Source organism: Amblyomma mixtum, chromosome 10, assembly GCF_055824585.1.
Source record: "Amblyomma mixtum isolate Tamu chromosome 10, ASM5582458v1, whole genome shotgun sequence".
NCBI classification, from domain to species: domain Eukaryota; kingdom Metazoa; phylum Arthropoda; class Arachnida; order Ixodida; family Ixodidae; genus Amblyomma; species Amblyomma mixtum.
Window position 1 is genome coordinate 36,423,804 of NC_143021.1, and position 135,141 is coordinate 36,558,944.

Consider the following 135,141-nt stretch of genomic DNA (forward strand, 5'->3'; position numbering starts at 1 on the left):
GAGTTTCGGAGTTTTTGAGTTTTGGAGTTTCGGAGTTTCGGAGTTTTGGAGTTTTGGAGTTTCGGAGTTTTGGAGTTTTAGAGTTTTGGAGTTTCGGATTTCCGGAGTTTCGGAGTTTTGGAGTTTCGGAGTTTTGGAGTTTTGGAGTTTTGGAGTTCTGGAGTTTCGGATTTGTGGAGTTTTGGAGTTTTTAAGATTTCGATTTTTAGAGTTTTGGATTTTTGGAGTTTTGGATTTTTAAAGCATTGGAGTTTTGGTGTTTTGGATTTTTGGAGGTTTTGAGTTTGGAGGGGTTGTGGAGTTTTGGAGTTTTGGAGGTTCGGAGTTTTGGAGTTTCCGAGTTTTGGAGTTTCCGAGTTTCGGAATTTTGGAGTTTTGGATTTTTGGAGTTTTAGATTTTTGGAGTCTTGGATTTTTGGAGTTTTGGACTTTCGGAGTTTCGGATTATAGGACTTTTGGAGTTTTAGAGCTTTGGAGTTTTGGATTTTTAGAGTTTTGGAGGTATGGATTTTTGGAGATTTGGGGTTTTGTTGTTCCAAAATTTTGTACTTTTGGAGTTTTGGAGTTTTAGAATTTTGGATTTTGGAGGTATGGATTTTTGGAGTTTCGGAGTTTTGGAGATTCGGGGTTGTGGAGCTTTGGAGATTTTGGAGGTTCGGAGTTTTGGAGTTTCCGAGTTTCGGAATTTTGGAGTTTTGGATTTTTGCAGTTTTGGAGTTTTGGAGTTTTGGATTTTTGGAGTTTTGGATTTTTAAAGCATTGGAGTTTTGGTGTTTTGGATTTTTGGAGGTTTTGAGTTTGGAGGGGTTGTGGAGTTTTGGAGTTTTGGAGGTTCGGAGTTTTGGAGTTTCCGAGTTTTGGAGTTTCCGAGTTTTGGATTTTTGGAGTTTTGGATTTTTGGTGTTTTGGATTGTTTGAGTTTTGGACTTTCGGAGTTTCGGATTATTGGACATTTGGAGTTTTACAGCTTTGGAGTTTTGGAGTTCTGGATTTTTGGAGTTTCGGAGTTTTGGAGTTTCAGAGTTTTGGAGATTCGGGGTTGCGGAGTTTCGGAGTTTGTGAGTTTCGGAGTTTCGGAGTTTCAGAGTTTTGGAGTTTCGGAGTTTTGGAGTTTCGGATTTGTGGAGTTTTCAATTTTTGGAGTTTTGGATTTTTAAAGCATTGGAGTTTTGGTGTTTTGGATTTTTGGAGGTTTTGAGTTTTGAGGGGTTGTGGAGTTTTGGAGTTTTGGAGGTTCGGAGTTTTGGAGTTTCCGAGTTTTGGAGTTTCCGAGTTTCGGAATTTTGGAGTTTTGGATTTTTGGAGTTTTGGAGTTTTGGAGTTTTAGAGCTTTGGAGTTTCGGAGTTTTGGAGTTTCGGAATTTTGGAGTTTCGGAGTTTTGGAGTTTTGCAGTTTCGGAGTTTTGGAGTTTTGGAGTTTCGAATTTTAAGTTTTGGATTTTTGGAGTTTTGGATGTTTGGAGTTTTGGACTTTCGGAGTTTCGGATTATTGGACGTCTGGAGTTTTAAAGCTTTGGAGTTTTGGAGTTTTGGAGTTCTGGATTTTCGGAGTTTCGGAGTTTTGGAGTTTCTGAGTTTCGGAATTTTGGAGTTTTGGATTTTTGCAGTTTTGGAGTTTCGTAATTTTGTAGTTTTGGAGTTTCAGAGTTTTGGAGTTTTGGTGTTTCGGAGTTTCGGAGCTTCGGAGTTTAGGAGTTTTGGAGTTTTGGAGATCTGGATTTTTGGAGTTTTGGAGTTTTGGATTTTTGCACTTTTGGAGTTTTGGAGTTTCGGAGTTTTGGATTTTTGGAGTTTTGGAGGTATGGATTTTTGGAGATTCGGGGTTTTGTTGTTCCAGAATTTTGTAGTTTTGTAGTTTTGGAGTTTTAGAAGTTTGGATTTTGGAGGTATGGAATTTTGGAGTTTTCGGAGTTTTGGAGATTCGGTGTTGTGGAGTTTTGGAGATTTTGGAGGTTCGGAGTTTTGGAGTTTCCGAGTTTTGGAGTTTCCGAGTTTCGGAATTTTGGAGTTTTGGATTTTTGCAGTTTCGGAGTTTTCGAGTTTTGGATTTTTGGAGATTTGGATTTTTGGAGTCTTGGATTTTTGGAGTTTTGGACTTTCTGAGTTTCGGATTATTGGACTTTTGGAGTTTTAGAGATTTGGAGTTTTGGATTTTTGCACTTTTGGAGTTATGGAGTTTCGGAGTTTTGGATTTTTGGAGTTTTGGAGGTATGGATTTTTGGAGATTTGGGGTTTTGTTGTTCCAATATTTTGTAGTTTTGGAGTTTTGGAGTTTTAGAATTTTGGATTTTGGAGGTATGGATTTTTTGAGTTTCAGAGTTTTGGAGATTCGGGGTTGTGGAGCTTTGGAGATTTTGGAGGTTCAGAGTTTTGGAGTTTCCGAGTTTCGGAATTTTGGAGTTTTGGATTTTTGCAGTTTTGGAGTTTTCGAGTTTTGGATTTTTGGAGTTTTGGATTTTTGGAGTTTTGGATTTTTGGAGTTTTGGACTTTCGGAGTTTCGGATTATTGGACTTTTGGAGTTTTAGAGCTTTGGAGTTTTGGAGTTCCAGATTTTCGGAGTTTCGGAGTTTTGGAGTTTCGGAATTTTGGAGTTTTGGAGTTTCGGAATTTTGTAGTTTTGGAGTTTCGGAGTTTTGGAGTTTCGGATTTTCGTAATTTCGGTGTTTCAGAGTTTTGGATTTTTGGAGTTTTGGATTTTTGGAGTCTTGGATATTTGGAGTTTTGGACTTTCGGAGTTTCGGATTATTGGACTTTTGGAGTTTTAGAGCTTTGGAGTTTCGGATATTTGCACTTTTGGAGTTTTGGAGTTTCGGAGTTTTGTATTTTTGGAGTTTTGGAGGTACGGATTTTTGGAGATTTGGGGTTTTGTTGTTCCAATATTTTGTAGTTTTGGAGTTTTCGAGTTTTGTATTTTTGGAGTTTTAGATTTTTGAAGTCTTGGATTTTTGGAGTTTTGGACTTTCGGAGTTTCGGATTATTGGACTTTTGGAGTTTTGGAGTTTTGGAGTTTTGGAGTTTCGGAGTTTTGGAGGTTCAGGGTTGTGGAGTTTCGGAATTTTTTAGTTTTGGAGTTCCGGAGTTTTGGAGTTTTGGAGTTTTGGAGGTATGGATTTTTGGAGATTCAGAATTTTGGAGTTCCAGAATTTTGTAGTTTTGGAGTTTTGGAGTTTCGGAGTTTTTTAGTTTGGGAGTTGCGCCGTATGGAGAATCGGGGTTGTGGAGTTCCGGAATTTTTGGAGTTTCGAATTTTTGAATTTTCAGAGTTTCGGATTTTTGGAGTTTTAGAGTTTCGGACTATTCCAGTTTCGGAGTTTTGGAAATTCGGGGTTATGGAGTTTCCGAATTCTGTAGTTTTGGAATTTTGGAGGTATTGATTGTTGGAGTTTCGGAGTTTTGGAGTTTCGGAGTTTCGGAGTTTCGGAGTTTCGGAGTTCCGGAGTTTCGGAGTTTCGGAGTTTTGGAGTTTTGCAGTTTCGGAGTTTTGGAGTTTTTGAGTTTCGGAATTTCGAAGTTTTGGAGTTTCGGAGTTTTTGAGGTTCAGGGTTGTGGAGTTTCGGAATTTGAGTTTTGGAGTTTCGGATTTTTGGATTTTTGGAGATTCAGGGTTTTGTTGTTCCAGAATTTTGCAGTTTTGGAGTTTTGGAGTTTCGGAGCTTTGGAGTTTCGGAGTTTCAAGTTTTGTAGTTTTGGAGGTTCAGAGTTTTGGAGTTTCAGAGTTTTGGAGTTTCGGAGTTTTGGAGTTCTGGAGTTTCGGATTTGTGGAGTTTTGGAGTTTTTAAGTTTTCGATTTTTAGAGTTTTGGATTTTTGGAGTTTTGGATTTTTAAAGCATTGGAGTTTTGGTGTTTTGGATTTTTGGAGGTTTTGAGTTTGGAGGGGTTGTGGAGTTTTGGAGTTTTGGAGGTTCGGAGTTTTGGAGTTTCCGAGTTTTGGAGTTTCCGAGTTTCGGAATTTTGGAGTTTTGGATTTTTGGAGTTTTGGATTTTTGGAGTCTTGGATATTTGGAGTTTTGGACTTTCGGAGTTTCGGATTATTGGACTTTTGGAGTTTTAGAGCTTTGGAGTTTCGGATTTTTGCACTTTTGGAGTTTTGGAGTTTCGGAGTTTTGTATTTTTGGAGTTTTGGAGGTATGGATTTTTGGAGATTTGGGCTTTTGTTGTTCCAATATTTTGTAGTTTTGGAGTTCTCGAGTTTTGTATTTTTGGAGTTTTGGATTTTTGAAGTCTTGGATTTTTGGAGTTTTGGACTTTCGGAGTTTCGGATTATAGGACTTTTGGAGTTTTAGAGCTTTGGAGTTTTGGATTTTTAGAGTTTTGGAGGTATGGATTTTTGGAGATTTGGGGTTTTGTTGTTCCAAAATTTTGTACTTTTGGAGTTTTGGAGTTTTAGAATTTTGGATTTTGGAGGTATGGATTTTTGGAGTTTCGGAGTTTTGGAGATTCGGGGTTGTGGAGCTTTGGAGATTTTGGAGGTTCGGAGTTTTGGAGTTTCCGAGTTTCGGAATTTTGGAGTTTTGGATTTTTGCAGTTTTGGAGTTTTGGAGTTTTGGATTTTTGGAGTTTTGGATTTTTAAAGCATTGGAGTTTTGGTGTTTTGGATTTTTGGAGGTTTTGAGTTTGGAGGGGTTGTGGAGTTTTGGAGTTTTGGAGGTTCGGAGTTTTGGAGTTTCCGAGTTTTGGAGTTTCCGAGTTTCGGAATTTTGAAGTTTTGGATTTTTGGAGTTTTGGATTTTTGGTGTTTTGGATTGTTTGAGTTTTGGACTTTCGGAGTTTCGGATTATTGGACATTTGGAGTTTTACAGCTTTGGAGTTTTGGAGTTCTGGATTTTTGGAGTTTCGGAGTTTTGGAGTTTCAGAGTTTTGGAGATTCGGGGTTGCGGAGTTTCGGAGTTTGTGAGTTTCGGAGTTTCGGAGTTTCAGAGTTTTGGAGTTTCGGAGTTTTGGAGTTTCGGATTTGTGGAGTTTTCAATTTTTGGAGTTTTGGATTTTTAAAGCATTGGAGTTTTGGTGTTTTGGATTTTTGGAGGTTTTGAGTTTTGAGGGGTTGTGGAGTTTTGGAGTTTTGGAGGTTCGGAGTTTTGGAGTTTCCGAGTTTTGGAGTTTCCGAGTTTCGGAATTTTGGAGTTTTGGATTTTTGGAGTTTTGGAGTTTTGGAGTTTTAGAGCTTTGGAGTTTCGGAGTTTTGGAGTTTCGGAATTTTGGAGTTTCGGAGTTTTGGAGTTTTGCAGTTTCGGAGTTTTGGAGTTTTGGAGTTTCGAATTTTAAGTTTTGGATTTTTGGAGTTTTGGATGTTTGGAGTTTTGGACTTTCGGAGTTTCGGATTATTGGACGTCTGGAGTTTTAGAGCTTTGGAGTTTTGGAGTTTTGGAGTTCTGGATTTTCGGAGTTTCGGAGTTTTGGAGTTTCTGAGTTTCGGAATTTTGGAGTTTTGGATTTTTGCAGTTTTGGAGTTTCGTAATTTTGTAGTTTTGGAGTTTCAGAGTTTTGGAGTTTTGGTGTTTCGGAGTTTCGGAGCTTCGGAGTTTAGGAGTTTTGGAGTTTTGGAGTTCTGGATTTTTGGAGTTTTGGAGTTTTGGATTTTTGCACTTTTGGAGTTTTGGAGTTTCGGAGTTTTGGATTTTTGGAGTTTTGGAGGTATGGATTTTTGGAGATTCGGGGTTTTGTTGTTCCAGAATTTTGTAGTTTTGTAGTTTTGGAGTTTTAGAAGTTTGGATTTTGGAGGTATGGAATTTTGGAGTTTTCGGAGTTTTGGAGATTCGGTGTTGTGGAGTTTTGGAGATTTTGGAGGTTCGGAGTTTTGGAGTTTCCGAGTTTTGGAGTTTCCGAGTTTCGGAATTTTGGAGTTTTGGATTTTTGCAGTTTCGGAGTTTTCGAGTTTTGGATTTTTGGAGTTTTGGATTTTTGGAGTCTTGGATTTTTGGAGTTTTGGACTTTCTGAGTTTCGGATTATTGGACTTTTGGAGTTTTAGAGCTTTGGAGTTTTGGATTTTTGCACTTTTGGAGTTTTGGAGTTTCGGAGTTTTGGATTTTTGGAGTTTTGGAGGTATGGATTTTTGGAGATTCGGGGTTTTGGTGTTCCAGAATTTTGTAGTTTTGTAGTTTTGGAGTTTTAGAAGTTCGGATTTTGGAGGTATGGAATTTTGGAGTTTTCGGAGTTTTGGAGATTCGGTGTTGTGGAGTTTTGGAGATTTTGGAGGTTCGGAGTTTTGGAGTTTCCGAGTTTTGGAGTTTCCGAGTTTCGGAATTTTGGGCTTTTGGATTTTTGCAGTTTTGGAGTTTTCGAGTTTTGGATTTTTGGGGTTTTGGATTTTTGGAGTCTTGGATTTTTGGAGTTTTGGACTTTCGGAGTTTCGGATTATTGGACTTTTGGAGTTTTAGAGCTTTGGAGTATTGGAGTATTGGAGTTTTCGAGTTTAGGATTTTTGGAGTTTTGCATTTTTGGAGTCTTGGATTTTGGGAGTTTTGGACTTTCGGAGTTTTGGATTTTTGGAGTTTTGGAGGTATGGATTTTTGGAGATTTGGGGTTTTGTTGTTCCAAAATTTTGTAGTTTTGGAGTTTTGGAGTTTTAGAATTTTGGATTTTGGAGGTATGGATTTTTGGAGTTTCGTAGTTTTGGAGATTCGGGGTTGTGGAGCTTTGGAGATTTTGGAGGTTCGGAGTTTTGGAGTTTCCGAGTTTCGGAATTTTGGAGTTTTGGATTTTTGCAGTTTTGGAGTTTTGGAGTTTTGGATTTTTGGAGTTTTGGATTTTTGGAGTTTTCGATTTTTGGAGTTTTGGACTTTCGGAGTTTCGGATTATTGGACATTTGGAGTTTTAGAGCTTTGGAGTTTTGGAGTTCTGGATTTTTGGAGTTTCGGAGTTTTGGAGTTTTGGAGTTTTGGAGTTTCAGAGTTTTGGAGATTCGGGGTTGCAGAGTTTCGGAGTTTGTGAGTTTCGGAGTTTTGGAGTTTCAGAGTTTTGGAGTTTCGGAGTTTTGGAGTTTCGGATTTGTGGAGTTTTCAATTTTTGGAGTTTTGGATTTTTGGAGTTTTGGATTTTGAAAGCATTGGAGTTTTGGTGTTTTGGATTTTTGGAGGTTTTGAGTTTTGAGGGGTTGTGGAGTTTTGGAGTTTTGGAGGTTCGGAGTTTTGGAGTTTCCAAGTTTTGGAGTGTCCGAGTTTCGGAATTTTGGAGTTTTGGATTTTTGGAGTGTTGGAGTTTTGGAGTTTTAGAGCTTTGGAGATTTTGGAGGTTCGGAGTTTTGGGAGTTTTCGAGTTTTCGATTTTTGGAGTTTTGGATTTTTGGACTTTTGGACTTTCGGAGTTTCGGATTATTGGACTTTTGGAGTTTTATAGCTTTGGAGTTTTGGAGTTCCAGATTTTCGGAGTTTCGGAGTTTTGGAGTTTCGGAATTTTGGAGTTTTGGAGTTTCGAATTTTAAGTTTTGGATTTTTGGAGTTCTGGATTGTTTGAGTTTTGGACTTTCGGAGTTTCGGATTATTGGACTTTTGGAGTTTTAGAGCTTTGGAGTTTTGGAGTTCTGGATTTTTGAGTTTCGGAGTTTTGGAGTTTCAGTTTTGGAGATTCGGGGTTGCGGAGTTTCGGAATTTGTGAGTTTCGGAGTTTTGGGGTTTAGAGTTTTGGAGTTTCGGAGTTTTGAAGTTTCGGATTTGTGGAGTTTTGGAGTTTTTAAGTTTTCGATTTTTGGAGTTTTGGAGTTTCGGAGTTTTGGAGTTTTTGAGTTTTGGACTTTCGGAGTTTCTGAGTTTTGGAGTTTTCGAGTTTCGCAGTTTTGGAGTTTCGGAGTTTTGGAGTTTTGGAGTTTTGGAGTTTCGGAGTTTTGGAGTTTTGGAGTTTCGGATTTGTGGAGTTTTGGAGTTTTGGAGGTATGGATTTTTGAGATTCAGAATTTTGGAGTTCCAGAATTTTGTAGTTTTGGAGTTTTGGAGTTTCCGAGTTTCGGAGTTTTGGAGATTCGGAGTTTTTTAGTTTGGGAGTTGCGCCGTATGGAGAATCGGGGTTGTGGAGTTCCGGATTTTTTGGAGTTTCGGATTTTTGAATTTTCAGAGTTTCGGATTTTTGGAGTTTTAGTGTTTCGGACTATTGCAGTTTCGGAGTTCTGGAAATTCGGGGTTTTGGAGTTTCCGAATTCTGTAGTTTTGGAGTTTTGGAGGTATTGATTGTTGGAGTTTCGGAGTTTCGGAGTTTCGGAGTTTCGGAGTTCCGGAGTTTCGGAGTTTCGGAGTTTTGGAGTTTTGCAGTTTCGGAGTTTTGGAGCTTTGGAGTTTCGGAATTTCGAAGTTTTGGAGTTTCGGAGTTTTGGAGGTTCAGGGTTGTGGAGTTTCGGAATTTGAGTTTTGGAGTTTCGGATTTTTGGATTTTTGGAGATTCAGGGTTTTGTTGTTCCAGAATTTTGCAGTTTTGGAGTTTTGGAGTTTCGGAGTTTTGGAGTTTCGGAGTTTCAAGTTTTGTAGTTTTGGGGGTTCAGAGTTTTGGTGTTTTTGAGTTTTGGATTTTGCACTTTTGGAGTTTTGGATTTTTGGAGTTTTGGAGATTTGGGGTTTTGTTCCAGAATTTAGTAGTTTTGGAGTTTTGGAGTTTTAGAATTTTGGATTTTGGAGGTATGGATTTTTGGAGTTTTGGAGATTCGGGGTTTCGGAGTTTTCATGTTTTGGAGCTTCGGATTTTTCGAGTTTTGGAGTTTTTAAGTTTTCGATTTTTGGAGTTTTGGATATTTGGAGCATTGGAGTTTTTGTGTTTTGGATTTTTGGCGCTTTGGATTTTCGGAGTTGCGGATTATTGGAGTTTCGGAGTTTCGGAGTTTTTGAGTTTTGGAGTTTCGGAGTTTTGGAGTTTCGGAGTTTCGGAGTTTTGGAGTTTTGGAGTTTCGGAGTTTTAGAGGTTCAGGGTTGTGGAGTTTCGGAATTTTTGTGTTTTGGAGTTTCGGAATTTATGAGTTTTGGAGTTTCGGATTTTTGGATTTTTGGAGATTCGGGGTTGTGTTGTTCCAGAATTTTGTAGTTTTGTAGTTTTGGAGTTTTAGAATTTTGGATTTTGGAGGTATGGATTTTTGGAGTTTCGCAGTTTTGGAGATTCGGGGATGTGGAGTTCTGGATTTTTGGAGTTTCGGAGTTTTGGAGTTTCAGAGTTTTGGAGATTCGGAGTTGCGGAGTTTCGGAATTTGTGAGTTTCGGAGTTTTGGAGTTTCAGAGTTTTGGAGTTTCGGAGTTTTGGAGTTTTGGAGTTTTGGAGTTTCGGATTTGTGGAGTTTTGGAGTTTTTAAGTTTTAGATTTTTGGAGTTTTGGATTTTTGGAGTTTTGGATTTTTAAAGCATTGGAGTTTTGGTGTTTTGGATTTTTGGAGGTTTTGAGTTTTGAGGGGTTGTGGAGTTTTGGAGGTTCGGAGTTTTGGAGTTTCCGAGTTTTGTGGTTTCCGAGTTTCGGAATTTTGGAGTTTTGATTTTTGGAGTTTTGGAGTTTTGGAGTTCCGGATTTTCGGAGTTTCGGAGTGTTGGAGTTTCGGAGTTTTGGAGTTTCGGAATTTTGGAGTTTTGGAGTTTCGAATTTTAAGTTTTGGATTTTTGGAGTTCTGGATTGTTTGAGTTTTGGACTTTCGGAGTTTCGGATTATTGGACTTTTGGAGTTTTAGAGCTTTGGAGTTTTGGAGTTCTGGATTTTTGAGTTTCGGAGTTTTGGAGTTTCAGTTTTGGAGATTCGGGGTTGCGGAGTTTCGGAATTTGTGAGTTTCGGAGTTTTGGGGTTTAGAGTTTTGGAGTTTCGGAGTTTTGAAGTTTCGGATTTGTGGAGTTTTGGAGTTTTTAAGTTTTCGATTTTTGGAGTTTTGGAGTTTCGGAGTTTTGGAGTTTTTGAGTTTTGGACTTTCGGAGTTTCGGAGTTTTGGAGTTTTCGAGTTTCGCAGTTTTGGAGTTTCAGAGTTTTGGAGTTTTGGAGTTTTGGAGTTTCGGAGTTTTGGAGTTTTGGAGTTTCGGATTTGTGGAGTTTTGGAGTTTTGGAGGTATGGATTTTTGGAGATTCAGAATTTTGGAGTTCCAGAATTTTGTAGTTTTGGAGTTTTGGAGTTTCCGAGTTTCGGAGTTTTGGAGATTCGGAGTTTTTTAGTTTGGGAGTTGCGCCGTATGGAGAATCGGGGTTGTGGAGTTCCGGATTTTTTGGAGTTTCGAATTTTTGAATTTTCAGAGTTTCGGATTTTTGGAGTTTGTGTTTCGGACTATTGTAGTTTCGGAGTTCTGGAAATTCGGGGTTTTGGAGTTTCCGAATTCTGTAGTTTTGGAGTTTTGGAGGTATTGATTGTTGGAGTTTCGGAGTTTCGGAGTTTCGGAGTTCCGGAGTTTCGGAGTTTTGGAGTTTTGCAGTTTCGGAGTTTTGGAGTTTTGGAGTTTCGGAATTTCGAAGTTTTGGAGTTTCGGAGTTTTGGAGGTTCAGGGTTGTGGAGTTTCGGAATTTGAGTTTTGGAGTTTCGGATTTTTGGATTTTTGGAGATTCAGGGTTTTGTTGTTCCAGAATTTTGCAGTTTTGGAGTTTTGGAGTTTCGGAGTTTTGGAGTTTCGGAGTTTTGGAGTTTTTGAGTTTTGGATTTTGCACTTTTGGAGTTTTGGATTTTTGGAGTTTTGGAGATTTGGGGTTTTGTTCCAGAAATTTGTAGTTTTGGAGTTTTGGAGTTTTAGAATTTTGGATTTTGGAGGTATGGATTTTTGGAGTTTTGGAGATTCGGGGTTTCGGAGTTTTCATGTTTTGGAGCTTCGGATTTTTCGAGTTTTGGAGTTTTTAAGTTTTCGATTTTTGGAGTTTTGGATATTTGGAGCATTAGAGTTTTTGTGTTTTGGATTTTTGGCGCTTTGGATTTTCGGAGTTGCGGATTATTGGAGTTTCGGAGTTTCGGAGTTTTTGAGTTTTGGAGTTTCGGATTTCCGGAGTTTCGGAGTTTTGGAGTTTCGGAGTTTCGGAGTTTTGGAGTTTTGGAGTTTCGGAGTTTTAGAGGTTCAGGGTTGTGGAGTTTCGGAATTTTTGTGTTTTGGAGTTTCGGAATTTATGAGTTTTGGAGTTTCGGATTTTTGGAGATTCGGGGTTGTGTTGTTCCAGAATTTTGTAGTTTTGTAGTTTTGGAGTTTTAGAATTTTGGATTTTGGAGGTATGGATTTTTGGAGTTTCGCAGTTTTGGAGATTCGGGGATGTGGAGTTCTGGATTTTTGGAGTTTCGGAGTTTTGGAGTTTCAGAGTTTTGGAGATTCGGAGTTGCGGAGTTTCGGAATTTGTGAGTTTCGGAGTTTTGGAGTTTCAGAGTTTTGGAGTTTCGGAGTTTTGGAGTTTCGGATTTGTGGAGTTTTGGAGTTTTTAAGTTTTAGATTTTTGGAGTTTTGGATTTTTGGAGTTTTGGATTTTTAAAGCATTGGAGTTTTGGTGTTTTGGATTTTTGGAGGTTTTGAGTTTTGAGGGGTTGTGGAGTTTTGGAGGTTCGGAGTTTTGGAGTTTCCGAGTTTTGTGGTTTCCGAGTTTCGGAATTTTGGAGTTTTGATTTTTGGAGTTTTGGAGTTTTGGAGTTCCGGATTTTCGGAGTTTCGGAGTGTTGGAGTTTCGGAATTTTGGAGTTTCGGAGTTTTGGAGTTTTGCAGTTTCGGAGTTTTGGAGTTTTGGAGTTTCGAATTTTAAGTTTTGGATTTTTGGAGTTTTGGATGTTTGGAGTTTTGGACTTTCGGAGTTTCGGATTATTGGACGTCTGGAGTTTTAGAGCTTTGGAGTTTTGGAATTCTGGATTTTCGGAGTTTTGGAGTTTCCGAGTTTTGTGGTTTCCGAGTTTCGGAATTTTGGAGTTTTGATTTTTGGAGTTTTGGAGTTTTGGAGTTCCGGATTTTCGGAGTTTCGGAGTGTTGGAGTTTCGGAGTTTTGGAGTTTCGGAATTTTGGAGTTTTGGAGTTTCGAATTTTAAGTTTTGGATTTTTGGAGTTCTGGATTGTTTGAGTTTTGGACTTTCGGAGTTTCGGATTATTGGACTTTTGGAGTTTTAGAGCTTTGGAGTTTTGGAGTTCTGGATTTTTGAGTTTCGGAGTTTTGGAGTTTCAGTTTTGGAGATTCGGGGTTGCGGAGTTTCGGAATTTGTGAGTTTCGGAGTTTTGGGGTTTAGAGTTTTGGAGTTTCGGAGTTTTGAAGTTTCGGATTTGTGGAGTTTTGGAGTTTTTAAGTTTTCGATTTTTGGAGTTTTGGAGTTTCGGAGTTTTGGAGTTTTTGAGTTTTGGACTTTCGGAGTTTCGGAGTTTTGGAGTTTTCGAGTTTCGCAGTTTTGGAGTTTCGGAGTTTTGGAGTTTTGGAGTTTTGGAGTTTTGGAGTTTCGGAGTTTTGGAGTTTTGGAGTTTCGGATTTGTGGAGTTTTGGAGTTTTGGAGGTATGGATTTTTGGAGATTCAGAATTTTGGAGTTCCAGAATTTTGTAGTTTTGGAGTTTTGGAGTTTCCGAGTTTCGGAGTTTTGGAGATTCGGAGTTTTTTAGTTTGGGAGTTGCGCCGTATGGAGAATCGGGGTTGTGGAGTTCCGGATTTTTTGGAGTTTCGGATTTTTGAATTTTCAGAGTTTCGGATTTTTGGAGTTTTAGTGTTTCGGACTATTGCAGTTTCGGAGTTCTGGAAATTCGGGGTTTTGGAGTTTCCGAATTCTGTAGTTTTGGAGTTTTGCAGGTATTGATTGTTGGAGTTTCGGAGTTTCGGAGTTTCGGAGTTCCGGAGTTTCGGAGTTTCGGAGTTTTGGAGTTTTGCAGTTTCGGAGTTTTGGAGTTTTGGAGTTTCGGAATTTCGAAGTTTTGGAGTTTCGGAGTTTTGGAGGTTCAGGGTTGTGGAGTTTCGGAATTTGAGTTTTGGAGTTTCGGATTTTTGGATTTTTGGAGATTCAGGGTTTTGTTGTTCCAGAATTTTGCAGTTTTGGAGTTTTGGAGTTTCGGAGTTTTGGAGTTTCGGAGTTTTGGAGTTTTTGAGTTTTGGATTTTGCACTTTTGGAGTTTTGGATTTTTGGAGTTTTGGAGATTTGGGGTTTTGTTCCAGAATTTTGTAGTTTTGGAGTTTTGGAGTTTTAGAATTTTGGATTTTGAGGTATGGATTTTTGGAGTTTTGGAGATTCGGGGTTTCGGAGTTTTCATGTTTTGGAGCTTCGGATTTTTCGAGTTTTGGAGTTTTTAAGTTTTCGATTTTTGGAGTTTTGGATATTTGGAGCATTGGAGTTTTTGTGTTTTGGATTTTTGGCGCTTTGGATTTTCGGAGTTGCGGATTATTGGAGTTTCGCAGTTTCGGAGTTTTTGAGTTTTGGAGTTTCGGATTTCCGGAGTTTCGGAGTTTTGGAGTTTCGGAGTTTTGGAGTTTTGGAGTTTCGGAGTTTTAGAGGTTCAGGGTTGTGGAGTTTCGGAATTTTTGTGTTTTGGAGTTTCGGAATTTATGAGTTTTGAAGTTTCGGATTTTTGGATTTTTGGAGATTCGGGGTTGTGTTGTTCCAGAATATTGTAGTTTTGTAGTTTTGGAGTTTTAGAATTTTGGATTTTGGAGGTATGGATTTTTGGAGTTTCGCAGTTTTGGAGATTCGGGGATGTGGAGTTCTGGATTTTTGGAGTTTCGGAGTTTTGGAGTTTCAGAGTTTTGGAGATTCGGAGTTGCGGAGTTTCGGAATTTGTGAGTTTCGGAGTTTTGGAGTTTCAGAGTTTTGGAGTTTCGGAGTTTTGGAGTTTCGGATTTGTGGAGTTTTGGAGTTTTTAAGTTTTATATTTTTGGAGTTTTGGATTTTTGGAGTTTTGGATTTTTAAAGCATTGGAGTTTTGGTGTTTTGGATTTTTGGAGGTTTTGAGTTTTGAGGGGTTGAGGAGTTTTGGAGGTTCGGAGTTTTGGAGTTTCCGAGTTTTGTGGTTTCCGAGTTTCGGAATTTTGGAGTTTTGATTTTTGGAGTTTTGGAGTTTTGGAGTTCCGGATTTTCGGAGTTTCGGAGTGTTGGAGTTTCGGAATTTTGGAGTTTCGGAGTTTTGGAGTTTTGCAGTTTCGGAGTTTTGGAGTTTTGGAGTTTCGAATTTTAAGTTTTGGATTTTTGGAGTTTTGGATGTTTGGAGTTTTGGACTTTCGGAGTTTCGGATTATTGGACGTCTGGAGTTTTAGAGCTTTGGAGTTTTGGAATTCTGGATTTTCGGAGTTTCGGAGTTTCGGAGTTTTGGAGTTTCCGAGTTTCGGAATTTTGGAGTTTTGGATTTTTGCAGTTTTGGAGTTTCGTAATTTTGTAGTTTTGGAGTTTTGTAGTTTTGGAGTTTCAGAGTTCTGGAGTTTTGGTGTTTTGGATTTTCGGAGTTTCGGAGTTTTGGAGCTTTGGAGTTTTGGATTTTTGGAGTTTCGGAGTTTTTGAGTTTTGGAGTTTTGTATTTTTGCACTTTTGGAGTTTTGGAGTTTCGGAGTTTGGGAGGTATGGATTTTTGGAGATTCGGGGTTTTGTTGTTCCAGAATTTTGTAGTTTTGTAGTTTTGGACTTTTAGAAGTTTGGATTTTGGAGGTATGGAATTTTCGAGTTTTCGGAGTTTTGGAGTTTCGGAGTTTGGGAGGTATGGATTTTTGGAGATTCGGGGTTTTGTTGTTCCAGAATTTTGTAGTTTTGTAGTTTTGGACTTTTAGAAGTTTGGATTTTGGAGGTATGGAATTTTCGAGTTTTCGGAGTTTTGGAGATTCGGGGTTGTGGAGTTTTGGAGATTTTGGAGGTTCGGAGTTTTGGAGTTTCCGAGTTTTGGAGTTTCCGAGTTTCGGAATTTTTGGAGCTTCGGATTTTTCGATTTTTGGAGTTTTTAAGTTTTCGATTTTTGGAGTTTTGGATATTTGGAGTTTTGGATTTTTGGAGCATTGGAGTTTTTGTGTTTTGGATTTTTGGAGCTTTGGATTTTCAGAGTTGCAGATTATTGGAGTTTTGGAGTTTCGGAGTTTTGGAGTTTTGGAGTTCCGGATTTTCGGAGTTTCGGAGTGTTGGAGTTTCGGAGTTTTGGAGTTTCGGAATTTTGGAGTTTTGGAGTTTCGAATTTTAAGTTTTGGATTTTTGGAGTTCTGGATTGTTTGAGTTTTGGACTTTCGGAGTTTCGGATTATTGGACTTTTGGAGTTTTAGAGCTTTGGAGTTTTGGAGTTCTGGATTTTTGAGTTTCGGAGTTTTGGAGTTTCAGTTTTGGAGATTCGGGGTTGCGGAGTTTCGGAATTTGTGAGTTTCGGAGTTTTGGGGTTTAGAGTTTTGGAGTTTCGGAGTTTTGATGTTTCGGATTTGTGGAGTTTTGGAGTTTTTAAGTTTTCGATTTTTGGAGTTTTGGAGTTTCGGAGTTTTGGAGTTTTTGAGTTTTGGACTTTCGGAGTTTCGGAGCTTTGGAGTTTTCGAGTTTCGCAGTTTTGGAGTTTCGGAGTTTTGGAGTTTTGGAGTTTTGGAGTTTTGGAGTTTCGGAGTTTTGGAGTTTTGGAGTTTCGGATTTGTGGAGTTTTGGAGTTTTGGAGGTATGGATTTTTGGAGATTCAGAATTTTGGAGTTCCAGAATTTTGTAGTTTTGGAGTTTTGGAGTTTCCGAGTTTCGGAGTTTTGGAGATTCGGAGTTTTTTAGTTTGGGAGTTGCGCCGTATGGAGAATCGGGGTTGTGGAGTTCCGGATTTTTTGGAGTTTCGGATTTTTGAATTTTCAGAGTTTCGGATTTTTGGAGTTTTAGTGTTTCGGACTATTGCAGTTTCGGAGTTCTGGAAATTCGGGGTTTTGGAGTTTCCGAATTCTGTAGTTTTGGAGTTTTGCAGGTATTGATTGTTGGAGTTTCGGAGTTTCGGAGTTTCGGAGTTCCGGAGTTTCGGAGTTTCGGAGTTTTGGAGTTTTGCAGTTTCGGAGTTTTGGAGTTTTGGAGTTTCGGAATTTCGAAGTTTTGGAGTTTCGGAGTTTTGGAGGTTCAGGGTTGTGGAGTTTCGGAATTTGAGTTTTGGAGTTTCGGATTTTTGGATTTTTGGAGATTCAGGGTTTTGTTGTTCCAGAATTTTGCAGTTTTGGAGTTTTGGAGTTTCGGAGTTTTGGAGTTTCGGAGTTTTGGAGTTTTTGAGTTTTGGATTTTGCACTTTTGGAGTTTTGGATTTTTGGAGTTTTGGAGATTTGGGGTTTTGTTCCAGAATTTTGTAGTTTTGGAGTTTTGGAGTTTTAGAATTTTGGATTTTGAGGTATGGATTTTTGGAGTTTTGGAGATTCGGGGTTTCGGAGTTTTCATGTTTTGGAGCTTCGGATTTTTCGAGTTTTGGAGTTTTTAAGTTTTCGATTTTTGGAGTTTTGGATATTTGGAGCATTGGAGTTTTTGTGTTTTGGATTTTTGGCGCTTTGGATTTTCGGAGTTGCGGATTATTGGAGTTTCGCAGTTTCGGAGTTTTTGAGTTTTGGAGTTTCGGATTTCCGGAGTTTCGGAGTTTTGGAGTTTCGGAGTTTCGGAGTTTTGGAGTTTTGGAGTTTCGGAGTTTTAGAGGTTCAGGGTTGTGGAGTTTCGGAATTTTTGTGTTTTGGAGTTTCGGAATTTATGAGTTTTGAAGTTTCGGATTTTTGGATTTTTGGAGATTCGGGGTTGTGTTGTTCCAGAATATTGTAGTTTTGTAGTTTTGGAGTTTTAGAATTTTGGATTTTGGAGGTATGGATTTTTGGAGTTTCGCAGTTTTGGAGATTCGGGGATGTGGAGTTCTGGATTTTTGGAGTTTCGGAGTTTTGGAGTTTCAGAGTTTTGGAGATTCGGAGTTGCGGAGTTTCGGAATTTGTGAGTTTCGGAGTTTTGGAGTTTCAGAGTTTTGGAGTTTCGGAGTTTTGGAGTTTCGGATTTGTGGAGTTTTGGAGTTTTTAAGTTTTAGATTTTTGGAGTTTTGGATTTTTGGAGTTTTGGATTTTTAAAGCATTGGAGTTTTGGTGTTTTGGATTTTTGGAGGTTTTGAGTTTTGAGGGGTTGTGGAGTTTTGGAGGTTCGGAGTTTTGGAGTTTCCGAGTTTTGTGGTTTCCGAGTTTCGGAATTTTGGAGTTTTGATTTTTGGAGTTTTGGAGTTTTGGAGTTCCGGATTTTCGGAGTTTCGGAGTGTTGGAGTTTCGGAATTTTGGAGTTTCGGAGTTTTGGAGTTTTGCAGTTTCGGAGTTTTGGAGTTTTGGAGTTTCGAATTTTAAGTTTTGGATTTTTGGAGTTTTGGATGTTTGGAGTTTTGGACTTTCGGAGTTTCGGATTATTGGACGTCTGGAGTTTTAGAGCTTTGGAGTTTTGGAATTCTGGATTTTCGGAGTTTCGGAGTTTCGGAGTTTTGGAGTTTCCGAGTTTCGGAATTTTGGAGTTTTGGATTTTTGCAGTTTTGGAGTTTCGTAATTTTGTAGTTTTGGAGTTTTGTAGTTTTGGAGTTTCAGAGTTCTGGAGTTTTGGTGTTTTGGATTTTCGGAGTTTCGGAGTTTTGGAGCTTTGGAGTTTTGGATTTTTGGAGTTTCGGAGTTTTTGAGTTTTGGAGTTTTGTATTTTTGCACTTTTGGAGTTTTGGAGTTTCGGAGTTTGGGAGGTATGGATTTTTGGAGATTCGGGGTTTTGTTGTTCCAGAATTTTGTAGTTTTGTAGTTTTGGACTTTTAGAAGTTTGGATTTTGGAGGTATGGAATTTTCGAGTTTTCGGAGTTTTCGAGTTTCGGAGTTTGGGAGGTATGGATTTTTGGAGATTCGGGGTTTTGTTGTTCCAGAATTTTGTAGTTTTGTAGTTTTGGACTTTTAGAAGTTTGGATTTTGGAGGTATGGAATTTTCGAGTTTTCGGAGTTTTGGAGATTCGGGGTTGTGGAGTTTTGGAGATTTTGGAGGTTCGGAGTTTTGGAGTTTCCGAGTTTTGGAGTTTCCGAGTTTCGGAATTTTTGGAGCTTCGGATTTTTCGATTTTTAGAGTTTTTAAGTTTTCTATTTTTGGAGTTTTGGATATTTGGAGTTTTGGATTTTTGGAGCATTGGAGTTTTTGTGTTTTGGATTTTTGGAGCTTTGGATTTTCAGAGTTGCAGATTATTGGAGTTTTGGAGTTTCGGAGTTTTGGAGTTTTTGATTTTTGGACTTTCGGGGTTTCGGAGTTTTGGAGTTTTCGAGTTTTCGAGTTACGCAGTTTTGGAGTTTCGGAGTTTTGGAGTTTTGGAGTTTTGGAGTTTCGGAGTTTTGGAGGTTCAGGGTTGTGGAGTTTCGGAATTTTTTAGTTTTGGAGTTCCGGAGTTTTGGAGTTTTGGAGTTTTGGAGGTATGGATTTTTGGAGATTCAGAATTTTGGAGTTCCAGAATTTTGTAGTTTTGGAGTTTTGGAGTTTCCGAGTTTCGGAGTTTTGGAGTTTCGGAGTTTTTTAGTTTGGGAGTTGCGCCGTATGGAGAATCGGGGTTGTGGAGTTCCGGAATTTTTGGAGTTTCGGATTTTTGAATTTTCAGAGTTTCGGATTTTTGGAGTTTTAGAGTTTCGGACTATTCCAGTTTCGGAGTTTTGGAAATTCGGGGTTATGGAGTTTCCGAATTCTGTAGTTTTGGAATTTTGGAGGTATTGATTGTTGGAGTTTCGGAGTTTTGGAGTTTCGGAGTTTCGGAGTTTCGGAGTTTCGGAGTTACGGAGTTTCGGAGTTTTGGAGTTTGCAGTTTCGGAGTTTTGGAGTTTTGGAGTTCCGGAATTTCGAAGTTTTGGAGTTTCAGAGTTTTTGAGGTTCAGGGTTGTGGAGTTTCGGAATTTGAGTTTTGGAGTTTCGGATTTTTGGATTTTTGGAGATTCAGGGTTTTGTTGTTCCAGAATTTTGCAGTTTTGGAGTTTTGGAGTTTCGGAGCTTTGGAGTTTCGGAGTTTCAAGTTTTGTAGTTTTGGAGGTTCAGAGTTTTGGAGTTTCAGAGTTTTGGAGTTTCGGAGTTTTGGAGTTCTGGAGTTTCGGATTTGTGGAGTTTTGGAGTTTTTAAGTTTTCGATTTTTAAAGCATTGGAGTTTTGGTGTTTTGGATTTTTGGAGGTTTTGAGTTTGGAGGGGTTGTGGAGTTTTGGAGTTTTGGAGGTTCGGAGTTTTGGAGTTTCCGAGTTTCGGAATTTTGGAGTTTTGGATTTTTGGAGTTTTGGATTTTTGGAGTCTTGGATATTTGGAGTTTTGGACTTTCGGAGTTTCGGATTATTTCACTTTTGGAGTTTTAGAGCTTTGGAGTTTCGGATTTTTGCACTTTTGGAGTTTTGGAGTTTCGGATTTTTGTATTTTTGGAGTTTTGGTGGTATGGATTTTCGGAGATTTGGGGTTTTGTTGTTCCAATATTTTGTAGTTTTGGAGTTTTCGAGTTTTGTATTTTTGGAGTTTTGGATTTTTGAAGTCTTGGATTTTTGGAGTTTTGGACTTTCGGAGTTTCGGATTATTGGACTTTTGGAGTTTTAGAGCTTTGGAGTTTTGGATTTTTAGAGTTTTGGAGGTATGGATTTTTGGAGATTTGGGGTTTTGTTGTTCCGAAATTTTGTACTTTTGGAGTTTTGGAGTTTTAGAATTTTGGATTTTGGAGGTATGGATTTTTGGAGTTTCGTAGTTTTGGAGATTCGGGGTTGTGGAGCTTTGGAGATTTTGGAGGTTCGGAGTTTTGGAGTTTCCGAGTTTCGGAATTTTGGAGTTTTGGATTTTTGCAGTTTTGGAGTTTTGGAGTTTTGGATTTTTGGAGTTTTGGATTTTTGGAGTTTTCGATTTTTGGAGTTTTGGACTTTCGGAGTTTCGGATTATTGGACTTTTGGAGTTTTAGAGCTTTGGAGTTTTGGAGTTCCAGGTTTTCGGAGTTTCGGAGTTTTGGAGTTTCGGAATTTTGGAGTTTTGGAGTTTCGAATTTTAAGTTTTGGATTTTTGGAGTTTTGTATTGTTTGAGTTTTGGACTTTCGGAGTTTCGGATTATTGGACATTTGGAGTTTTAGAGCTTTGGAGTTTTGGAGTTCTGGATTTTTGGAGTTTCGGAGTTTTGGAGTTTTGGAGTTTTGGAGTTTCAGAGTTTTGGAGATTCGGGGTTGCAGAGTTTCGGAGTTTGTGAGTTTCGGAGTTTTGGAGTTTCAGAGTTTTGGAGTTTCGGAGTTTTGGAGTTTCGGATTTGTGGAGTTTTCAATTTTTGGAGTTTTGGATTTTTGGAGTTTTGGATTTTGAAAGCATTGGAGTTTTGGTGTTTTGGATTTTTGGAGGTTTTGAGTTTTGAGGGGTTGTGGAGTTTTGGAGTTTTGGAGGTTCGGAGTTTTGGAGTTTCCGAGTTTTGGAGTTTCCGAGTTTCGGAATTTTGGAGTTTTGGATTTTTGGAGTTTTGGAGTTTTAGAGCTTTGGAGATTTTGGAGGTTCGGAGTTTTGGAGTTTTCGAGTTTTCGATTTTTGGAGTTTTGGATTTTTGGAGTTTTGGACTTTCGGAGTTTCGGATTATTGGACTTTTGGAGTTTTATATCTTTGGAGTTTTGGAGTTCCAGGTTTTCGGAGTTTCGGAGTTTTGGAGTTTCGGAATTTTGGAGTTTTGGAGTTTCGAATTTTAAGTTTTGGATTTTTGGAGTTCTGGATTGTTTGAGTTTTGGACTTTCGGAGTTTCGGATTATTGGACTTTTGGAGTTTTAGAGCTTTGGAGTTTTGGAGTTCTGGATTTTTGAGTTTCGGAGTTTTGGAGTTTCAGTTTTGGAGATTCGGGTTTGCGGAGTTTCGGAATTTGTGAGTTTCGGAGTTTTGGGGTTTAGAGTTTTGGAGTTTCGGAGTTTTGAAGTTTCGGATTTGTGGAGATTTGGAGTTTTTAAGTTTTCGATTTTTGGAGTTTTGGAGTTTCGGAGTTTTGGAGTTTTTGAGTTTTGGACTTTCGGAGTTTCGGAGTTTTGGAGTTTTCGAGTTTCGCAGTTTTGGAGTTTCGGAGTTTTGGAGTTTTGGAGTTTTGGAGTTTCGGAGTTTTGGAGTTTTGGAGTTTCGGATTTGTGGAGTTTTGGAGTTTTGGAGGTATGGATTTTTGGAGATTCAGAATTTTGGAGTTCCAGAATTTTGTAGTTTTGGAGTTTTGGAGTTTCCGAGTTTCGGATTTTTGGAGTTTTAGTGTTTCGGACTATTGCAGTTTCGGAGTTCTGGAAATTCGGGGTTGTGGAGTTTCCGAATTCTGTAGGTTTGGAGTTTTGGAGGTATTGATTGTTGGAGTTTCGGAGTTTCGGAGTTTCGGAGTTCCGGAGTTTCGGAGTTTCGGAGTTTTGGAGTTTTGCAGTTTCGGAGTTTTGGAGTTTGGAGTTTCGGAATTTCGAAGTTTTGGAGTTTCGGAGTTTTGGAGGTTCAGGGTTGTGGAGTTTCGGAATTTGAGTTTTGGAGTTTCGGATTTTTGGATTTTTGGAGATTCAGGGTTTTGTTGTTCCAGAATTTTGCAGTTTTGGAGTTTTGGAGTTTCGGAGTTTTGGAGTTTCGGAGTTTCAAGTTTTGTAGTTTTGGGGGTTCAGAGTTTTGGAGTTTTTGAGTTTTGGATTTTGCACTTTTGGAGTTTTGGATTTTTGGAGTTTTGGAGATTTGGGGTTTTGTTCCAGAATTTTGTAGTTTTGGAGTTTTGGAGTTTTAGAATTTTGGATTTTGGAGGTATGGATTTTTGGAGTTTTGGAGATTCGGGGTTTCGGAGTTTTCATGTTTTGGAGCTTCGGATTTTTCGAGTTTTGGAGTTTTTAAGTTTTCGATTTTTGGAGTTTTGGATATTTGGAGCATTGGAGTTTTTGTGTTTTGGATTTTTGGCGCTTTGGATTTTCGGAGTTGCGGATTATTGGAGTTTCGGAGTTTCGGAGTTTTTGAGTTTTGGAGTTTCGGATTTCCGGAGTTTCGGAGTTTTGGAGTTTCGGAGTTTCGGAGTTTTGGAGTTTTGGAGTTTCGGAGTTTTAGAGGTTCAGGGTTGTGGAGTTTCGGAATTTTTGTGTTTTGGAGTTTCGGAATTTTTGGATTTTTGGAGATTCAGGGTTTTGTTGTTCCAGAATTTTGTAGTTTTGTAGTTTTGGAGTTTTACAATTTTGGATTTTGGAGGTATGGATTTTTGGAGTTTCGCAGTTTTGGAGATTCGGGGATGTGGAGTTCTGGATTTTTGGAGTTTCGGAGTTTTGGAGTTTCAGAGTTCTGGAGATTCGGAGTTGCGGAGTTTCGGAATTTGTGAGTTTCGGAGTTTTGGAGTTTCAGAGTTTTGGAGTTTCGGAGTTTTGGAGTTTTGGAGTTTCGGATTTGTGGAGTTTTGGAGTGTTTAAGTTTTCGATTTTTGGAGTTTTTGATTTTTGGAGTTTTGGATTTTTAAAGCATTGGAGTTTTGGTGTTTTGGATTTTTGGAGGTTTTGAGTTTTGAGGGGTTGTGGAGTTTTGGAGGTTCGGAGTTTTGGAGTTTCCGAGTTTTGTGGTTTCCGAGTTTCGGAATTTTGGAGTTTTGATTTTTGGAGTTTTGGAGTGTTGGAGTTTCGGAATTTTGGAGTTTCGGAGTTTTGGAGTTTTGCAGTTTCGGAGTTTTGGAGTTTTGGAGTTTCGAATTTTAAGTTTTGGATTTTTGGAGTTTTGGATGTTTGGAGTTTTGGACTTTCGGAGTTTCGGATTATTGGACGTCTGGAGTTTTAGAGCTTTGGAGTTTTGGAGTTCTGGATTTTCGGAGTTTCGGAGTTTCGGAGTTTTGGAGTTTCCGAGTTTCGGAATTTTGGAGTTTTGGATTTTTGCAGTTTTGGAGTTTCGTAATTTTGTAGTTTCGGAGTTTTGGAGCTTTGGAGTTTTGGTGTTTTGGATTTTTGGAGGTTTTGAGTTTGGAGGGGTTGTGGAGTTTTGGAGTTTTGGAGGTTCGGAGTTTTGGAGTTTCCGAGTTTTGGAGTTTCCGAGTTTCGGAATTTTGGAGTTTTGGATTTTTGGAGTTTTGGATTTTTGGAGTCTTGGATATTTGGAGTTTTGGACTTTCGGAGTTTCGGATTATTGGACTTTTGGAGTTTTAGAGCTTTGGAGTTTCGGATATTTGCACTTTTGGAGTTTTGGAGTTTCGGAGTTTTGTATTTTTGGAGTTTTGGAGGTACGGATTTTTGGAGATTTGGGGTTTTGTTGTTCCAATATTTTGTAGTTTTGGAGTTTTCGAGTTTTGTATTTTTGGAGTTTTAGATTTTTGAAGTCTTGGATTTTTGGAGTTTTGGACTTTCGGAGTTTCGGATTATTGGACTTTTGGAGTTTTAGAGCTTTGGAGTTTTGGATTTTTAGAGTTTTGGAGGTATGGATTTTTGGAGATTTGGGGTTTTGTTGTTCCAAAATTTTGTACTTTTGGAGTTTTGGAGTTTTAGAATTTTGCATTTTGGAGGTATGGATTTTTGGAGTTTCGTAGTTTTGGAGATTCGGGGTTGTGGAGCTTTGGAGATTTTGGAGGTTCGGAGTTTTGGAGTTTCCGAGTTTCGGAATTTTGGAGTTTTGGATTTTTGCAGTTTTGGAGTTTTGGAGTTTTGGATTTTTGGAGTTTTGGATTTTTGGAGTTTTCGATTTTTGGAGTTTTGGACTTTCGGAGTTTCAGATTATTGGACTTTTGGAGTTTTAGAGCTTTGGAGTTTTGGAGTTCCAGGTTTTCGGAGTTTCGGAGTTTTGGAGTTTCGGAATTTTGGAGTTTTGGAGTTTCGAATTTTAAGTTTTGGATTTTTGGAGTTTTGTATTGTTTGAGTTTTGGACTTTCGGAGTTTCGGATTATTGGACATTTGGAGTTTTAGAGCTTTGGAGTTTTGGAGTTCTGGATTTTTGGAGTTTCGGAGTTTTGGAGTTTTGGAGTTTTGGAGTTTCAGAGTTTTGGAGATTCGGGGTTGCAGAGTTTCGGAGTTTGTGAGTTTCGGAGTTTTGGAGTTTCAGAGTTTTGGAGTTTCGGAGTTTTGGAGTTTCGGATTTGTGGAGTTTTCAATTTTTGGAGTTTTGGATTTTTGGAGTTTTGGATTTTGAAAGCATTGGAGTTTTGGTGTTTTGGATTTTTGGAGGTTTTGAGTTTTGAGGGGTTGTGGAGTTTTGGAGTTTTGGAGGTTCGGAGTTTTGGAGTTTCCGAGTTTTGGAGTTTCCGAGTTTCGGAATTTTGGAGTTTTGGATTTTTGGAGTTTTGGAGTTTTAGAGCTTTGGAGATTTTGGAGGTTCGGAGTTTTGGAGTTTTCGAGTTTTCGATTTTTGGAGTTTTGGATTTTTGGAGTTTTGGACTTTCGGAGTTTCGGATTATTGGACTTTTGGAGTTTTATATCTTTGGAGTTTTGGAGTTCCAGGTTTTCGGAGTTTCGGAGTTTTGGAGTTTCGGAATTTTGGAGTTTTGGAGTTTCGAATTTTAAGTTTTGGATTTTTGGAGTTCTGGATTGTTTGAGTTTTGGACTTTCGGAGTTTCGGATTATTGGACTTTTGGAGTTTTAGAGCTTTGGAGTTTTGGAGTTCTGGATTTTTGAGTTTCGGAGTTTTGGAGTTTCAGTTTTGGAGATTCGGGTTTGCGGAGTTTCGGAATTTGTGAGTTTCGGAGTTTTGGGGTTTAGAGTTTTGGAGTTTCGGAGTTTTGAAGTTTCGGATTTGTGGAGATTTGGAGTTTTTAAGTTTTCGATTTTTGGAGTTTTGGAGTTTCGGAGTTTTGGAGTTTTTGAGTTTTGGACTTTCGGAGTTTCGGAGTTTTGGAGTTTTCGAGTTTCGCAGTTTTGGAGTTTCGGAGTTTTGGAGTTTTGGAGTTTTGGAGTTTCGGAGTTTTGGAGTTTTGGAGTTTCGGATTTGTGGAGTTTTGGAGTTTTGGAGGTATGGATTTTTGGAGATTCAGAATTTTGGAGTTCCAGAATTTTGTAGTTTTGGAGTTTTGGAGTTTCCGAGTTTCGGATTTTTGGAGTTTTAGTGTTTCGGACTATTGCAGTTTCGGAGTTCTGGAAATTCGGGGTTGTGGAGTTTCCGAATTCTGTAGGTTTGGAGTTTTGGAGGTATTGATTGTTGGAGTTTCGGAGTTTCGGAGTTTCGGAGTTCCGGAGTTTCGGAGTTTCGGAGTTTTGGAGTTTTGCAGTTTCGGAGTTTTGGAGTTTGGAGTTTCGGAATTTCGAAGTTTTGGAGTTTCGGAGTTTTGGAGGTTCAGGGTTGTGGAGTTTCGGAATTTGAGTTTTGGAGTTTCGGATTTTTGGATTTTTGGAGATTCAGGGTTTTGTTGTTCCAGAATTTTGCAGTTTTGGAGTTTTGGAGTTTCGGAGTTTTGGAGTTTCGGAGTTTCAAGTTTTGTAGTTTTGGGGGTTCAGAGTTTTGGAGTTTTTGAGTTTTGGATTTTGCACTTTTGGAGTTTTGGATTTTTGGAGTTTTGGAGATTTGGGGTTTTGTTCCAGAATTTTGTAGTTTTGGAGTTTTGGAGTTTTAGAATTTTGGATTTTGGAGGTATGGATTTTTGGAGTTTTGGAGATTCGGGGTTTCGGAGTTTTCATGTTTTGGAGCTTCGGATTTTTCGAGTTTTGGAGTTTTTAAGTTTTCGATTTTTGGAGTTTTGGATATTTGGAGCATTGGAGTTTTTGTGTTTTGGATTTTTGGCGCTTTGGATTTTCGGAGTTGCGGATTATTGGAGTTTCGGAGTTTCGGAGTTTTTGAGTTTTGGAGTTTCGGATTTCCGGAGTTTCGGAGTTTTGGAGTTTCGGAGTTTCGGAGTTTTGGAGTTTTGGAGTTTCGGAGTTTTAGAGGTTCAGGGTTGTGGAGTTTCGGAATTTTTGTGTTTTGGAGTTTCGGAATTTTTGGATTTTTGGAGATTCAGGGTTTTGTTGTTCCAGAATTTTGTAGTTTTGTAGTTTTGGAGTTTTACAATTTTGGATTTTGGAGGTATGGATTTTTGGAGTTTCGCAGTTTTGGAGATTCGGGGATGTGGAGTTCTGGATTTTTGGAGTTTCGGAGTTTTGGAGTTTCAGAGTTCTGGAGATTCGGAGTTGCGGAGTTTCGGAATTTGTGAGTTTCGGAGTTTTGGAGTTTCAGAGTTTTGGAGTTTCGGAGTTTTGGAGTTTTGGAGTTTCGGATTTGTGGAGTTTTGGAGTGTTTAAGTTTTCGATTTTTGGAGTTTTTGATTTTTGGAGTTTTGGATTTTTAAAGCATTGGAGTTTTGGTGTTTTGGATTTTTGGAGGTTTTGAGTTTTGAGGGGTTGTGGAGTTTTGGAGGTTCGGAGTTTTGGAGTTTCCGAGTTTTGTGGTTTCCGAGTTTCGGAATTTTGGAGTTTTGATTTTTGGAGTTTTGGAGTGTTGGAGTTTCGGAATTTTGGAGTTTCGGAGTTTTGGAGTTTTGCAGTTTCGGAGTTTTGGAGTTTTGGAGTTTCGAATTTTAAGTTTTGGATTTTTGGAGTTTTGGATGTTTGGAGTTTTGGACTTTCGGAGTTTCGGATTATTGGACGTCTGGAGTTTTAGAGCTTTGGAGTTTTGGAGTTCTGGATTTTCGGAGTTTCGGAGTTTCGGAGTTTTGGAGTTTCCGAGTTTCGGAATTTTGGAGTTTTGGATTTTTGCAGTTTTGGAGTTTCGTAATTTTGTAGTTTCGGAGTTTTGGAGCTTTGGAGTTTTGGTGTTTTGGATTTTTGGAGGTTTTGAGTTTGGAGGGGTTGTGGAGTTTTGGAGTTTTGGAGGTTCGGAGTTTTGGAGTTTCCGAGTTTTGGAGTTTCCGAGTTTCGGAATTTTGGAGTTTTGGATTTTTGGAGTTTTGGATTTTTGGAGTCTTGGATATTTGGAGTTTTGGACTTTCGGAGTTTCGGATTATTGGACTTTTGGAGTTTTAGAGCTTTGGAGTTTCGGATATTTGCACTTTTGGAGTTTTGGAGTTTCGGAGTTTTGTATTTTTGGAGTTTTGGAGGTACGGATTTTTGGAGATTTGGGGTTTTGTTGTTCCAATATTTTGTAGTTTTGGAGTTTTCGAGTTTTGTATTTTTGGAGTTTTAGATTTTTGAAGTCTTGGATTTTTGGAGTTTTGGACTTTCGGAGTTTCGGATTATTGGACTTTTGGAGTTTTAGAGCTTTGGAGTTTTGGATTTTTAGAGTTTTGGAGGTATGGATTTTTGGAGATTTGGGGTTTTGTTGTTCCAAAATTTTGTACTTTTGGAGTTTTGGAGTTTTAGAATTTTGCATTTTGGAGGTATGGATTTTTGGAGTTTCGTAGTTTTGGAGATTCGGGGTTGTGGAGCTTTGGAGATTTTGGAGGTTCGGAGTTTTGGAGTTTCCGAGTTTCGGAATTTTGGAGTTTTGGATTTTTGCAGTTTTGGAGTTTTGGAGTTTTGGATTTTTGGAGTTTTGGATTTTTGGAGTTTTCGATTTTTGGAGTTTTGGACTTTCGGAGTTTCAGATTATTGGACTTTTGGAGTTTTAGAGCTTTGGAGTTTTGGAGTTCCAGGTTTTCGGAGTTTCGGAGTTTTGGAGTTTCGGAATTTTGGAGTTTTGGAGTTTCGAATTTTAAGTTTTGGATTTTTGGAGTTTTGTATTGTTTGAGTTTTGGACTTTCGGAGTTTCGGATTATTGGACATTTGGAGTTTTAGAGCTTTGGAGTTTTGGAGTTCTGGATTTTTGGAGTTTCGGAGTTTTGGAGTTTTGGAGTTTTGGAGTTTCAGAGTTTTGGAGATTCGGGGTTGCAGAGTTTCGGAGTTTGTGAGTTTCGGAGTTTTGGAGTTTCAGAGTTTTGGAGTTTCGGAGTTTTGGAGTTTCGGATTTGTGGAGTTTTCAATTTTTGGAGTTTTGGATTTTTGGAGTTTTGGATTTTGAAAGCATTGGAGTTTTGGTGTTTTGGATTTTTGGAGGTTTTGAGTTTTGAGGGGTTGTGGAGTTTTGGAGTTTTGGAGGTTCGGAGTTTTGGAGTTTCCGAGTTTTGGAGTTTCCGAGTTTCGGAATTTTGGAGTTTTGGATTTTTGGAGTTTTGGAGTTTTAGAGCTTTGGAGATTTTGGAGGTTCGGAGTTTTGGAGTTTTCGAGTTTTCGATTTTTGGAGTTTTGGATTTTTGGAGTTTTGGACTTTCGGAGTTTCGGATTATTGGACTTTTGGAGTTTTATATCTTTGGAGTTTTGGAGTTCCAGGTTTTCGGAGTTTCGGAGTTTTGGAGTTTCGGAATTTTGGAGTTTTGGAGTTTCGAATTTTAAGTTTTGGATTTTTGGAGTTCTGGATTGTTTGAGTTTTGGACTTTCGGAGTTTCGGATTATTGGACTTTTGGAGTTTTAGAGCTTTGGAGTTTTGGAGTTCTGGATTTTTGAGTTTCGGAGTTTTGGAGTTTCAGTTTTGGAGATTCGGGTTTGCGGAGTTTCGGAATTTGTGAGTTTCGGAGTTTTGGGGTTTAGAGTTTTGGAGTTTCGGAGTTTTGAAGTTTCGGATTTGTGGAGATTTGGAGTTTTTAAGTTTTCGATTTTTGGAGTTTTGGAGTTTCGGAGTTTTGGAGTTTTTGAGTTTTGGACTTTCGGAGTTTCGGAGTTTTGGAGTTTTCGAGTTTCGCAGTTTTGGAGTTTCGGAGTTTTGGAGTTTTGGAGTTTTGGAGTTTCGGAGCTTTGGAGTTTTGGAGTTTCGGATTTGTGGAGTTTTGGAGTTTTGGAGGTATGGATTTTTGGAGATTCAGAATTTTGGAGTTCCAGAATTTTGTAGTTTTGGAGTTTTGGAGTTTCCGAGTTTCGGATTATTGGACATTTGGAGTTTTAGAGCTTTGGAGTTTTGGAGTTCTGGATTTTTGGAGTTTCGGAGTTTTGGAGTTTTGGAGTTTTGGAGTTTCAGAGTTTTGGAGATTCGGGGTTGCAGAGTTTCGGAGTTTGTGAGTTTCGGAGTTTTGGAGTTTCAGAGTTTTGGAGTTTCGGAGTTTTGGAGTTTCGGATTTGTGGAGTTTTCAATTTTTGGAGTTTTGGATTTTTGGAGTTTTGGATTTTGAAAGCATTGGAGTTTTGGTGTTTTGGATTTTTGGAGGTTTTGAGTTTTGAGGGGTTGTGGAGTTTTGGAGTTTTGGAGGTTCGGAGTTTTGGAGTTTCCAAGTTTTGGAGTGTCCGAGTTTCGGAATTTTGGAGTTTTGGATTTTTGGAGTGTTGGAGTTTTGGAGTTTTAGAGCTTTGGAGATTTTGGAGGTTCGGAGTTTTGGAGTTTTCGAGTTTTCGATTTTTGGAGTTTTGGATTTTTGGAGTTTTGGACTTTCGGAGTTTCGGATTATTGGACTTTTGGATTTTTGGAGTTTTGGATTTTTGGAGTTTTCGATTTTTGGAGTTTTGGACTTTCGGAGTTTTGGATTATTGGACTTTTGGAGTTTTAGAGCTTTGGAGTTTTGGAGTTCCAGATTTTCGGAGTTTCGGAGTTTTGGAGTTTCGGAATTTTGGAGTTTTGGAGTTTCGAATTTTAAGTTTTGGATTTTTGGAGTTTTGTATTGTTTGAGTTTTGGACTTTCGGAGTTTCGGATTATTGGACATTTGGAGTTTTAGAGCTTTGGAGTTTTGGAGTTCTGGATTTTTGGAGTTTCGGAGTTTTGGAGTTTTGGAGTTTTGGAGTTTCAGAGTTTTGGAGATTCGGGGTTGCAGAGTTTCGGAGTTTGTGAGTTTCGGAGTTTTGGAGTTTCAGAGTTTTGGAGTTTCGGAGTTTTGGAGTTTTGGATTTTTGGAGTTTTGGATTTTGAAAGCATTGGAGTTTTGGTGGTTTGGATTTTTGGAGGTTTTGAGTTTTGAGGGGTTGTGGAGTTTTGGAGTTTTGGAGGTTCGGAGTTTTGGAGTTTCCGAGTTTTGGAGTTTCCGAGTTTCGGAATTTTGGAGTTTTGGATTTTTGGAGTTTTGGAGTTTTAGAGCTTTGGAGATTTTGGAGGTTCGGAGTTTTGGAGTTTTCGAGTTTTCGATTTTTGGAGTTTTGGATTTTTGGAGTTTTGGACTTTCGGAGTTTCGGATTATTGGACTTTTGGAGTTTTATAGCTTTGGAGTTTTGGAGTTCCAGGTTTTCGGAGTTTCGGAGTTTTGGAGTTTCGGAATTTTGGAGTTTTGGAGTTTCGAATTTTAAGTTTTGGATTTTTGGAGTTCTGGATTGTTTGAGTTTTGGACTTTCGGAGTTTCGGATTATTGGACTTTTGGAGTTTTAGAGCTTTGGAGTTTTGGAGTTCTGGATTTTTGAGTTTCGGAGTTTTGGAGTTTCAGTTTTGGAGATTCGGGGTTGCGGAGTTTCGGAATTTGTGAGTTACGGAGTTTTGGGGTTTAGAGTTTTGGAGTTTCGGAGTTTTGAAGTTTCGGATTTGTGGAGATTTGGAGTTTTTAAGTTTTCGATTTTTGGAGTTTTGGAGTTTCGGAGTTTTGGAGTTTTTGAGTTTTGGACTTTCGGAGTTTCGGAGTTTTGGAGTTTTCGAGTTTCGCAGTTTTGGAGTTTCGGAGTTTTGGAGTTTTGGAATTTTGGAGTTTCGGAGTTTTGGAGTTTTGGAGTTTCGGATTTGTGGAGTTTTGGAGTTTTGGAGGTATGGATTTTTGGAGATTCAGAATTTTGGAGTTCCAGAATTTTGTAGTTTTGGAGTTTTGGAGTTTCCGAGTTTCGGAGTTTTGGAGATTCGGAGTTTTTTAGTTTGGGAGTTGCGCCGTATGGAGAATCGGGGTTGTGGAGTTCCGGATTTTTTGGAGTTTCGGATTTTTGAATTTTCAGAGTTTCGGATTTTTGGAGTTTTAGTGTTTCGGACTATTGCAGTTTCGGAGTTCTGGAAATTCGGGGTTTTGGAGTTTCCGAATTCTGTAGTTTTGGAGTTTTGGAGGTATTGATTGTTGGAGTTTCGGAGTTTCGGAGTTTCGGAGTTCCGGAGTTTCGGAGTTTCGGAGTTTTGGAGTTTTGCAGTTTCGGAGTTTTGGAGTTTTGGAGTTTCGGAATTTCGAAGTTTTGGAGTTTCGGAGTTTTGGAGGTTCAGGGTTGTGGAGTTTCGGAATTTGAGTTTTGGAGTTTCGGATTTTTGGATTTTTGGAGATTCAGGGTTTTGTTGTTCCAGAATTTTGCAGTTTTGGAGTTTTGGAGTTTCGGAGTTTTGGAGTTTCGGAGTTTCAAGTTTTGTAGTTTTGGGGGTTCAGAGTTTTGGAGTTTTTGAGTTTTGGATTTTGCACTTTTGGAGTTTTGGATTTTTGGAGTTTTGGAGATTTGGGGTTTTGTTCCAGAATTTTGTAGTTTTGGAGTTTTGGAGTTTTAGAATTTTGGATTTTGGAGGTATGGGTTTTTGGAGTTTTGGAGATTCGGGGTTTCGGAGTTTTCAGTTTTGGAGCTTCGGATTTTTCGAGTTTTGGAGTTTTTAAGTTTTCGATTTTTGGAGTTTTGGATATTTGGAGCATTGGAGTTTTTGTGTTTTGGATTTTTGGCGCTTTGGATTTTCGGAGTTGCGGATTATTGGAGTTTCGCAGTTTCGGAGTTTTTGAGTTTTGGAGTTTCGGATTTCCGGAGTTTCGGAGTTTTGGAGTTTCGGAGTTTCGGAGTTTTGGAGTTTTGGAGTTTCGGAGTTTTAGAGGTTCAGGCCCAAGCAGCACATGACATCGGTCCAATGTAGGATCTGAGTTGGCAAACGACAGCCCTGTGAAGGCCCCGCGTTGCCTCTGTTCTCCCAGCCTTGGCTCAGCCATTTTTAGAAGTTGGTAGTATTGGACCAATTTCTCGGACGTTTCACCCGTCTTGGCTCAGCCATTTTTAGAAGTTGGTAGTATTGGACCAATTTCTCGGACGTTTCACCCGCCTTGGCTCAGCCATTTTTAGAAGTTGGCAGTATTGGACCACTTTCTCGAATGTTTCCCCTGCATTGACTTTGCCATATTTAGAAGCTGGCCAATTCCTGCAATAGGCAACGCAACTTTGAAGTGCCGACTGCTATGGAGCATCATGCAGTTGCTATTGTGACTTCTTAGTTTTCTCAATTGCGGCGATAGGCGCGATATATATATATATATAGCTCGCACATTGTTAATTATTTATAAGCATATATAGTTCGGGGCGTAGATAATGATATCTTCGTAAAAACCCGCATAACCTCCTGTGAGATTTTTTAAATCTCAGTTTTTTAAACTAAAATATGCAAAGTTGCATGCATGCATGCGATTATTTCCCCCTTTAAGGTTGTGGTCTTCGTTCTGTGTAAATGTAAAAAGTCCAGTCGTGCAATGAAAGAATGCGAGTCGGAGAAACATACATGCAGCACCGATTTTCAGGCCTGAATTTCAAAAACTATGAACAGCATTTTATAAAAATAACTTCTCGACTCTAACGTTAAATACGCTGTACCTTGATGTGCTTGGGCGTCGCAGTTAATGCGGTATACCTGCAGAACAGCACCAAAACATATATGCATGGCGCAACGTGTCGAGCACTCCATTAAAGCAGGAATGGGTAAACAATAACGTGCGTTTGCTCCATGATAGGACAGCGCTGACCATGCGCTTATATAAGAGATACATATAGCTTAAGAAAAAAACGTTACATCGTCTGCGGGAACTCGAATTGGAAGAATGCGAAGGCATTGCGCCTCCACGGTACTCGTTCTCTCCCTTTGCCTCGTATGCAGCCCATATGAGTTATATGTGTCAGTATATGTGCCTCATATGAACACATATAGGCTTCATACGAGTTCATATGTGCCTCGTTTGACTCATATGGGCACCATATGAGCCATATGTGTCGACAAATGCGCCTCGTATCAGCACATATACTTCATACGAGTTCATGTGTGTCATGTGTCTCGTATGAACGCGTATAGGCTGCGTACGAGCTCATACGCGTCACAAATGTCACAGATGAACACATCTGCTGCATATATAGTAGTTCACGCGCTACCGAAAGGTGACTTGTATGGATTACATATGTGGCATACCTTAACTGACACGCGACACTCGTGCGTACACAAGAGCTCCGATATGCACCGTATCAGCTTACATCAATCTCGTGCGAAACACATAGCCGCTGATGAGTGCCTCTCATAGAGTGGGCCTTGCTGTTTGAAACACGCGGAAAAGAAGGGATGAACAAGCGATTACCAAGTGCCCAACCAACGCATAAAAAAAACTCTTGGCCTGTTTCAAATATTTTTCTCCTTGATTCTCTGCTTGTGCCCTCCTGTTGTAAACCGCGCCTATCCAAACAGTATGACGTTAGGCGTTTCCAATGTGCTTGGACAAACGTTCAGCCAGAAGGCAAATGTTGCCTTCTGGGCTTAGTTGAGCTAATAACGCCAGGTATTTTCATGCAAGAGCTCCGACTGTAGTTAACAATATGTGCGCAATGAGAGTACTACGATCAATGGTGCAGGCGCTGTGAAAATTAAAATACATACAAATATCAGATCTTTCAGTGCTTATCACAGAGCACATCAAGATCCACAATATCAGTGGAAGTGCAATCGGCTGTAGTTCAGCTCCTTATACCTTAAAAATAAACATTTGTCCTCGCACCTAACCGTCGAATTCTATAGTAGTGGGAAGCATAGCATAAGTCTTGTCATCGAAATGTAAAGCAGTTTTTACCATGCCAGCAGTGGTGTAAAATTGGAAGAAACTACTAAGTTCGGAAGTAAAGTCATGAAGTTAACCTGCAAGAATGCTCTAATAATCGGAAGGGAACAAGCACGAAAAAAGAAGAAACGGGCAACCAACTGTCTCACATACAGGTGCTCTAGGCCCAGGCCTCCTGCGCAAACAGGCCTGAAAAGGTTATCACGCCGCATGGGCTCAAATTTGGAGGACCAAATAAACGTCGCAAATATACGATATATATATATATATATATATATATATATATATATTTTACTGAACGACCCCGTTTACTAGGCTTTATGCAGGAAGTTTATGCCTCCGTGCGTTTTTTGACAGTTCGGTTTTCAAATGAGTACTTATATTCTGTTTCGCGCAAAAATCTGTACAGGGATTTGATATCCATGCTCTTCCCGCCCCCACTGTATCGTTCCGTCTACGTTGGGCTCATGGGTCATGATGTTTTAAAGCGAGTGCGTAAAATGCCAATTTCTCCTTGCACCAAAACATTTTTCTATAAATTACACACTGAAACTCTACCTGTCAAGACGTGGCTCGATAGGAAAAACATTTTTGTGTCTTCTGTAAACTGTCGCTTGTGCAATGTGCCTGAAACAATTGAACATTGTTTTATAGACTGCAAAGACGCGATTTTGTTTTGGGATGTGTTGCAAAGGACGCTACAGAAAGATTTTTTCCTAAATTCCTACAGTGTGCGCTACCTTGTTGTTTCCCAACCTGACTCGAGTCCTTATGATATGATTCTTCTGATTGGACTTCATAGTCTTTGGAAAACACGCATGCAAGATCGCAACGTTGAACCTGTTGTTTCGCCCAGAATTCACTTTAGCCGAATGTTGCTGCAGGTAACGGACATTTACAAAAAATCGGACTTTGTACCGGATTGGTTTCCTCTCCTGATGCGCTGTATATCTTTACCGGCCTTTTAGTTATAATATGTTACTATTATGTTTCTGCCACCTAGCGCCTAACTAGGTGCTCTGTAAATAGTTGTTTTTGTGTGTGTATATGCACACACACATATGTATATATATGCTTTGTATACAAAACCATGTTAATAAATACCATGAAAGAAAAAAAAAAAAAGCCAGCAGTGGTGTAGTGGGTAGTGTAGTGAGCTGTAAATCTCTAGGTCGGTGGTTCGAATCCGGAACGGCGCGTAGTTTTTTTTTTTCGCGTCCGATTTTTTTTTTACTTTCTTTAGTTTACTAACTTCAATGGAAGCTATTTTATTGTTAATTGCCTTATAATTCCACCCCAGCCCTTCCCTTTCCTTTCCCAAAAATTGTAAACCAGACACATATGACACATATGTGTCATATGACACATACGAGATATTCCATAATCATACGAGATATTCCATAATCTCGTATGAACCAGACACATATGACACATATATACGAGATTTTTCGATAGGCACGTATTAATCGCTATCGGTTAATCGTCTTCATATTGATTACGGTCATAGATTTCAATCACGCGTCTTCAGCGCGCACTTCGCTTCTGCGTCGCGTGGTTGCTTCGGACGGTAGCAAGAGTTGGGGGGTGCGTACGTCGACTGATGTTTCGGAGTGCGATCGTTTCCTGCCGCCTTGATCCAAGCTTGAAGACGTAGATGCGACCGGCCGTTGTGAAATACCGAGATCTTGCAAGATCTCACGGTATTCTTTTTCAACGATACGGTACTTGCGTTGCTTTGCATTCATGGCGAAATGCAGAAGCTTTGCGGTGAAAGACGAGGACCGCAACAGCCGCACAAAGGGACAGCAGACAGGCAGTACGACCAACACCTCCACACCACAAAAGAAAAACAAGCGCGAGCACTCGCGGCATGACTCGCGGGCAGGGTTGCCGTTGGGAACATTTTAAAAGGAGCCAAAACTTGAGCTGAAAGTAGTCAAAAGTAGCCATGCCATTCCATCTTAGCTGTCGCGTAAAATACGATGTTTTGCTCATTAATAAATTGAAGTGTAAAAAAATTGATAAAAATTATTCTTGGCGGTGTTGTCAACACTAAGCTTCAAAGAAATTTTCCGAAACTAAACGTGTGTTTATCCACCGCTTTACGCATAAACGTAGGCATCCGCTCTCGCTCCCACGTGCGTTCCAAGCCAATCCCAATCCATAGCTTGTGGTCATTTCGTTTGGACGTTTGGCAGCAAAGCGCTCGCTTTTGAATTTTTATTTCTTCAAGCTTTTTGAAGTTTGGTGGCGGCACGCGTGAGTCACCGAGAGGAACCAGGAGGCACTGCTTGCGTAAGTATACATTCTGTCCTTTTTTCCCTTTCATGTTAGTTGTCAGCTAATATTTACTTGTGAACTTGTCAAGAGTGAGGACAATGAGCACGCCTCGTGTGTCGCCCCTTTATCTAACTTGTCTGTAGGCATCTGTCAGCAGTTGTCTTTTGATTAACTCAGCGGCGCATTGCAAGGTGTAACTGCGTGTAAGGGTTGGGGTAATATGAAGTAACACACACGTACACGAAGGGAAGCGCTTCTAAATGTCGTGTGTGTTTGTGTGTTCCTTCATCAGGGTGAACGCACTCTCCCGGCAAATCTTGTTGGCGCATTGCTTCTGAGAGGGTTTGTTTCTCACGGCACATCGTACATTTATGTACGTGTATAGATATTATGATCATGATCGCAATGACAGTCGTCACGTGGTTACGGCGTTCGGCTGCTGACTCGAAATAGGCGGGTTCGATCCCGGCTGCGGCGGTCGAATTTCGATGGAGGCGAAATTCTAGAGGCCCGTGTACTGTGCGCGATATCGGTGCACTCTAAAGAACCCCAGGTGGTCGAAATTTCCGGAGCCGTTCTCTGCGGCGCCCCCCATGACCAACCAGTTGCCACGTGCGATGCAGTTGAGTGTTTTTCATCGCCAATTTTTGCTTTTGTGAGGCTAATCGCTTGGTTCAGGCATGCATGTCAGACGTCATAGAGTCGCAGCCTGCATGCCTTGTGCTTGATTGACAAATGCTTCCATGGCAGTGTTGACATTGTTGCATTGCGAGTCTCCGTGCGATGAGAGAAATGTGACAAGAACAGGATGAATGAACACAATTCTTCTGTACTGCCAGAAGTAATGCTGCTCCTGCCAGTGATCGGTTACAGAAAAAAAATTGAGAGTACTTTTTATTTATGTGTGTCCCTTCCCGCTACTGAGAGCCTTGTATTACAAAGTCTAGATCAGTGTGACTCTACATATAGCGAGTGCTAGTTTCGAGCTTCCTAATTGAACGCGCTTGTTTTCTCTCTTCCTCATTTACTGGTTTCTTTACTGGTTTTACTGGTTTCTTTACTGGTTTCTTTACTGGTTCTTTACGCGTTTTACTGGTTTCTTTTTTCATCACTATGCTCCTGGTAGACTGCACTCAGTTTGATGTTCAATGCAGTGAAGTTGCACGCCACTATTGCTGGCTGTTATTTGGTTCACATGACAGCAGGCACAGAAATATTGTTTAAATAAGTCCCAAATTGCAGGCGCTCGTGACACTTGTAACTCTCAACTCATGAAAGTTCAGAAGTGCGTTGCGAAGTAGAACGAGATGGTTGTAAGAGTACCTGTCAGTTGTCATGGTAGTGTGAAGTTTTCGGCACCCAAACAGGCGAGTGCCAGTAGAGTATGGCACAGACAGTGTCTGGTAAAAATCTTTGTTTCCCCATTAATCTTTTGTCGTGTTTCCTCTGTGCAGCATGTCAAAACCATTCGCTGTGGTGAAGTTTCCTCTTGAGGACGACTGCCTTGCAGTCATTCCTGTCGGATGGCTCACAGAGACAAAAGAAGAGTGCTACTGGCCTGTGGCCAGGAGCTCGGAGGTGACGCGGCTCGCAAAAGCTGAGGCCGAGCCAGCTCTCGGAGGGGAGTGGATGCGTTGCCCAGTGGTCGTCGTTACCACTTGCCATAAGTAGTCTTATTGCAGACATATTGATGGTAGCTTCATCAGCGATTGTAAAGGCCTCTTTGCTAGATTCTGTGAGTCTGCACCTCTGCATGGCTAAATTACGACTAAGAAGTCATGTTGATAGCCACCGCTTAGCCAGCTGTCAAAAAGAGGAGCAGAATGAACTGTTAGCTATTGCACTTGTAAGCTGATGAACTACTTCTGAAACTCATTAGTGCCTTGTTTTTGAAGACCTGTAGTTCCCAGAATTAGTGCTGCACTCAGTATGCTTAATAATCTTTAGTACAGAAAGGTTTAGTATGGTAATTTTTTTTTTTTTGCATTATGAAACATTTTTTGGCACACAAAAAGCACAGACAAGGAAAGAGCACACAATACAAATGCCAGACATCAATTGATGCTTTGCGTTGTGTGCTCTTTCCTCATCCATGTTTGTTGTGCACTGAGACAGTGTTTCATAATGCAAATTCAGAACCAACTCATCCAGCTGTTTACATTTAGTTCAGTTTGAATTGTTAGCCTGTCGCAGTGGCTGAGTGGTCCATGCTGCTGAGCCGAGGGCCCAGGTTACATCCTGTCTGTGGTGAAATGGAGCAGTGCAGAATGCGCTTGTGCTGTGTAATATCAGTGCATGTTAAACAACCCCATGTGGTCTAAATTAATCTGGAGTCTTCCGCTACGTCATTCTTCATAGCTTAAAGCTGTTAAATCCTAGAAACCAGAATCACACTTTTAATTGTAAATAAAACAATGCCTCTGCCACATGAGTGTTTCACAGGCTTTCAAACTGATAGTCTGTTGGCCTGAGTGTTGCTATACAGGCAGCTGAACGGGCATCAAGTCAGCAAAGCAGCCCTCGGACATATTTTGTAGTGACAATTCTGTTAAGTATGGATACGTGTTTAATTATGAGGAATTATGTGAGTTAGTTTTTGAAACCCATAGTTTGTACGAGATTTTGGTGCATGGTATTGAGGGTGCCTAAGACTGTATGCTGTTTGGGCAATTAAATATGTGCTCTCGAAAGTCTGCCAGTTTCCTTTCATAAGGTTTCTGATATAAACAGCAAGCTTCTTGTGGTAAGCGGCCGTGATGGTTAGCAGTCTATGGTTGAGGAAGGAAGGACCAGTGCTCTCACTGTAATGTAAGTTATCAATCGCTCGTACAGCTCTTTTTTGTAAAGTAAGTACTTTCACAAAATTGGTTGAGGTAGTCGTTCCCCAGATCAACAAACAATATTGTACATGCGAAAAGACTAGAGAGAAATAAATTTGTAGTTTGAATTTTCGAGGCAGTATTGTGCGAAATTTATTTAGGATACCAACAGAGCGAGCCATTTTAGTGCAAATGTAGTTTACACGATCTGTCCAGAGTAAATGTTCTTCAAAAATGACTCCAAGGAACATTGTAGAGCTGACACGAGTTATAGGAGCTTGCTCGAAGTGAATTTGGAAGTTGTTCAGAACTTCCTTATTTTTGGCTCTAAACAGTATGTACTTTGTTTTCCTGACATTAAGTTCTAACCTATTTGATTTTAACCAAACAGACAATTGGGATAACCAACTATTGGAGGCTGCTTGCAAAATATTACTATCTTGCCCTGAAAAAAATACGTTAGTATCGTCTGTATAGATTATAATGTTGTCTGCTGGATGAAGGTTGACGATATCATTAATATATAATAAGAACAACGTTGGTCCTAGAACGGAGCCCTGTGGCACACCAGACACAATCTGACCGATCCCAGATGAAATACCGTTAATGATAGTTGTTTGAGATCGGTTGTCAAGGTAGCTAGCAAATAAGGTTAAAGGAACGCCGCGTATTCCATAACACTGCATTTTTTCAAGCAATATCTTATGGTTAACCGAGTCAAACGCTTTCCTCATATCAAGGAATATGCCAACTGTTAGCAGTTTATTTTCTATGTTTTCAATTAGCTTTTCTTTGATTTCCAGTAAGGCGGCCTCAGTTGTTTTGTTTTTTTTTTAAATCCGTACTGTTGCTTGGAGATGACATGGTTTTTGTCGAGATATTGAGAATGTTTGCAGGATCCTACAAGAGCGCCGAAAAAAAGGTGCGGCGCTACGAGTTCACTTCAGCCCTAGAAAGCTCGGCAGTTTCTGGTAATTGAAATTCTCATATTTCTTTATTGATGAGAAATTATTTTGCATACTCAACAAGACGTTCATGTGCAATTCTTTTTTAGGAAATGAGGGCCACAACGATGTTGTACAGCTGCCGTCACCACGTAAGACATGAATTCTCATTTGTTAAGCCGCCGCGGTGGCTCAGTGGTTACGGCGCTCGGCTGCTTACCCGAAAGACGCGGGTTCGATCCCGGCCAAGGCGGTCGAATTTTGATGGAGGCGAAATTCTAGAGGCCCGTGTGCTGTGCGATGTCAGTGCACGTTGAAGAACCCCAGGTGGTCGAAATTTCCGGAGCCCTTCACTACGGCGTCCCTCATAGCCTGAGTCGCCTTTGGATGTTAACCGCCTTAAAACTAAAACACCATTTCTCATTTCTATTTAATGTAAGGTCGACATTGTGTTAGTTTTGATTGGGGATTTATGGTAGTGTGCTTGCAAAATCTGGGAAAAAAACTCCACCGTAGCTAATTGCACTTGCAGAGAAATGGAACGTGCTCAGACTTGGCATCAGCTTTTTACATTTGCCATGCTCTCAGATCAGCAGTGAATCTGCCAGTAACCATTTCGTGGCAAACTTTCTTACCCACGTTAACAGTACTGCGAACAGGTTTCTATTCACATGACATATATTCCGCTCTCTGTTTTTGGTTTCGCCATGACAGTTTCTTTTGTGTCCTTAAATGTACCGCATTTTCCAGTGTATAAGACGCACCCGCCATATATGCAGGCTGTAATTGAAAAAGTTGCTATATAAGACGCACCCTTATATAAGACGCACCCCAGTTTTCCCAGTTGGGCTAGTGAGGATCAATTAAACACGCTTGCGCGACCATCACGAAATTCACCGTACTTGTGAGAAATTCTTAAGCAACGCTAAGTGGTCGAAAAAGGCAACACTCACGCCATTCCTGCCCACGTTTTGGAAAAAAAGAAAGAAAAACGAAAAAACTCTCCCACATGTCCATAAGAACATTTTATTTCTACTTAAAACCTTCGAAGTCTTCACCTTCGGATGCGCTATCAAAAAGTTCGCCCATTTCTGGTGGCAACGCGACTGAAATATTCTCTTCGCACTACGTACATGGAGCAAACAAAGTGGCAAAGGGTGGCTGAAAAAAGAACGCCGGCTTGTCCTGGCTTGTCTTGACAATGGCGAGAAGCGTGATTGTCGTCATCTTTTGGCATTTCACATTACTTTTGCTTGGGGCCTCCGAAACGGTGGTGTGTTTGTGATCCTGGAAGTCGTCATCCCCGTCGTTTCATGATAAAGTTCACCTAAAAAAAGTTGCGCACGGTGGTCCCCGTATTGAAGTATTAACCGTGTTACAACCGCTTCATTGCTAGTGATATTTTTTCGGTAAAAAAGGCTTGAACATGAACCTGAGTAATTTCTGAACTCTCTAAAAAAAAACGAAAAATTCGCATATAAGACGCACCCTTGTATAGGACGCACCAGCAAGATTTTTGAAAAAAGCCGCGTCTTATACACCGGAAAATACGGTACCAATGCACCATGCTGGTGCATGAGAAATGTAATTATTGAAGTACTATAGACACATATTTAAAAAATTGAAAACTTATTTTTCAGGAAAGAAAGTGGTGCAGTAATTCTCTCGCATTTCGGTGGACATTCATAAGAGAAGGGATAAAGGAGGGAGTGTGAGAAGAAAGGAAGAAAGAGGTGCCGTAGCGCCCTGGGATAATTTCAGCCGACTGGGGATCTTTAACGTGCACTGACATCGCACAGCACACGGGCACCTCTTGCGTTTCTCCTCCATCGAAACGCGCCGCCGCAGTCGGATCACAACGTTCTTTTATGTGTCATAGGTATCTGCATGATGTGACATTGTTTGTCACGTCAACTACTTGTCATGGAGGTGTCGGTTTTGATGGGTTTTGAATTATGAAGTCTTTGTACAGCCTGTGATTGAAACCAAATTAAAATATCTTTTCGGCAAAAGGAAGTGTTACTATTGCCTGGGGGGCATCTCTATATAACCAGGAATTTGTTTCTGAACTTCGTAATTTTGTGTCTATTGTGTTTTAAAAAGATCACCTGTATGCAAAACAGCCTGGCCATGCAACTGTTCTGTCCCTTCTCCAAAAATATCCTGAAGTAGCATTTCTGCATTCAATTAGGATAGAAATGTGACATTGTGGTTGTACACAGTAGTGTGTTCTGTACTTCCTGGATTGCCATCAATGACGCATGTTCATCTCCAGCCCCACTGAATCACGCTGGGGAGAGCGTGAACGAAAACAGTGCGCCACCCAGCAAGCTGGAGGAGTCGACAGCTGGGACTGTTGATGGTGAGATTTTCACTTTGTTTACTTTTGTGCAAAAAGAGAAATGCAAGCCAAACATGGGGACACAGTGAGAGGACAGAACAAATGCTGCTTGTCCCGTCTTTTCACTGTGTTCCTTTCTTTTAATTACACTCCTATTTTGTCTAGTATCAAGTGACACAACAAAATATAGAAGCTAGATCTGCTTTGCCTTAAAGAAAAACAGCAAATTTTAAATTTCTCATTGTACCTGCTGCTGCCGAGCAGCAGTCAACGGGCCCAGAAAGACCTAGAGAATATACTTATTCAGGAAGATATTTGCACGGAGTTCTCCTCAGTGGCTCTTGAAACGGTGCTAGGAGCACATTTCTAGTTTCAAACTATGTGCTTTGAAAGGAGTCACTCTGAAAATCATCACATGTATTTCTCAAAAACGATTGTATTGAACTGAAGTGGTACTGGAATTTACAACCTAGTACTTCCATTGCTTTCTTCTCTTGTGATTCATAGTGGAGTGGTTGTTGAGTGCCCTTCCCAAGAGCTGTATGTTGTGCTTTTGTTGGGTTCTTTTGGATCCTGGCATTTCTGTTGCCTCTCTCGGCCTACATCACCACCAGGAAGCCACTCCTACGAATTGCACTCTACACAGTAGTCCCATGTTCTGTGCATTTGTTTCCTTACCAGCATAATTTGGTCGCTTGGTCGCGGTTGGTCAGCAAGGCCCATATTGTAATTTTTCAATGTCTTTCAAAGTATTTTAAAAGTTTACTGGTTGGAAGTCAATGCAGTGCCTTGGATGCAGCGAAATGTGCTGAAAAAAAATTAATTGCGCTATCACAAAGCTCCCATAAAGGGTGCTGAAGGAGATAAGCAGCCAATAATAGTGGCATGCTCTGAAGGAGGACCTCTTGCTTAGGAAAGAACTGAACAGCCTAACTGCCTTGTGGAGCACATCAGCTGGCTCCTAGTCTTGTCTTGCCTGCAGCAAAATGGATGCGTGGTAAGAGATAAATGTGACCTTGTTTTATGTCTCAACGGTTTGGCACCTCCTGTGCCTAGCAAGAAACATTTGGTCCATCTCTTTGTTGCATTTCGCCTGTCAGCTAAGGGCTATAATTCCATAAGGGCTATCTTTGTTGCAGTTTTAATGCATTGATCCCTGCCAGCACTTGCAGTTAGAACAGATGTCTACCTCCAGCATTTTGGCCAATGTGGGTTTTGCCGTGAGCAATACTTTCAAATGGTGCAATGCTATATTAAGGGCACAGGCCTGCTCTGCTTTCTCGCTTCTATTAGCACATGCTTCTCATGACACTGGAAGAATCCATTTGCGACTAACTGCTGCCATCTCTGCCATGGTGCAATAGCAGTGGAAATGCCCATGAAGCAATGTAAAAATTGGCGAAGCTCATAGACTGAGAAGTCCTTTACACAACAAGGCTGCAGGTTCTGTGCTAGCTATCACACATAGAGCAGCTCCATTTCACCTAGGGGTTTGTCAGTGCATGGTGACATTTATGGCATTTAAATTAGGCTAGCAAGGAATATAACATGAATTAGAAGTGTCCTGGAGGATAAAAACTGGTGGAAGTTTAGGAGCATAGTACAGAGTGTGTTGCTGCCTACTGTTAGCCTCATACTGTTCTTTATTGTACCTCAGTGCGCAAATGATATTATTGCGCCCAGGTTAACCCTGCTCTCACTGAAATTGTTGATTGCTTCAGTTTCAGCTACCCTGCTGAAGCTGATGTGCCTGGTGCTGGAGATCCGACAGCAGCAGCGCGACTTAATGCAGCGGTTACAAAGGCTGGAGGATCATGTGTTGCTGCGGTCGGACCGGCAGCTGGAGCAGAGGACTCGGCCAGTGTCCCCCTCGCCACCGCCTCCCACCCTTGCACTGCCCGCATTCTCCCCCGAGGAGTTGGACACTGTGGAAGCTGCCGTCCAGGACGACAGCGTGGCTGCTGGACTGGTGATTTAATGTTTCTGATAATTCGTGTCTGGAAAAAATGAATGCCTACTAACGATTTGCATGCATAATGTAATTCCGAGGTTTGTGAAGAAATCTTGAGCTCCAAGAGTATTCGCATGCCGTGCTCTGTGAATAACATGCTCTTCATAGATATAATTCCTACTGTTGTGCTGGAGTGTGCTGTCACAGTGTGTTTTGTTAATGTAAATGTCTTGTTCATGAAAGTTGCTTGCTGATATACACACTGGCTGTTTCAGTGAACATTTTCAGGAATTCCTAAGAATAGGGAGTTCAAAATAGAAGAAATATTTGCAGGTACACACGCACAGTTATGCAGTAAATTATGTCCACCACTGCTGAGAGATCGTTCCTCCAAAAAAAAAAATTGTTTTCCCATATCGAACTTGCGCTTCTTTAGGAATTTTTGAGTGTTCACTGGAACGCCCTGTCGATTCCTTGTGTGGTGAGATTTACTGTTGGAAGCAAAAGTGGTACGCAATGCCCAGCCGGTAGCAGAGCTTGCAAAAACTGCATCACGTGTCGGGACAGCTGTTAGGGGACTCTCTTTATCTGCTCTTTGGCTCCTATCAATTTGTTGGGCTCAGTAGCAGTGCTGAACATGTGGCGCTCGCAATATTGCTTACGGCAAGTGCCAGTTGTCACATCATGTTTCAGCCACGCAATGCAAAGAAAATGCCACCTGCGAGACTGCTGTCGCATCAGAGCGTTTAGGCGAGAAGGAGCGCTAAACAGCAAACCAAGCTACTGATGCTGGTTCTGTGCGAAGCATTGCACCTGTCACATCTTGTAGTAGCTTGGTATTTGGCGGTGCAGTCACAGGCTTTTTTGTGGCAGTTGCTCTCAGATGGTGTCACTCAATGTCATTCGATATAGTTTTCCAGAGCTCTGCCGGTGGCCGGTCGTTGCATAACAGACTTGGTTCCAACAAACTTTTTTTCTCAGTCAAATATTTCTGTGATTACATTATTGTTTTACATCGATCAACAGCAAAAAAAAATCCCCTATGCTTTTGTTGCCTGTGGCTGCCTTTCTTCGTAGGTGTCTCATAACGAGCCCCTCATTTTCCTTACATTTGTCATTTATTGTTGTGCTGTTTTAATTTAGTTCAGCAGTGGACTTTGTAGCTAACATTAAGGATGTTGTAAGGTCTGTTTTACAGGAAGCTGAGCTTTCGGTTAATATACTGTTGCATGAACTGCTGTGAACACAGCTGGAAGTTGGTCCTCTCTCAGCGCGTCTTTAATTTCGGCTAGGTTTCCCAAATAATGGGGCAGCTTTAACCCACCTCTTCCCTGTCTTTTGCTCACATTATGCACATTTCATTACTTAATCTGCTGCCAAAAACAAGCAACATCGTTTAATTAAATGTGGTTGCTAAGCACGCAGCTTTACTCAGGTGCTTGGGGATTTAAATAAGCGCCCTTTGTATAGCATTAATTAGACTGCTCAATTTCAGGGTAGTGAGCCCCGCCATGGTGGCTCAGTGGTTAGGGCACTCGACTGCTGAACCCAAAGACTCAGGTTCAAACCCAGCCGTGATGGCCAGTTTTCCACGGAGGCGAAAAGCAAGGCGCCCGTGTGCAGTGTGATGTCAGTGGCGCATGTTAAAGACCCCACGTGGTCGAAACTTCCGGAGCCCTCCACTATGGTGTCCCTCATCACAGCCTGAGTCACTTTGGAACTTTAAGTTCTACAAACCAAATCAATTTTAGCGTAACGGCTGTGCAGAGAAAACACATCCAGCACATAGATATCTGCAAAAAGCATTATAGTTATAATATAATAATGTCCAAGATGCAAAGCATAATGGGTAGGAGTTGGCCACCTTTGCTTAATCGCTAAAGTTTCCCTGCTCTTAGTAAACTGGGAAAAAAAAGAATGTCCATATTGGTGGTGGTGCTTTCTGCTGATAGCAACTAGTCAAGCTATTGTATCATACAGAAATTATGCATTATGATTGTAGGTACTCGCATGGGCTGTTGACAGGTAGTCACACAATTGTCTTAGCTATTCGATTCTGCTAAACTAAATGAAATTATAATTGATGTTTGTGCCTAATAGCTTGTGCACCTGTGGTGTTTCTTTTCAGCGAAAGCAGCTGGTCCGCCTGGGGGGCAAGGGCCGGAGGGAGGTGGGCTCCAACATAATGACCGCCATCATGGGGGTGGCTGTACAGAGGATGTACAGCCTCCATGGCCGCAAGGGCAAGTGGTCATTTATTGCCCTGAAGTTATGCAAGGTGGCAACAGGTATGTTGTTGCAGTAGCTTTTAACTGAATTTTAAAAGATGAGTGGAAGAACATGCACCAGGTTCTGCTGCGCTTTGTTTTCTTTTCTTCTTTTCAGTTGATACTTTACCAGTTTTCTTTTTCATTACAGGTGAATATTTTGTTACTGTTTTTATGGGGGTAGTCATCTGCAGTTTTCTTCCATGTGCATCTGAAGATATATGAGTCAGCAGATGCCTTTCAAAGAAAGCCCTCCCACCTGTCACATCCATCTCTTGTCATGGATCGTAGTCGTGCCTTGTATCTGCCAGCCATTTGTGCTCCCATATGTTAGTAGTGCAAAGTGGTCGTCCGTGATGTCGCAGCAGCTTTATACAGTTGGTTAGAAGAGCTTTCAGGTGGATTTTCTCCTCAAGTTGTATTTGGATACTGTAGGCCTTTCATTTTGGCATGCACTTTGAGTTAACATGTACTTGTGGCCTTTTCTGTTTTCTCTGTTGCTGAAATAATCTTGATTTCTGTTAACGAGCAAAGTTTTTCTGCTGGCCTAAAATGAACGCTTATCTTATGCAGATGCCATCTGTGAGAAGACGGGGGCGGATGTGGTGGAAGCGCAGGGGTTTATTAGGAAGTGGTTGCCAGGTTCGGTGGACCGTGGCGGCGGACGCAAAAGGCGTTTTGCCGAAGCGTTTCTGCCAAGTACCGCTGTCGGCCTGGCAACCACTGCGAGCCCCTGTGCTTCAGCCCCCAGCACAGTGCCCTCCCTTCCCCAAGCGGCCCCCACCTCCCAGAAATCCTCCTCCCGCGCGGCCCTGGCTCCTTCCCAAGGTCCCGCCTCCTGCGCGGCCCTCGCTGCCTCGCAGGACTCGCGCAATCGCGCGCCCCCAGCCACGGTGCCTAATTATTTAATAAATTGTTTCTCAGTTGGATTCTTTCGTTGCCTCATTTTGTTGTGCATGTGTATAGAAGAGATGATTGCAGCTTTGCAATGCCAAAACCCATGGCTTTCCCAATGCGAACATTAACTGGAATGTGAATATTCGCTGAACTGGAAATGCAATGGCATAAACTTCGGGCAAGCGTTAGCAGAAAGGCTGAACAGTGGCCTAATTGTGGTATGTCAAGCCGGTGTTGGTAGAGCGGCTGAAAGTGGGTACAATAGCGGCATGAATGTCGGTTCAGTGTTGGTAGAGCGGCTGAACAGTGGTCTGATAGTGGCATGAATGTCGGCTCAGTGTTGGTAGAGTGGCTGAAAGTGGGTACAATAGCGGCGTGAATGTCGGTTCAGTGTTGGTAGAGCGGCTGAACAGTGGTCTGAGAGTGGCATGAATGTCGGTTCAGTGTTGGTAGAGCGGCTGAACAGTGGTCTGATAGTGGCATGAATGTCGGTTCAGTGTTGGTCCGAACATCAGGCCAAGGTTGGAAAAAGTAACTTTTTGCCCCAATGCCGACGTCGGTACGACTTTCGAGCCGGTTTTGACCAGCATTATGCCAGCGTCGGTCCATTGTTGGTGTGCTGCTTGGGGGGTTGTGGAGTTTCGGAATTTTTGTGTTTTGGAGTTTCGGAATTTATGAGTTTTGGAGTTTCGGATTTTTGGATTTTTGGAGATTCGGGGTTGTGTTGTTCCAGAATTTTGTAGTTTTGTAGTTTTGGAGTTTTAGAATTTTGGATTTTGGAGGTATGGATTTTTGGAGTTTCGCAGTTTTGGAGATTCGGGGATGTGGAGTTCTGGATTTTTGGAGTTTCGGAGTTTTGGAGTTTCAGAGTTTTGGAGATTCGTAGTTGCGGAGTTTCGGAATTTGTGAGTTTCGGAGTTTTGGAGTTTCAGAGTTTTGGAGTTTCGGAGTTTTGGAGTTTTGGAGTTTCGTATTTGTGGAGTTTTGGAGTTTTTAAGTTTTCGATTTTTGGAGTTTTGGATTTTTGGAGTTTTGGATTTTTAAAGCATTGGAGTTTTGGTGTTTTGGATTTTTGGAGGTTTTGAGTTTTGAGGGGTTGTGGAGTTTTGGAGGTTCGGAGTTTTGGAGTTTCCGAGTTTTGTGGTTTCCGAGTTTCGGAATTTTGGAGTTTTGATTTTTGGAGTTTTGGAGTTTTGGAGTTCCGGATTTTCGGAGTTTCGGAGTGTTGGAGTTTCGGAATTTTGAAGTTTCGGAGTTTTGGAGTTTTGCAGTTTCGGAGTTTTGGAGTTCTGGAGTTTCGAATTTTAAGTTTTGGATTTTTGGAGTTTTGGATGTTTGGAGTTTTGGATGTTTGGAGTTTTGGACTTTCGGAGTTTCGGATTATTGGACGTCTGGAGTTTTAGAGCTTTGGAGTTTTGGAGTTCTGGATTTTCGGAGTTTCGGAGTTTCGGAGTTTTGGAGTTTCCGAGTTTCGGAATTTTGGAGTTTTGGATTTTTGCAGTTTTGGAGTTTCGTAATTTTGTAGTTTTGGAGTTTTGGAGTTTTGGAGTTTCAGAGTTTTGGAGCTTTGGAGTTTTGGATTTTTGGAGTTTCGGAGTTTTTGAGTTTTGGAGTTTGGTATTTTTGCTCTTTTGGAGTTTTGGAGTTTCGGAGTTTGGGAGGTATGGATTTTTGGAGATTCGGGGTTTTGTTGTTCCAGAATTTTGTAGTTTTGTAGTTTTGGACTTTTAGAAGTTTGGATTTTGGAGGTATGGAATTTTGGAGTTTTCGGAGTTTTGGAGATTCGGGGTTGTGGAGTTTTGGAGATTTTGGAGGTTCGGAGTTTTGGAGTTTCCGAGTTTTGGAGTTTCCGAGTTTCGGAATTTTTGGAGCTTCGGATTTTTCGATTTTTGGAGTTTTTAAGTTTTCGATTTTTGGAGTTTTGGATATTTGGAGTTTTGGATTTTTGGAGCATTGGAGTTTTTGTGTTTTGGATTTTTGGAGCTTTGGATTTTCAGAGTTGCAGATTATTGGAGTTTTGGAGTTTCGGAGTTTTGGAGTTTTTGATTTTTGGACTTTCGGGGTTTCGGAGTTTTGGAGTTTTCGAGTTTTCGAGTTTCGCAGTTTTGGAGTTTCGGAGTTTTGGAGTTTTGGAGTTTTGGAGTTTCGGAGTTTTGGAGGTTCAGGGTTGTGGAGTTTCGGAATTTTTTAGTTTTGGAGTTCCGGAGTTTTGGAGTTTTGGAGTTTTCGAGGTATGGATTTTTGGAGATTCAGAATTTTGGAGTTCCAGAATTTTGTAGTTTTGGAGTTTTGGAGTTTCCGAGTTTCGGAGTTTTGGAGTTTCGGAGTTTTTTAGTTTGGGAGTTGCGCCGTATGGAGAATCGGGGTTGTGGAGTTCCGGAATTTTTGGAGTTTCGGATTTTTGAATTTTCAGAGTTTCGGATTTTTGGAGTTTTAGAGTTTCGGACTATTCCAGTTTCGGAGTTTTGGAAATTCGGGGTTATGGAGTTTCCGAATTCTGTAGTTTTGGAATTTTGGAGGTATTGATTCTTGGAGTTTCGGAGTTTTGGAGTTTCGGAGTTTCGGAGTTTCGGAGTTCCGGAGTTACGGAGTTTCAGAGTTTTGGAGTTTTGCAGTTTCGGAGTTTTGGAGTTTTGGAGTTTCGGAATTTCGAAGTTTTGGAGTTTCGGAGTTTTTGAGGTTCAGGGTTGTGGAGTTTCGGAATTTGAGTTTTGGAGTTTCGGATTTTTGGATTTTTGGAGATTCAGGGTTTTGTTGTTCCAGAATTTTGCAGTTTTGGAGTTTTGGAGTTTCGGAGCTTTGGAGTTTCGGAGTTTCAAGTTTTGTAGTTTTGGAGGTTCAGAGTTTTGGAGTTTCAGAGTTTTGGAGTTTCGGAGTTTTGGAGTTCTGGAGTTTCGGATTTGTGGAGTTTTGGAGTTTTTAAGTTTTCGATTTTTAGAGTTTTGGATTTTTGGAGTTTTGGATTTTTAAAGCATTGGAGTTTTGGTGTTTTGGATTTTTGGAGGTTTTGAGTTTGGAGGGGTTGTGGAGTTTTGGAGTTTTGGAGGTTCGGAGTTTTGGAGTTTCCGAGTTTCGGAATTTTGGAGTTTTGGATTTTTGGAGTTTTGGATTTTTGGAGTCTTGGATATTTGGAGTTTTGGACTTTCAGAGTTTCGGATTATTTCACTTTTGGAGTTTTAGAGCTTTGGAGTTTCGGATTTTTGCACTTTTGGAGTTTTGGAGTTTCGGATTTTTGTATTTTTGGAGTTTTGGTGGTATGGATTTTTGGAGATTTGCGGTTTTGTTGTTCCAATATTTTGTAGTTTTGGAGTTTTCGAGTTTTGTATTTTTGGAGTTTTGGATTTTTGAAGTCTTGGATTTTTGGAGTATTGGACTTTCGGAGTTTCGGATTATTGGACTTTTGGAGTTTTAGAGCTTTGGAGTTTTGGATTTTTAGAGTTTTGGAGGTATGGATTTTTGGAGATTTGGGGTTTTGTTGTTCCAAAATTTTGTACTTTTGGAGTTTTGGAGTTTTAGAATTTTGGATTTTGGAGGTATGGATTTTTGGAGTTTCGGAGTTTTGGAGATTCGGGGTTGTGGAGCTTTGGAGATTTTGGAGGTTCGGAGTTTTGGAGTTTCCGAGTTTCGGAATTTTGGAGTTTTGGATTTTTGCAGTTTTGGAGTTTTGGAGTTTTGGATTTTTGGAGTTTTCGATTTTTGGAGTTTTCGATTTTTGGAGTTTTGGACTTTCGGAGTTTCGGATTATTGGACTTTTGGAGTTTTAGAGCTTTGGAGTTTTGGAGTTGCAGGTTTTCGGAGTTTCGGAGTTTTGGAGTTTCGGAATTTTGGAGTTTTGGAGTTTCGAATTTTAAGTTTTGGATTTTTGGAGTTTTGTATTGTTTGAGTTTTGGACTTTCGGAGTTTCGGATTATTGGACATTTGGAGTTTTAGAGCTTTGGAGTTTTGGAGTTCTGGATTTTTGGAGTTTCGGAGTTTTGGAGTTTTGGAGTTTCAGAGTTTTGGAGATTCGGGGTTGCAGAGTTTCGGAGTTTGTGAGTTTCGGAGTTTTGGAGTTTCAGAGTTTTGGAGTTTCGGAGTTTTGGAGTTTCGGATTTGTGGAGTTTTCGATTTTTGGAGTTTTGGATTTTTGGAGTTTTGGATTTTGAAAGCATTGGAGTTTTGGTGTTTTGGATTTTTGGAGGTTTTGAGTTTTGAGGGGTTGTGGAGTTTTGGAGTTTTGGAGGTTCGGAGTTTTGGAGTTTCCGAGTTTTGGAGTTTCCGAGTTTCGGAATTTTGGAGTTTTGGATTTTTGGAGTGTTGGAGTTTTGGAGTTTTAGAGCTTTGGAGATTTTGGAGGTTCGGAGTTTTGGAGTTTTCGAGTTTTGGATTTTTGGAGTTTTGGATTTTTGGAGTTTTGGACTTTCGGAGTTTCGGATTATTGGACTTTTGGAGTTTTAGAGCTTTGGAGTTTTGGAGTTCTGGATTTTTGAGTTTCGGAGTTCTGGAGTTTCAGTTTTGGAGATTCGGGGTTGCGGAGTTTCGGAATTTGTGAGTTTCGGAGTTTTGGGGTTTAGAGTTTTGGAGTTTCGGAGTTTTGAAGTTTCGGATTTGTGGAGTTTTGGAGTTTTTAAGTTTTCGATTTTTGGAGTTTTGGAGTTTCGGAGTTTTGGAGTTTTTGAGTTTTGGACTTTCGGAGTTTCGGAGTTTTGGAGTTTTCGAGTTTCGCAGTTTTGGAGTTTCGGAGTTTTGGAGTTTTGGAGTTTTGGAGTTTCGGAGTTTTGGAGTTTTGGAGTTTCTGATTTGTGGAGTTTTGGAGTTTTGGAGGTATGGATTTTTGGAGATTCAGAATTTTGGAGTTCCAGAATTTTGTAGTTTTGGAGTTTTGGAGTTTCCGAGTTTCGGAGTTTTGGAGATTCGGAGTTTTTTAGTTTGGGAGTTGCACCGTATGGAGAATCGGGGTTGTGGAGTTCCGGATTTTTGGAGTTTCGGATTTTTGAATTTTCAGAGTTTCGGATTTTTGGAGTTTTAGTGTTTCGGACTATTGCAGTTTCGGAGTTCTGGAAATTCGGGGTTTTGGAGTTTCCGAATTCTGTAGTTTTGGAGTTTTGGAGGTATTGATTGTTGGAGTTTCGGAGTTTCGGAGTTTCGGAGTTCCGGAGTTTCGGAGTTTCGGAGTTTTGGAGTTTTGCAGTTTCGGAGTTTTGGAGTTTTGGAGTTTCGGAATTTCGAAGTTTTGGAGTTTCGGAGTTTTGGAGGTTAGGGGTTGTGGAGTTTCGGAATTTGAGTTTTGGAGTTTCGGATTTTTGGATTTTTGGAGATTCAGGGTTTTGTTGTTCCAGAATTTTGCATTTCGATTGCGAGAATTTTGCAGTTTTGGAGTTTTGGAGTTTCGGAGTTTTGGAGTTTCGGAGTTTCAAGTTTTGTAGTTTTGGGGGTTCAGAATTTTGGAGTTTCTGAGTTTTGGATTTTCGCAGTTTTGCAGATTCGTGGTTGTGGAGTTTCGGAATTTTGGATTTTCAGTTTTTTGCAGTTGTGGAGTTTTCTAGTTTTGGATTTAAGGAGTTTCGGATTTTTGGAGTTTTGGGGTTTTAGAGCTTTGGAGTTTTGGAGTTCCAGAAATTCGGAGTTTCGGAGTGTTGGAGTTTTGGAGTTTCGGAGTTTTGGATTTTTGGAGTTTAGGATTTTCGGAGTTTCGGATTATTGGAGTTTTGGAGTTTTAGAGTTTCCGAGTTTCGGAGTTGTGGAGTTTCGGAATTTTGGAGTTTCGGATTTTTGCAGTTTTGGAGTTCTAGAGCTTTGGAGTTTTGGAGTTCCAGATTTTTGTGGTTTCGGAGTTTCGAACTTTTGGAGTTTTGGAGGTTCGGAGTTTTGGAGTTTTGCAGTTTTGCAGTTTTGGAGTTTTCTAGTTTTGGATTTGTGGAGTTTTGGAGATTTGGGGTTGTGGAGTTTCGGAATTTCGGATTTTCGGAGTTTCGGAGTTTTGACTTTTTGGAGTTTTGAATTTTCAGAGTTTCGGAGTTTAGGAGTTTTCGAGTTTCGGAGTTTTGGAGTTTCGGAGTTTTGGAGTTTTGGAGTTTCGGATTTTCGGAGTTTCGGAGTTTTGGAGTTTTGGATTTTTGCACTATTGGAGTTTTGGAGTTTCCGAGTTTTGGAGATTCGGGGTTTGGGAGTTTTCGAAGTTTGGAGGTTTGGAGTTTTGGAGTTTTGGTTTTTTGGAGTTTTTGAGTTTCGGAGTTCTGGATTTTTGCACTTTTGGAGTTTTGGAGTTTTGGATTTTTGAGGTTTGGAGGTATGGATTTTTGGAGATTCGGGGTTTTGTTGTTCCAGAATTTTGTATTTTTGTAGTTTTGGAGTTCTAGAACTTTGGATTTTGGAGGTATGGATTTTTGGAGTTTCGTAGTTTTGGAGATTCGGGGTTGTGGAGCTTTGGAGATTTTGGAGGTTCGGAGTTTTGGAGTTTCCGAGTTTTTGAGTTTTGGATTTTGCACTTTTGGAGTTTTGGATTTTTGGAGTTTTGGAGATTTGGGGTTTTGTTCCAGAATTTTGTAGTTTTGGAGTTTTGGAGTTTTAGAATTTTGGATTTTGGAGGTATGGATTTTTGGAGTTTTGGAGATTCGGGGTTTCGGAGTTTTCATGTTTTGGAGCTTCGGATTTTTCGAGTTTTGGAGTTTTTAAGTTTTCGATTTTTGGAGTTTTGGATATTTGGAGCATTGGAGTTTTTGTGTTTTGGATTTTTGGCGCTTTGGATTTTCGGAGTTGCGGATTATTGGAGTTTCGGAGTTTCGGAGTTTTTGAGTTTTGGAGTTTCGGATTTCCGGAGTTTCGGAGTTTTGGAGTTTCGGAGTTTCGGAGTTTTGGAGTTTTGGAGTTTCGGAGTTTTAGAGGTTCAGGGTTGTGGAGTTTCGGAATTTTTGTGTTTTGGAGTTTCGGAATTTATGAGTTTTGGAGTTTCGGATTTTTGGATTTTTGGAGATTCGGGGTTGTGTTGTTCCAGAATTTTGTAGTTTTGTAGTTTTGTAGTTTTAGAATTTTGGATTTTGGAGGTATGGATTTTTGGAGTTTCGCAGTTTTGGAGGTTCGGGGATGTGGAGTTCTGGATTTTTGGAGTTTCGGAGTTTTGGAGTTTCGGAGTTTTGGAGATTCGGAGTTGCGGAGTTTCGGAATTTGTGAGTTTCGGAGTTTTGGAGTTTCAGAGTTTTGGAGTTTCGGAGTTTTGGAGTTTTGGAGTTTCGGATTTGTGGAGTTTTGGAGTTTTTAAGTTTTCGATTTTTGGAGTTTTTAAGTTTTCGATTTTTGGAGTTTTGGATTTTTGGAGTTTTGGATTTTTAAAGCATTGGAGTTTTGGTGTTTTGGATTTTTGGAGGTTTTGAGTTTTGAGGGGTTGTGGAGTTTTGGAGGTTCGGAGTTTTGGAGTTTCCGAGTTTTGTGGTTTCCGAGCTTCGGAATTTTGGAGTTTTGATTTTTGGAGTTTTGGAGTTTTGGACTTCCGGATTTTCGGAGTTTCGGAGTGTAGGAGTTTCGGAATTTTGGAGTTTCGGAGTTTTGGAGTTTTGCAGTTTCGGAGTTTTGGAGTTTTGGAGTTTCGAATTTTGGAGTTTTGGATTTTTGCAGTTTTGGAGTTTCGTAATTTTGTAGTTTTGGAGTTTTGGAGTTTTGGAGTTTTGGAGTTTCAGAGTTTTGGAGTTTTGGTGTTTTGGATTTTCGGAGTTTCGGAGTTTTGGAGCTTTGGAGTTTTGGATTTTTGGAGTTTCGGAGTTTTTGAGTTTTGGAGTTTTGTATTTTTGCACTTTTGGAGTTTTGGAGTTTCGGAGTTTGGGAGGTATGAATTTTTGGAGATTCGGGGTTTTGTTGTTCCAGAATTTTGTAGTTTTGTAGTTTTGGACTTTTAGAAGTTTGGATTTTGGAGGTATGGAATTTTGGAGTTTTCGGAGTTTTGGAGATTCGGGGTTGTGGAGTTTTGGAGATTTTGGAGGTTCGGAGTTTTAGAGTTTCCGAGTTTTGGAGTTTCCGAGTTTCGGAATTTTTGGAGCTTCGGATTTTTCGATTTTTGGAGTTTTTAAGTTTTCGATTTTTGGAGTTTTGGATATTTGGAGTTTTGGATTTTTGGAGCATTGGAGTTTTTGTGTTTTGGATTTTTGGAGCTTTGGATTTTCAGAGTTGCAGATTATTGGAGTTTAGGAGTTTCGGAGTTTTGGAGTTTTTGATTTTTGGACTTTCGGGGTTTCGGAGTTTTGGAGTTTTCGAGTTTTCGAGTTTCGCAGTTTTGGAGTTTCGGAGTTTTGGAGTTTTGGAGTTTTGGAGTTTCGGAGTTTTGGAGGTTCAGGGTTGTCGAGTTTCGGAATTTTTTAGTTTTGGAGTTCCGGAGTTTTGGAGTTTTGGAGTTTTGGAGGTATGGATTTTTGGAGATTCAGAATTTTGGAGTTCCAGAATTTTGTAGTTTTGGAGTTTTGGAGTTTCCGAGTTTCGGAGTTTTGGAGTTTCGGAGTTTTTTAGTTTGGGAGTTGCGCCGTATGGAGAATCAGGGTTGTGGAGTTCCGGAATTTTTGGAGTTTCGGATTTTTGAATTTTCAGAGTTTCGGATTTTTGGAGTTTTAGAGTTTCGGACTATTCCGGTTTCGGAGTTTTGGAAATTCGGGGTTATGGAGTTTCCGAATTCTGTAGTTTTGGAATTTTGGAGGTATTGATTGTTGGAGTTTCGGAGTTTTGGAGTTTCGGAGTTTCGGAGTTTCGGAGTTCCGGAGTTACGGAGTTTCGGAGTTTTGGAGTTTTGCAGTTTCGGAGTTTTGGAGTTTTGGAGTTTCGGAATTTCGAAGTTTTGGAGTTTCGGAGTTTTTGAGGTTCAGGGTGTTGGAGTTTCAGAATTTGAGTTTTGGAGTTTCGGATTTTTGGATTTTTGGAGATTCAGGGTTTTGTTGTTCCAGAATTTTGCAGTTTTGGAGTTTTGGAGTTTCGGAGCTTTGGAGTTTCGGAGTTTCAAGTTTTGTAGTTTTGGAGGTTCAGAGTTTTGGAGTTTCAGAGTTTTGGAGTTTCGGAGTTTTGGAGTTCTGGAGTTTCGGATTTGTGGAGTTTTGGAGTTTTTAAGTTTTCGATTTTTAGAGTTTTGGATTTTTGGAGTTTTGGATTTTTAAAGCATTGGAGTTTTGGTGTTTTGGATTTTTGGAGGTTTTGAGTTTGGAGGGGTTGTGGAGTTTTGGAGTTTTGGAGGTTCGGAGTTTTGGAGTTTCCGAGTTTCGGAATTTTGGAGTTTTGGATTTTTGGAGTTTTGGATTTTTGGAGTCTTGGATATTTGGAGTTTTGGACTTTCGGAGTTTCGGATTATTTCACTTTTGGAGTTTTAGAGCTTTGGAGTTTCGGATTTTTGCACTTTTGGAGTTTTGGAGTTTCGGATTTTTGTATTTTTGGAGTTTTGGTGGTATGGATTTTTGGAGATTTGGGGTTTTGTTGTTCCAATATTTTGTAGTTTTGGAGTTTTCGAGTTTTGTATTTTTGGAGTTTTGGATTTTTGAAGTCTTGGATTTTTGGAGTATTGGACTTTCGGAGTTTCGGATTATTGGACTTTTGGAGTTTTAGAGCTTTGGAGTTTTGGATTTTTAGAGTTTTGGAGGTATGGATTTTTGGAGATTTGGGGTTTTGTTGTTCCAAAATTTTGTACTTTTGGAGTTTTGGAGTTTTAGAATTTTGGATTTTGGAGGTATGGATTTTTGGAGTTTCGGAGTTTTGGAGATTCGGGGTTGTGGAGCTTTGGAGATTTTGGAGGTTCGGAGTTTTGGAGTTTCCGAGTTTCGGAATTTTGGAGTTTTGGATTTTTGCAGTTTTGGAGTTTTGGATTTTTGGAGTTTTGGATTTTTGGAGTTTTCGATTTTTGGAGTTTTGGACTTTCGGAGTTTCGGATTATTGGACTTTTGGAGTTTTAGAGCTTTGGAGTTTTGGAGTTCCAGGTTTTCGGAGTTTCGGAGTTTTGGAGTTTCGGAATTTTGGAGTTTCGGAGTTTCGAATTTTAAGTTTTGGATTTTTGGAGTTTTGTATTGTTTGAGTTTTGGACTTTCGGAGTTTCGGATTATTGGACATTTGGAGTTTTAGAGCTTTGGAGTTTTGGAGTTCTGGATTTTTGGAGTTTCGGAGTTTTGGAGTTTTGGAGTTTCAGAGTTTTGGAGATTCGGGGTTGCAGAGTTTCAGAGTTTGTGAGTTTCGGAGTTTTGGAGTTTCAGAGTTTTGGAGTTTCGGAGTTTTGGAGTTTCGGATTTGTGGAGTTTTCGATTTTTGGAGTTTTGGATTTTTGGAGTTTTGGATTTTAAAAGCATTGGAGTTTTGGTGTTTTGGATTTTTGGAGGTTTTGAGTTTTGAGGGGTTGTGGAGTTTTGGAGTTTTGGAGGTTCGGAGTTTTGGAGTTTCCGAGTTTTGGAGTTTCCGAGTTTCGGAATTTTGGAGTTTTGGATTTTTGGAGTGTTGGAGTTTTGGAGTTTTAGAGCTTTGGAGATTTTGGAGGTTCGGAGTTTTGGAGTTTTCGAGTTTTCGATTTTTGGAGTTTTGGATTTTTGGAGTTTTGGACTTTCGGAGTTTCGGATTATTGGACTTTTGGAGTTTTAGAGCTTTGGAGTTTTGGAGTTCTGGATTTTTGAGTTTCGGAGTTTTGGAGTTTCAGTTTTGGAGATTCGGGGTTGCGGAGTTTCGGAATTTGTGAGTTTCGGAGTTTTGGGGTTTAGAGTTTTGGAGTTTCGCAGTTTTGAAGTTTCGGATTTGTGGAGTTTTGGAGTTTTTAAGTTTTCGATTTTTGGAGTTTTGGAGTTTCGGAGTTTTGGAGTTTTTGAGTTTTGGACTTTCGGAGTTTCGGGGTTCTGGAGTTTTCGAGTTTCGCAGTTTTGGAGTTTCGGAGTTTCGGAATTTTTGAGTTTTGGAGTTCCGGAGTTTTGGAGTTTTGGAGGTATGGATTTTTGGAGATTCAGAATTTTGGAGTTCCAGAATTTTGTAGTTTTGGAGTTTTGGAGTTTCCGAGTTTCGGAGTTTTGGAGATTCGGAGTTTTTTAGTTTGGGAGTTGCGCCGTATGGAGAATCGGGGTTGTGGAGTTCCGGATTTTTGGAGTTTCGGATTTTTGAATTTTCAGAGTTTCGGATTTTTGGAGTTTTAGTGTTTCGGACTATTGCAGTTTCGGAGTTCTGGAAATTCGGGGTTTTGGAGTTTCCGAATTCTGTAGTTTTGGAGTTTTGGAGGTATTGATTGTTGGAGTTTCGGAGTTTCGGAGTTTCGGAGTTCCGGAGTTTCGGAGTTTCGGAGTTTTGGAGTTTTGCAGTTTCGGAGTAATGGAGTTTTGGAGTTTCGGAATTTCGAAGTTTTGGAGTTTCGGAATTTTGGAGGTTAGGGGTTGTGGAGTTTCGGAATTTGAGTTTTGGAGTTTCGGATTTTTGGATTTTTGGAGATTCAGGGTTTTGTTGTTCCAGAATTTTGCAGTTTTGGAGTTTTGGAGTTTCGGAGTTTCAAGTTTTGTAGTTTTGGGGGTTCAGAGTTTTGGAGTTTCTGAGTTTTGGATTTTCGCAGTTTTGCAGATTCGTGGTTGTGGAGTTTCGGAATTTTGGAGTTTCAGTTTTTTGCAGTTGTGGAGTTTTCTAGTTTTGGATTTAAGGAGTTTCGGATTTTTGGAGTTTTGGAGTTTTAGAGCTTTGGAGTTTTGGAGTTCCAGAAATTCGGAGTTTCGGAGTGTTGGAGTTTTGGAGTTTCGGAGTTTTGGATTTTTGGAGTTTAGGATTTTCGGAGTTTCGGATTATTGGAGTTTTGGAGTTTTAGAGTTTCCGAGTTTCGGAGTTGTGGAGTTTCGGAATTTTGGAGTTTCGGATTTTTGCAGTTTTGGAGTTCTAGAGCTTTGGAGTTTTGGAGGTCCAGATTTTTGTGGTTTCGGAGTTTCGAACTTTTGGAGTTTTGGAGGTTCGGAGTTTTGGAGTTTTGCAGTTTTGCAGTTTTGGAGTTTTCTAGTTTTGGATTTGTGGAGTTTTGGAGATTTGGGGTTGTGGAGTTTCGGAATTTCGGATTTTCGGAGTTTCGGAGTTTTGACTTTTTGGAGTTTTGAATTTTCAGAGTTTCGGAGTTTAGGAGTTTTCGAGTTTCGGAGTTTTGGAGTTTCGGAGTTTTGGAGTTTTGGAGTTTCGGATTTTCGGAGTTTCGGAGTTTTGGAGTTTTGGATTTTTGCACTATTGGAGTTTTGGAGTTTCCGAGTTTTGGAGATTCGGGGTTTGGGAGTTTTCGAAGTTTGGAGGTTTGGAGTTTCGGAGTTCTGGATTTTTGCACTTTTGGAGTTTTGGAGTTTTGGATTTTTGAGGTTTGGAGGTATGGATTTTTGGAGATTCGGGGTTTTGTTGTTCCAGAATTTTGTATTTTTGTAGTTTTGGAGTTCTAGAACTTTGGATTTTGGAGGTATGGATTTTTGGAGTTTCGTAGTTTTGGAGATTCGGGGTTGTGGAGCTTTGGAGATTTTGGAGGTTCGGAGTTTTGGAGTTTCCGAGTTTCGGAATTTTGGAGTTTTGGATTTTTGCAGTTTTGGAGTTTTGGAGTTTTGGATTTTTGGAGTTTTGGATTTTTGGAGTTTTCGATTTTTGGAGTTTTGGACTTTCGGAGTTTCGGATTATTGGACTTTTGGAGTTTTAGAGCTTTGGAGTTTTGGAGTTCCAGGTTTTCGGAGTTTCGGAGTTTTGGAGTTTCGGAATTTTGGAGTTTCGGAGTTTCGAATTTTAAGTTTTGGATTTTTGGAGTTTTGTATTGTTTGAGTTTTGGACTTTCGGAGTTTCGGATTATTGGACATTTGGAGTTTTAGAGCTTTGGAGTTTTGGAGTTCTGGATTTTTGGAGTTTCGGAGTTTTGGAGTTTTGGAGTTTCAGAGTTTTGGAGATTCGGGGTTGCAGAGTTTCAGAGTTTGTGAGTTTCGGAGTTTTGGAGTTTCAGAGTTTTGGAGTTTCGGAGTTTTGGAGTTTCGGATTTGTGGAGTTTTCGATTTTTGGAGTTTTGGATTTTTGGAGTTTTGGATTTTGAAAGCATTGGAGTTTTGGTGTTTTGGATTTTTGGAGGTTTTGAGTTTTGAGGGATTGTGGAGTTTTGGAGTTTTGGAGGTTCGGAGTTTTGGAGTTTCCGAGTTTTGGAGTTTCCGAGTTTCGGAATTTTGGAGTTTTGGATTTTTGGAGTGTTGGAGTTTTGGAGTTTTAGAGCTTTGGAGATTTTGGAGGTTCGGAGTTTTGGAGTTTTCGAGTTTTCGATTTTTGGAGTTTTGGATTTTTGGAGTTTTGGACTTTCGGAGTTTCGGATTATTGGACTTTTGGAGTTTTAGAGCTTTGGAGTTTTGGAGTTCTGGATTTTTGAGTTTCGGAGTTTTGGAGTTTCAGTTTTGGAGATTCGGGGTTGCGGAGTTTCGGAATTTGTGAGTTTCGGAGTTTTGGGGTTTAGAGTTTTGGAGTTTCGGAGTTTTGAAGTTTCGGATTTGTGGAGTTTTGGAGTTTTTAAGTTTTGGAGTTTTGGAGTTTTGGAGTTTCGGAGTTTTGGAGTTTTGGAGTTTCTGATTTGTGGAGTTTTGGAGTTTTGGAGGTATGGATTTTTGGAGATTCAGAATTTTGGAGTTCCAGAATTTTGTAGTTTTGGAGTTTTGGAGTTTCCGAGTTTCGGAGTTTTGGAGATTCGGAGTTTTTTAGTTTGGGAGTTGCGCCGTATAGAGAATCGGGGTTGTGGAGTTCCGGATTTTTCGAGTTTCGGATTTTTGAATTTTCAGAGTTTCGGATTTTTGGAGTTTTAGTGTTTCGGACTATTGCAGTTTCGGAGTTCTGGAAATTCGGGGTTTTGGAGTTTCCGAATTCTGTAGTTTTGGAGTTTTGGAGGTATTGATTGTTGGAGTTTCGGAGTTTCGGAGTTTCGGAGTTCCGGAGTTTCGGAGTTTCGGAGTTTTGGAGTTTTGCAGTTTCGGAGTTTTGGAGTTTTGGAGTTTCGGAATTTCGAAGTTTTGGAGTTTCGGAGTTTTGGAGGTTAGGGGTTGAGGAGTTTCGGAATTTGAGTTTTGGAGTTTCGGATTTTTGGATTTTTGGAGATTCAGGGTTTTGTTGTTCCAGAATTTTGCAGTTTTTGAGTTTTGGAGTTTCGGAGTTTCAAGTTTTGTAGTTTTGGGGGTTCAGAGTTTTGGAGTTTCTGAGTTTTGGATTTTCGCAGTTTTGCAGATTCGTGGTTGTGGAGTTTCGGAATTTTGGAGTTTCAGTTTTTTGCAGTTGTGGAGTTTTCTAGTTTTGGATTTAAGGAGTTTCGGATTTTTGGAGTTTTGGAGTTTTAGAGCTTTGGAGTTTTGGAGTTCCAGAAATTCGGAGTTTCGGAGTGTTGGAGTTTTGGAGTTTCGGAGTTTTGGATTTTTGGAGTTTAGGATTTTCGGAGTTTCGGATTATTGGAGTTTTGGAGTTTTAGAGTTTCCGAGTTTCGGAGTTGTGGAGTTTCGGAATTTTGGAGTTTCGGATTTTTGCAGTTTTGGTGTTCTAGAGCTTTGGAGTTTTGGAGTTCCAGATTTTTGTGGTTTCGGAGTTTCGAACTTTTGGAGTTTTGGAGGTTCGGAGTTTTGGAGTTTTGCAGTTTTGCAGTTTCGGAGTTTAGGAGTTTTCGAGTTTCGGAGTTTTGGAGTTTCGGATTTTCGGAGTTTCGGAGTTTTGGAGTTTTGGATTTTTGCACTATTGGAGTTTTGGAGTTTCCGAGTTTTGGAGATTCGGGGTTTGGGAGTTTTCGAAGTTTGGAGGTTTGGAGTTTTGGAGTTTTGGTTTTTTGGTGTTTTTGAGTTTCGGAGTTCTGGATTTTTGCACTTTTGGAGTTTTGGAGTTTTGGATTTTTGAGGTTTGGAGGTATGGATTTTTGGAGATTCGGGGTTTTGTTGTTCCAGAATTTTGTATTTTTGTAGTTTTGGAGTTCTAGAACTTTGGATTTTGGAGGTATGGATTTTTGGAGTTTCGTAGTTTTGGAGATTCGGGGTTGTGGAGCTTTGGAGATTTTGGAGGTTCGGAGTTTTGGAGTTTCCGAGTTTCGGAATTTTGGAGTTTTGGATTTTTGCAGTTTTGGAGTTTTGGAGTTTTGGATTTTTGGAGTTTTGGATTTTTGGAGTTTTCGATTTTTGGAGTTTTGGACTTTCGGAGTTTCGGATTATTGGACTTTTGGAGTTTTAGAGCTTTGGAGTTTTGGAGTTCCAGGTTTTCGGAGTTTCGGAGTTTTGGAGTTTCGGAATTTTGGAGTTTTGGAGTTTCGAATTTTAAGTTTTGGATTTTTGGAGTTTTGTATTGTTTGAGTTTTGGACTTTCGGAGTTTCGGATTATTGGACATTTGGAGTTTTAGAGCTTTGGAGTTTTGGAGTTCTGGATTTTTGGAGTTTCGGAGTTTTGGAGTTTTGGAGTTTTGGAGTTTCAGAGTTTTGGAGATTCGGGGTTGCAGAGTTTCGGAGTTTGTGAGTTTCGGACTTTTGGAGTTTTAGAGCTTTGGAGATTTTGGAGGTTCGGAGTTTTGGAGTTTTCGAGTTTTCGATTTTTGGAGTTTAGGATTTTTGGAGTTTTGGACTTTCGGAGTTTCGGATTATTGGACTTTTGGAGTTTTATAGCTTTGGAGTTTTGGAGTTCCAGATTTTAGGAGTTTCGGAGTTTTGGAGTTTCGGAATTTTGGAGTTTTGGAGTTTCGAATTTTAAGTTTTGGATTTTTGGAGTTCTGGATTGTTTGAGTTTTGGACTTTCGGAGTTTCGGATTATTGGACTTTTGGAGTTTTAGAGCTTTGGAGTTTTGGAGTTCTGGATTTTTGAGTTTCGGAGTTTTGGAGTTTCAGTTTTGGAGATTCGGGGTTGCGGAGTTTCGGAATTTGTGAGTTTCGGAGTTTTGGGGTTTAGAGTTTTGGAGTTTCGGAGTTTTGAAGTTTCGGATTTGTGGAGTTTTGGAGTTTTTAAGTTTTCGATTTTTGGAGTTTTGGAGTTTTGGAGTTTTGGAGTTTTTGAGTTTTGGACTTTCGGAGTTTCGGAGTTTTGGAGTTTTCGAGTTTCGCAGTTTTGGAGTTTCGGAGTTTTGGAGTTTTGGAGTTTTGGAGTTTCGGAGTTTTGGAGTTTTGGAGTTTCGGATTTGTGGAGTTTTGGAGGTATGGATTTTTGGAGATTCAGAATTTTGGAGTTCCAGAATTTTGTAGTTTTGGAGTTTTGGAGTTTCCGAGTTTCGGAGTTTTGGAGATTCGGAGTTTTTTAGTTTGGGAGTTGCGCCGTATGGAGAATCGGGGTTGTGGAGTTCCGGATTTTTTGGAGTTTCGGATTTTTGAATTTTCAGATTTTCGGATTTTTGGAGTTTTAGTGTTTCGGACTATTGCAGTTTCGGAGTTCTGGAAATTCGGGGTTTTGGAGTTTCCGAATTCTGTAGTTTTGGAGTTTTGGAGGTATTGATTGTTGGAGTTTCGGAGTTTCGGAGTTCCGGAGTTTCGGAGTTTCGGAGTTTTGGAGTTTTGCAGTTTCGGAGTTTTGGAGTTTTGGAGTTTCGGAATTTCGAAGTTTTGGAGTTTCGGAGTTTTGGAGGTTCAGGGTTGTGGAGTTTCGGAATTTGAGTTTTGGAGTTTCGGATTTTTGGATTTTTGGAGATTCAGGGTTTTGTTGTTCCAGAATTTTGCAGTTTTGGAGTTTTGGAGTTTCGGAGTTTTGGAGTTTCGGAGTTTCAAGTTTTGTAGTTTTGGGGGTTCAGAGTTTTGGAGTTTTTGAGTTTTGGATTTTGCACTTTTGGAGTTTTGGATTTTTGGAGTTTTGGAGATTTGGGGTTTTGTTCCAGAATTTTGTAGTTTTGGAGTTTTGGAGTTTTAGAATTTTGGATTTTGGAGGTATGGATTTTTGGAGTTTTGGAGATTCGGGGTTTCGGAGTTTTCATGTTTTGGAGCTTCGGATTTTTCGAGTTTTGGAGTTTTTAAGTTTTCGATTTTTGGAGTTTTGGATATTTGGAGCATTGGAGTTTTTGTGTTTTGGATTTTTGGCGCTTTGGATTTTCGGAGTTGCGGATTATTGGAGTTTCGGAGTTTCGGAGTTTTTGAGTTTTGGAGTTTCGGATTTCCGGAGTTTCGGAGTTTTGGAGTTTCGGAGTTTCGGAGTTTTGGAGTTTTGGAGTTTCGGAGTTTTAGAGGTTCAGGGTTGTGGAGTTTCGGAATTTTTGTGTTTTGGAGTTTCGGAATTTATGAGTTTTGGAGTTTCGGATTTTTGGATTTTTGGAGATTCGGGGTTGTGTTGTTCCAGAATTTTGTAGTTTTGTAGTTTTGGAGTTTTAGAATTTTGGATTTTGGAGGTATGGATTTTTGGAGTTTCGCAGTTTTGGAGATTCGGGGATGTGGAGTTCTGGATTTTTGGAGTTTCGGAGTTTTGGAGTTTCAGAGTTTTGGAGATTCGGAGTTGCGGAGTTTCGGAATTTGTGAGTTTCGGAGTTTTGGAGTTTCAGAGTTTTGGAGTTTCGGAGTTTTGGAGTTTTGGAGTTTCGGATTTGTGGAGTTTTGGAGTTTTTAAGTTTTCGATTTTTGGAGTTTTGGATTTTTGGAGTTTTGGATTTTTAAAGCATTGGAGTTTTGGTGTTTTGGATTTTTGGAGGTTTTGAGTTTTGAGGGGTTGTGGAGTTTTGGAGGTTCGGAGTTTTGGAGTTTCCGAGTTTTGTGGTTTCCGAGTTTCGGAATTTTGGAGTTTTGATTTTTGGAGTTTTGGAGTTTTGGAGTTTTGGAGTTCCGGATTTTCGGAGTTTCGGAGTGTTGGAGTTTCGGAATTTTGGAGTTTCGGAGTTTTGGAGTTTTGCAGTTTCGGAGTTTTGGAGTTTTGGAGTTTCGAATTTTAAGTTTTGGATTTTTGGAGTTTTGGATGTTTGGAGTTTTGGACTTTCGGAGTTTCGGATTATTGGATGTCTGGAGTTTTAGAGCTTTGGAGTTTTGGAGTTCTGGATTTTCGGAGTTTCGGAGTTTCGGAGTTTTGGAGTTTCCGAGTTTCGGAATTTTGGAGTTTTGGATTTTTGCAGTTTTGGAGTTTCGTAATTTTGTAGTTTTGGAGTTTGGAGTTTTGGAGTTTTGGAGTTTCAGAGTTTTGGAGTTTTGGTGTTTTGGATTTTAGGAGTTTCGGAGTTTTGGAGCTTTGGAGTTTTGGATTTTTGGAGTTTCGGAGTTTTTGAGTTTTGGAGTTTTGTATTTTTGCACTTTTGGAGTTTTGGAGTTTCGGAGTTTGGGAGGTATGGATTTTTGGAGATTCGGGGTTTTGTTGTTCCAGAATTTTGTAGTTTTGTAGTTTTGGACTTTTAGAAGTTTGGATTTTGGAGGTATGGAATTTTGGAGTTTTCGGAGTTTTGGAGATTCGGGGTTGTGGAGTTCTGGAGATTTTGGAGGTTCGGAGTTTTGGAGTTTCCGAGTTTTGGAGTTTCCGAGTTTCGGAATTTTTGGAGCTTCGGATTTTTCGATTTTTGGAGTTTTTAAGTTTTCGATTTTTGGAGTTTTGGATATTTGGAGTTTTGGATTTTTGGAGCATTGGAGTTTTTGTGTTTTGGATTTTTGGAGCTTTGGATTTTCAGAGTTGCAGATTATTGGAGTTTTGGAGTTTCGGAGTTTTGGAGTTTTTGATTTTTGGACTTTCGGGGTTTCGGAGTTTTGGAGTTTTCGAGTTTTCGAGTTTCGCAGTTTTGGAGTTTCGGAGTTTTGGAGTTTTGGAGTTTTGGAGTTTCGGAGTTTTGGAGGTTCAGGGTTGTCGAGTTTCGGAATTTTTTAGTTTTGGAGTTCCGGAGTTTTGGAGTTTTGGAGTTTTGGAGGTATGGATTTTTGGAGATTCAAAATTTTGGAGTTCCAGAATTTTGTAGTTTTGGAGTTTTGGAGTTTCCGAGTTTCGGAGTTTTGGAGTTTCGGAGTTTTTTAGTTTGGGAGTTGCGCCGTATGGAGAATCGGGGTTGTGGAGTTCCGGAATTTTTGGAGTTTCGGATTTTTGAATTTTCAGAGTTTCGGATTTTTGGAGTTTTAGAGTTTCGGACTATTCCAGTTTCGGAGTTTTGGAAATTCGGGGTTATGGAGTTTCCGAATTCTGTAGTTTTGGAATTTTGGAGGTATTGATTGTTGGAGTTTCGGAGTTTTGGAGTTTCGGAGTTTCGGAGTTTCGGAGTTCCGGAGTTACGGAGTTTCGGAGTTTTGGAGTTCCGGAGTTTCGGAGTTTCGGAGTTTTGGAGTTTTGCAGTTTCGGAGTTTTGGAGTTTTGGAGTTTCGGAATTTCGAAGTTTTGGAGTTTCGGAGTTTTTGAGGTTCAGGGTGTTGGAGTTTCGGAATTTGAGTTTTGGAGTTTCGGATTTTTGGATTTTTGGAGATTCAGGGTTTTGTTCCAGAATTTTGCAGTTTTGGAGTTTTGGAGTTTCGGAGCTTTGGAGTTTCGGAGTTTCAAGTTTTGTAGTTTTGGAGGTTCAGAGTTTTTGAGTTTCAGAGTTTTGGAGTTTCGGAGTTTTGGAGTTCTGGAGTTTCGGATTTGTGGAGTTTTGGAGTTTTTAAGTTTTCGATTTTTAGAGTTTTGGATTTTTGGAGTTTTGGATTTTTAAAGCATTGGAGTTTTGGTGTTTTGGATATTTGGAGGTTTTGAGTTTGGAGGGGTTGTGGAGTTTTGGAGTTTTGGAGGTTCGGAGTTTTGGAGTTTCCGAGTTTCGGAATTTTGGAGTTTTGGATTTTTGGAGTTTTGGATTTTTGGAGTCTTGGATATTTGGAGTTTTGGACTTTCGGAGTTTCGGATTATTTCACTTTTGGAGTTTTAGAGCTTTGGAGTTTCGGATTTTTGCACTTTTGGAGTTTTGGAGTTTCGGATTTTTGTATTTTTGGAGTTTTGGTGGTATGGATTTTTGGAGATTTGGGGTTTTGTTGTTCCAATATTTTGTAGTTTTGGAGTTTTCGAGTTTTGTATTTTTGGAGTTTTGGATTTTTGAAGTCTTGGATTTTTGGAGTATTGGACTTTCGGAGTTTCGGATTATTGGACTTTTGGAGTTTTAGAGCTTTGGAGTTTTGGATTTTTAGAGTTTTGGAGGTATGGATTTTTGGAGATTTGGGGTTTTGTTGTTCCAAAATTTTGTACTTTTGGTGTTTTGGAGTTTTAGAATTTTGGATTTTGGAGGTATGGATTTTTGGAGTTTCGGAGTTTTGGAGATTCGGGGTTGTGGAGCTTTGGAGATTTTGGAGGTTCGGAGTTTTGGAGTTTCCGAGTTTCGGAATTTTGGAGTTTTGGATTTTTGCAGTTTTGGAGTTTTGGAGTTTTGGATTTTTGGAGTTTTGGATTTTTGGAGTTTTCGATTTTTGGAGTTTTGGACTTTCGGAGTTTCGGATTATTGGACTTTTGGAGTTTTAGAGCTTTGGAGTTTTGGAGTTCCAGGTTTTCGGAGTTTCGGAGTTTTGGAGTTTCGGAATTTTGGAGTTTTGGAGTTTCGAATTTTAAGTTTTGGATTTTTGGAGTTTTGTATTGTTTGAGTTTTGGACTTTCGGAGTTTCGGATTATTGGACATTTGGAGTTTTAGAGCTTTGGAGTTTTGGAGTTCTGGATTTTTGGAGTTTCGGAGTTTTGGAGTTTTGGAGTTTTGGAGTTTTGGAGTTTCAGAGTTTTGGAGATTCGGGGTTGCAGAGTTTCGGAGTTTGTGAGTTTCGGAGTTTTGGAGTTTTGCAGTTTCGGAGTTTTGGAGTTTTGGAGTTTCGAATTTTAAGTTTTGGATTTTTGGAGTTTTGGATGTTTGGAGTTTTGGACTTTCGGAGTTTCGGATTATTGGATGTCTGGAGTTTTAGAGCTTTGGAGTTTTGGAGTTCTGGATTTTCGGAGTTTCGGAGTTTCGGAGTTTTGGAGTTTCCGAGTTTCGGAATTTTGGAGTTTTGGATTTTTGCAGTTTTGGAGTTTCGTAATTTTGTAGTTTTGGAGTTTGGAGTTTTGGAGTTTTGGAGTTTCAGAGTTTTGGAGTTTTGGTGTTTTGGATTTTAGGAGTTTCGGAGTTTTGGAGCTTTGGAGTTTTGGATTTTTGGAGTTTCGGAGTTTTTGAGTTTTGGAGTTTTGTATTTTTGCACTTTTGGAGTTTTGGAGTTTCGGAGTTTGGGAGGTATGGATTTTTGGAGATTCGGGGTTTTGTTGTTCCAGAATTTTGTAGTTTTGTAGTTTTGGACTTTTAGAAGTTTGGATTTTGGAGGTATGGAATTTTGGAGTTTTCGGAGTTTTGGAGATTCGGGGTTGTGGAGTTCTGGAGATTTTGGAGGTTCGGAGTTTTGGAGTTTCCGAGTTTTGGAGTTTCCGAGTTTCGGAATTTTTGGAGCTTCGGATTTTTCGATTTTTGGAGTTTTTAAGTTTTCGATTTTTGGAGTTTTGGATATTTGGAGTTTTGGATTTTTGGAGCATTGGAGTTTTTGTGTTTTGGATTTTTGGAGCTTTGGATTTTCAGAGTTGCAGATTATTGGAGTTTTGGAGTTTCGGAGTTTTGGAGTTTTTGATTTTTGGACTTTCGGGGTTTCGGAGTTTTGGAGTTTTCGAGTTTTCGAGTTTCGCAGTTTTGGAGTTTCGGAGTTTTGGAGTTTTGGAGTTTTGGAGTTTCGGAGTTTTGGAGGTTCAGGGTTGTCGAGTTTCGGAATTTTTTAGTTTTGGAGTTCCGGAGTTTTGGAGTTTTGGAGTTTTGGAGGTATGGATTTTTGGAGATTCAAAATTTTGGAGTTCCAGAATTTTGTAGTTTTGGAGTTTTGGAGTTTCCGAGTTTCGGAGTTTTGGAGTTTCGGAGTTTTTTAGTTTGGGAGTTGCGCCGTATGGAGAATCGGGGTTGTGGAGTTCCGGAATTTTTGGAGTTTCGGATTTTTGAATTTTCAGAGTTTCGGATTTTTGGAGTTTTAGAGTTTCGGACTATTCCAGTTTCGGAGTTTTGGAAATTCGGGGTTATGGAGTTTCCGAATTCTGTAGTTTTGGAATTTTGGAGGTATTGATTGTTGGAGTTTCGGAGTTTTGGAGTTTCGGAGTTTCGGAGTTTCGGAGTTCCGGAGTTACGGAGTTTCGGAGTTTTGGAGTTCCGGAGTTTCGGAGTTTCGGAGTTTTGGAGTTTTGCAGTTTCGGAGTTTTGGAGTTTTGGAGTTTCGGAATTTCGAAGTTTTGGAGTTTCGGAGTTTTTGAGGTTCAGGGTGTTGGAGTTTCGGAATTTGAGTTTTGGAGTTTCGGATTTTTGGATTTTTGGAGATTCAGGGTTTTGTTCCAGAATTTTGCAGTTTTGGAGTTTTGGAGTTTCGGAGCTTTGGAGTTTCGGAGTTTCAAGTTTTGTAGTTTTGGAGGTTCAGAGTTTTTGAGTTTCAGAGTTTTGGAGTTTCGGAGTTTTGGAGTTCTGGAGTTTCGGATTTGTGGAGTTTTGGAGTTTTTAAGTTTTCGATTTTTAGAGTTTTGGATTTTTGGAGTTTTGGATTTTTAAAGCATTGGAGTTTTGGTGTTTTGGATATTTGGAGGTTTTGAGTTTGGAGGGGTTGTGGAGTTTTGGAGTTTTGGAGGTTCGGAGTTTTGGAGTTTCCGAGTTTCGGAATTTTGGAGTTTTGGATTTTTGGAGTTTTGGATTTTTGGAGTCTTGGATATTTGGAGTTTTGGACTTTCGGAGTTTCGGATTATTTCACTTTTGGAGTTTTAGAGCTTTGGAGTTTCGGATTTTTGCACTTTTGGAGTTTTGGAGTTTCGGATTTTTGTATTTTTGGAGTTTTGGTGGTATGGATTTTTGGAGATTTGGGGTTTTGTTGTTCCAATATTTTGTAGTTTTGGAGTTTTCGAGTTTTGTATTTTTGGAGTTTTGGATTTTTGAAGTCTTGGATTTTTGGAGTATTGGACTTTCGGAGTTTCGGATTATTGGACTTTTGGAGTTTTAGAGCTTTGGAGTTTTGGATTTTTAGAGTTTTGGAGGTATGGATTTTTGGAGATTTGGGGTTTTGTTGTTCCAAAATTTTGTACTTTTGGTGTTTTGGAGTTTTAGAATTTTGGATTTTGGAGGTATGGATTTTTGGAGTTTCGGAGTTTTGGAGATTCGGGGTTGTGGAGCTTTGGAGATTTTGGAGGTTCGGAGTTTTGGAGTTTCCGAGTTTCGGAATTTTGGAGTTTTGGATTTTTGCAGTTTTGGAGTTTTGGAGTTTTGGATTTTTGGAGTTTTGGATTTTTGGAGTTTTCGATTTTTGGAGTTTTGGACTTTCGGAGTTTCGGATTATTGGACTTTTGGAGTTTTAGAGCTTTGGAGTTTTGGAGTTCCAGGTTTTCGGAGTTTCGGAGTTTTGGAGTTTCGGAATTATGGAGTTTTGGAGTTTCGAATTTTAAGTTTTGGATTTTTGGAGTTTTGTATTGTTTGAGTTTTGGACTTTCGGAGTTTCGGATTATTGGACATTTGGAGTTTTAGAGCTTTGGAGTTTTGGAGTTCTGGATTTTTGGAGTTTCGGAGTTTTGGAGTTTTGGAGTTTTGGAGTTTTGGAGTTTCAGAGTTTTGGAGATTCGGGGTTGCAGAGTTTCGGAGTTTGTGAGTTTCGGAGTTTTGGAGTTTCAGAGTTTTGGAGTTTCGGAGTTTTGGAGTGTCGGATTTGTGGAGTTTTCAATTTTTGGAGTTTTGGATTTTTGGAGTTTTGGATTTTGAAAGCATTGGAGTTTTGGTGTTTTGGATTTTTGGAGGTTTTGAGTTATGAGGGGTTGTGGAGTTTTGAAGTTTTGGAGGTTCGGAGTTTTGGAGTTTCCGAGTTTTGGAGTGTCCGAGTTTCGGAATTTTGGAGTTTTGGATTTTTGGAGTTTTGGAGTTTTGGAGTTTTAGAGCTTTGGAGATTTTGGAGGTTCGGAGTTTTGGAGTTTTGGAGTTTCGGAGTTTTGGAGTTTTGCAGTTTCGGAGTTTTGGAGTTTTGGAGTTTCGAATTTTAAGTTTTGGATTTTTGGAGTTTTGGATGTTTGGAGTTTTGGACTTTCGGAGTTTCGGATTATTAGACGTCTGGAGTTTTAGAGCTTTGGAGTTTTGGAGTTTTGGAGTTCTGGATTTTCGGAGTTTCGGAGTTTTGGAGTTTCGGAGTTTTGGAGATTCGGAGTTGTGGAGCTTCGGAGATTTTGGAGGTTCGGAGTTTTGGAGTTTCCGAGTTTCGGAATTTTGGAGTTTCGGACTATTGCAGTTTCGGAGTTTTGGAAATTCGGGGTTTTGGAGTTTCCGAATTCTGTAGTTTTGGAGTTTTGGAGGTATTGATTGTTGGAGTTTCGGAGTTTCGGAGTTCCGGAGTTTCGGAGTTTCGGAGTTTTGGAGTTTTGCAGTTTCGGAGTTTTAAGGTTTTGGAGTTTCGGAGTTTTGGAGGTTCAGGGTTGTGGAGTTTCGGAATTTGAGTTTTGGAGTTTCGGATTTTTGGATTTTTAGAGATTCAGGGTTTTGTTGTTCCAGAATTTTGCAGTTTTGGAGTTTTGGAGTTTCGGAGTTTTGGAGTTTCGGAGTTTCAAGTTTTGTAGTTTTGGGGGTTCAGAGTTTTGGAGTTTCGCAGTTTTGCAGATTCGTGGTTGTGGAGTTTCGGAATTTTGGAGTTTCAGTTTTTTGCAGTTGTGGAGTTTTCTAGTTTTGGATTTAAGGAGTTTCGGATTTTTGGAGTTTTGGAGTTTTAGAGCTTTGGAGTTTTGGAGTTCCAGAAATTCGGAGTTTCGGAGTGTTGGAGTTTTGGAGTTTCGGAGTTTTGGATTTTTGGAGTTTAGGATTTTCGGAGTTTCGGATTATTGGAGTTTTGGAGTTTTAGAGTTTCCGAGTTTCGGAGTTTTGGAGTTTTGGAGTTGCGGAGTTTTTGAGTTTTAGAGTTGCGCCGTTTTGGAGATTCGGAGTTGTGGAGTTTCGGAATTTTGGAGCTCCGGATTTTTGCAGTTTTGGAGTTCTAGAGCTTTGGAGTTTTGGAGTTCCACATTTTTGTGGTTTCGGAGTTTCGAACTTTTGGAGTTTTGGAGGTTCGGAGTTTTGGAGTTTTGCAGTTTTGCAGTTTTGCAGTTTTCTAGTTTTGGATTTGTGGAGTTTTGGAGATTTGGGGTTGTGGAGTTTCGGAATTTCGGATTTTCGGAGTTTCGGAGTTTTGACTTTTTGGAGTTTTGAATTTTCAGAGTTTCGGAGTTTAGGAGTTTTCGAGTTTCGGAGTTTTGGAGTTTCCGAGTGTTGGAGATTCGGGGTTTGGGAGTTTTCGAAGTTTGGAGGTTCGGAGTTTTGGTTTTTTGGAGTTTTTGAGTTTCGGAGTTCTGGATTTTTGCACTTTTGGAGTTTTGGAGTTTTGGAGTTTTGGATTTTTGGAGTTTTGGAGGTATGGATTTTTGGAGATTCGGGGTTTTGTTGTTCCAGAATTTTGTATTTTTGTAGTTTTGGAGTTCTAGAATTTTGGATTTTGGAGGTATGGATTTTTGGAGTTTCGGAGTTTTGGAGATTCGGAGTTGTGGAGCTTTGGAGATTTTGGAGGCTCGGAGTTTCGGAGTTTCCGAGTTTCGGAATTTTGGAGTTTTGGATTTTTGCAGTTTTGGAGTTTTCGAGTTTTCGATTTTTGGACTTTTGGAGCTTTAGAGCTTTGGAGTTTTGGAGTTTCAGTTTTGGAGATTCCGGGTTGCGGAGTTTCGGAATTTGTGAGTTTCGGAGTTTTGGAGTTTCAGAGTTTTGTAGTTTCGGAGTTTTGGAGTTTTGGAGTTTTTAAGTTTTCGATTTTTGGAGTTTTGGATTTTTGGAGTTTTGGATTGTTTGAGTTTTGGACTTTCGGAGTTTCGGATTATTGGACATTTGTAGTTTTACAGCTTTGGAGTTTTGGAGTTCTGGATTTTTGGAGTTTCGGAGATTTGGAGTTTCAGAGTTTTGGAGATTCGGGGTTGCAGAGTTTCGGAGTTTGTGAGTTTCGGAGTTTTGGAGTTTCAGAGTTTTGGAGGTTCGGAGTTTTGGAGTTTCCGAGTTTTGGAGTTTCCGAGTTTCGGAATTTTGGAGTTTTGGATTTTTGGAGTTTTGGAGTTTTAGAGCTTTGGAGTTTCGGAGTTTTGGAGTTTTGCAGTTTCGGAGTTTTGGAGTTTTGGAGTTTCGAATTTTAAGTTTTGGATTTTTGGAGTTTTGGATGTTTGGAGTTTTGGACTTTCGGAATTTCGGATTATTGGACGTCTGGAGTTCTAGAGTTTCGGAGCTTCGGAGTTTAGGAGTTTTGGAGTTTTGGAGTTTTGGATTTTTGGAGTTTTGGAGTTTTGGAGTTTTGGATTTTTGCACTTTTGGAGTTTTGGAGTTTCGGAGTTTTGGATTTTTGAGTTTTGGAGGTATGGATTTTTGGAGATTCGGGGTTTTGTTGTTCCAGAATTTTGTAGTTTTGTAGTTTTAGAAGTTCGGATTTTGGAGGTATGGAATTTTGGAGTTTTCGGAGTTTTGGAGATTCGGTGTTGTGGAGTTTTGAAGATTTTGGAGGTTCGGAGTTTTGGAGTTTCCGAGTTTTGGAGTTTCCGAGTTTCGGAATTTTGGAGTTTTGGATTTTTGCAGTTTTGGAGTTTTCGAGTTTTGGATTTTTGGAGTTTTGGACTTTTGGAGTCTTGGATTTTTGGAGTTTTGGACTTTCGGAGTTTCGGATTATTGGACTTTTGGAGTTTTAGAGCTTTGGAGTTTTGGATTTTTGCACTTTTGGAGTTTTGGAGTTTCGGAGTTTTGGATTTTTGGAGTTTTGGAGGTATGGATTTTTGGAGATTTGGGGTTTTGTTGTTCCAATATGTTGTAGTTTTGGAGTTTTGGAGTTTTAGAATTTTGGATTTTGGAGGTATGGATTTTTTGAGTTTCAGAGTTTTGGAGATTTGGGGTTGTGGAGCTTTGGAGATTTTGTAGGTTCAGAGTTTTGGAGTTTCCGAGTTTCGGAATTTTGGAGTTTTGGATTTTTGCAGTTTTGGAGTTTTCGAGTTTTGGATTTTTGGAGTTTTGGAATTTTGGAGTTTTGGATTTTTGGAGTTTTGGACTTTCGGAGTTTCGGATTATTGGACTTTTGGAGTTTTAGAGCTTTGGAGTTTTGGAGTTCCAGATTTTCGGAGTTTCGGAGTTTTGGAGTTTCCAATTTTAAGTTTTAGAGCTTTGGAGTTTCGGAGTTTTGGAGATTCAGTGTTGTGAGTTTAAGTATTTTGGAGTTTCATAGTTTTGGAGTTTCGGAATTTTGTAGTTTTGGAGTTTCGGAGTTTTGGAGTTTCGGATTTTCGTAATTTCGGTGTTTCAGAGTTTTGGAGTTTTGGAGTTTTTGAGTTTTGGATTTTGCACTTTTGGAGTTTTGGATTTTTGGAGTTTTGGAGATTTGGGGTTTTGTTCCAGAATTTTGTAGTTTTGGAGTTTCGGAGTTTCGGAGTTTCGGAGTTTTTGAGTTTTGGACTTTCGGAGTTTCGGAGTTTTGGAGTTTTGGAGTTTTCGAGTTTCGGAGTTTTGGAGTTTTGGAGTTTTGGAGTTTCGGATTTCCGGAGTTTCGGAGTTTTGGAGTTTCGGAGTTTTAGAGGTTCAGGGTTGTGGAGTTTCGGAATTTTTGTGTTTTGGAGTTTCGGAATTTATGAGTTTTGGAGTTTCGGATTTTTGGATTTTTGGAGATTCGGGGTTTTGTTGTTCCAGAATTTTGTAGTTTTGTAGTTTTGGAGTTTTAGAATTTTGGATTTTGGAGGTATGGATTTTTGGAGTTTCGCAGTTTTGGAGATTCGGGGTTGTGGAGTTCTGGATTTTTGGAGTTTCGGAGTTTTGGAGTTTCAGAGTTTTGGAGATTCAGAGTTGCGGAGTTTCGGAATTTGTGAGTTTCGGAGTTTTGGAGTTTCAGAGTTTTGGAGTTTTGGAGTTTTGGAGTTTCGGATTTGTGGAGTTTTGGAGTTTTTAAGTTTTCGATTTTTGGAGTTTTGGATTTTTGGAGTTTTGGATTTTTAAAGCATTGGAGTTTTGGTGTTTTGGATTTTTGGAGGTTTTGAGTTTTGAGGGGTTGTGGAGTTTTGGAGGTTCGGAGTTTTGGAGTTTCTGAGTTTTGTGGTTTCCGAGTTTCGGAATTTTGGAGTTTTGGATTTTTGGAGTTTTGGAGTTTTGGAGTTCCGGATTTTCGGAGTTTCGGAGTTTTGGAGTTTCGGAATTTTGGAGTTTCGGAGTTTTGGAGTTTTGCAGTTTCGGAGTTTTGGAGTTTTGGAGTTTCGAATTTTAAGTTTTGGATTTTTGGAGTTTTGGATGTTTGGAGTTTTGGACTTTCGGAGTTTCGGATTATTGGACGTCTGGAGTTTTAGAGCTTTGGAGTTTTGGAGTTCTGCTTTTTCGGAGTTTCGGAGTTTTGGAGTTTCCGAGTTTCGGAATTTTGGAGTTTTGGATTTTTGCAGTTTTGGAGTTTCGTAATTTTGTAGTTTTGGAGTTTTGGAGTTTCAGAGTTTTGGAGTTTTGGTGTTTTGGATTTTCGGAGTTTCGGAGTTTTGGAGCTTTGGAGTTTTGGATTTTTGGAGTTTCGGAGTTTTTGAGTTTTGGAGTTTTGTATTTTTGCACTTTTGGAGTTTTGGAGTTTCGAAGTTTTGGATTTTTGGAGTTTTGGATATTTGGAGTTTTGGACTTTCGGAGTTTCGGGTTATTGGACGTCTGGAGTTTTAGAGCTTTGGAGTTTTGGAGTTTTGGAGTTCTGGATTTTCGGAGTTTCGGAGTTTTGGAGTTTCTGAGTTTCGGAATATTGGAGTTTTGGATTTTTGCAGTTTTGGAGTTTCGTAATTTTGTAGTTTTGGAGTTTTGGAGTTTCAGAGTTTTGGAGTTTTGGTGTTTCGGAGTTTCGGAGCTTCGGAGTTTAGGAGTTTTGGAGTTTTGGATTTTTGGAGTTTTGGAGTTTTGGATTTTTGCACTTTTGGAGTTTTGGAGTTTCGGAGTTTTGGATTTTTGGAGTTTTGGAGGTATGGATTTTTGGAGATTCGGGGTTTTGTTGTTCCAGAATTTGGTAGTTTTGTAGTTTTGGAGTTTTAGAAGTTTGGATTTTGGAGTTATGGAATTTTGGAGTTTTCGGAGTTTTGGAGATTCGGTGTTGTGGAGTTTTGGAGATTTTGGAGGTTCGGAGTTTTGGAGTTTCCGAGTTTTGGAGTTTCCGAGTTTCGGAATTTTGGAGTTTTGGATTTTTGCAGTTTTGAAGTTTTCGAGTTTTGGATTTTACGAGTTTTGGATTTTTGGAATTTTGGATTTTTGGAGTTTTGGACTTTCGGAGTTTCGGATTATTGGACTTTTGGAGTTTTAGAGCTTTGGAGTTTTGGAGTTCCAGATTTTCGGAGTTTCGGAGTTTTGGAGTTTCGGAATTTTGTAGTTTTGGAGTTTCGAATTTTAAGTTTTAGAGCTTTGGAGTTCCGGAGTTTTGGAGATTCAGTGTTGTGAGTTTAAGTATTTTGGAGTTTCATAGTTTTGGAGTTTCGGAATATTGTAGTTTTGGAGTTTCGGAGTTTTGGAGTTTCGGATTTTCGTAATTTCGGTGTTTCAGAGTTTTGGAGTTTTGGAGTTTTTGAGTTTTGGATTTTGCACTTTTGGAGTTTTGGATTTTTGGAGTTTTGGAGATTAGGGGTTTTGTTCCAGAATTTTGTAGTTTTGGAGTTTTGGAGTTTTAGAATTTTGGATTTTGGAGGTATGGATTTTTGGAGTTTTGGAGATTCGGGGTTTCGGAGTTTTCATGTTTTGGAGCTTCGGATTTTTCGAGTTTTTGAGTTTTTAAGTTTTCGATTTTTGGAGTTTTGGATATTTGGAGCATTGGAGTTTTTGTGTTTTGGATTTTTGGAGCTTTGGATTTTCGGAGTTGCGGATTATTGGAGTTTCGGAGTTTCGGAGTTTCGGAGTTTTTGAGTTTTCGAGTTTCGGAGTTTTGGAGTTTTGGAGTTTTGGAGTTTCGGATTTCCGGAGTTTCGGAGTTTTGGAGTTTCGGAGTTTTAGAGGTTCAGGGTTGTGGAGTTTCGGAATTTTTGTGTTTTGGAGTTTCGGAATTTATGAGTTTTGGAGATTCAGATTTTTGGATTTTTGGAGATTCGGGGTTTTGTTGTTCCAGAATTTTGTAGTTTTGTAGTTTTGGAGTTTTAGAATTTTGGATTTTGGAGGTATGGATTTTTGGAGTTTCGCAGTTTTGGAGATTCGGGGTTGTGGAGTTCTGGATTTTTGGAGTTTCGGAGTTTTGGAGTTTCAGAGTTTTGGAGATTCGGAGTTGCGGAGTTTCGGAATTTGTGAGTTTCGGAGTTTTGGAGTTTCAGAGTTTTGGAGTTTCGGAGTTTTGGAGTTTTGGAGTTTCGGATTTGTGGAGTTTTGGAGTTTTTAAGTTTTCGATTTTTGGAGTTTTGGATTTTTGGAGTTTTGGATTTTTAAAGCATTGGAGTTTTGGTGTTTTGGATTTTTGGACGTTTTGAGCTTTGAGGGGTTGTGGAGTTTTGGAGGTTCGGAGTTTTGGAGTTTCCGAGTTTTGTGGTTTCCGAGTTTCGGAATTTTGGAGTTTTGGATTTTTGGTGTTTTGGAGTTTTGGAGTTCCGGATTTTCGGAGTTTCGGAGTTTTGGAGTTTCGGAGTTTCGGATTATTGGACGTCTGGAGTTTTAGAGCTTTGGAGTTTTGGAGTTCTGGATTTTCGGAGTTTCGGAGTTTCGGAGTTTTGGAGTTTCCGAGTTTCGGAATTTTGGAGTTTTGGATTTTTGCAGTTTTGGAGTTTCGTAATTTTGTAGTTTTGGAGTTTTGGAGTTTTGGAGTTTTGGAGTTTCAGAGTTTTGGAGTTTTGGTGTTTTGGATTTTCGGAGTTTCGGAGTTTTGGAGCTTTGGAGTTTTGGATTTTTGGAGTTTTGGAGGTATGGATTTTTGGAGTTTTGGCGTTTTGTTGTTCCAAAATTTTGTAGTTTTGGATTTTTGTAGATTTAGAATTTTGGATTTTGGAGGTATGGATTTTTGGAGTTTCGGAGTTTTGGAGATTCGGAGTTGTGGAGCTTTGGAGATTTTGGAGGTTCGGAGTTTTGGAGTTTCTGACTTTCGGAATTTTGGAGTTTTGGATTTTTGGAGTTTTGGAGTTTTCGAGTTTTCGATTTTTGGACTTTTGGAGCTTTAGAGCTTTGGAGTTTTGGAGTTCTGGATTTTTGAGTTTCGGAGTTTTGGAGTTTCAGTTTTGGAGATTCCGGGTTGCGGAGTTTCGGAATTTGTGAGTTTCGGAGTTTTGGAGTTTCAGAGTTTTGTAGTTTCGGAGTTTTGGAGTTTTGGAGTTTTTAAGTTTTCGATTTTTGGAGTTTTGGATTTTTGGAGTTTTGGATTTTTAAAGCATTGGAGTTTTGGTGTTTTGGATTTTTGGAGGTTTTGAGTTTGGAGGGGTTGTGGAGTTTTGGAGTTTTGGAGGTTCGGAGTTTTGGAGTTTCCGAGTTTCGGAATTTTGGAGTTTTGGATTTTTGGAGTTTTGGATTTTTGGAGTTTTGGATTGTTTGAGTTTTGGACTTTCGAAATTCGGATTATTGGACATTTGGAGTTTTACAGCTTTGGAATTTTGGAGTTCTGGATTTTTGGAGTTTCGGAGTTTTGGAGTTTCAGAGTTTTGGAGATTCGGGGTTGCGGAGTTTCGGAGTTTGTGAGTTTCGGAGTTTTGGAGTTTCAGAGTTTCGGAGTTTTGGAGTTTTGGAGTTTCGGATTTGTGGAGTTTTCAATTTTTGGAGTTTTGGATTTTTGGAGTTTTGGATTTTTAAAGCATTGGAGTTTTGGTGTTTTGGATTTTTGGAGGTTTTGAGTTTTGAGGGGTTGTGGAGTTTTGGAGTTTTGGAGGTTCGGAGTTTTGGAGTTTCCGAGTTTTGGAGTTTCCGAGTTTCGGAATTTTGGAGTTTTGGATTTTTGGAGTTTTGGAGTTTTGGAGTTTTAGAGCTTTGGAGTTTCGGAGTTTTGGAGTTTCGGAATTTTGGAGTTTCGGAGTTTTGGAGTTTTGCAGTTTCGGAGTTTTGGAGTTTTGGAGTTTCGAATTTTAAGTTTTGGATTTTTGGAGTTTTGGATGTTTGGAGTTTTGGACTTTCGGAGTTTCGGATTATTAGACGTCTGGAGTTTTAGAGCTTTGGAGTTTTGGAGTTTTGGAGTTCTGGATTTTCGGAGTTTCGGAGTTTTGGAGTTTCGGAGTTTTGGAGATTCGGAGTTGTGGAGCTTCGGAGATTTTGGAGGTTCGGAATTTTGGAGTTTTGGATTTTTGCAGTTTTGGAGTTTTATAGCTTTGGAGTTTTGGAGTTCCAGATTTTCGGAGTTTCGGAGTTTTGGAGTTTCGGAATTTTGGAGTTTTGGAGTTTCGAATTTTAAGTTTTGGATTTTTGGAGTTTTGGATTGTTTGAGTTTTGGACTTTCGGAGTTTCGGATTATTGGACATTTGGAGTTTTACAGCTTTGGAATTTTGGAGTTCTGGATTTTTGGAGTTTCGGAGTTTTGGAGTTTCAGAGTTTTGGAGATTCGGGGTTGCAGAGTTTCGGAGTTTGTGAGTTTCGGAGTTTTGGAGTTTCAGAGTTTTGGAGTTTCGGAGTTTTGGTGTTTCGGATTTGTGGAGTTTTCAATTTTTGGAGTTTTGGATTTTTGGAGTTTTGGATTTTTAAAGCATTGGAGTTTTGGTGTTTTGGATTTTTGGAGGTTTTGAGTTTTGAGGGGTTGCGGAGTTTTGGAGTTTTGGAGGTTCGGAGTTTTGGAGTTTCCGAGTTTTGGAGTTTCCGAGTTTCGGAATTTTGGAGTTTTGGATTTTTGGAGTTTTGGAGTTTTGGAGTTTTAGAGCTTTGGAGTTTCGGAGTTTTGGAGTTTTGCAGCTTCGGAGTTTTGGAGTTTTGGAGTTTCGAATTTTAAGTTTTGGATTTTTGGAGTTTTGGATGTTTGGAGTTTTGGACTTTCGGAGTTTTGGATTATTGGACGTCTGGAGTTTTAGAGCTTTGGAGTTTTGGAGTTTTGGAGTTCTGGATTTTCGGAGTTTCGGAGTTTCCGAGTTCCGGAATTTTGGAGTTTTGGATTTTTGCAGTTTTGGAGTTTTCGAGTTTTGGATTTTTGGAGTTTTGGAGTTTTCGAGTTTTCGATTTTTGGACTTTTGGAGCTTTAGAGCTTTGGAGTTTTGGAGTTTCAGTTTTGGAGATTCCGGGTTGCGGAGTTTCGGAATTTGTGAGTTTCGGAGTTTTGGAGTTTCAGAGTTTTGTAGTTTCGGAGTTTTGGAGTTTTGGAGTTTTTAAGTTTTCGATTTTTGGAGTTTTGGATTTTTGGAGTTTTGGATTGTTTGAGTTTTGGACTTTCGGAGTTTCGGATTATTGGACATTTGTAGTTTTACAGCTTTGGAGTTTTGGAGTTCTGGATTTTTGGAGTTTCGGAGATTTGGAGTTTCAGAGTTTTGGAGATTCGGGGTTGCAGAGTTTCGGAGTTTGTGAGTTTCGGAGTTTTGGAGTTTCAGAGTTTTGGAGTTTCGGAGTTTTGGAGTTTCGGATTTGTGGAGTTTTCAATTTTTGGAGTTTTGGATTTTTGGAGTTTTGGATTTTTAAAGCATTGGAGTTTTGGTGTTTTGGATTTTTGGAGGTTTTGAGTTTTGAGGGGTTGTGGAGTTTTGGAGTTTTGGAGGTTCGGAGTTTTGGAGTTTCCGAGTTTTGGAGTTTCCGAGTTTCGGAATTTTGGAGTTTTGGATTTTTGTAGTTTTGGAGTTTTAGAGCTTTGGAGTTTCGGAGTTTTGGAGTTTTGCAGTTTCGGAGTTTTGGAGTTTTGGAGTTTCGAATTTTAAGTTTTGGATTTTTGGAGTTTTGGATGTTTGGAGTTTTGGACTTTCGGAATTTCGGATTATTGGACGTCTGGAGTTCTAGAGTTTCGGAGCTTCGGAGTTTAGGAGTTTTGGAGTTTTGGAGTTTTGGATTTTTGGAGTTTTGGAGTTTTGGAGTTTTGGATTTTTGCACTTTTGGAGTTTTGGAGTTTCGGAGTTTTGGATTTTTGAGTTTTGGAGGTATGGATTTTTGGAGATTCGGGGTTTTGTTGTTCCAGAATTTTGTAGTTTTGTAGTTTTAGAAGTTCGGATTTTGGAGGTATGGAATTTTGGAGTTTTCGGAGTTTTGGAGATTCGGTGTTGTGGAGTTTTGAAGATTTTGGAGGTTCGGAGTTTTGGAGTTTCCGAGTTTTGGAGTTTCCGAGTTTCGGAATTTTGGAGTTTTGGATTTTTGCAGTTTTGGAGTTTTCGAGTTTTGGATTTTTGGAGTTTTGGACTTTTGGAGTCTTGGATTTTTGGAGTTTTGGACTTTCGGAGTTTCGGATTATTGGACTTTTGGAGTTTTAGAGCTTTGGAGTTTTGGATTTTTGCACTTTTGGAGTTTTGGAGTTTCGGAGTTTTGGATTTTTGGAGTTTTGGAGGTATGGATTTTTGGAGATTTGGGGTTTTGTTGTTCCAATATGTTGTAGTTTTGGAGTTTTGGAGTTTTAGAATTTTGGATTTTGGAGGTATGGATTTTTTGAGTTTCAGAGTTTTGGAGATTTGGGGTTGCGGAGCTTTGGAGATTTTGGAGGTTCAGAGTTTTGGAGTTTCCGAGTTTCGGAATTTTGGAGTTTTGGATTTTTGCAGTTTTGGAGTTTTCGAGTTTTGGATTTTTGGAGTTTTGGAATTTTGGAGTTTTGGATTTTTGGAGTTTTGGACTTTCGGAGTTTGGGATTATTGGACTTTTGGAGTTTTAGAGCTTTGGAGTTTTGGAGTTCCAGATTTTCGGAGTTTCGGAGTTTTGGAGTTTCCAATTTTAAGTTTTAGAGCTTTGGAGTTTCGGAGTTTTGGAGATTCAGTGTTGTGAGTTTAAGTATTTTGGAGTTTCATAGTTTTGGAGTTTCGGAATTTTGTAGTTTTGGAGTTTCGGAGTTTTGGAGTTTCGGATTTTCGTAATTTCGGTGTTTCAGAGTTTTGGAGTTTTGGAGTTTTTGAGTTTTGGATTTTGCACTTTTGGAATTTTGGATTTTTGGAGTTTTGGAGATTTGGGGTTTTGTTCCAGAATTTTGTAGTTTTGGAGTTTCGGAGTTTCGGAGTTTCGGAGTTTTTGAGTTTTGGACTTTCGGAGTTTCGGAGTTTTGGAGTTTTCGAGTTTTCGAGTTTCGGAGTTTTGGAGTTTTGGAGTTTTGGAGTTTCGGATTTCCGGAGTTTCGGAGTTTTGGAGTTTCGGAGTTTTAGAGGTTCAGGGTTGTCGAGTTTCGGAATTTTCGTGTTTTGGAGTTTCGGAATTTATGAGTTTTGGAGTTTCGGATTTTTGGATTTTTGGAGATTCGGGGTTTTGTTGCTCCAGAATTTTGTAGTTTTGTAGTTTTGGAGTTTTAGAATTTTGGATTTTGGAGGTATGGATTTTTGGAGTTTCGCAGTTTTGGAGATTCGGGGTTGTGGAGTTCTGGATTTTTGGAGTTTCGGAGTTTTGGAGTTTCAGAGTTTTGGAGATTCAGAGTTGCGGAGTTTCGGAATTTGTGAGTTTCGGAGTTTTGGAGTTTCAGAGTTTTGGAGTTTTGGAGTTTCGGATTTGTGGAGTTTTGGAGTTTTTAAGTTTTCGATTTTTGGAGTTTTGGATTTTTGGAGTTTTGGATTTTTAAAGCATTGGAGTTTTGGTGTTTTGGATTTTTGGAGGTTTTGAGTTTTGAGGGGTTGTGGAGTTTTGGAGGTTCGGAGTTTTGGAGTTTCTGAGTTTTGTGGTTTCCGAGTTTCGGAATTTTGGAGTTTTGGATTTTTGGAGTTTTGGAGTTTTGGAGTTCCGGATTTTCGGAGTTTCGGAGTTTTGGAGTTTCGGAATTTTGGAGTTTCGGAGTTTTGGAGTTTTGCAGTTTCGGAGTTTTGGAGTTTTGGAGTTTCGAATTTTAAGTTTTGGATTTTTGGAGTTTTGGATGTTTGGAGTTTTGGACTTTCGGAGTTTCGGATTATTGGACGTCTGGAGTTTTAGAGCTTTGGAGTTTTGGAGTTCTGGATTTTCGGAGTTTCGGAGTTTTGGAGTTTCCGAGTTTCGGAATTTTGGAGTTTTGGATTTTTGCAGTTTTGGAGTTTCGTAATTTTGTAGTTTTGGAGTTTTGGAGTTTCAGAGTTTTGGAGTTTTGGTGTTTTGGATTTTCGGAGTTTCGGAGTTTTGGAGCTTTGGAGTTTTGGATTTTTGGAGTTTCGGAGTTTTTGAGTTTTGGAGTTTTGTATTTTTGCACTTTTGGAGTTTTGGAGTTTCGAAGTTTTGGATTTTTGGAGTTTTGGATATTTGGAGTTTTGGACTTTCGGAGTTTCGGGTTATTGGACGTCTGGAGTTTTAGAGCTTTGGAGTTTTGGAGTTTTGGAGTTCTGGATTTTCGGAGTTTCGGAGTTTTGGAGTTTCTGAGTTTCGGAATATTGGAGTTTTGGATTTTTGCAGTTTTGGAGTTTCGTAATTTTGTAGTTTTGGAGTTTTGGAGTTTCAGAGTTTTGGAGTTTTGGTGTTTCGGAGTTTCGGAGCTTCGGAGTTTAGGAGTTTTGGAGTTTTGGATTTTTGGAGTTTTGGAGTTTTGGATTTTTGCACTTTTGGAGTTTTGGAGTTTCGGAGTTTTGGATTTTTGGAGTTTTGGAGGTATGGATTTTTGGAGATTCGGGGTTTTGTTGTTCCAGAATTTGGTAGTTTTGTAGTTTTGGAGTTTTAGAAGTTTGGATTTTGGAGTTATGGAATTTTGGAGTTTTCGGAGTTTTGGAGATTCGGTGTTGTGGAGTTTTGGAGATTTTGGAGGTTCGGAGTTTTGGAGTTTCCGAGTTTTGGAGTTTCCGAGTTTCGGAATTTTGGAGTTTTGGATTTTTGCAGTTTTGAAGTTTTCGAGTTTTGGATTTTAGGAGTTTTGGATTTTTGGAATTTTGGATTTTTGGAGTTTTGGACTTTCGGAGTTTCGGATTATTGGACTTTTGGAGTTTTAGAGCTTTGGAGTTTTGGAGTTCCAGATTTTCGGAGTTTCGGAGTTTTGGAGTTTCGGAATTTTGTAGTTTTGGAGTTTCGAATTTTAAGTTTTAGAGCTTTGGAGTTCCGGAGTTTTGGAGATTCAGTGTTGTGAGTTTAAGTATTTTGGAGTTTCATAGTTTTGGAGTTTCGGAATATTGTAGTTTTGGAGTTTCGGAGTTTTGGAGTTTCGGATTTTCGTAATTTCGGTGTTTCAGAGTTTTGGAGTTTTGGAGTTTTTGAGTTTTGGATTTTGCACTTTTGGAGTTTTGGATTTTTGGAGTTTTGGAGATTAGGGGTTTTGTTCCAGAATTTTGTAGTTTTGGAGTTTTGGAGTCTTAGAATTTTGGATTTTGGAGGTATGGATTTTTGGAGTTTTGGAGATTCGGGGTTTCGGAGTTTTCATGTTTTGGAGCTTCGGATTTTTCGAGTTTTTGAGTTTTTAAGTTTTCGATTTTTGGAGTTTTGGATATTTGGAGCATTGGAGTTTTTGTGTTTTGGATTTTTGGAGCTTTGGATTTTCGGAGTTGCGGATTATTGGAGTTTCGGAGTTTCGGAGTTTCGGAGTTTTTGAGTTTTCGAGTTTCGGAGTTTTGGAGTTTTGGAGTTTTGGAGTTTCGGATTTCCGGAGTTTCGGAGTTTTGGAGTTTCGGAGTTTTAGAGGTTCAGGGTTGTGGAGTTTCGGAATTTTTGTGTTTTGGAGTTTCGGAATTTATGAGTTTTGGAGTTTCAGATTTTTGGATTTTTGGAGATTCGGGGTTTTGTTGTTCCAGAATTTTGTAGTTTTGTAGTTTTGGAGTTTTAGAATTTTGGATTTTGGAGGTATGGATTTTTGGAGTTTCGCAGTTTTGGAGATTCGGGGTTGTGGAGTTCTGGATTTTTGGAGTTTCGGAGTTTTGGAGTTTCAGAGTTTTGGAGATTCGGAGTTGCGGAGTTTCGGAATTTGTGAGTTTCGGAGTTTTGGAGTTTCAGAGTTTTGGAGTTTCGGAGTTTTGGAGTTTTGGAGTTTCGGATTTGTGGAGTTTTGGAGTTTTTAAGTTTTCGATTTTTGGAGTTTTGGATTTTTGGAGTTTTGGATTTTTAAAGCATTGGAGTTTTGGTGTTTTGGATTTTTGGACGTTTTGAGTTTTGAGGGGTTGTGGAGTTTTGGAGGTTCGGAGTTTTGGAGTTTCCGAGTTTTGTGGTTTCCGAGTTTCGGAATTTTGGAGTTTTGGATTTTTGGTGTTTTGGAGTTTTGGAGTTCCGGATTTTCGGAGTTTCGGAGTTTTGGAGTTTCGGAGTTTCGGATTATTGGACGTCTGGAGTTTTAGAGCTTTGGAGTTTTGGAGTTCTGGATTTTCGGAGTTTCGGAGTTTCGGAGTTTTGGAGTTTCCGAGTTTCGGAATTTTGGAGTTTTGGATTTTTGCAGTTTTGGAGTTTCGTAATTTTGTAGTTTTGGAGTTTTGGAGTTTTGGAGTTTCAGAGTTTTGGAGTTTTGGTGTTTTGGATTTTCGGAGTTTCGGAGTTTTGGAGCTTTGGAGTTTTGGATTTTTGGAGTTTTGGAGGTATGGATTTTTGGAGTTTTGGCGTTTTGTTGTTCCAAAATTTTGTAGTTTTGGATTTTTGGATTTTGGAGGTATGGATTTTTGGAGTTTCGGAGTTTTGAAGATTCGGAGTTGTGGAGCTTTGGAGATTTTGGAGGTTCGGAGTTTTGGAGTTTCTGACTTTCGGAATTTTGGAGTTTTGGATTTTTGGAGTTTTGGAGTTTTCGAGTTTTCGATTTTTGGACTTTTGGAGCTTTAGAGCTTTGGAGTTTTGGAGTTCTGGATTTTTGAGTTTCGGAGTTTTGGAGTTTCAGTTTTGGAGATTCCGGGTTGCGGAGTTTCGGAATTTGTGAGTTTCGGAGTTTTGGAGTTTCAGAGTTTTGTAGTTTCGGAGTTTTGGAGTTTTGGAGTTTTTAAGTTTTCGATTTTTGGAGTTTTGGATTTTTGGAGTTTTGGATTTTTAAAGCATTGGAGTTTTGGTGTTTTGGATTTTTGGAGGTTTTGAGTTTGGAGGGGTTGTGGAGTTTTGGAGTTTTGGAGGTTCGGAGTTTTGGAGTTTCCGAGTTTCGGAATTTTGGAGTTTTGGATTTTTGGAGTTTTGGATTTTTGGAGTTTTGGATTGTTTGAGTTTTGGACTTTCGAAATTCGGATTATTGGACATTTGGAGTTTTACAGCTTTGGAATTTTGGAGTTCTGGATTTTTGGAGTTTCGGAGTTTTGGAGTTTCAGAGTTTTGGAGATTCGGGGTTGCGGAGTTTCGGAGTTTGTGAGTTTCGGAGTTTTGGAGTTTCAGAGTTTCGGAGTTTTGGAGTTTTGGAGTTTCGGATTTGTGGAGTTTTCAATTTTTGGAGTTTTGGATTTTTGGAGTTTTGGATTTTTAAAGCATTGGAGTTTTGGTGTTTTGGATTTTTGGAGGTTTTGAGTTTTGAGGGGTTGTGGAGTTTTGGAGTTTTGGAGGTTCGGAGTTTTGGAGTTTCCGAGTTTTGGAGTTTCCGAGTTTCGGAATTTTGGAGTTTTGGATTTTTGGAGTTTTGGAGTTTTGGAGTTTTAGAGCTTTGGAGTTTCGGAGTTTTGGAGTTTCGGAATTTTGGAGTTTCGGAGTTTTGGAGTTTTGCAGTTTCGGAGTTTTGGAGTTTTGGAGTTTCGAATTTTAAGTTTTGGATTTTTGGAGTTTTGGATGTTTGGAGTTTTGGACTTTCGGAGTTTCGGATTATTAGACGTCTGGAGTTTTAGAGCTTTGGAGTTTTGGAGTTTTGGAGTTCTGGATTTTCGGAGTTTCGGAGTTTTGGAGTTTCGGAGTTTTGGAGATTCGGAGTTGTGGAGCTTCGGAGATTTTGGAGGTTCGGAGTTTTGGAGTTTCCGAGTTTCGGAATTTTGGAGTTTTGGATTTTTGCAGTTTTGGAGTTTTATAGCTTTGGAGTTTTGGAGTTCCAGATTTTCGGAGTTTCGGAGTTTTGGAGTTTCGGAATTTTGGAGTTTTGGAGTTTCGAATTTTAAGTTTTGGATTTTTGGAGTTTTGGATTGTTTGAGTTTTGGACTTTCGGAGTTTCGGATTATGGGACATTTGGAGTTTTACAGCTTTGGAATTTTGGAGTTCTGGATTTTTGGAGTTTCGGAGTTTTGGAGTTTCAGAGTTTTGGAGATTCGGGGTTGCAGAGTTTCGGAGTTTGTGAGTTTCGGAGTTTTGGAGTTTCAGAGTTTTGGAGTTTCGGAGTTTTGGTGTTTCGGATTTGTGGAGTTTTCAATTTTTGGAGTTTTGGATTTTTGGAGTTTTGGATTTTTAAAGCATTGGAGTTTTGGTGTTTTGGATTTTTGGAGGTTTTGAGTTTTGAGGGGTTGCGGAGTTTTGGAGTTTTGGAGGTTCGGAGTTTTGGAGTTTCCGAGTTTTGGAGTTTCCGAGTTTCGGAATTTTGGAGTTTTGGATTTTTGGAGTTTTGGAGTTTTGGAGTTTTAGAGCTTTGGAGTTTCGGAGTTTTGGAGTTTTGCAGCTTCGGAGTTTTGGAGTTTTGGAGTTTCGAATTTTAAGTTTTGGATTTTTGGAGTTTTGGATGTTTGGAGTTTTGGACTTTCGGAGTTTTGGATTATTGGACGTCTGGAGTTTTAGAGCTTTGGAGTTTTGGAGTTTTGGAGTTCTGGATTTTCGGAGTTTCGGAGTTTCCGAGTTCCGGAATTTTGGAGTTTTGGATTTTTGCAGTTTTGGAGTTTCGTAATTTTGTAGTTTTGGAGTTTTGGAGTTTCAGAGTTTTGGAGTTTTGGTGTTTCGGAGTTTCGGAGCTTCGGAGTTTAGGAGTTTTGGAGTTTTGGAGTTTTGGAGTTTTGGAGTTTTGGATTTTTGCACTTTTGGAGTTTTGGAGTTTCGGAGTTTTGGATGTTTGGAGTTTTGGAGGTATGGATTTTTGGAGATTTGGGGTTTTGTTGTTCCAATATGTTGTAGTTTTGGAGTTTTGGAGTTTTAGAATTTTGGATTTTGGAGGTATGGATTTTTTGAGTTTCAGAGTTTTGGAGATTTGGGGTTGTGGAGCTTTGGAGGTTTTGGAGGTTCAGAGTTTTGGAGTTTCCGAGTCTCGGAATTTTGGAGTTTTGGATTTTTGCAGTTTTGGAGTTTTCGAGTTTTGGATTTTTGGAGTTTTGGAATTTTGGAGTTTTGGATTTTTGGAGTTTTGGACTTTCGGAGTTTCGGATTATTGGACTTTTGGAGTTTTAGAGCTTTGGAGTTTTGGAGTTCCAGATTTTCGGAGTTTCGGAGTTTTGGAGTTTCGGAATTTTGGAGTTTTGGAGTTTCCAATTTTAAGTTTTAGAGCTTTGGAGTTTCGGAGTTTTGGAGATTCAGTGTTGTGAGTTTAAGTATTTTGGAGTTTCATAGTTTTGGAGTTTCGGAATTTTGTAGTTTTGGAGTTTCGGAGTTTTGGAGTTTCGGATTTTCGTAATTTCGGTGTTTCAGAGTTTAGGAGTTTTGGATTTTTGGAGTTTTGGAGATTTGGGGTTTTGTTCCAGAATTTTGTAGTTTTGGAGTTTTGGAGTTTTAGAATTTTGGATTTTGGAGGTATGGATTTTTGGAGTTTTGGAGATTCGGGGTTTCGGAGTTTTCATGTTTTGGAGCTTCGGATTTTTCGAGTTTTGGAGTTTTTAAGTTTTCGATTTTTGGAGTTTTGGATATTTGGAGCATTGGAGTTTTTGTGTTTTGGATTTTTGGAGCTTTGGATTTTCGGAGTTGCGGATTATTGGAGTTTCGGAGTTTCGGAGTTTCGGAGTTTTTGAGTTTTGGACTTTCGGAGTTTCGGAGTTTTGGAGTTTTCGAGTTTTCGAGTTTCGGAGTTTTGGAGTTTTGGAGTTTTGGAGTTTCGGATTTCCGGAGTTTCGGAGTTTTGGAGTTTCGGAGTTTTAGAGGTTCAGGGTTGTGGCGTTTCGGAATTTTTGTGTTTTGGAGTTTCGGAATTTATGAGTTTTGGAGTTTCGGATTTTTGGAGATTCGGGGTTTTGTTGTTCCAGAATTTTGTAGTTTTGTAGTTTTGGAGTTTTAGAATTTTGGATTTTGGAGGTATGGATTTTTGGAGTTTCGCAGTTTTGGAGATTCGGGGTTGTGGAGTTCTGGATTTTTGGAGTTTCGGAGTTTTGGAGTTTCAGAGTTTTGGAGATTCGGAGTTGCGGAGTTTCGGAAATTGTGAGTTTCGGAGTTTTGGAGTTTCAGAGTTTTGGAGTTTCGGAGTTTTGGAGTTTTGGAGTTTCGGATTTGTGGAGTTTTGGAGTTTTTAAGTTTTCGATTTTTGGAGTTTTGGATTTTTGGAGTTTTGGATTTTTAAAGCATTGGAGTTTTGGTGTTTTGGATTTTTGGAGATTTTGAGTTTTGAGGGGTTGTGGAGTTTTGGAGGTTCAGAGTTTTGGAGTTTCCGAGTTTTGTGGTTTCCGAGTTTCGGAATTTTGGAGTTTTGGATTTTTGGAGTTTTGGAGTTTTGGAGTTCCGGATTTTCGGAGTTTCGGAGTTTTCGAGTTTTGGAGTTTCGAATTTTAAGTTTTGGATTTTTGGACTTTTGCAGTTTTGGAGTTTTGGAGTTCCGGATTTTCGGAGTTTCGGAGTTTTCGAGTTTCCGAGTTTCGGAATTTTGGAGTTTTGGATTTTTGCAGTTTTGAAGTTTTCGAGTTTTGGATTTTAGGAGTTTTGGATTTTTGGAGTTTTGGATTTTTGGAGTTTTGGACTTTCGGAGTTTCGGATTATTGGACTTTTGGAGTTTTAGAGCTTTGGAGTTTTGGAGTTCCAGATTTTCGGAGTTTCGGAGTTTTGGAGTTTCGGAATTTTGTAGTTTTGGAGTTTCGAATTTTAAGTTTTAGAGCTTTGGAGTTTCGGAGTTTTGGAGATTCAGTGTTGTGAGTTTAAGTATTTTGGAGTTTCATAGTTTTGGAGTTTCGGAATATTGTAGTTTTGGAGTTTCGGAGTTTTGGAGTTTCGGATTTTCGTAATTTCGGTGTTTCAGAGTTTTGGAGTTTTGGAGTTTTTGAGTTTTGGATTTTGCACTTTTGGAGTTTTGGATTTTTGGAGTTTTGGAGATTTGGGGTTTTGTTCCAGAATTTTGTATTTTTGTAGTTTTGGAGTTCTAGAATTTTTGATTTTGGAGGTATGGATTTTTGGAGTTTCGGAGTTTTGGAGATTCGGGGTTGTTTAGTTTTGGAGATTTTGGAGGTTTGGAGTTTTGGAGTTTCCGAGTTTCGGAATTTTGGAGTTTTGGATTTTTGCAGTTTTGGAGTTTTCGAGTTTTCGATTTTTGGACTTTTGGAGCTTTAGAGCTTTGGAGTTTTGGAGTTCTGGATTTTTGAGTTTCGGAGGTTTGGAGTTTAAGTTTTGGAGATTCCGGGTTGCGGAGTTTCGGAATTTGTGAGTTTCGGAGTTTTGGAGTTTCAGAGTTTTGTAGTTTCGGAGTTTTGGAGTTTTGGAGTTTTTAAGTTTTCGATTTTTGGAGTTTCGGATTATTGGACTTTTGGAGTTTTAGAGCTTTGGAGTTTTGGAGTTCTGGATTTTTGAGTTTCGGAGTTTTGGAGTTGCAGTTTTGGAGATTCGGGGTTGCGGAGTTTCGGAATTTGTGAGTTTCGGAGTTTTGGAGTTTCAGAGTTTTGGAGTTTCGGAGTTTTGGAGTTTTGGAGTTTTGGAGTTTCGGATTTTTGGAGTTTTGGAGTTTTCAAGTTTTCGATTTTTGGAGTTTTGGAGTTTCGGAGTTTTGGAGTTATTGAGTTTTGGACTTTTGGAGTTTCGGAGTTTTGGAGTTTTCGATTTTCGCAGTTTTGGAGTTTCGGAGTTTTGGAGTTTTGGAGTTTTGGAGTTTTGGAGTTTCGGAGTTTTGGAGGTTCAGGTTGTGGAGTTACGGAATTTTTGAGTTTTGGAGTTCCGGAGTTTTGGAGTTTAGGAGTTTTGGAGGTATGGATTTTTGGAGATACAGAATTTTGGAGTTCCAGAATTTTGTAGTTTTGGAGTTTTGGAGTTTCCGAGTTTCGGAGTTTTGGAGTTCCGGAGTTTTTTAGTTTGGGAGTTGCGCCGTATGGAGAATCGGGGTTGTGGAGATCCAGATTTTTGGAGTTTCGGATTTTTGAATTTTCAGAGTTTCGGATTTTTGGAGTTTTAGAGTTTCGGACTATTGCAGTTTCGGAGTTTTGGAAATTCGGGGTTTTGGAGTTTCCGAATTCTGTAGTTTTGGAGTTTTGGAGGTATTGATTGTTGGAGTTTCGGAGTTTCGGAGTTCCGGAGTTTCGGAGTTTCGGAGTTTTGGAGTTTTGCAGTTTCGGAGTTTTGGAGTTTTGGAGTTTCGGAATTTCGAAGTTCTGGAGTTTCGGAGTTTTGGAGGTTCAGGGTTGTGGAGTTTCGGAATTTGAGTTTTGGAGTTTTGGAGTTTTGGATTTTTGGAGTTTTGGAGGTATGGATTTTTGGAGATTCGGGGTTTTGTTCCAGAATTTTGTATTTTTGTAGTTTTGGAGTCCTAGAATTTTTGATTTTGGAGGTATGGATTTTTGGAGTTTCGGAGTTTTGGAGATTCGGGGTTGTTTAGTTTTGGAGATTTTGGAGGTTTGGAGTTTTGGAGTTTCCGAGTTTTGGAGTTTCCGAGTTTCGGAATTTTGGAGTTTTGGATTTTTGCAGTTTTGGAGTTTTCGAGTTTTGGATTTTTGGAGTTTTGGATTTTTGGAGTCTTGGATTTTTGGAGTTTTGGGCTTTCGGAGTTTCGGATTATTGGACTTTTGGAGTTTTAGAGCTTTGGTGTTTTGGATTTTTGCACTTTTGGAGTTTTGGAGTTTCGGAAATTTGGATTTTTGGAGTTTTGGAGGTATGGATTTTTGGAGATTTGGGGTTTTGTTGTTCCAAAATTTTGTAGTTTTGGAGTTTTGGAGTTTTAGAATTTTGGATTTTGGAGGTATGGATTTTTGGAGTTTCGGAGTTTTGGAGATTCGGAGTTGTGGAGCTTTGGAGATTTTGGAGGTTCGGAGTTTTGGAGTTTCCGAGTTTCGGAATTTTGGAGTTTTGGATTTTTGCAGTTTTGGAGTTTTCGAGTTTTCGATTTTTGGACTTTTGGAGCTTTAGAGCTTTGGAGTTTTGGAGTTCTGGATTTTTGAGTTTCGGAGTTTTGGAGTTTCAGTTTTGGAGATTCCGGGTTGCGGAGTTTCGGAATTTGTGAGTTTCGGAGTTTTGGAGTTTCAGTGTTTTGTAGTTTCGGAGTTTTGGAGTTTTGGAGTTTTTAAGTTTTCGATTTTTGGAGTTTCGGATTATTGGACTTTTGGAGTTTTAGAGCTTTGGAGTTTTGGAGTTCTGGATTTTTGAGTTTCGGAGTTTTGGAGTTGCAGTTTTGGAGATTCGGGGTTGCGGAGTTTCGGAATTTGTGAGTTTCGGAGTTTTGTAGTTTCAGAGTTTTGGAGTTTCGGAGTTTTGGAGTTTTGGAGTTTCGGATTTTTGGAGTTTTGGAGTTTTCAAGTTTTCGATTTTTGGAGTTTTGGAGTTTCGGAGTTTTGGAGTTATTGAGTTTTGGACTTTTGGAGTTTCGGAGTTTTGGAGTTTTCGATTTTCGCAGTTTTGGAGTTTCGGAGTTTTGGAGTTTTGGAGTTTTGGAGTTTTGGAGTTTCGGAGTTTTGGAGGTTCAGGGTTGTGGAGTTACGGAATTTTTGAGTTTTGGAGTTCCGGAGTTTTGGAGTTTAGGAGTTTTGGAGGTATGGATTTTTGGAGTTTCGGATTTTTGAATTTTCAGAGTTTTGGATTTTTGGAGTTTTAGAGTTTCGGACTATTGCAGTTTCGGAGTTTTGGAAATTCGGGGTTTTGGAGTTTCCGAATTCTGTAGTTTTGGAGTTTTGGAGGTATTGATTGTTGGAGTTTCGGAGTTTCGGAGTTCCGGAGTTTCGGAGTTTCGGAGTTTTGGAGTTTTGCAGTTTCGGAGTTTTGGAGTTTTGGAGTTTCGGAATTTCGAAGTTCTGGAGTTTCGGAGTTTTGGAGGTTCAGGGTTGTGGAGTTTCGGAATTTGAGTTTTGGAGTTTCGGATTTTTGGATTTTTGGAGATTCAGGGTTTTGTTGTTCCAGAATTTTGCAGTTTTGGAGTTTTGGAGTTTCGGAGTTTCAAGTTTTGTAGTTTTGGGGGTTCAGAGTTTTGGAGTTTCTGAGTTTTGGAGTTTCGCAGTTTTGCAGATTCGTGGTTGTGGAGTTTCGGAATTTTGGAGTTTCAGTTTTTTGCAGTTGTGGAGTTTTCTAGTTTTGGATTTAAGGAGTTTCGGATTTTTGGAGTTTTGGAGTTTTAGAGCTTTGGAGATTTGGAGTTCCAGAAATTCGGAGTTTCGGAGTGTTGGAGTTTTGGAGTTTCGGAGTTTTGGATTTTTGGAGTTTAGGATTTTCGGAGTTTCGGATTATTGGAGTTTTGGAGTTTTAGAGTTTCCGAGTTTCGGAGTTTTGGAGTTTTGGAGTTTCGGAGTTTTTGAGTTTGAGAGTTGCGCCGTTTTGGAGATTCGGAGTTGTGGAGTTTCCGAATTTTGGAGTTTCGGATTTTTGCAGTTTTGGAGTTCTAGAGCTTTGGAGTTTTGGAGTTCCAGATTTTTGTGGTTTCGGAGTTTCGAACTTTTGGAGGTTCGGAGTTTTGACTTTTTGGAGTTTTGAATTTTCAGAGTTTCGGAGTTTAGGAGTTTTCGAGTTTCGGAGTTTTGGAGTTTCCGAGTGTTGGAGATTCGGGGTTTGGGAGTTTTCGAAGTTTGGAGGTTTGGAGTTTTGGTTTTTTGGAGTTTTTGAGTTTCGGAGTTCTGGATTTTTGCACTTTTGGAGTTTTGGAGTTTTGGAGTTTTGGATTTTTGGAGTTTTGGAGGTATGGATTTTTGGAGATTCGGGGTTTTGTTCCAGAATTTTGTATTTTTGTAGTTTTGGAGTTCTAGAATTTTTGATTTTGGAGGTATGGATTTTTGGAGTTTCGGAGTTTTGGAGATTCGGGGTTGTTTAGTTTTGGAGATTTTGGAGGTTTGGAGTTTTGGAGTTTCCGAGTTTTGGAGTTTCCGAGTTTCGGAATTTTGGAGTTTTGGATTTTTGCAGTTTTGGAGTTTTCGAGTTTTGGATTTTTGGAGTTTTGGATTTTTGGAGTCTTGGATTTTTGGAGTTTTGGGCTTTCGGAGTTTCGGATTATTGGACTTTTGGAGTTTTAGAGCTTTGGTGTTTTGGATTTTTGCACTTTTGGAGTTTTGGAGTTTCGGAAATTTGGATTTTTGGAGTTTTGGAGGTATGGATTTTTGGAGATTTGGGGTTTTGTTGTTCCAAAATTTTGTAGTTTTGGAGTTTTGGAGTTTTAGAATTTTGGATTTTGGAGGTATGGATTTTTGGAGTTTCGGAGTTTTGGAGATTCGGAGTTGTGGAGCTTTGGAGATTTTGGAGGTTCGGAGTTTTGGAGTTTCCGAGTTTCGGAATTTTGGAGTTTTGGATTTTTGCAGTTTTGGAGTTTTCGAGTTTTCGATTTTTGGACTTTTGGAGCTTTAGAGCTTTGGAGTTTTGGAGTTCTGGATTTTTGAGTTTCGGAGTTTTGGAGTTTCAGTTTTGGAGATTCCGGGTTGCGGAGTTTCGGAATTTGTGAGTTTCGGAGTTTTGGAGTTTCAGAGTTTTGCAGTTTCGGAGTTTTGGAGTTTTGGAGTTTTTAAGTTTTCGATTTTTGGAGTTTTGGATTTTTGGAGTTTTGGATTTTTAAAGCATTGGAGTTTTGGTGTTTTGGATTTTTGGAGGTTTTGAGTTTGGAGGGGTTGTGGAGTTTTGGAGTTTTGGAGGTTCGGAGTTTTGGAGTTTCCGAGTTTTGGAGTTTCCGAGTTTCGGAATTTTGGAGTTTTGGATTTTTGGAGTTTTGGATTTTTAAAGCATTGGAGTTTTGGTGTTTTGGATTTTTGGAGGTTTTGAGTTTGGAGGGGTTGTGGAGTTTTGGAGTTTTGGAGGTTCGGAGTTTTGGAGTTTCCGAGTTTTGGAGTTTCCGAGTTTCGGAATTTTGGAGTTTTGGATTTTTGGAGTTTTGGATTTTTGGAGTTTTGGATTTTTGGAGTTTTGGATTGTTTGAGTTTTGGACTTTCGGAGTTTCGGATTATTGGACATTTGGAGTTTTACAGCTTTGGAGTTTTGGAGTTCTGCATTTTTGGAGTTTCGGAGTTTTGGAGTTTCAGAGTTTTGGAGATTCGGGGTTGCGGAGTTTCGGAGTTTGTGAGTTTCGTAGTTTTGGAGTTTCAGAGTTTTGGAGTTTCGGAGTTTTGGAGTTTCGGATTTGTGGAGTTTTCAATTTTTGGAGTTTTGGATTTTTGGAGTTTTGGATTTTTAAAGCATTGGAGTTTTGGCGTTTTGGATTTTTGGAGATTTTGAGTTTTGAGGGGTTGTGGAGTTTTGGAGTTTTGGAGGTTCGGAGTTTTGGAGTTTCCGAGTTTTGGAGTTTCCGAGTTTCGGAATTTTGGAGTTTTGGATTTTTGGAGTTTTGGAGTTTTGGAGTTTTAGAGCTTTGGAGTTTCGGAGTTTTGGAGTTTTGCAGTTTCGGAGTTTTGGAGTTTTGGAGTTTCGAATTTTAAGTTTTGGATTTTTGGAGTTTTGGATGTTTGGAGTTTAGGACTTTCGGAGTTTCGGATTATTGGACGTCTGGAGTTTTAGAGCTTTGGAGTTTTGGAGTTTTGGGGTTCTGGATTTTCGGAGTTTCGGAGTTTTGGAGTTTCCGAGTTTCGGAATTTTGGAGTTTTGGATTTTTGCAGTTTTGGAGTTTCGTAATTTTGTAGTTTTGGAGTTTTGGAGTTTCAGAGTTTTGGAGTTTTGGTGTTTCGGAGTTTCGGAGCTTCGGAGTTTAGGAGTTTTGGAGTTTTGGAGTTTTGGATTTTTGGAGTTTTGGAGTTTTGGAGTTTTGGATTTTTGCACTTTTGGAGTTTTGAGTTTCGGAGTTTAGGATTTTTGGAGTTTTGGAGGTATGGATTTTTGGAGATTCGGGGTTTTGTTGTTCCAGAATTTTGTAGTTTTGTAGTTTTGGAGTTTTAGAAGTTTGGATTTTGGAGGTATGGAATTTTGGAGTTTTCGGAGTTTTGGAGATTCGGTGTTGTGGAGTTTTGGAGATTTTGGAGGTTCGGAGTTTTGGAGTTTCCGAGTTTTGGAGTTTCCGAGTTTCGGAATTTTGGAGTTTTGGATTTTTGCAGTTTTGGAGTTTTCGAGTTTTGGATTTTTGGAGTTTTGGATTTTTGGAGTCTTGGATTTTTGGAGTTTTGGACTTTCGGAGTTTCGGATTATTGGACTTTTGGAGTTTTAGAGCTTTGGAGTTTTGGATTTTTGCACTTTTGGAGTTTTGGAGTTTCGGAGTTTTGGATTTTTGGAGTTTTGGAGGTATGGATTTTTGGAGATTTGGGGTTTTGTTGTTCCAATATTTTGTAGTTTTGGAGTGTTGGAGTTTTAGAATTTTGGATTTTGGAGGTATGGATTTTTTGAGTTTCAGAGTTTTGGAGATTCGGGGTTGTGGAGCTTTGGAGATTTTGGAGGTTCAGAGTTTTGGAGTTTCCGAGTTTCGGAATTTTGGAGTTTTGGATTTTTGCAGTTTTGGAGTTTTCGAGTTTTGGATTTTTGGAGTTTTGGATTTTTGGAGTTTTGGATTTTTGGAGTTTTGGACTTTCGGAGTTTCGGATTATTGGACTTTTGGAGTTTTAGAGCTTTGGAGTTTTGGAGTTCCAGATTTTCGGAGTTTCATAGTTTTGGAGTTTCGGAATTTTGTAGTTTTGGAGTTTCGGAGTTTTGGAGTTTCGGATTTTCGTAATTTCGGTGTTTCAGAGTTTTGGAGTTTTGGAGTTTTTGAGTTTTGGATTTTGCACTTTTGGAGTTTTGGATTTTTGGAGTTTTGGAGATTTGGGGTTTTGTTCCAGAATTTTGTAGTTTTGGAGTTTTGGAGTTTTAGAATTTTGGATTTTGGAGGTATGGATTTTTGGAGCTTTGGAGATTTGGGGTTTCGGAGTTTTCATGTTTTGGAGCTTCGGATTTTTCGAGTTTTGGAGTTTTTAAGTTTTCGATTTTTGGAGTTTTGGATATTTGGAGCATTGGAGTTTTTGTGTTTTGGATTTTTGGCGCTTTGGATTTTCGGAGTTGCGGATTATTGGAGTTTCGCAGTTTCGGAGTTTTTGAGTTTTGGACTTTCGGAGTTTCGGAGTTTTGGAGTTTTCGAGTTTCGGAGTTTTGGAGTTTTGGAGTTTTGGAGTTTCGGATTTCCAGAGTTTCGGAGTTTTGGAGTTTCGGAGTTTTAGAGGTTCAGGGTTGTGGAGTTTCGGAATTTTTGTGTTTTGGAGTTTCGGAATTTATGAGTTTTGGAGTTTCGGATTTTTGGATTTTTGGAGATTCGGGTTTTGTTGTTCCAGAATTTTGTAGTTTTGTAGTTTTGGAGTTTTAGAATTTTGGATTTTGGAGGTATGGATTTTTGGAGTTTCGCAGTTTTGGAGATTCGGGGTTGTGGAGTTCTGGATTTTTGGAGTTTCGGAGTTTTGGAGTTTCAGAGTTTTGGAGATTCGGAGTTGCGGAGTTTCGGAATTTGTGAGTTTCGGAGTTTTGGAGTTTCAGAGTTTTGGAGTTTCGGAGTTTTGGAGTTTTGGAGTTTCGGATTTGTGGAGTTTTGGAGTTTTTAAGTTTTCGATTTTTGGAGTTTTGGATTTTTGGAGTTTTGGATTTTTAAAGCATTGGAGTTTTGGTGTTTTGGATTTTTGGAGGTTTTGAGTTTTGAGGGGTTGTGGAGTTTTGGAGGTTCGGAGTTTTGGAGTTTCCGAGTTTTGTGGTTTGCGAGTTTCGGAATTTTGGAGTTTTGGATTTTTGGAGTTTTGGAGTTTTGGAGTTCCGGATTTTCGGAGTTTCGGAGTTTTGGAGTTTCGGAATTTTGGAGTTTCGGAGTTTTGGAGTTTTGCAGTTTCGGAGTTTTGGAGTTTCGAATTTTAAGTTTTGGATTTTTGGAGTTTTGGATGTTTGGAGTTTTGGACTTTCGGAGTTTCGGATTATTGGACGTCTGGAGTTTTAGAGCTTTGGAGTTTTGGAGTTCTGGATTTTCGGAGTTTCGGAGTTTCGGAGTTTTGGAGTTTCCGAGTTTCGGAATTTTGGAGTTTTGGATTTTTGCAGTTTTGGAGTTTCGTAATTTTGTAGTTTTGGAGTTTTGGAGTTTTGGAGTTTCAGAGTTTTGGAGTTTTGGTGTTTTGGATTTTCGGAGTTTCGGAGTTTTGGAGCTTTGGAGTTTTGGATTTTTGGAGTTTCGGAGTTTTTGAGTTTTGGAGTTTTGTATTTTTGCACTTTTGGAGTTTTGGAGTTTCGGAGTTATAGATTTTTGGAGTTTTGGAGGTATGGATTTTTGGAGATTTGGGGTTTTGTTGTTCCAAAATTTTGTAGTTTTGGATTTTTGGAGTTTTAGAATTTTGGATTTTGGAGGTATGGATTTTTGGAGTTTCGGAGTTTTGGAGATTCGGAGTTGTGGAGCTTTGGAGATTTTGGAGGTTCGGAGTTTTGGAGTTTCCGAGTTTCGGAATTTTGGAGTTTTGGATTTTTGCAGTTTTGGAGTTTTAGAGTTTTCGATTTTTGGACTTTTGGAGCTTTCGAGCTTTGGAGTTTTGGAGATCTGGATTTTTGAGTTTCGGAGTTTTGGAGTTTCAGTTTTGGAGATTCTGGGTTGCGGAGTTTCGGAATTTGTGAGTTTCGGAGTTTTGGAGTTTCAGAGTTTTGTAGTTTCGGAGTTTTGGAGTTTTGGAGTTTTTAAGTTTTGGATTTTTGGAGTTTTGGAGTTTCAGAGTTTTGGAGTTTTGGTGTTTCGGAGTTTTGGAGCTTCGGAGTTTAGGAGTTTTGGAGTTTTGGAGTTTTGGATTTTTGGAGTTTTGGAGTTTTGGAGTTTTGGATTTTTGCACTTTTGGAGTTTTGGAGTTTCGGAGTTTTGGATTTTTGGAGTTTTGGAGGTATGGATTTTTGGAGATTCGGGGTTTTGTTGTTCCAGAATTTTGTAGTTTTGTAGTTTTGGAGTTTTAGAAGTTCGGATTTTGGAGGTATGGAATTTTGGAGTTTTCGGAGTTTTGGAGATTCGGTGTTGTGGAGTTTTGGAGATTTTGGAGGTTGGGAGTTTTGGAGTTTCCGAGTTTTGGAGTTTCCGAGTTTCGGAATTTTGGAGTTTTGGATTTTTGCAGTTTTGGAGTTTTCGAGTTTTGGATTTTTGGAGTTTTGGATTTTTGGAGTCTTGGATTTTTGGAGTTTTGGACTTTTGGAGTTTCGGATTATTGGACTTTTGGAGTTTTAGAGCTTTGGAGTTTTGGATTTTTGCACTTTTGGAGTTTTGTAGTTTCGGAGTTTTGGATTTTTGGAGTTTTGGAGGTATGGATTTTTGGAGATTTGGGGTTTTGTTGTTCCAATATTTTGTAGTTTTGGAGTTTTGGAGTTTTAGAATTTTGGATTTTGGAGGTATGGATTTTTTGAGTTTCAGAGTTTTGGAGATTCGGGGTTGTGGAGCTTTGGAGATTTTGGAGGTTCAGAGTTTTGGAGTTTCCGAGTTTCGGAATTTTGGAGTTTTGGATTTTTGCAGTTTTGGAGTTTTCGAGTTTTGGATTGTTGGAGTTTTGGAATTTTGGAGTTTTGGATTTTTGGAGTTTTGGACTTTCGGAGTTTCGGATTATTGGACTTTTGGAGTTTTAGAGCTTTGGAGTTTTGGAGTTCCAGATTTTCGGAGTTTCGGAGTTTTGGAGTTTCGGAATTTTGGAGTTTTGGAGTTTCCAATTTTAAGTTTTAGAGCTTTGGAGTTTCGGAGTTTTGGAGATTCAGTGTTGTGAGTTTAAGTATTTTGGAGTTTCATAGTTTTGGAGTTTCGGAATTTTGTAGTTTTGGAGTTTCGGAGTTTTGGAGTTTCGGATTTTCGTAATTTCGGTGTTTCAGAGTTTTGGAGTTTTGGAGTTTTTGAGTTTTGGATTTTGCACTTTTGGAGTTTTGGATTTTTGGAGTTTTGGAGATTTGGGGTTTTGTTCCAGAATTTTGTAGTTTAGGAGTTTTGGAGTTTTAGAATTTTGGATTTTGGAGGTATGGATTTTTGGAGTTTTGGAGATTCGGGGTTTCGGAGTTTTCATGTTTTGGAGCTTCGGATCTTTCGAGTTTTGGAGTTTTTAAGTTTTCGATTTTTGGAGTTTTGGATATTTGGAGCATTGGAGTTTTTGTGTTTTGGATTTTTGGAGCTTTGGATTTTCGGAGTTGCGGATTATTGGAGTTTCGGAGTTTCGGAGTTTTTGAGTTTTGGACTTTCGGAGTTTCGGAGTTTTGGAGTTTTCGAGTTTCGGAGTTTTGGAGTTTTGGAGTTTTGGAGTTTCGGATTTCCGGAGTTTCGGAGTTTTGGAGTTTCGGAGTTTTAGAGGTTCAGGGTTGTGGAGTTTCGGAATTTTTGTGTTTTGGAGTTTCGGAATTTATGAGTTTTGGAGTTTCGGATTTTTGGATTTTTGGAGATTCGGGGTTTTGTTGTTCCAGAATTTTGTAGTTTTGTAGTTTTGGAGTTTTAGAATTTTGGATTTTGGAGGTATGGATTTTTGGAGTTTCGCAGTTTTGGAGATTCGGGGTTGTGGAGTTCTGGATTTTTGGAGTTTCGGAGTTTTGGAGTTTCAGAGTTTTGGAGATTCGGAGTTGCGGAGTTTCGGAATTTGTGAGTTTCGGAGTTTTGGAGTTTCAGAGTTTTGGAGTTTCGGAGTTTTGGAGTTTTGGAGTTTCGGATTTGTGGAGTTTTGGAGTTTTTAAGTTTTCGATTTTTGGAGTTTTGGATTTTTGGAGTTTTGGATTTTTAAACCATTGGAGTTTTGGTGTTTTGGATTTTTGGAGGTTTTGAGTTTTGAGGGGTTGTGGAGTTTTGGAGGTTCGGAGTTTTGGAGTTTTGCAGTTTTGCAGTTTTGGAGTTTTCTAGTTTTGGATTTGTGGAGTTTTGGAGATTTGGGGTTGTGGAGTTTCGGAATTTCGGATTTTCGGAGTTTCGGAGTTTTGACTTTTTGGAGTTTTGAATTTTCAGAGTTTCGGAGTTTAGGAGTTTTCGAGTTTCGGAGTTTTGGAGTTTCGGAGTTTTGGAGTTTTGGAGTTTCGGATTTTCGGAGTTTCGGAGTTTTGGATTTTTGCACTTTTGGAGTTTTGGAGTTTCCGAGTTTTGGAGATTCGGGGTTTGGGAGTTTTCGAAGTTTGGAGGTTTGGAGTTTTGGAGTTTTGGTTTTTTGGAGTTTTTGAGTTTTGGAGTTCAGGATTTTTGCACTTTTGGAGTTTTTGAGTTTTGGAGTTTTGGAGTTATTGAGTTTTGGACTTTTGGAGTTTCGGAGTTTTGGAGTTTTCGATTTTCGCAGTTTTGGAGTTTCGGAGTTTTGGAGTTTCGGAGTTTTGGAGTTTCAGAGTTTTGGAGATTCGGAGTTGCGGAGTTTCGGAATTTGTGAGTTTCGGAGTTTTGGAGTTTCAGAGTTTTGGAGTTTCGGAGTTTTGGAGTTTTGGAGTTTCGGATTTGTGGAGTTTTGGAGTTTTTAAGTTTTCGATTTTTGGAGTTTTGGATTTTTGGAGTTTTGGATTTTTAAACCATTGGAGTTTTGGTGTTTTGGATTTTTGGAGGTTTTGAGTTTTGAGGGGTTGTGGAGTTTTGGAGGTTCGGAGTTTTGGAGTTTCCGAGTTTTGTGGTTTGCGAGTTTCGGAATTTTGGAGTTTTGGATTTTTGGAGTTTTGGAGTTTTGGAGTTCCGGATTTTCGGAGTTTCGGAGTTTTGGAGTTTCGGAATTTTGGAGTTTCGGAGTTTTGGAGTTTTGCAGTTTCGGAGTTTTGGAGTTTCGAATTTTAAGTTTTGGATTTTTGGAGTTTTGGATGTTTGGAGTTTTGGACTTTCGGAGTTTCGGATTATTGGACGTCTGGAGTTTTAGAGCTTTGGAGTTTTGGAGTTCTGGATTTTCGGAGTTTCGGAGTTTCGGAGTTTTGGAGTTTCCGAGTTTCGGAATTTTGGAGTTTTGGATTTTTGCAGTTTTGGAGTTTCGTAATTTTGTAGTTTTGGAGTTTTGGAGTTTTGGAGTTTCAGAGTTTTGGAGTTTTGGTGTTTTGGATTTTCGGAGTTTCGGAGTTTTGGAGCTTTGGAGTTTTGGATTTTTGGAGTTTCGGAGTTTTTGAGTTTTGGAGTTTTGTATTTTTGCACTTTTGGAGTTTTGGAGTTTCGGAGTTATAGATTTTTGGAGTTTTGGAGGTATGGATTTTTGGAGATTTGGGGTTTTGTTGTTCCAAAATTTTGTAGTTTTGGATTTTTGGCTGTTTTTTTTTGGCTGTTTTGGAGACTGGCTGTTTTTTCAATAAAGCACAGTTGATAGTCCAGTCGTTGTGTGTGCCTCGTCTCTCCTTTGTCCCTGTCTTTTTGGCTGGTTTTTCTTAAGTAAGGATTTTTGGAGTTTTAGAATTTTGGATTTTGGAGGTATGGATTTTTGGAGTTTCGGAGTTTTGGAGATTCGGAGTTGTGGAGCTTTGGAGATTTTGGAGGTTCGGAGTTTTGGAGTTTCCGAGTTTCGGAATTTTGGAGTTTTGGATTTTTGCAGTTTTGGAGTTTTAGAGTTTTCGATTTTTGGACTTTTGGAGCTTTCGAGCTTTGGAGTTTTGGAGATCTGGATTTTTGAGTTTCGGAGTTTTGGAGTTTCAGTTTTGGAGATTCTGGGTTGCGGAGTTTCGGAATTTGTGAGTTTCGGAGTTTTGGAGTTTCAGAGTTTTGTAGTTTCGGAGTTTTGGAGTTTTGGAGTTTTTAAGTTTTGGATTTTTGGAGTTTTGGAGTTTCAGAGTTTTGGAGTTTTGGTGTTTCGGAGTTTTGGAGCTTCGGAGTTTAGGAGTTTTGGAGTTTTGGAGTTTTGGATTTTTGGAGTTTTGGAGTTTTGGAGTTTTGGATTTTTGCACTTTTGGAGTTTTGGAGTTTCGGAGTTTTGGATTTTTGGAGTTTTGGAGGTATGGATTTTTGGAGATTCGGGGTTTTGTTGTTCCAGAATTTTGTAGTTTTGTAGTTTTGGAGTTTTAGAAGTTCGGATTTTGGAGGTATGGAATTTTGGAGTTTTCGGAGTTTTGGAGATTCGGTGTTGTGGAGTTTTGGAGATTTTGGAGGTTGGGAGTTTTGGAGTTTCCGAGTTTTGGAGTTTCCGAGTTTCGGAATTTTGGAGTTTTGGATTTTTGCAGTTTTGGAGTTTTCGAGTTTTGGATTTTTGGAGTTTTGGATTTTTGGAGTCTTGGATTTTTGGAGTTTTGGACTTTTGGAGTTTCGGATTATTGGACTTTTGGAGTTTTAGAGCTTTGGAGTTTTGGATTTTTGCACTTTTGGAGTTTTGTAGTTTCGGAGTTTTGGATTTTTGGAGTTTTGGAGGTATGGATTTTTGGAGATTTGGGGTTTTGTTGTTCCAATATTTTGTAGTTTTGGAGTTTTGGAGTTTTAGAATTTTGGATTTTGGAGGTATGGATTTTTTGAGTTTCAGAGTTTTGGAGATTCGGGGTTGTGGAGCTTTGGAGATTTTGGAGGTTCAGAGTTTTGGAGTTTCCGAGTTTCGGAATTTTGGAGTTTTGGATTTTTGCAGTTTTGGAGTTTTCGAGTTTTGGATTGTTGGAGTTTTGGAATTTTGGAGTTTTGGATTTTTGGAGTTTTGGACTTTCGGAGTTTCGGATTATTGGACTTTTGGAGTTTTAGAGCTTTGGAGTTTTGGAGTTCCAGATTTTCGGAGTTTCGGAGTTTTGGAGTTTCGGAATTTTGGAGTTTTGGAGTTTCCAATTTTAAGTTTTAGAGCTTTGGAGTTTCGGAGTTTTGGAGATTCAGTGTTGTGAGTTTAAGTATTTTGGAGTTTCATAGTTTTGGAGTTTCGGAATTTTGTAGTTTTGGAGTTTCGGAGTTTTGGAGTTTCGGATTTTCGTAATTTCGGTGTTTCAGAGTTTTGGAGTTTTGGAGTTTTTGAGTTTTGGATTTTGCACTTTTGGAGTTTTGGATTTTTGGAGTTTTGGAGATTTGGGGTTTTGTTCCAGAATTTTGTAGTTTAGGAGTTTTGGAGTTTTAGAATTTTGGATTTTGGAGGTATGGATTTTTGGAGTTTTGGAGATTCGGGGTTTCGGAGTTTTCATGTTTTGGAGCTTCGGATCTTTCGAGTTTTGGAGTTTTTAAGTTTTCGATTTTTGGAGTTTTGGATATTTGGAGCATTGGAGTTTTTGTGTTTTGGATTTTTGGAGCTTTGGATTTTCGGAGTTGCGGATTATTGGAGTTTCGGAGTTTCGGAGTTTTTGAGTTTTGGACTTTCGGAGTTTCGGAGTTTTGGAGTTTTCGAGTTTCGGAGTTTTGGAGTTTTGGAGTTTTGGAGTTTCGGATTTCCGGAGTTTCGGAGTTTTGGAGTTTCGGAGTTTTAGAGGTTCAGGGTTGTGGAGTTTCGGAATTTTTGTGTTTTGGAGTTTCGGAATTTATGAGTTTTGGAGTTTCGGATTTTTGGATTTTTGGAGATTCGGGGTTTTGTTGTTCCAGAATTTTGTAGTTTTGTAGTTTTGGAGTTTTAGAATTTTGGATTTTGGAGGTATGGATTTTTGGAGTTTCGCAGTTTTGGAGATTCGGGGTTGTGGAGTTCTGGATTTTTGGAGTTTCGGAGTTTTGGAGTTTCAGAGTTTTGGAGATTCGGAGTTGCGGAGTTTCGGAATTTGTGAGTTTCGGAGTTTTGGAGTTTCAGAGTTTTGGAGTTTCGGAGTTTTGGAGTTTTGGAGTTTCGGATTTGTGGAGTTTTGGAGTTTTTAAGTTTTCGATTTTTGGAGTTTTGGATTTTTGGAGTTTTGGATTTTTAAACCATTGGAGTTTTGGTGTTTTGGATTTTTGGAGGTTTTGAGTTTTGAGGGGTTGTGGAGTTTTGGAGGTTCGGAGTTTTGGAGTTTTGCAGTTTTGCAGTTTTGGAGTTTTCTAGTTTTGGATTTGTGGAGTTTTGGAGATTTGGGGTTGTGGAGTTTCGGAATTTCGGATTTTCGGAGTTTCGGAGTTTTGACTTTTTGGAGTTTTGAATTTTCAGAGTTTCGGAGTTTAGGAGTTTTCGAGTTTCGGAGTTTTGGAGTTTCGGAGTTTTGGAGTTTTGGAGTTTCGGATTTTCGGAGTTTCGGAGTTTTGGATTTTTGCACTTTTGGAGTTTTGGAGTTTCCGAGTTTTGGAGATTCGGGGTTTGGGAGTTTTCGAAGTTTGGAGGTTTGGAGTTTTGGAGTTTTGGTTTTTTGGAGTTTTTGAGTTTTGGAGTTCAGGATTTTTGCACTTTTGGAGTTTTTGAGTTTTGGAGTTTTGGAGTTATTGAGTTTTGGACTTTTGGAGTTTCGGAGTTTTGGAGTTTTCGATTTTCGCAGTTTTGGAGTTTCGGAGTTTTGGAGTTTCGGAGTTTTGGAGTTTCAGAGTTTTGGAGATTCGGAGTTGCGGAGTTTCGGAATTTGTGAGTTTCGGAGTTTTGGAGTTTCAGAGTTTTGGAGTTTCGGAGTTTTGGAGTTTTGGAGTTTCGGATTTGTGGAGTTTTGGAGTTTTTAAGTTTTCGATTTTTGGAGTTTTGGATTTTTGGAGTTTTGGATTTTTAAACCATTGGAGTTTTGGTGTTTTGGATTTTTGGAGGTTTTGAGTTTTGAGGGGTTGTGGAGTTTTGGAGGTTCGGAGTTTTGGAGTTTTGCAGTTTTGCAGTTTTGGAGTTTTCTAGTTTTGGATTTGTGGAGTTTTGGAGATTTGGGGTTGTGGAGTTTCGGAATTTCGGATTTTCGGAGTTTCGGAGTTTTGACTTTTTGGAGTTTTGAATTTTCAGAGTTTCGGAGTTTAGGAGTTTTCGAGTTTCGGAGTTTTGGAGTTTCGGAGTTTTGGAGTTTTGGAGTTTCGGATTTTCGGAGTTTCGGAGTTTTGGAGTTTTGGATTTTTGCACTTTTGGAGTTTTGGAGTTTCCGAGTTTTGGAGATTCGGGGTTTGGGAGTTTTCGAAGTTTGGAGGTTTGGAGTTTTGGAGTTTTGGTTTTTTGGAGTTTTTGAGTTTTGGAGTTCAGGATTTTTGCACTTTTGGAGTTTTTGAGTTTTGGAGTTTTGGAGTTATTGAGTTTTGGACTTTTGGAGTTTCGGAGTTTTGGAGTTTTCGATTTTCGCAGTTTTGGAGTTTCGGAGTTTTGGAGTTTTGGAGTTTTGGAGTTTTGGAGTTTCGGAGTTTTGGAGGTTCAGGTTGTGGAGTTACGGAATTTTTGAGTTTTGGAGTTCCGGAGTTTTGGAGTTTAGGAGTTTTGGAGGTATGGATTTTTGGAGATACAGAATTTTGGAGTTCCAGAATTTTGTAGTTTTGGAGTTTTGGAGTTTCCGAGTTTCGGAGTTTTGGAGTTCCGGAGTTTTTTAGTTTGGGAGTTGCGCCGTATGGAGAATCGGGGTTGTGGAGATCCGGATTTTTGGAGTTTCGGATTTTTGAATTTTCAGTTTCGGATTTTTGGAGTTTTAGAGTTTCGGACTATTGCAGTTTCGGAGTTTTGGAAATTCGGGGTTTTGGAGTTTCCGAATTCTGTAGTTTTGGAGTTGTGGAGGTATTGATTGTTGGAGTTTCGGAGTTTCGGAGTTCCGGAGTTTCGGAGTTTCGGAGTTTTGGAGTTTTGCAGTTTCGGAGTTTTGGAGTTTTGGAGTTTCGGAATTTCGAAGTTCTGGAGTTTCGGAGTTTTGGAGGTTCAGGGTTGTGGAGTTTCGGAATTTGAGTTTTGGAGTTTTGGAGTTTTGGATTTTTGGAGTTTTGGAGGTATGGATTTTTGGAGATTCGGGGTTTTGTTCCAGAATTTTGTATTTTTGTAATTTTGGAGTTCTAGAATTTTTGATTTTGGAGGTATGGATTTTTGGAGTTTCGGAGTTTTGGAGATTCGGGGTTGTTTAGTTTTGGAGATTTTGGAGGTTTGGAGTTTTGGAGTTTCCGAGTTTTGGAGTTTCCGAGTTTCGGAATTTTGGAGTTTTGGATTTTTGCAGTTTTGGAGTTTTCGAGTTTTGGATTTTTGGAGTTTTGGACTTTCGGAGTTTCGGATTATTGGACTTTTCGAGTTTTAGAGCTTTGAAGTTTTGGAGTTCCAGATTTTCGCAGTTTCGGAGTTTTGGAGTTTCGGAATTTTGGATTTTTGCACTTTTGGAGTTTTGGAGTTTCGGAGTTTTGGATTTTTGGAGTTTTGGAGGTATGGATTTTTGGAGATTCGGGGTTTTGTTGTTCCAGAATTTTGTAGTTTTGTAGTTTTGGAGTTTTAGAAGTTCGGATTTTGGAGGTATGGAATTTTGGAGTTTTCGGAGTTTTGGAGATTCGGTGTTGTGGAGTTTTGGAGATTTTGGAGGTTGGGAGTTTTGGAGTTTCCGAGTTTTGGAGTTTCCGAGTTTCGGAATTTTGGAGTTTTGGATTTTTGCAGTTTTGGAGTTTTCGAGTTTTGGATTTTTGGAGTTTTGGATTTTTGGAGTCTTGGATTTTTGGAGTTTTGGACTTTTGGAGTTTCGGATTATTGGACTTTTGGAGTTTTAGAGCTTTGGAGTTTTGGTTTTTTGCACTTTTGGAGTTTTGTAGTTTCGGAGTTTTGGATTTTTGGAGTTTTGGAGGTATGGATTTTTGGAGATTTGGGGTTTTGTTGTTCCAATATTTTGTAGTTTTGGAGTTTTGGAGTTTTAGAATTTTGGATTTTGGAGGTATGGATTTTTTGAGTTTCAGAGTTTTGGAGATTCGGGGTTGTGGAGCTTTGGAGATTTTGGAGGTTCAGAGTTTTGGAGTTTCCGAGTTTCGGAATTTTGGAGTTTTGGATTTTTGCAGTTTTGGAGTTTTCGAGTTTTGGATTGTTGGAGTTTTGGAATTTTGGAGTTTTGGATTTTTGGAGTTTTGGACTTTCGGAGTTTCGGATTATTGGACTTTTGGAGTTTTAGAGCTTTGGAGTTTTGGAGTTCCAGATTTTCGGAGTTTCGGAGTTTTGGAGTTTCGGAATTTTGGAGTTTTGGAGTTTCCAATTTTAAGTTTTAGAGCTTTGGAGTTTCGGAGTTTTGGAGATTCAGTGTTGTGAGTTTAAGTATTTTGGAGTTTCATAGTTTTGGAGTTTCGGAATTTTGTAGTTTTGGAGTTTCGGAGTTTTGGAGTTTTGGAGTTTCGGAATTTCGAAGTTCTGGAGTTTCGGAGTTTTGGAGGTTCAGGGTTGTGGAGTTTCGGAATTTGAGTTTTGGAGTTTTGGAGTTTTGGATTTTTGGAGTTTTGGAGGTATGGATTTTTGGAGATTCGGGGTTTTGTTCCAGAATTTTGTATTTTTGTAATTTTGGAGTTCTAGAATTTTTGATTTTGGAGGTATGGATTTTTGGAGTTTCGGAGTTTTGGAGATTCGGGGTTGTTTAGTTTTGGAGATTTTGGAGGTTTGGAGTTTTGGAGTTTCCGAGTTTTGGAGTTTCCGAGTTTCGGAATTTTGGAGTTTTGGATTTTTGCAGTTTTGGAGTTTTCGAGTTTTGGATTTTTGGAGTTTTGGACTTTCGGAGTTTCGGATTATTGGACTTTTCGAGTTTTAGAGCTTTGAAGTTTTGGAGTTCCAGATTTTCGCAGTTTCGGAGTTTTGGAGTTTCGGAATTTTGGATTTTTGCACTTTTGGAGTTTTGGAGTTTCGGAGTTTTGGATTTTTGGAGTTTTGGAGGTATGGATTTTTGGAGATTCGGGGTTTTGTTGTTCCAGAATTTTGTAGTTTTGTAGTTTTGGAGTTTTAGAAGTTCGGATTTTGGAGGTATGGAATTTTGGAGTTTTCGGAGTTTTGGAGATTCGGTGTTGTGGAGTTTTGGAGATTTTGGAGGTTGGGAGTTTTGGAGTTTCCGAGTTTTGGAGTTTCCGAGTTTCGGAATTTTGGAGTTTTGGATTTTTGCAGTTTTGGAGTTTTCGAGTTTTGGATTTTTGGAGTTTTGGATTTTTGGAGTCTTGGATTTTTGGAGTTTTGGACTTTTGGAGTTTCGGATTATTGGACTTTTGGAGTTTTAGAGCTTTGGAGTTTTGGATTTTTGCACTTTTGGAGTTTTGTAGTTTCGGAGTTTTGGATTTTTGGAGTTTTGGAGGTATGGATTTTTGGAGATTTGGGGTTTTGTTGTTCCAATATTTTGTAGTTTTGGAGTTTTGGAGTTTTAGAATTTTGGATTTTGGAGGTATGGATTTTTTGAGTTTCAGAGTTTTGGAGATTCGGGGTTGTGGAGCTTTGGAGATTTTGGAGGTTCAGAGTTTTGGAGTTTCCGAGTTTCGGAATTTTGGAGTTTTGGATTTTTGCAGTTTTGGAGTTTTCGAGTTTTGGATTGTTGGAGTTTTGGAATTTTGGAGTTTTGGATTTTTGGAGTTTTGGACTTTCGGAGTTTCGGATTATTGGACTTTTGGAGTTTTAGAGCTTTGGAGTTTTGGAGTTCCAGATTTTCGGAGTTTCGGAGTTTTGGAGTTTCGGAATTTTGGAGTTTTGGAGTTTCCAATTTTAAGTTTTAGAGCTTTGGAGTTTCGGAGTTTTGGAGATTCAGTGTTGTGAGTTTAAGTATTTTGGAGTTTCATAGTTTTGGAGTTTCGGAATTTTGTAGTTTTGGAGTTTCGGAGTTTTGGAGTTTCGGATTTTCGTAATTTCGGTGTTTCAGAGTTTTGGAGTTTTGGAGTTTTTGAGTTTTGGATTTTGCACTTTTGGAGTTTTGGATTTTTGGAGTTTTGGAGATTTGGGGTTTTGTTCCAGAATTTTGTAGTTTAGGAGTTTTGGAGTTTTAGAATTTTGGATTTTGGAGGTATGGATTTTTGGAGTTTTGGAGATTCGGGGTTTCGGAGTTTTCATGTTTTGGAGCTTCGGATCTTTCGAGTTTTGGAGTTTTTAAGTTTTCGATTTTTGGAGTTTTGGATATTTGGAGCATTGGAGTTTTTGTGTTTTGGATTTTTGGAGCTTTGGATTTTCGGAGTTCCGGATTATTGGAGTTTCGGAGTTTCGGAGTTTTTGAGTTTTGGACTTTCGGAGTTTCGGAGTTTTGGAGTTTTCGAGTTTCGGAGTTTTGGAGTTTTGGAGTTTTGGAGTTTCGGATTTCCGGAGTTTCGGAGTTTTGGAGTTTCGGAGTTTTAGAGGTTCAGGGTTGTGGAGTTTCGGAATTTTTGTGTTTTGGAGTTTCGGAATTTATGAGTTTTGGAGTTTCGGATTTTTGGATTTTTGGAGATTCGGGGTTTTGTTGTTCCAGAATTTTGTAGTTTTGTAGTTTTGGAGTTTTAGAATTTTGGATTTTGGAGGTATGGATTTTTGGAGTTTCGCAGTTTTGGAGATTCGGGGTTGTGGAGTTCTGGATTTTTGGAGTTTCGGAGTTTTGGAGTTTCAGAGTTTTGGAGATTCGGAGTTGCGGAGTTTCGGAATTTGTGAGTTTCGGAGTTTTGGAGTTTCAGAGTTTTGGAGTTTCGGAGTTTTGGAGTTTTGGAGTTTCGGATTTGTGGAGTTTTGGAGTTTTTAAGTTTTCGATTTTTGGAGTTTTGGATTTTTGGAGTTTTGGATTTTTAAACCATTGGAGTTTTGGTGTTTTGGATTTTTGGAGGTTTTGAGTTTTGAGGGGTTGTGGAGTTTTGGAGGTTCGGAGTTTTGGAGTTTTGCAGTTTTGCAGTTTTGGAGTTTTCTAGTTTTGGATTTGTGGAGTTTTGGAGATTTGGGGTTGTGGAGTTTCGGAATTTCGGATTTTCGGAGTTTCGGAGTTTTGACTTTTTGGAGTTTTGAATTTTCAGAGTTTCGGAGTTTAGGAGTTTTCGAGTTTCGGAGTTTTGGAGTTTCGGAGTTTTGGAGTTTTGGAGTTTCGGATTTTCGGAGTTTCGGAGTTTTGGAGTTTTGGATTTTTGCACTTTTGGAGTTTTGGAGTTTCCGAGTTTTGGAGATTCGGGGTTTGGGAGTTTTCGAAGTTTGGAGGTTTGGAGTTTTGGAGTTTTGGTTTTTTGGAGTTTTTGAGTTTTGGAGTTCAGGATTTTTGCACTTTTGGAGTTTTTGAGTTTTGGAGTTTTGGAGTTATTGAGTTTTGGACTTTTGGAGTTTCGGAGTTTTGGAGTTTTCGATTTTCGCAGTTTTGGAGTTTCGGAGTTTTGGAGTTTTGGAGTTTTGGAGTTTTGGAGTTTCGGAGTTTTGGAGGTTCAGGTTGTGGAGTTACGGAATTTTTGAGTTTTGGAGTTCCGGAGTTTTGGAGTTTAGGAGTTTTGGAGGTATGGATTTTTGGAGATACAGAATTTTGGAGTTCCAGAATTTTGTAGTTTTGGAGTTTTGGAGTTTCCGAGTTTCGGAGTTTTGGAGTTCCGGAGTTTTTTAGTTTGGGAGTTGCGCCGTATGGAGAATCGGGGTTGTGGAGATCCGGATTTTTGGAGTTTCGGATTTTTGAATTTTCAGTTTCGGATTTTTGGAGTTTTAGAGTTTCGGACTATTGCAGTTTCGGAGTTTTGGAAATTCGGGGTTTTGGAGTTTCCGAATTCTGTAGTTTTGGAGTTGTGGAGGTATTGATTGTTGGAGTTTCGGAGTTTCGGAGTTCCGGAGTTTCGGAGTTTCGGAGTTTTGGAGTTTTGCAGTTTCGGAGTTTTGGAGTTTTGGAGTTTCGGAATTTCGAAGTTCTGGAGTTTCGGAGTTTTGGAGGTTCAGGGTTGTGGAGTTTCGGAATTTGAGTTTTGGAGTTTTGGAGTTTTGGATTTTTGGAGTTTTGGAGGTATGGATTTTTGGAGATTCGGGGTTTTGTTCCAGAATTTTGTATTTTTGTAATTTTGGAGTTCTAGAATTTTTGATTTTGGAGGTATGGATTTTTGGAGTTTCGGAGTTTTGGAGATTCGGGGTTGTTTAGTTTTGGAGATTTTGGAGGTTTGGAGTTTTGGAGTTTCCGAGTTTTGGAGTTTCCGAGTTTCGGAATTTTGGAGTTTTGGATTTTTGCAGTTTTGGAGTTTTCGAGTTTTGGATTTTTGGAGTTTTGGACTTTCGGAGTTTCGGATTATTGGACTTTTCGAGTTTTAGAGCTTTGAAGTTTTGGAGTTCCAGATTTTCGCAGTTTCGGAGTTTTGGAGTTTCGGAATTTTGGATTTTTGCACTTTTGGAGTTTTGGAGTTTCGGAGTTTTGGATTTTTGGAGTTTTGGAGGTATGGATTTTTGGAGATTCGGGGTTTTGTTGTTCCAGAATTTTGTAGTTTTGTAGTTTTGGAGTTTTAGAAGTTCGGATTTTGGAGGTATGGAATTTTGGAGTTTTCGGAGTTTTGGAGATTCGGTGTTGTGGAGTTTTGGAGATTTTGGAGGTTGGGAGTTTTGGAGTTTCCGAGTTTTGGAGTTTCCGAGTTTCGGAATTTTGGAGTTTTGGATTTTTGCAGTTTTGGAGTTTTCGAGTTTTGGATTTTTGGAGTTTTGGATTTTTGGAGTCTTGGATTTTTGGAGTTTTGGACTTTTGGAGTTTCGGATTATTGGACTTTTGGAGTTTTAGAGCTTTGGAGTTTTGGATTTTTGCACTTTTGGAGTTTTGTAGTTTCGGAGTTTTGGATTTTTGGAGTTTTGGAGGTATGGATTTTTGGAGATTTGGGGTTTTGTTGTTCCAATATTTTGTAGTTTTGGAGTTTTGGAGTTTTAGAATTTTGGATTTTGGAGGTATGGATTTTTTGAGTTTCAGAGTTTTGGAGATTCGGGGTTGTGGAGCTTTGGAGATTTTGGAGGTTCAGAGTTTTGGAGTTTCCGAGTTTCGGAATTTTGGAGTTTTGGATTTTTGCAGTTTTGGAGTTTTCGAGTTTTGGATTGTTGGAGTTTTGGAATTTTGGAGTTTTGGATTTTTGGAGTTTTGGACTTTCGGAGTTTCGGATTATTGGACTTTTGGAGTTTTAGAGCTTTGGAGTTTTGGAGTTCCAGATTTTCGGAGTTTCGGAGTTTTGGAGTTTCGGAATTTTGGAGTTTTGGAGTTTCCAATTTTAAGTTTTAGAGCTTTGGAGTTTCGGAGTTTTGGAGATTCAGTGTTGTGAGTTTAAGTATTTTGGAGTTTCATAGTTTTGGAGTTTCGGAATTTTGTAGTTTTGGAGTTTCGGAGTTTTGGAGTTTCGGATTTTCGTAATTTCGGTGTTTCAGAGTTTTGGAGTTTTGGAGTTTTTGAGTTTTGGATTTTGCACTTTTGGAGTTTTGGATTTTTGGAGTTTTGGAGATTTGGGGTTTTGTTCCAGAATTTTGTAGTTTAGGAGTTTTGGAGTTTTAGAATTTTGGATTTTGGAGGTATGGATTTTTGGAGTTTTGGAGATTCGGGGTTTCGGAGTTTTCATGTTTTGGAGCTTCGGATCTTTCGAGTTTTGGAGTTTTTAAGTTTTCGATTTTTGGAGTTTTGGATATTTGGAGCATTGGAGTTTTTGTGTTTTGGATTTTTGGAGCTTTGGATTTTCGGAGTTGCGGATTATTGGAGTTTCGGAGTTTCGGAGTTTTTGAGTTTTGGACTTTCGGAGTTTCGGAGTTTTGGAGTTTTCGAGTTTCGGAGTTTTGGAGTTTTGGAGTTTTGGAGTTTCGGATTTCCGGAGTTTCGGAGTTTTGGAGTTTCGGAGTTTTAGAGGTTCAGGGTTGTGGAGTTTCGGAATTTTTGTGTTTTGGAGTTTCGGAATTTATGAGTTTTGGAGTTTCGGATTTTTGGATTTTTGGAGATTCGGGGTTTTGTTGTTCCAGAATTTTGTAGTTTTGTAGTTTTGGAGTTTTAGAATTTTGGATTTTGGAGGTATGGATTTTTGGAGTTTCGCAGTTTTGGAGATTCGGGGTTGTGGAGTTCTGGATTTTTGGAGTTTCGGAGTTTTGGAGTTTCAGAGTTTTGGAGATTCGGAGTTGCGGAGTTTCGGAATTTGTGAGTTTCGGAGTTTTGGAGTTTCAGAGTTTTGGAGTTTCGGAGTTTTGGAGTTTTGGAGTTTCGGATTTGTGGAGTTTTGGAGTTTTTAAGTTTTCGATTTTTGGAGTTTTGGATTTTTGGAGTTTTGGATTTTTAAACCATTGGAGTTTTGGTGTTTTGGATTTTTGGAGGTTTTGAGTTTTGAGGGGTTGTGGAGTTTTGGAGGTTCGGAGTTTTGGAGTTTTGCAGTTTTGCAGTTTTGGAGTTTTCTAGTTTTGGATTTGTGGAGTTTTGGAGATTTGGGGTTGTGGAGTTTCGGAATTTCGGATTTTCGGAGTTTCGGAGTTTTGACTTTTTGGAGTTTTGAATTTTCAGAGTTTCGGAGTTTAGGAGTTTTCGAGTTTCGGAGTTTTGGAGTTTCGGAGTTTTGGAGTTTTGGAGTTTCGGATTTTCGGAGTTTCGGAGTTTTGGATTTTTGCACTTTTGGAGTTTTGGAGTTTCCGAGTTTTGGAGATTCGGGGTTTGGGAGTTTTCGAAGTTTGGAGGTTTGGAGTTTTGGAGTTTTGGTTTTTTGGAGTTTTTGAGTTTTGGAGTTCAGGATTTTTGCACTTTTGGAGTTTTTGAGTTTTGGAGTTTTGGAGTTATTGAGTTTTGGACTTTTGGAGTTTCGGAGTTTTGGAGTTTTCGATTTTCGCAGTTTTGGAGTTTCGGAGTTTTGGAGTTTCGGAGTTTTGGAGTTTCAGAGTTTTGGAGATTCGGAGTTGCGGAGTTTCGGAATTTGTGAGTTTCGGAGTTTTGGAGTTTCAGAGTTTTGGAGTTTCGGAGTTTTGGAGTTTTGGAGTTTCGGATTTGTGGAGTTTTGGAGTTTTTAAGTTTTCGATTTTTGGAGTTTTGGATTTTTGGAGTTTTGGATTTTTAAACCATTGGAGTTTTGGTGTTTTGGATTTTTGGAGGTTTTGAGTTTTGAGGGGTTGTGGAGTTTTGGAGGTTCGGAGTTTTGGAGTTTTGCAGTTTTGCAGTTTTGGAGTTTTCTAGTTTTGGATTTGTGGAGTTTTGGAGATTTGGGGTTGTGGAGTTTCGGAATTTCGGATTTTCGGAGTTTCGGAGTTTTGACTTTTTGGAGTTTTGAATTTTCAGAGTTTCGGAGTTTAGGAGTTTTCGAGTTTCGGAGTTTTGGAGTTTCGGAGTTTTGGAGTTTTGGAGTTTCGGATTTTCGGAGTTTCGGAGTTTTGGAGTTTTGGATTTTTGCACTTTTGGAGTTTTGGAGTTTCCGAGTTTTGGAGATTCGGGGTTTGGGAGTTTTCGAAGTTTGGAGGTTTGGAGTTTTGGAGTTTTGGTTTTTTGGAGTTTTTGAGTTTTGGAGTTCAGGATTTTTGCACTTTTGGAGTTTTTGAGTTTTGGAGTTTTGGAGTTATTGAGTTTTGGACTTTTGGAGTTTCGGAGTTTTGGAGTTTTCGATTTTCGCAGTTTTGGAGTTTCGGAGTTTTGGAGTTTTGGAGTTTTGGAGTTTTGGAGTTTCGGAGTTTTGGAGGTTCAGGTTGTGGAGTTACGGAATTTTTGAGTTTTGGAGTTCCGGAGTTTTGGAGTTTAGGAGTTTTGGAGGTATGGATTTTTGGAGATACAGAATTTTGGAGTTCCAGAATTTTGTAGTTTTGGAGTTTTGGAGTTTCCGAGTTTCGGAGTTTTGGAGTTCCGGAGTTTTTTAGTTTGGGAGTTGCGCCGTATGGAGAATCGGGGTTGTGGAGATCCGGATTTTTGGAGTTTCGGATTTTTGAATTTTCAGTTTCGGATTTTTGGAGTTTTAGAGTTTCGGACTATTGCAGTTTCGGAGTTTTGGAAATTCGGGGTTTTGGAGTTTCCGAATTCTGTAGTTTTGGAGTTGTGGAGGTATTGATTGTTGGAGTTTCGGAGTTTCGGAGTTCCGGAGTTTCGGAGTTTCGGAGTTTTGGAGTTTTGCAGTTTCGGAGTTTTGGAGTTTTGGAGTTTCGGAATTTCGAAGTTCTGGAGTTTCGGAGTTTTGGAGGTTCAGGGTTGTGGAGTTTCGGAATTTGAGTTTTGGAGTTTTGGAGTTTTGGATTTTTGGAGTTTTGGAGGTATGGATTTTTGGAGATTCGGGGTTTTGTTCCAGAATTTTGTATTTTTGTAATTTTGGAGTTCTAGAATTTTTGATTTTGGAGGTATGGATTTTTGGAGTTTCGGAGTTTTGGAGATTCGGGGTTGTTTAGTTTTGGAGATTTTGGAGGTTTGGAGTTTTGGAGTTTCCGAGTTTTGGAGTTTCCGAGTTTCGGAATTTTGGAGTTTTGGATTTTTGCAGTTTTGGAGTTTTCGAGTTTTGGATTTTTGGAGTTTTGGATTTTTGGAGTCTTGGATTTTTGGAGTTTTGGGCTTTCGGAGTTTCGGATTATTGGACTTTTGGAGTTTTAGAGCTTTGGTGTTTTGGATTTTTGCAGTTTTGGAGTTTTGGAGTTTCGGAAATTTGGATTTTTGGAGTTTTGGAGGTATGGATTTTTGGAGATTTGGGGTTTTGTTGTTCCAAAATTTTGTAGTTTTGGAGTTTTGGAGTTTTAGAATTTTGGATTTTGGAGGTATGGATTTTTGGAGTTTCGGAGTTTTGGAGATTCGGAGTTGTGGAGCTTTGGAGATTTTGGAGGTTCGGAGTTTTGGAGTTTCCGAGTTTCGGAATTTTGGAGTTTTGGATTTTTGCAGTTTTGGAGTTTTCGAGTTTTCGATTTTTGGACTTTTGGAGCTTTAGAGCTTTGGAGTTTTGGAGTTCTGGATTTTTGAGTTTCGGAGTTTTGGAGTTTCAGTTTTGGAGATTCCGGGTTGCGGAGTTTCGGAATTTGTGAGTTTCGGAGTTTTGGAGTTTCAGAGTTTTGTAGTTTCGGAGTTTTGGAGTTTTGGAGTTTTTAAGTTTTCGATTTTTGGAGTTTCGGATTATTGGACTTTTGGAGTTTTAGAGCTTTGGAGTTTTGGAGTTCTGGATTTTTGAGTTTCGGAGTTTTGGAGTTGCAGTTTTGGAGATTCGGGGTTGCGGAGTTTCGGAATTTGTGAGTTTCGGAGTTTTGGAGTTTCAGAGTTTTGGAGTTTCGGAGTTTTGGAGTTTTGGAGTTTCGGATTTTTGGAGTTTTGGAGTTTTCAAGTTTTCGATTTTTGGAGTTTTGGAGTTTCGGAGTTTTGGAGTTATTGAGTTCTGGACTTTTGGATTTTCGGAGTTTTGGAGTTTTCGATTTTCGCAGTTTTGGAGTTTCGGAGTTTTGGAGTTTTGGAGTTTTGGAGTTTTGGAGTTTCGGAGTTTTGGAGGTTCAGGGTTGTGGAGTTACGGAATTTTTGAGTTTTGGAGTTCCGGAGTTTTGGAGTTTGCAGTTTTGCAGTTTGGAGTTTTCTAGTTTTGGATTTGTGGAGTTTTGGAGATTTGGGGTTGTGGAGTTTCGGAATTTCGGATTTTCGGAGTTTCGGAGTTTTGACTTTTTGGAGTTTTGAATTTTCAGAGTTTCGGAGTTTAGGAGTTTTCGAGTTTCGGAGTTTTGGAGTTTCCGAGTGTTGGAGATTCGGGGTTTGGGAGTTTTCGAAGTTTGGAGGTTTGGAGTTTTGGTTTTTTGGAGTTTTTGAGTTTCGGAGTTCTGGATTTTTGCACTTTTGGAGTTTTGGAGTTTTGGAGTTTTGGATTTTTGGAGTTTTGGAGGTATGGATTTTTGGAGATTCGGGGTTTTGTTCCAGAATTTTGTATTTTTGTAGTTTTGGAGTTCTAGAATTTTTGATTTTGGAGGTATGAATTTTTGGAGTTTCGGAGTTTTGGAGATTCGGGGTTGTTTAGTTTTGGAGATTTTGGAGGTTTGGAGTTTTGGAGTTTATGAGTTTTGGAGTTTCCGAGTTTCGGAATTTTGGAGTTTTGGATTTTTGCAGTTTTGGAGTTTTCGAGTTTTGGATTTTTGGAGTTTTGGATTTTTGGAGTCTTGGATTTTCGGAGTTTTGGGCTTTCGGAGTTTCGGATTATTGGACTTTTGGAGTTTTAGAGCTTTGGTGTTTTGGATTTTTGCACTTTTGGAGTTTTGGAGTTTCGGAAATTTGGATTTTTGGAGTTTTGGAGGTATGGATTTTTGGAGATTTGGGGTTTTGTTGTTCCAAAATTTTGTAGTTTTGTAGTTTTGGAGTTTTAGAATTTTGGATTTTGGAGGTATGGATTTTTGGAGTTTCGGAGTTTTGGAGATTCGGAGTTGTGGAGCTTTGGAGATTTTGGAGGTTCGGAGTTTTGGAGTTTCCGAGTTTCGGAATTTTGGAGTTTTGGATTTTTGCAGTTTTGGAGTTTTCGAGTTTTCGATTTTTGGACTTTTGGAGCTTTAGAGCTTTGGAGTTTTGGAGTTCTGGATTTTTGAGTTTCGGAGGTTTGGAGTTTAAGTTTTGGAGATTCCGGGTTGCGGAGTTTCGGAATTTGTGAGTTTCGGAGTTTTGGAGTTTCAGAGTTTTGTAGTTTCGGAGTTTTGGAGTTTTGGAGTTTTTAAGTTTTCGATTTTTGGAGTTTCGGATTATTGGACTTTTGGAGTTTTAGAGCTTTGGAGTTTTGGAGTTCTGGATTTTTGAGTTTCGGAGTTTTGGAGTTGCAGTTTTGGAGATTCGGGGTTGCGGAGTTTCGGAATTTGTGAGTTTCGGAGTTTTGGAGTTTCAGAGTTTTGGAGTTTCGGAGTTTTGGAGTTTTGGAGTTTTGGAGTTTCGGATTTTTGGAGTTTTGGAGTTTTCAAGTTTTCGATTTTTGGAGTTTTGGAGTTTCGGAGTTTTGGAGTTATTGAGTTTTGGACTTTTGGAGTTTCGGAGTTTTGGAGTTTTCGATTTTCGCAGTTTTGGAGTTTCGGAGTTTTGGAGTTTTGGAGTTTTGGAGTTTTGGAGTTTCGGAGTTTTGGAGGTTCAGGTTGTGGAGTTACGGAATTTTTGAGTTTTGGAGTTCCGGAGTTTTGGAGTTTAGGAGTTTTGGAGGTATGGATTTTTGGAGATACAGAATTTTGGAGTTCCAGAATTTTGTAGTTTTGGAGTTTTGGAGTTTCCGAGTTTCGGAGTTTTGGAGTTCCGGAGTTTTTTAGTTTGGGAGTTGCGCCGTATGGAGAATCGGGGTTGTGGAGATCCAGATTTTTGGAGTTTCGGATTTTTGAATTTTCAGAGTTTCGGATTTTTGGAGTTTTAGAGTTTCGGACTATTGCAGTTTCGGAGTTTTGGAAATTCGGGGTTTTGGAGTTTCCGAATTCTGTAGTTTTGGAGTTTTGGAGGTATGGATTGTTGGAGTTTCGGAGTTTCGGAGTTCCGGAGTTTCGGAGTTTCGGAGTTTTGGAGTTTTGCAGTTTCGGAGTTTTGGAGTTTTGGAGTTTCGGAATTTCGAAGTTCTGGAGTTTCGGAGTTTTGGAGGTTCAGGGTTGTGGAGTTTCGGAATTTGAGTTTTGGAGTTTTGGAGTTTTGGATTTTTGGAGTTTTGGAGGTATGGATTTTTGGAGATTCGGGGTTTTGTTCCAGAATTTTGTATTTTTGTAGTTTTGGAGTTCTAGAATTTTTGATTTTGGAGGTATGGATTTTTGGAGTTTCGGAGTTTTGGAGATTCGGGGTTGTTTAGTTTTGGAGATTTTGGAGGTTTGGAGTTTTGGAGTTTCCGAGTTTTGGAGTTTCCGAGTTTCGGAATTTTGGAGTTTTGGATTTTTGCAGTTTTGGAGTTTTCGAGTTTTGGATTTTTGGAGTTTTGGATTTTTGGAGTCTTGGATTTTTGGAGTTTTGGGCTTTCGGAGTTTCGGATTATTGGACTTTTGGAGTTTTAGAGCTTTGGTGTTTTGGATTTTTGCACTTTTGGAGTTTTGGAGTTTCGGAAATTTGGATTTTTGGAGTTTTGGAGGTATGGATTTTTGGAGATTTGGGGTTTTGTTGTTCCAAAATTTTGTAGTTTTGGAGTTTTGGAGTTTTAGAATTTTGGATTTTGGAGGTATGGATTTTTGGAGTTTCGGAGTTTTGGAGATTCGGAGTTGTGGAGCTTTGGAGATTTTGGAGGATCGGAGTTTTGGAGTTTCCGAGTTTCGGAATTTTGGAGTTTTGGATTTTTGCAGTTTTGGAGTTTTCGAGTTTTCGATTTTTGGACTTTTGGAGCTTTAGAGCTTTGGAGTTTTGGAGTTCTGGATTTTTGAGTTTCGGAGTTTTGGAGTTTCAGTTTTGGAGATTCCGGGTTGCGGAGTTTCGGAATTTGTGAGTTTCGGAGTTTTGGAGTTTCAGTGTTTTGTAGTTTCGGAGTTTTGGAGTTTTGGAGTTTTTAAGTTTTCGATTTTTGGAGTTTCGGATTATTGGACTTTTGGAGTTTTAGAGCTTTGGAGTTTTGGAGTTCTGGATTTTTGAGTTTCGGAGTTTTGGAGTTGCAGTTTTGGAGATTCGGGGTTGCGGAGTTTCGGAATTTGTGAGTTTCGGAGTTTTGGAGTTTCAGAGTTTTGGAGTTTCGGAGTTTTGGAGTTTTGGAGTTTCGGATTTTTGGAGTTTTGGAGTTTTCAAGTTTTCGATTTTTGGAGTTTTGGAGTTTCGGAGTTTTGGAGTTATTGAGTTTTGGACTTTTGGAGTTTCGGAGTTTTGGAGTTTTCGATTTTCGCAGTTTTGGAGTTTCGGAGTTTTGGAGTTTTGGAGTTTTGGAGTTTTGGAGTTTCGGAGTTTTGGAGGTTCAGGGTTGTGGAGTTACGGAATTTTTGAGTTTTGGAGTTCCGGAGTTTTGGAGTTTAGGAGTTTTGGAGGTATGGATTTTTGGAGTTTCGGATTTTTGAATTTTCAGAGTTGTGGATTTTTGGAGTTTTAGAGTTTCGGACTATTGCAGTTTCGGAGTTTTGGAAATTCGGGGTTTTGGAGTTTCCGAATTCTGTAGTTTTGGAGTTTTGGAGGTATTGATTGTTGGAGTTTCGGAGTTTCGGAGTTCCGGAGTTTCGGAGTTTCTGAGTTTTGGAGTTTTGCAGTTTCGGAGTTTTGGAGTTTTGGAGTTTCGGAATTTCGAAGTTCTGGAGTTTCGGAGTTTTGGAGGTTCAGGGTTGTGGAGTTTCGGAATTTGAGTTTTGGAGTTTCGGATTTTTGGATTTTTGGAGATTCAGGGTTTTGTTGTTCCAGAATTTTGCAGTTTTGGAGTTTTGGAGTTTCGGAGTTTCAAGTTTTGTAGTTTTGGGGGTTCAGAGTTTTGGAGTTTCTGAGTTTTGGAGTTTCGCAGTTTTGCAGATTCGTGGTTGTGGAGTTTCGGAATTTTGGAGTTTCAGTTTTTTGCAGTTGTGGAGTTTTCTAGTTTTGGATTTAAGGAGTTTCGGATTTTTGGAGTTTTGGAGTTTTAGAGCTTTGGAGATTTGGAGTTCCAGAAATTCGGAGTTTCGGAGTGTTGGAGTTTTGGAGTTTCGGAGTTTTGGATTTTTGGAGTTTAGGATTTTCGGAGTTTCGGATTATTGGAGTTTTGGAGTTTTAGAGTTTCCGAGTTTCGGAGTTTTGGAGTTTTGGAGTTTCGGAGTTTTTGAGTTTGAGAGTTGCGCCGTTTTGGAGATTCGGAGTTGTGGAGTTTCCGAATTTTGGAGTTTCGGATTTTTGCAGTTTTGGAGTTCTAGAGCTTTGGAGTTTTGGAGTTCCAGATTTTTGTGGTTTCGGAGTTTCGAACTTTTGGAGGTTTGGAGTTTTGACTTTTTGGAGTTTTGAATTTTCAGAGTTTCGGAGTTTAGGAGTTTTCGAGTTTCGGAGTTTTGGAGTTTCCGAGTGTTGGAGATTCGGGGTTTGGGAGTTTTCGAAGTTTGGAGGTTTGGAGTTTTGGTTTTTTGGAGTTTTTGAGTTTCGGAGTTCTGGATTTTTGCACTTTTGGAGTTTTGGAGTTTTGGATTTTTGGAGTTTTGGAGGTATGGATTTTTGGAGATTCGGGGTTTTGTTCCAGAATTTTGTATTTTTGTAGTTTTGGAGTTCTAGAATTTTTGATTTTGGAGGTATGGATTTTTGGAGTTTCGGAGTTTTGGAGATTCGGGGTTGTTTAGTTTTGGAGATTTTGGAGGTTTGGAGTTTTGGAGTTTCCGAGTTTTGGAGTTTCCGAGTTTCGGAATTTTGGAGTTTTGGATTTTTGCAGTTTTGGAGTTTTCGAGTTTTGGATTTTTGGAGTTTTGGATTTTTGGAGTCTTGGATTTTTGGAGTTTTGGGCTTTCGGAGTTTCGGATTATTGGACTTTTGGAGTTTTAGAGCTTTGGTGTTTTGGATTTTTGCACTTTTGGAGTTTTGGAGTTTCGGAAATTTGGATTTTTGGAGTTTTGGAGGTATGGATTTTTGGAGATTTGGGGTTTTGTAGTTCCAAAATTTTGTAGTTTTGGAGTTTTGGAGTTTTAGAATTTTGGATTTTGGAGGTATGGATTTTTGGAGTTTCGGAGTTTTGGAGATTCGGAGTTGTGGAGCTTTGGAGATTTTGGAGGTTCGGAGTTTTGGAGTTTCCGAGTTTCGGAATTTTGGAGTTTTGGATTTTTGCAGTTTTGGAGTTTTCGAGTTTTCGATTTTTGGACTTTTGGAGCTTTAGAGCTTTGGAGTTTTGGAGTTCTGGATTTTTGAGTTTCGGAGTTTTGGAGTTTCAGTTTTGGAGATTCCGGGTTGCGGAGTTTCGGAATTTGTGAGTTTCGGAGTTTTGGAGTTTCAGAGTTTTGCAGTTTCGGAGTTTTGGAGTTTTGGAGTTTTTAAGTTTTCGATTTTTGGAGTTTTGGATTTTTGGAGTTTTGGATTTTTAAAGCATTGGAGTTTTGGTGTTTTGGATTTTTGGAGGTTTTGAGTTTGGAGGGGTTGTGGAGTTTTGGAGTTTTGGAGGTTCGGAGTTTTGGAGTTTCCGAGTTTTGGAGTTTCCGAGTTTCGGAATTTTGGAGTTTTGGATTTTTGGAGTTTTGGATTTTTAAAGCATTGGAGTTTTGGTGTTTTGGATTTTTGGAGGTTTTGAGTTTGGAGGGGTTGTGGAGTTTTGGAGTTTTGGAGGTTCGGAGTTTTGGAGTTTCCGAGTTTTGGAGTTTCCGAGTTTCGGAATTTTGGAGTTTTGGATTTTTGGAGTTTTGGATTTTTGGAGTTTTGGATTTTTGGAGTTTTGGATTGTTTGAGTTTTGGACTTTCGGAGTTTCGGATTATTGGACATTTGGAGTTTTACAGCTTTGGAGTTTTGGAGTTCTGGATTTTTGGAGTTTCGGAGTTTTGGAGTTTCAGAGTTTTGGAGATTCGGGGTTGCGGAGCTTCGGAGTTTGTGAGTTTCGTAGTTTTGGAGTTTCAGAGTTTTGGAGTTTCGGAGTTTTGGAGTTTCGGATTTGTGGAGTTTTCAATTTTTGGAGTTTTGGATTTTTGGAGTTTTGGATTTTTAAAGCATTGGAGTTTTGGCGTTTTGGATTTTTGGAGGTTTTGAGTTTTGAGGGGTTGTGGAGTTTTGGAGTTTTGGAGGTTCGGAGTTTTGGAGTTTCCGAGTTTTGGAGTTTCCGAGTTTCGGAATTTTGGAGTTTTGGATTTTTGGAGTTTTGGAGTTTTGGAGTTTTAGAGCTTTGGAGTTTCGGAGTTTTGGAGTTTTGCAGTTTCGGAGTTTTGGAGTTTTGGAGTTTCGAATTTTAAGTTTTGGATTTTTGGAGTTTTGGATGTTTGGAGTTTAGGACTTTCGGAGTTTCGGATTATTGGACGTCTGGAGTTTTAGAGCTTTGGAGTTTTGGAGTTTTGGAGTTCTGGATTTTCGGAGTTTCGGAGTTTTGGAGTTTTGGAGTTTCCGAGTTTCGGAATTTTGGAGTTTTGGATTTTTGCAGTTTTGGAGTTTCGTAATTTTGTAGTTTTGGAGTTTTGGAGTTTCAGAGTTTTGGAGTTTTGGTGTTTCGGAGTTTCGGAGCTTCGGAGTTTAGGAGTTTTGGAGTTTTGGAGTTTTGGATTTTTGGAGTTTTGGAGTTTTGGAGTTTTGGATTTTTGCACTTTTGGAGTTTTGAGTTTCGGAGTTTAGGATTTTTGGAGTTTTGGAGGTATGGATTTTTGGAGATTCGGGGTTTTGTTGTTCCAGAATTTTGTAGTTTTGTAGTTTTGGAGTTTTAGAAGTTTGGATTTTGGAGGTATGGAATTTTGGAGTTTTCGGAGTTTTGGAGATTCGGTGTTGTGGAGTTTTGGAGATTTTGGAGGTTCGGAGTTTTGGAGTTTCCGAGTTTTGGAGTTTCCGAGTTTCGGAATTTTGGAGTTTTGGATTTTTGCAGTTTTGGAGTTTTCGAGTTTTGGATTTTTGGAGTTTTGGATTTTTGGAGTCTTGGATTTTTGGAGTTTTGGACTTTCGGAGTTTCGGATTATTGGACTTTTGGAGTTTTAGAGCTTTGGAGTTTTGGATTTTTGCACTTTTGGAGTTTTGGAGTTTCGGAGTTTTGGATTTTTGGAGTTTTGGAGGTATGGATTTTTGGAGATTTGGGGTTTTGTTGTTCCAATATTTTGTAGTTTTGGAGTGTTGGAGTTTTAGAATTTTGGATTTTGGAGGTATGGATTTTTTGAGTTTCAGAGTTTTGGAGATTCGGGGTTGTGGAGCTTTGGAGATTTTGGAGGTTCAGAGTTTTGGAGTTTCCGAGTTTCGGAATTTTGGAGTTTTGGATTTTTGCAGTTTTGGAGTTTTCGAGTTTTGGATTTTTGGAGTTTTGGATTTTTGGAGTTTTGGATTTTTGGAGTTTTGGACTTTCGGAGTTTCGGATTATTGGACTTTTGGAGTTTTAGAGCTTTGGAGTTCTGGAGTTCCAGATTTTCGGAGTTTCATAGTTTTGGAGTTTCGGAATTTTGTAGTTTTGGAGTTTCGGAGTTTTGGAGTTTCGGATTTTCGTAATTTCGGTGTTTCAGAGTTTTGGAGTTTTGGAGTTTTTGAGTTTTGGATTTTGCACTTTTGGAGTTTTGGATTTTTGGAGTTTTGGAGATTTGGGGTTTTGTTCCAGAATTTTGTAGTTTTGGAGTTTTGGAGTTTTAGAATTTTGGATTTTGGAGGTATGGATTTTTGGAGCTTTGGAGATTTGGGGTTTCGGAGTTTTCATGTTTTGGAGCTTCGGATTTTTCGAGTTTTGGAGTTTTTAAGTTTTCGATTTTTGGAGTTTTGGATATTTGGAGCATTGGAGTTTTTGTGTTTTGGATTTTTGGCGCTTTGGATTTTCGGAGTTGCGGATTATTGGAGTTTCGCAGTTTCGGAGTTTTTGAGTTTTGGACTTTCGGAGTTTCGGAGTTTTGGAGTTTTCGAGTTTCGGAGTTTTGGAGTTTTGGAGTTTTGGAGTTTCGGATTTCCAGAGTTTCGGAGTTTTGGAGTTTCGGAGTTTTAGAGGTTCAGGGTTGTGGAGTTTCGGAATTTTTGTGTTTTGGAGTTTCGGAATTTATGAGTTTTGGAGTTTCGGATTTTTGGATTTTTGGAGATTCGGGGTTTTGTTGTTCCAGAATTTTGTAGTTTTGTAGTTTTGGAGTTTTAGAATTTTGGATTTTGGAGGTATGGATTTTTGGAGTTTCGCAGTTTTGGAGATTCGGGGTTGTGGAGTTCTGGATTTTTGGAGTTTCGGAGTTTTGGAGTTTCAGAGTTTTGGAGATTCGGAGTTGCGGAGTTTCGGAATTTGTGAGTTTCGGAGTTTTGGAGTTTCAGAGTTTTGGAGTTTCGGAGTTTTGGAGTTTTGGAGTTTCGGATTTGTGGAGTTTTGGAGTTTTTAAGTTTTCGATTTTTGGAGTTTTGGATTTTTGGAGTTTTGGATTTTTAAAGCATTGGAGTTTTGGTGTTTTGGATTTTTGGAGGTTTTGAGTTTTGAGGGGTTGTGGAGTTTTGGAGGTTCGGAGTTTTGGAGTTTCCGAGTTTTGTGGTTTGCGAGTTTCGGAATTTTGGAGTTTTGGATTTTTGGAGTTTTGGAGTTTTGGAGTTCCGGATTTTCGGAGTTTCGGAGTTTTGGAGTTTCGGAATTTTGGAGTTTCGGAGTTTTGGAGTTTTGCAGTTTCGGAGTTTTGGAGTTTCGAATTTTAAGTTTTGGATTTTTGGAGTTTTGGATGTTTGGAGTTTTGGACTTTCGGAGTTTCGGATTATTGGACGTCTGGAGTTTTAGAGCTTTGGAGTTTTGGAGTTCTGGATTTTCGGAGTTTCGGAGTTTCGGAGTTTTGGAGTTTCCGAGTTTCGGAATTTTGGAGTTTTGGATTTTTGCAGTTTTGGAGTTTCGTAATTTTGTAGTTTTGGAGTTTTGGAGTTTTGGAGTTTCAGAGTTTTGGAGTTTTGGTGTTTTGGATTTTCGGAGTTTCGGAGTTTTGGAGCTTTGGAGTTTTGGATTTTTGGAGTTTCGGAGTTTTTGAGTTTTGGAGTTTTGTATTTTTGCACTTTTGGAGTTTTGGAGTTTCGGAGTTATAGATTTTTGGAGTTTTGGAGGTATGGAATCAGCCAGGACAGCAGCTTGGGCATGTTGGTTATTCATTCTTGATGGAACAGCGCAAAACATCGGGACAAGAGACAAGCGCTGCTTTGGAGGTATGGATTTTTGGAGATTTGGGGTTTTGTTGTTCCAAAATTTTGTAGTTTTGGATTTTTGGAGTTTTAGAATTTTGGATTTTGGAGGTATGGATTTTTGGAGTTTCGGAGTTTTGGAGATTCGGAGTTGTGGAGCTTTGGAGATTTTGGAGGTTCGGAGTTTTGGAGTTTCCGAGTTTCGGAATTTTGGAGTTTTGGATTTTTGCAGTTTTGGAGTTTTAGAGTTTTCGATTTTTGGACTTTTGGAGCTTTCGAGCTTTGGAGTTTTGGAGATCTGGATTTTTGAGTTTCGGAGTTTTGGAGTTTCAGTTTTGGAGATTCTGGGTTGCGGAGTTTCGGAATTTGTGAGTTTCGGAGTTTTGGAGTTTCAGAGTTTTGTAGTTTCGGAGTTTTGGAGTTTTGGAGTTTTTAAGTTTTGGATTTTTGGAGTTTTGGAGTTTCAGAGTTTTGGAGTTTTGGTGTTTCGGAGTTTCGGAGCTTCGGAGTTTAGGAGTTTTGGAGTTTTGGAGTTTTGGATTTTTGGAGTTTTGGAGTTTTGGAGTTTTGGATTTTTGCACTTTTGGAGTTTTGGAGTTTCGGAGTTTTGGATTTTTGGAGTTTTGGAGGTATGGATTTTTGGAGATTCGGGGTTTTGTTGTTCCAGAATTTTGTAGTTTTGTAGTTTTGGAGTTTTAGAAGTTCGGATCTTGGAGGTATGGAATTTTGGAGTTTTCGGAGTTTTGGAGATTCGGTGTTGTGGAGTTTTGGAGATTTTGGAGGTTGGGAGTTTTGGAGTTTCCGAGTTTTGGAGTTTCCGAGTTTCGGAATTTTGGAGTTTTGGATTTTTGCAGTTTTGGAGTTTTCGAGTTTTGGATTTTTGGAGTTTTGGATTTTTGGAGTCTTGGATTTTTGGAGTTTTGGACTTTTGGAGTTTCGGATTATTGGACTTTTGGAGTTTTAGAGCTTTGGAGTTTTGGATTTTTGCACTTTTGGAGTTTTGTAGTTTCGGAGTTTTGGATTTTTGGAGTTTTGGAGGTATGGATTTTTGGAGATTTGGGGTTTTGTTGTTCCAATATTTTGTAGTTTTGGAGTTTTGGAGTTTTAGAATTTTGGATTTTGGAGGTATGGATTTTTTGAGTTTCAGAGTTTTGGAGATTCGGGGTTGTGGAGCTTTGGAGATTTTGGAAGTTCAGAGTTTTGGAGTTTCCGAGTTTCGGAATTTTGGAGTTTTGGATTTTTGCAGTTTTGGAGTTTTCGAGTTTTGGATTGTTGGAGTTTTGGAATTTTGGAGTTTTGGATTTTTGGAGTTTTGGACTTTCGGAGTTTCGGATTATTGGACTTTTGGAGTTTTAGAGCTTTGGAGTTTTGGAGTTCCAGATTTTCGGAGTTTCGGAGTTTTGGAGTTTCGGAATTTTGGAGTTTTGGAGTTTCCAATTTTAAGTTTTAGAGCTTTGGAGTTTCGGAGTTTTGGAGATTCAGTGTTGTGAGTTTAAGTATTTTGGAGTTTCATAGTTTTGGAGTTTCGGAATTTTGTAGTTTTGGAGTTTCGGAGTTTTGGAGTTTCGGATTTTCGTAATTTCGGTGTTTCAGAGTTTTGGAGTTTTGGAGTTTTTGAGTTTTGGATTTTGCACTTTTGGAGTTTTGGATTTTTGGAGTTTTCGAGATTTGGGGTTTTGTTCCAGAATTTTGTAGTTTAGGAGTTTTGGAGTTTTAGAATTTTGGATTTTGGAGGTATGGATTTTTGGAGTTTTGGAGATTCGGGGTTTCGGAGTTTTCATGTTTTGGAGCTTCGGATCTTTCGAGTTTTGGAGTTTTTAAGTTTTCGATTTTTGGAGTTTTGGATATTTGGAGCATTGGAGTTTTTGTGTTTTGGATTTTTGGAGCTTTGGATTTTCGGAGTTGCGGATTATTGGAGTTTCGGAGTTTCGGAGTTTTTGAGTTTTGGACTTTCGGAGTTTCGGAGTTTTGGAGTTTTCGAGTTTCGGAGTTTTGGAGTTTTGGAGTTTTGGAGTTTTGGAGTTTCGGATTTCCGGAGTTTCGGAGTTTTGGAGTTTCGGAGTTTTAGAGGTTCAGGGTTGTGGAGTTTCGGAATTTTTGTGTTTTGGAGTTTCGGAATTTATGAGTTTTGGAGTTTCGGATTTTTGGATTTTTGGAGATTCGGGGTTTTGTTGTTCCAGAATTTTGTAGTTTTGTAGTTTTGGAGTTTTAGAATTTTGGATTTTGGAGGTATGGATTTTTGGAGTTTCGCAGTTTTGGAGATTCGGGGTTGTGGAGTTCTGGATTTTTGGAGTTTCGGAGTTTTGGAGTTTCAGAGTTTTGGAGATTCGGAGTTGCGGAGTTTCGGAATTTGTGAGTTTCGGAGTTTTGGAGTTTCAGAGTTTTGGAGTTTCGGAGTTTTGGAGTTTTGGAGTTTCGGATTTGTGGAGTTTTGGAGTTTTTAAGTTTTCGATTTTTGGATTTTTGGAGTTTTGGATTTTTAAACCATTGGAGTTTTGGTGTTTTGGATTTTTGGAGGTTTTGAGTTTTGAGGGGTTGTGGAGTTTTGGAGGTTCGGAGTTTTGGAGTTTTGCAGTTTTGCAGTTTTGGAGTTTTCTAGTTTTGGATTTGTGGAGTTTTGGAGATTTGGGGTTGTGGAGTTTCGGAATTTCGGATTTTCGGAGTTTCGGAGTTTTGACTTTTTGGAGTTTTGAATTTTCAGAGTTTCGGAGTTTAGGAGTTTTCGAGTTTCGGAGTTTTGGAGTTTCGGAGTTTTGGAGTTTCGGATTTTCGGAGTTTCGGAGTTTTGGAGTTTTGGATTTTTGCACTTTTGGAGTTTTGGAGTTTCCGAGTTTTGGAGATTCGGGGTTTGGGAGTTTTCGAAGTTTGGAGGTTTGGAGTTTTGGAGTTTTGGTTTTTTGGAGTTTTTGAGTTTTGGAGTTCAGGATTTTTGCACTTTTGGAGTTTTTGAGTTTTGGAGTTCTAGAATTTTGGATTTTGGAGGTATGGATTTTTGGAGTTTCGGAGTTTTGGAGATTCGGGGTTGTTTAGTTTTGGAGATTTTGGAGGTTTGGAGTTTTGGAGTTTCCGAGTTTTGGAGTTTCCGAGTTTCGGAATTTTGGAGTTTTGGATTTTTGCAGTTTTGGAGTTTTCGAGTTTTGGATTTTTGGAGTTTTGGATTTTTGGAGTCTTGGATTTTTGGAGTTTTGGGCTTTCGGAGTTTCAGATTATTGGACTTTTGGAGTTTTAGAGCTTTGGTGTTTTGGATTTTTGCACTTTTGGAGTTTTGGAGTTTCGGAGTTTTGGATTTTTGGAGTTTTGGAGGTATGGATTTTTGGAGATTTGGGGTTTTGTTGTTCCAAAATTTTGTAGTTATGGAGTTTTGGAGTTTTAGAATTTTGGATTTCGGAGGTATGGATTTTTGGAGTTTCGGAGTTTTGGAGATTCGGAGTTGTGGAGCTTTGGAGATTTTGGAGGTTCGGAGTTTTGGAGTTTTGGATTTTTGCAGTTTTGGAGTTTTATAGCTTTGGAGTTTTGGAGTTCCAGATTTTCGGAGTTTCGGAGTTTTGGAGTTTCGGAATTTAGGAGTTTTGGAGTTTCGAATTTTAAGTTTTGGATTTTTGGAGTTCTGGATTGTTTGAGTTTTGGACTTTCGGAGTTTCGGATTATTGGACTTTTGGAGTTTTAGAGCTTTGGAGTTTTGGAGTTCTGGATTTTTGAGTTTCAGAGTTTTGGAGTTTCGGTTTTGGAGATTCGGGGTTGCGGAGTTTCGGAATTTGTGAGTTTCGGAGTTTTGGAGTTTCAGAGTTTTGGAGTTTCGGAGTTTTGGAGTTTTGGAGTTTCGGATTTGTGGAGTTTTGGAGTTTTTAAGTTTTCGATTTTGGGAGTTTTTAAATTTTCGATTTTTGGAGTTTTGGAGTTTCGGAGTTTTGGAGTTATTGAGTTTTGGACTTTCGGAGTTTCGGAGTTTTGGAGTTTTCGAGTTTCCGAGTTTCGGAGTTTTGGAGTTTTGGAGTTTCGGAGTTTTTGAGTTTGAGAGTTGCGCCGTTTTGGAGATTCGGAGTTGTGGAGTTTCGGAATTTTGGAGTTTCGGATTTTTGCAGTTTTGGAGTTTTCTTGTTTTGGATTTGTGGAGTTTTGGAGATTTGGGGTTGTGGAGTTTCGGAATTTCGGATTTTCGGAGTTTCGGAGTTTTGACTTTTTGGAGTTTTGAATTTTCCGAGTTTCGGAGTTTAGGAGTTTTCGAGTTTCGGAGTTTTGGAGTTTCGGAGTTTTGGAGCTTTGGAGTTTCGGATTTTCGGAGTTTCGGAGTTTTGGAGTTTTGGATTTTTTGAGTTTTGGAGTTTTCTATTTTTGCACTTTTGGAGTTTTGGAGTTTCCGAGTGTTGGAGATTCGGGGTTTGGGAGTTTTCGAAGTTTGGAGGTTTGGAGTTTTGGAGTTTTGGTTTTTTGGAGTTTTTGAGTTTCGGAGTTCTGGATTTTTGCACTTTTGGAGTTTTGGAGTTTTGGATTTTTGGAGGTATGGATTTTTGGAGATTCGGGGTTTTGTTGTTCCAGAATTTTGTATTTTTGTAGTTTTGGAGTTCTAGAATTTTGGATTTTGGAGGTATGGATTTTTGGAGTTTCGGAGTTTTGGAGATTCGGGGTTGTTTAGTTTTGGAGATTTTGGAGGTTTGGAGTTTTGGAGTTTCCGAGTTTTGGAGTTTCCGAGTTTCGGAATTTTGGAGTTTTGGATTTTTGCAGTTTTGGAGTTTTCGAGTTTTGGATTTTTGGAGTTTTGGATTTTTGGAGTCTTGGATTTTTGGAGTTTTGGGCATTCGGAGTTTCGGATTATTGGACTTTTGGAGTTTTAGAGCTTTGGTGTTTTGGATTTTTGCACTTTTGGAGTTTTGGAGTTTCGGAGTTTTGGATTTTTGGAGTTTTGGAGGTATGGATTTTTGGAGATTCGGGGTTTTGTTGTTCCAGAATTTTGTATTTTTGTAGTTTTGGAGTTCTAGAATTTTGGATTTTGGAGGTATGGATTTTTGGAGTTTCGGAGTTTTGGAGATTCGGGGTTGTTTAGTTTTGGAGATTTTGGAGGTTTGGAGTTTTGGAGTTTCCGAGTTTTGGAGTTTCCGAGTTTCGGAATTTTGGAGTTTTGGATTTTTGCAGTTTTGGAGTTTTCGAGTTTTGGATTTTTGGAGTTTTGGATTTTTGGAGTCTTGGATTTTTGGAGTTTTGGGCATTCGCAGTTTCGGATTATTGGACTTTTGGAGTTTTAGAGCTTTGGTGTTTTGGATTTTTGCACTTTTGGAGTTTTGGAGTTTCGGAGTTTTGGATTTTTGGAGTTTTGGAGGTATGGATTTTTGGAGATTTGGGGTTTTGTTGTTCCAAAATTTTGTAGTTTTGGAGTTTTGGAGGTATGGATTTTTGGAGATTTGGGGTTTTGTTGTTCCAAAATTTTGTAGTTTTGGAGTTTTGGAGTTTTAGAATTTTGGATTTTGGAGGTATGGATTTTTGGAGTTTCGCAGTTTTGGAGATTCAGGGTTGTGGAGTTTCGGAATTTTTGTGTTTTGGAGTTTCGGAATTTATGAGTTTTGGAGTTTCGGATTTTTGGATTTTTGGAGATTCGGGGTTTTGTTGTTCCAGAATTTTGTAGTTTTGTAGTTTTGGAGTTTTAGAATTTTGGATTTTGGAGGTATGGATTTTTGGAGTTTCGCAGTTTTGGAGATTCGGGGTTGTGGAGTTCTGGATTTTTGGAGTTTCGGAGTTTTGGAGTTTCAGAGTTTTGGAGATTCGGAGTTGCGGAGTTTCGGAATTTGTGAGTTTCGGAGTTTTGGAGTTTCAGAGTTTTGGAGTTTCGGAGTTTTGGAGTTTTGGAGTTTCGGATTTGTGGAGTTTTGGAGTTTTTAAGTTTTCGATTTTTGGAGTTTTGGATTTTTGGAGTTTTGGATTTTTAAACCATTGGAGTTTTGGTGTTTTGGATTTTTGGAGGTTTTGAGTTTTGAGGGGTTGTGGAGTTTTGGAGGTTCGGAGTTTTGGAGTTTTGCAGTTTTGCAGTTTTGGAGTTTTCTAGTTTTGGATTTGTGGAGTTTTGGAGATTTGGGGTTGTGGAGTTTCGGAATTTCGGATTTTCGGAGTTTCGGAGTTCTGACTTTTTGGAGTTTTGAATTTTCAGAGTTTCGGAGTTTAGGAGTTTTCGAGTTTCGGAGTTTTGGAGTTTCGGAGTTTTGGAGTTTTGGAGTTTCGGATTTTCGGAGTTTTGGAGTTTTGGAGTTTTGGATTTTTGCACTTTTGGAGTTTTGGAGTTTCCGAGTTTTGGAGATTCGGGGTTTGGGAGTTTTCGAAGTTTGGAGGTTTGGAGTTTTGGAGTTTTGGTTTTTTGGAGTTTTTGAGTTTTGGAGTTCAGGATTTTTGCACTTTTGGAGTTTTTGAGTTTTGGAGTTTTGGATTTTTGGAGTTTTGGAGGTATGGATTTTTGGAGATTCGGGGTTTTGTTTCAGAATTTTGTATTTTTGTAGTTTTGGAGTTCTAGAATTTTGGATTTTGGAGGTATGGATTTTTGGAGTTTCGGAGTTTTGGAGATTCGGGGTTGTTTAGTTTTGGAGATTTTGGAGGTTTGGAGTTTTGGAGTTTCCGAGTTTCGGAATTTTGGAGTTTTGGATTTTTGCAGTTTTGGAGTTTTCGAGTTTTGGATTTTTGGAGTTTTGGATTTTTGGAGTCTTGGATTTTTGGAGTTTTGGGCTTTCGGAGTTTCAGATTATTGGACTTTTGGAGTTTTAGAGCTTTGGTGTTTTGGATTTTTGCACTTTTGGAGTTTTGGAGTTTCGGAGTTTTGGATTTTTGGAGTTTTGGAGGTATGGATTTTTGGAGATTTGGGGTTTTGTTGTTCCAAAATTTTGTAGTTATGGAGTTTTGGAGTTTTAGAATTTTGGATTTCGGAGGTATGGATTTTTGGAGTTTCGGAGTTTTGGAGATTCGGAGTTGTGGAGCTTTGGAGATTTTGGAGGTTCGGAGTTTTGGAGTTTTGGATTTTTGCAGTTTTGGAGTTTTATAGCTTTGGAGTTTTGGAGTTCCAGATTTTCGGAGTTTCGGAGTTTTGGAGTTTCGGAATTTTGGAGTTTTGGAGTTTCGAATTTTAAGTTTTGGATTTTTGGAGTTCTGGATTGTTTGAGTTTTGGACTTTCGGAGTTTCGGATTATTGGACTTTTGGAGTTTTAGAGCTTTGGAGTTTTGGAGTTCTGGATTTTTGAGTTTCAGAGTTTTGGAGTTTCAGTTTTGGAGATTCGGGGTTGCGGAGTTTCGGAATTTGTGAGTTTCGGAGTTTTGGAGTTTCAGAGTTTTGGAGTTTCGGAGTTTTGGAGTTTTGGAGTTTCGGATTTGTGGAGTTTTGGAGTTTTTAAGTTTTCGATTTTGGGAGTTTTTAAGTTTTCGATTTTTGGAGTTTTGGAGTTTCGGAGTTTTGGAGTTATTGAGTTTTGGACTTTCGGAGTTTCGGAGTTTTGGAGTTTTCGAGTTTCCGAGTTTCGGAGTTTTGGAGTTTTGGAGTTTCGGAGTTTTTGAGTTTGAGAGTTGCGCCGTTTTGGAGATTCGGAGTTGTGGAGTTTCGGAATTTTGGAGTTTCGGATTTTTGCAGTTTTGGAGTTTTCTTGTTTTGGATTTGTGGAGTTTTGGAGATTTGGGGTTGTGGAGTTTCGGAATTTCGGATTTTCGGAGTTTCGGAGTTTTGACTTTTTGGAGTTTTGAATTTTCCGAGTTTCGGAGTTTAGGAGTTTTCGAGTTTCGGAGTTTTGGAGTTTCGGAGTTTTGGAGCTTTGGAGTTTCGGATTTTCGGAGTTTCGGAGTTTTGGAGTTTTGGATTTTTTGAGTTTTGGAGTTTTCTATTTTTGCACTTTTGGAGTTTTGGAGTTTCCGAGTGTTGGAGATTCGGGGTTTGGGAGTTTTCGAAGTTTGGAGGTTTGGAGTTTTGGAGTTTTGGTTTTTTGGAGTTTTTGAGTTTCGGAGTTCTGGATTTTTGCACTTTTGGAGTTTTGGAGTTTTGGATTTTTGGAGGTATGGATTTTTGGAGATTCGGGGTTTTGTTGTTCCAGAATTTTGTATTTTTGTAGTTTTGGAGTTCTAGAATTTTGGATTTTGGAGGTATGGATTTTTGGAGTTTCGGAGTTTTGGAGATTCGGGGTTGTTTAGTTTTGGAGATTTTGGAGGTTTGGAGTTTTGGAGTTTCCGAGTTTTGGAGTTTCCGAGTTTCGGAATTTTGGAGTTTTGGATTTTTGCAGTTTTGGAGTTTTCGAGTTTTGGATTTTTGGAGTTTTGGATTTTTGGAGTCTTGGATTTTTGGAGTTTTGGGCTTTCGGAGTTTCAGATTATTGGACTTTTGGAGTTTTAGAGCTTTGGTGTTTTGGATTTTTGCACTTTTGGAGTTTTGGAGTTTCGGAGTTTTGGATTTTTGGAGTTTTGGAGGTATGGATTTTTGGAGATTTGGGGTTTTGTTGTTCCAAAATTTTGTAGTTATGGAGTTTTGGAGTTTTAGAATTTTGGATTTCGGAGGTATGGATTTTTGGAGTTTCGGAGTTTTGGAGATTCGGAGTTGTGGAGCTTTGGAGATTTTGGAGGTTCGGAGTTTTGGAGTTTTGGATTTTTGCAGTTTTGGAGTTTTATAGCTTTGGAGTTTTGGAGTTCCAGATTTTCGGAGTTTCGGAGTTTTGGAGTTTCGGAATTTTGGAGTTTTGGAGTTTCGAATTTTAAGTTTTGGATTTTTGGAGTTCTGGATTGTTTGAGTTTTGGACTTTCGGAGTTTCGGATTATTGGACTTTTGGAGTTTTAGAGCTTTGGAGTTTTGGAGTTCTGGATTTTTGAGTTTCAGAGTTTTGGAGTTTCAGTTTTGGAGATTCGGGGTTGCGGAGTTTCGGAATTTGTGAGTTTCGGAGTTTTGGAGTTTCAGAGTTTTGGAGTTTCGGAGTTTTGGAGTTTTGGAGTTTCGGATTTGTGGAGTTTTGGAGTTTTTAAGTTTTCGATTTTGGGAGTTTTTAAGTTTTCGATTTTTGGAGTTTTGGAGTTTCGGAGTTTTGGAGTTATTGAGTTTTGGACTTTCGGAGTTTCGGAGTTTTGGAGTTTTCGAGTTTCCGAGTTTCGGAGTTTTGGAGTTTTGGAGTTTCGGAGTTTTTGAGTTTGAGAGTTGCGCCGTTTTGGAGATTCGGAGTTGTGGAGTTTCGGAATTTTGGAGTTTCGGATTTTTGCAGTTTTGGAGTTTTCTTGTTTTGGATTTGTGGAGTTTTGGAGATTTGGGGTTGTGGAGTTTCGGAATTTCGGATTTTCGGAGTTTCGGAGTTTTGACTTTTT

General features: G+C 39.2%; 1 protein-coding gene across 1 annotated transcript; it reads left to right on the forward strand.

Moving 5' to 3' along the window:
• The first annotated feature begins 35,579 nt into the window (after positions 1-35,579).
• On the forward strand, positions 35,580-77,159 carry LOC149325587 (uncharacterized). The gene is made up of 8 exons (XM_089564343.1): positions 35,580-35,648; positions 37,088-39,423; positions 39,507-39,548; positions 41,672-41,758; positions 43,459-43,706; positions 45,817-45,976; positions 46,529-46,848; positions 77,154-77,159. Exons 2-8 carry the CDS (start codon positions 39,315-39,317, stop codon positions 77,157-77,159), a joined length of 972 nt encoding a protein of 323 aa, XP_089420469.1. The 5' UTR covers positions 35,580-35,648; positions 37,088-39,314.
• The last annotated feature ends 57,982 nt before the right edge of the window (positions 77,160-135,141 follow it).

Bases quoted from the DNA above. Each gene is read 5' to 3' on its own strand.
- LOC149325587 (XM_089564343.1), top strand. From the start codon at position 39,315: ATGGTTTTTGTCGAGATATTGAGAATGTTTGCAGGATCCTACAAGAGC. The intron at 41,759-43,458 runs GTGAGATTTTCA...TGATTGCTTCAG, and splicing joins GACAGCTGGGACTGTTGATG to TTTCAGCTACCCTGCTGAAG. The intron at 45,977-46,528 runs GTATGTTGTTGC...TATCTTATGCAG, and splicing joins GTTATGCAAGGTGGCAACAG to ATGCCATCTGTGAGAAGACG.